This window comes from Parus major, chromosome 3, assembly GCF_001522545.3.
Source record: "Parus major isolate Abel chromosome 3, Parus_major1.1, whole genome shotgun sequence".
Lineage (NCBI taxonomy): Eukaryota > Metazoa > Chordata > Aves > Passeriformes > Paridae > Parus > Parus major.
The window spans coordinates 2,089,089-2,233,267 of record NC_031770.1 but is presented as its reverse complement, the minus strand read 5'-3'; the positions used below and the strand labels follow the sequence as shown (position 1 = coordinate 2,233,267).

Below are 144,179 nucleotides of genomic sequence, written 5' to 3'. Positions count from 1 at the left end.
TCTGGTACAATTTAGTGGAGCTCAGCTGGATTTCCAGTGCTAGAGCCTGGCCCCTCTTGTTGGCTTTTGCATGGCTCTGGAGCAATGACTCTATGCATAAGCTTCCTCCCAAAATGTCAGTTGTATGTATGGCACCTTGTGATCTTAATAACAAATCAGATATAATGAGTAAGCTCCTTACTTTCATTTTCCTTCTGATAGAGGTTTTTATTGAGTATCAACAACCATAGCACTGCGCGTTTGGATGATTTTTTAAATAATTTTGTATCACACTTCGGTGTGGTTGCTTCTCTCTTTCTGTTTATCTTCCAGGTTTGGTAAATCAAATGATTATTTACTTTTTGTACAGCATTGTCAATAGAGAATTTCTTGCCATTCATTCTGAGCTCTGAATACCTTCCTTTTTAGCATTTGGGTGTTTTTTCTGTGGGTTTTTTGCTCCATCCTTCCCAATCCATTACATTCCCTTTGTTTTGCTGTGGTCCTTGTTAATTTGAAGTGGAATTTACCTGTGATTTGTGTTTCAGTGCATCCTGCCATCAAGTTCAGCTCCATCCTCTTGCTCTTAATTCAGCAGTGTTATTATTGCTGGGGATTGTGCTGAAACCCCTGAGCAGCTTCTTTTCCAAAGAGCTGCTCACTGGTGTAAATTAATTAGAATGTTATCCAAAGCAAAACCAGTGCCTGAGCTTGACATAAAATGTTTTGACTTTTCTGAACCAAAGTTATGAAATTTCAGGCAACTTCTCAATTATTAATTAAAATGAAGTCTCAGCCCTGTAACTTACATCTTCCCTGTTTCTGAAATTTGTTCCTTTGTTCATTTGTTATAGCCCTTTGCCTATATCTATATGATTAGGTTTTGAGGCACCTAAAGCTGTTTGAAACAGGAATGGCTTGGTTTTCCTTTCATTTGTGATCCTGAAACAAGCTTCAGTTAAGTGAAGTTGGTGCTGCTGTGCTGGTTTATAAAACAGCACTGATAATCAGTCTTAGGAATCTCAGTTTATATCAAAATTCTACAATATTTAGTCATTTTGTTGAAAATATTTGTGGAAATAACGATAAAAAAAATGAACACTTCACTGTGCACAGTGCATTTTTTCAAACTATCAGACAAAGTCTGTCTGGTCACTGATTTTTTTTCCCTTTTTCTGGTGGAATCTTAGCAATTTGTGATATTGCTAGTATATAGTTGTACTTAGAAGCTAGGATACTAGTTATACTTAATTATATATAATTATATTCTGTTCCTCGGTCACATACAAAAGGTTTCCGATGAGTAAGAATATGTGAAGGGTCTCTCTTATTGTTCCTTCCCCTCTACTGTGTGGTTCATGCACAAACAGGGTCGTAAGGAATGGGAATGTGGTGTTTGCTCCTCACAGATTCTGCCTTACTTTTAGCTGAATTCATATTTTGTATCTCTTGATCTACCATTTTTTGTTCAAGAAAATTGTCATTCGACAGCAGTTGCATGGCTGTCGTTGAAAATTATTTATGTTACTGTTGCTCAGATTCTTGGCTTCCTTTTGTTTTGCAACTTCTGTGGTTGAACAGACAACATGTTCCCAGTTAGATGTGCTTCCAGCTAGCTAAACACAGTCCAGCTCCCTTTCAAACTGCAATGCTTGAAATTTAGCTGGAAAATCCATACTTGGATGGAGTGACCTGGACTGAAAAATGCTGAACTCTGAGATGCCCAAGAATTGCCAGATGATTGATACTTTCAAGAGAGACCACAGCTGAGAATGCATCTTTTAGAGCTGTACTTATGGCACCTTGATTTGAAAGCATCAATCTTTGTCTCTTTCTAGAAAAGCCCAGCCAGTGTTTGGCATTGAACATTTCTTTCTCCAAAAGCTCCAAACCAGAGCAAAACAGCCCAGGCATAGCCAGGAGAAAGTGTGACATCTGGGAAATGGGATATTTATTTTTCTTTGTTTAGCTATGGAAATTCATCCCTCCTTCATTCCTTCATTTTTTGCCTATGGAATTCAGATCCTGAAAGGAGAAACTGAAAGTTTTTTGTTTAGCCATAGAGCAAATTTCAGGGTATGTCATACTTAGCCTTTGTAGAATACCTAAGAATTTGAAAAGTTTGGATTATTGTGAACATAAAGGCAATCAGTGACAGAAAGAAACACTTTTTATTGTACACTCAGCCAGATTTGATGTTGGAGTGGTGACACAATGATTTACTTTCCCATGGTTAATCCATCCAGTTTCACCCACCTGATTTGTTTCAAACTTGGAGCATCCTTTATTTTATTCCCTGAGCAGAGGACACAGAAGTGCCATTTCTGTTGATAATGAAAGCCATGAACAAATCAGATTGATCTAATAAAGCAAAACTTCTCCAGTGCTGTTTTGGTTTCTTCCTATTGTTTGTTTGGCTACTTCTCCTTCAGGAAGATGTATTTTTCTTATGCACACCTGTATGTGCTTGTTAACAAATTATTTATATTCAACCAAAACATTTTCTACTGCGTGGTCATTATTTTTGTATTAATTCATTATGCCCTGCAGAGTAATTCCATCCAAGAGAGAAAACAGAGCCACGTGATTTTTATGAGTGGTCAAATACACTTGAAAACTGACTTGCAGAATTAGATTCATGTTGCACAAATAGTGGGAAAGGTTTGCTTTATTAAAAATGCAGAGAAAGCAAGGAAGTGTTAATCAATTGGATAATTTCTTTGTGATATTTAATTCTACCTGCTCTTCTGTTTCACAGTAAGGAATATTCAATATTATTCAATAATATGAATAATAGTGCAGATGCTGGATCAAGAGGAGTCTGATGTCAGCTGAAATCCTGAACTCATGGTCTGTGTGTTCCCCTCGCACCCTGAAAGATTTCTTTGGCACGATACACAAATGTGTCTTTACTCTGGCCCCTAAAAATCCAGCAAAGAGAAAGCAGCCAAGAACACACCGAGTTTGGGGTTAGATTTTGTGTGTGGATTTACCTTTCCACACTCTGGCTGATCTCAGTCTGCTCCAGTACACGAAATAGGAAAAACTGGAGTGAGTGGATTCGCAGCTGAGCCCTCGTGAAGGGACAGGGGCTTGTTTTCTGTGTTTCCTTCCCACAGCAAGTCAAAGCACACACCGAGCAAGCAGCGTTTTCCATCGCTATTTCCAGCATTAAGACGCTGCTTGTGAGCTTTTCTGTGCTTGTCAGATATTTATCAGCGAGAAGGAGCGGGATCTTTAACACCCACAAGGGTTCTGTGCTTGTGGAGTGCCTGTGTCTCCCACCAGGAAAGCCCTGATTCACGTATCAATGGGAGGGAATGAGGCTGTACATAACATTCCTTTCTCTGTTGCAGGATTTAAAATAAGCAGCTTTAATCCCTGCACTGTGCATGGCAAAGCGAGGATAGGTGTTGTTGTTTATGGTCTGTGAACAGGCACCGGAGTGAGATTGGTACCGGCAACACTTTTCCCCCCTGAATAATAAAGTTCTGCACATGAAGGGAAATTTGAGCATTAATATAGAACCCTTTTCTTTAAGCTCCAGGACTACATTATACATCCATATCTTGGGCCCAATAAAATGAATGGATCCTTTTAGTTTTCCTACTGTTATGGGTTTAAAACAGGCAAAGTCTTCTATTTTTCTACTGCAATTTAATCCAATTTTAATATTCCCCAGATAATAGTGAAATAACCAATTCTGTCTGATTCTGCCTTAGATAAAAGCATCAGCATGTTTGGAACATAAACCTTATTTTACCTTTTGTTGAGCTGCCCAATTTAGTAAGAGCAATTCAGTGCTGCATCTTAAGTGTAGTATGACTTAGAACACTGGAAGCTGCCTGGAATGTGAAAAAAGGGAATAATTTATATTTAATTGGTCTAAACCTACCTTTCCTAGGTCAATAAGAAGAGGAAAATCAGCAGCATTAATCAAGATAAAATTATCAGCTGATTAATCAGTGTTCTAATTACTGCATAGTTCTTTCCCTTTTCAGTTTTAATTACTAAACTTCATTGTCTTTTCCATATGGCCATCATGCATTCACAATACACTTTTTCTCCTGGTGAGATCATTAATATAAAAAATGTACATTCAAGACATTACTGAAGATATAAGAAATTGCTACTGCCTACTAAGAAATTACCAAGGAAGCTGCAAATCAGCCATAGGTTATACAGGAAAAGTCTAATAAATCTACTAACACTTAAGAAAATAGATACAGTAGAAATGCAGTTATGATTATCAAATCAACCTTTGTCCTAAAGTGAGTTTTGCCAGTCTTATTTCATAAAATCTGTCTCTTGGTTGGGTCAGAAACCAATCAAAATCTAATTTAAGTTGGCAAAATACAGGGGAGACCTCTTAAATTCACAGGGCTAACGTTGACCACTCAAATACTCTTTTAGCACATTCTCTTTAGCAAAATATTCCTTCTTGCTAAGGCCCAAGCCCTCAAAGATGTTTAGGCAACTTCGAACTATTTCAGTAGATATTAGATATCTAAATTATTTTCCAATTATTTAATCTCAAATAAATAAATCCTCCATGTATTGGCAGAAGTACCCTGACTTATTTAGGCTCTGTGCAAGGGGAACAAAGAGTCAGGCATTGACTTTTAATGTTGTTTTTTGTGTTAGGATGGGGTTTAGGAGAGTCCAGAGCAGAAGTGAGTTTCTGCTGAAATCTCAACATGTCGCTCTGCAGTCCCTCGCGGCTGCTTTTCCAGAGGAGTCACAAACTTAAGAGGAAGAACGTGATGTGTTCCTAGGATTTTATGGAAGGTGCACCAGTTAATGGGTCAGCAGGTACGGAATGAAGCGAGGAACTCGGCGTTCCTTGGGAAGAGCTGGAGCTTCGGCAGTGAGAGGCAGCACCCAGTTCCGTACGCTTGGGGAACGCACAGCAGCGTCTTGCAACATTTTAATTTCTTGATAACTGCCTTAAGGCATTTCCACTGCCTGGAACCTGGCAGGTTCTGTATCTGGTTTGCAAGGTCTCTTACATCCTTCAACATGCTCTTCATCCATCATGGAAATGGTGCATTTCCACCATCCCGCTTCCAACAGTCCTCTCATTTTAAAAAAATGTCAGTGTCCTTGTCTATTTACTTTTAAAATCAGGTTTTCCTGAGAAGTAGTCATACCAGTTATTTAGTTAACTGATTAGTAATTGAAAGCCTAGTTTGGAAATTGTACAAGTTTCCTATGAATATTCATAAAAAATAATTAACTTGGCTTCTGATTTAGAACCCAACAGTTCACTGTTTTGTTTTTTTTTTTGATAGATGAGTTAATTATATGCCGAGGTCTAGTTTGCTGGGGTTTCTTTCCTAAGTGGTGATTGACTAACTGCTGCTGGTGACAATAATCTCCGGGCTGGGGAGGTTTTTCTGTGTGTGTGCTTTGCTTTGGGCTGAGGTTTTTTTTTGTTTGTGTGTCTTTCCCAACGTTGCTCTGCAGCTGGAGGTGGCACATGGCCACCACCCTGCGGAGGACGTGGGTGCCCTGATGCAAAGTCCCTTCCCTGCCGGACCCGCTCCGGCTTGTTCTCCTTCCCAAAGCCTTGGAAAGGAGGATTGCGAGAGGCAGATCCCCGCAGGACTTCAATTAAACTTCTCCATACGGGCAAATCTCGGCAGAAAGGGACCGAGGAGGCCGCTGAGCCCTCCCGAGCCTGCGAGGGGACGCTGGATTCCCTTTGCCCGTGGAAAGCAGCGGGAAGCCATTGGGATGGAATCCCCATCCCTGGAGCTGTTCGAGGGAAGGCTGGACGTGGCACTCGGTGGCGATCGGTGCCACGTTGGACTCGCTGCTCTCCGAGGTCCTTTCCAGCCTAAGCGAGGCCAAAGGCAATGGCCCATTGGGGAGCCCAAGGACACGGGCAGCGGAGCCCCGAATGCGGGAGGGGACCGGGCACAAGGAACCTCGTTCCCGCAGCCCGGCCGCGGAGCAACGCTGCCATCTAGTGCCACCCGCTCCCTCCCCTCCTCGCCGCCTCCCGGCTCTCCTCTCTCTTGGTTTCTAATTCTTTTTTTTATTTTTTTATTTTTTTTTCTAAAAGGTTTTTATCCCGTCAAGGAAAAACCGGCTCTTGGAAAACAACCAACTCAGTTGGAACTCGGAGATAATAATCAGTTTCTCTGGGCTTGTGAAATTGGCTCATTAAGCGTGCTTTTTAACAGAAAATATTGGAAGCGATTAAGTCTGCTTTAGTGAGTGGGCATGAAATGGCCAACCTTCGGCCACCCACAGCTCCTAGGTGCCTGGCGTCGTTTTATGCATGCAGCGTAATGTCTTTACTTGAAGTGCTGTTTATTCATCACCTGCTTATTTATCTCTTTGCATTTGGCAGGCACATCGATCAATGTTAAACTGTCACACAAGGTTATTTTTCTTTTACATAATAGTAGAGGCCTAAGGTAGTGGCATATTAAAAGTAATAACTTTCTAACTTGTAGCTCGAGATGACAGCACCATTTGTACCTGAATACATTATAGCCAGAAATTCGGAGGGGAAAAGTATAAAAAAAGGGGGAAAATATTGAAGAAGTTAAAAAAACAGATGATGTCTGTTAAGAATTAATGTTCTTCCAAGGTCAAAGGCTGGGAGCCAGCATTCCCTGAATTGCTATAATTGTGTGCCTGTGTGTGTTGTGAATATGTCTGGTGAATGGGGCTCCACCACACAACAGATCTACCTCTGACCCATCAGGATTAACTTTAGGCCTTAACATCCCTGATAAACTCACAGGGAGACTCCTCTGCACATGCTGTTTGGCACCCAACCTGGTTTACCCTGTGAGAATCAGGTAGTTCTGCTTAGAAGTGCATTGATTCATCCCAATGTATGGATCCAGACGCTCGTGTCCACATCGTGGTTGTGCAGCAGTCACCTGGAAGTCAGGCCATGCCCAGGGAAACCTCGAGTTGAACAAATAGGGAGGGGTGTAGTTATCAACAACCCCGCGCAGCCATCTGAAAAACAGCAAAAAAGTCAATGTGGAAGTAAGTCTTTTCATTCTAGTTTCTCTCACCCTCACACCCCCCTTTTCTTTTTTTGGTTCTAGTATTCTGTTGCTTTCAAACACTGCCCAGCTTTGATAGACTTCCTGTCTTGGCACAGGGCCAGGCAAGCTTTCTCTGTACAAACAGGTTTTCTTTTTATTTTCAGTCCAGCCTAAAAATGCCTACAGATAGAAGAATGTCAGATCTTTTTAGTGTTGAATTTCAAAGCGGTCCTTAGAATTCTTTCCTCCCCTTGATCTCGTCTTTGGATTGCAGCTTGGACTCACTCTCTGTTTCTAAATATAAGCCGTGGACAGTGGCTTTCTAATAAAAAGCTTTGATAGGCTTGTGTACATGGGAATTAAGCATGGGGCTGTGGCAGGCTCTGTGTCAGCAGCCCGTTGGTGCTGACATGAAGCACCGCTGCTCTCCCAGCACTGCAGGCGTTGCTGCCAAAGCCCCCTGGCTCGGAAGTGTGAACGGAGAAACGGAAGCGCCGAAGGAAGCGAGGCCTTGAAATGCACTTCATGCAGATGGCATCTCGCTTTCTGGCTTGAACAAAATTTATCGTTGAGCCTGGTCTATCTTCGGATCTGTTAATTCATGTATTCATTCCTGCTCTTGGGCAGACACTTCTGTTTTATCTCATGAAGTGCAAACCTGGAAGGGAAGGAGGGGGAAGCTCGTCCATTAAAAAAAAGCAGCACCTCCACATGTCTGTGCTCCTGGATCAATATTTGCATCAAAGTGGTTTAAATGTATGTGGCTTTAGGGCTGTCCATTCTTTCAACCTGACCTGCAGCATTGATTAGGGCTAGTAGAAGGAAGGGAAAAAGCAAATCCGGTAAGATAAAATTAATAAAAAAAAAAAAAAAGCCAGGAATGTCACAGTGACTCCTGAGAAAGAAGCACTTAAAGCTCTCCCATCATTTGTATGACTCCAGCAATCCCCTTAGTTAGACACTGCCCCTCTTTGCCACACACATGTGGCACTTGTGGTTCATTTGATTGGATTTCTGAGAATAGCAGAGTATTTCAGACTATAGCTGAACAAAGGTGAAACTTCCTCGTTTGGGATGTATGAGTTACCTCGATTCTGGTTAAAATATTTACACTCATTCTTTTAATTGCTACTCTGCTTTCTGCTTGTACATCCCAGTTCATGAAATGCACAGAGAAAGTCTGTGATGTGGATAAAAATTAACTTCTGCATGTTTTCTTCTTCCATTAAGACTGCAAGTCCTTCCCTGTGCTCCTTGGACATTACACATGCAGGGAGTGCATGGCAATTTACACCCCAAAGAGATCCTTCCCTCAAGAGGAGCACAATTAAAAACAAAGCTGCAGGACCGACCCTCGAATTTTCCTGAAGGAAATATTTCTCTCCTTCAGCTGTTTTTCCTAAAATATCTTTACAATTCATTTTGAAGCAACAGAAATTGAAATCACTAAGAGAGAGATCTCTTGGTGAAATCTTTATTTAAATTGGCTTTACCAGGTCCAGGTTGCCTTTCTGTGCCTGCTGGGATGGTGTCTTGTGACAAGATCAGGACTTACCTTTCTTTTTTTGTTTTTGATGTATAGACTAGTTTGTTTACATTTGTGCTGCAATGGATAAATTTGAAAAGTTACAGTCTTGGATCTGCATTTCTTTGGTCTCAAATACTTTTGGTATTGAATTCTCTGGATGTAGGATCAGCCTTTAAACTTTGACCTGCATGTGTGATTGCTTAGGCAACAGCTAATTTTGAAGCAGAAAAGATTTAAGATCAGCTTTTTTGAGATGACTGTGATTTTTGATAAAGAGAAACAGAAAAACGAAATGACAGAATATAGAATAATACATAAAACTGGGAGGAGAAAAAAATGACAGCTGAGAAATTTATCATGTAAACAAGGAAGTCCAGCCTATTGAATTGGAATAAAATTGAATAAATAGAATGATCTCTCCTCCATGCTCTGCAACTCCTCGGCTGGCAAAGCACTTAACACCTACTCAGATTAAGCTGCATGAATACAACAGTATTAAGTTAGCCTCACAAAAGAGGACTTCCAGTATTAAGAGTGATCAAAGGATTTTAGCAAGGCAGACTTGCCCACAACCATAAAGGTCTCCTAATAAAGTAGAACTGAGCAATTAATTTCCTTGACAGAATGTCTGTGAGCAGTTTGCGATTTCCCTGTATTTACTCGTTCTGCAGAGTAACTTGGTGTTTTTGGGAACGTTTGCTCGCAGAATCGATCGTCAGCGGGACTCCACGAGGATTCCATACCTGATACGTTAAATTTGGCCTGGGTTGGTTGCAGCTAATTGGTCATTTCAGCCAGAGGGAGAAGCAGAAAATTAGCATGTCTAAGGCATTTGCCCAAATGTTAAACCACTGTTGGCCCCATAAACCTTGCCTGCGGCACTTGGCATTTATTGTCCATTCCACTTGTCTCACTTCACGTGTCTCCCAGACATAATTTAGGGCACTGGCTGCCAGTAGCCCTGTCCTAAAACTAATATACAGCTCCCCATAAAACAGTTCTTTCCTGACCTGGCATCGGTACCTCCTATGTTTGTTGTCTTACAGAATTTTATTATCCCCAAGGATAATGGCTGCTGCAAAATGGCTGGGGATTTCATGGCTGTCATGGCAAACACAGGCTTGGAACATGTGCTTTATATCTAAGGCAGATGGGCCAATGTGCTGTGCTTCGGGGGCTGTGAGGAGAATTATGGCTCTAGGCCTTTTCCTCCTCCAGACAGCGCCTTTGGGTGGTATCACTCTGCTTTTGGAGGCTGGAGATTCTCACGATTCCAGCTTGGCTTCAGGTGTGCCTAGAAGTTCAATATATTTCTTTTCTGGTTGCATTCTGTTACCAGCAGTCTGGAGAGATGCAGGGATTGGGAGCACTGGAGATCCCGAAGTGTTAATAGCCGACCAGTTCTGAGGTATTTTCATCTGAAACCCAACTTTGTCGCTGTGCAGCATTTTTAATTCATGTTATTTGGCCACGCACAGCAGGTGTGAGCACTTCTGTGGAAGAATGCACAGCAAGGAGGCTACAGGCATAATAACCTCCATAATTTTATCCAGTCTAGTTCACCAAAGTTCTCTTTTGAGGCAAAGCACCAGCTCTCCTTAAAGCTGTGGTTAGCTCTTAGGAACTTGGCTTTTAAAGGAAGTCTTGCTAATATTCCTCCATGTCCTCCCTATTTTCTCTCTTTTCTCCTCCCTGAATTATTTCCTCTCTGACAGCCACATGGCAAGTGGAACATTTAGTTTGGGTTTTGCTCCTTAGTGTGTCCCATGGAGTAAGTTTTAGGGTAAATGCTTCTGTGCTTGCATGGTGGTTATAGAGAGTAAAGAGAGCATTTAAGGGTAGAACTACTACAATGAATTCATTGATTTTTCAATTCTTGATTTTTCAAGAGGCCCTGTTTTCAGTCACCTACCTTATAACACCTCTTATAATTAGGTCACTTATGTAGAAATGAATCAGTTTCTAATGTTAGACAGGCAAGCTCTGTAATGTTGGCTCGGCTCCATTCCCATGCCATGATGAGGTTGCTCTGTGCATTACGTTCTCCGGCGCTGTGTTCTAACAGGTCCCTGCCTCTTGAGCAATGGGGCTGTCCCACTTAATGTGCTACTTCAGCTCCCTGCCTCTCGTGTGACACAGGATTCCAGAGCTGTCATTTACATTTCCTTAAAGTATGGCTAATTTCTAATTAAGCACTAAAAGGAGAAACGTTTTTATCTTCCTAAGAAATCTCACTCCTGCTTTTGGTGTAAGCATTTAACAAACTCAGTGCTCAGCAATAATGATGTTTGAGAAACACAATCAGAAAAAGGAAATTGCATTATAAAGATCCATTATAAAGAATATCCAGTAGCAGTGCCAGTTGAGAGGGTCTCTATTTCCAAGTCAATGTGTCATCTGCACCTATGGACTTTGGAAGATGAGATTAATATGTAGAAGCTCAGTACCTGTCTCATGCAACCATCTGAGATTCTGCTGGGAAAATACAGCATGATATATCAACTCCAGTTACAGTTGGCTACAACCTGCTCTTTGGAAATCTGCTCTGTTATGTGGGCCAGACTGATCTTCAGTTTAACACTGACAATAATACTGGGAGAGATTACCCAAAGGATGTGGAGCATTATTCACCCCTTTGAGTCCTTAAATGATACTGAGCACTTTCCTCAAAGCAATGCTCTAGGCAAACCCAAAACTCCACTGTTTGATACAAGATTTGTTGTGTAAAATCACTGACCAAAGCTGCAGGAGATGTTACCTTGGATAGTCAGAGGCTCCATCCATCTCTCGTGCCTGTGGCTCCACGGGTGTGCACAGAAGTTCCTGGGAGCACAAGCTGCAGGTGGGGGCCTGCATTTGCAGGAATGCAAAGACTTGCCAAATATTTGTACCCCAGAGGGTCTGAGACAACCTAAAGGTTGTCAGAGGGTTGACAGTCTGTTTGCTCAGCCCCGCCAAAGCAATGAGGAAGGTGAATCTTGCTGGTTGTGTGCCCTGCACATACAGACCCAGCCTGCTGCCCATACCAGAATCCTCCAAACAACACTGAGCCCCTGATCAACAAATTGTCCTTTAGTCAAGGAAGATGTCAGCAAGCTGGCTGGAATCCAGGAAAGCCAAATCCTCTCAGCAGAATATCCTGCAGCTGTCTGAAGTGCACACCTTTACCAGCGGGGATAAGGGCAAGGTTTTGTCTTGTCCATACAATCAGTAGTGGCCAAGTATGAATTCTCTGTACCAAATGAGTGGATGCACAAACAAATTCAAATTATATAACATCATTTTATGACATAAATGAGAAAGGGAAAAAACACCAACCTGTAAGACAGAACTCTCTTCAGACATGTGCCTGTCTTCTCTCCGTTCCAAGAAAGTCTTGATCCCTCTCTCTGATGCACAACTTACCTTTATGTAGTTTGGATACTTCTAAACAGAGAGATTTGAATATTTCCTTGATGCTGGCTCAGCCCTACAGACAGGTTTCAGCACCCTCAGTTAAATCTGAAGCTCCACTCTTTGTGGAGCCCTAGATGTGCTGGTTTTACTCACGGGACTCCTTCATCAGCCCTGGAGATGTGGCTAAAGCCCAGTCTAAGACCTTGAGCAGGGCACAGTGGCCCAATACTTCCCGATCAGGATTTTTAAAGCTTTTTCAGACCATAATTTGGCAGCAGGATGAGTAGCTCCGTGTTCCTCTTTGCTTTTGGGAAAACCTGCCTGTAGAAAAGGTGCAGCACTTCTGTTCTTGCACAGGAGCTAAAAGGGGAACTTAAATGTTGGCTTTTTGACTTTAGTGGGTACTTGTTAATGCAGAGCATGTGAGGCAAAAGCAGTCAAGCACATAAGTAGTTCAGGCTTTTTTACTCCAATTTAAACAATTCTGGAGTGAAGCTGGGAACAGACAAACATGAAGAGATGTGTCTGATGATTCTAAGCTGCTGAAAGTGCTCGTTTCACCTCTGAGTCCACTAAACCAAATCTCCCATTGGATATCTTTGTAGTGGAGCAGGAGAAGACAATTCCCTCTCTTCTCCAGTATTTAAATTCTTGTTGATTTTTTCAGTTATATACTTATATCAAAAGTGGGACATGAATCCTTAAAAAAATAAAAATAGTCAATATAATGATCTCAACAGGAGGAATATTATCAAATTGAAGAGAAAAAAGTGTAGGGAATTAAGATGTTAAGTACTGCCATGTTCAGAGTCACTCCATGTACTTTGGAAAAACAAGTATCCTAAATTATCTGTAAAAAGACCAAAATGTACCTCAGCAAGGCCTCACTCTGCTGTTCTAATCTCCTTACAGTTGTGCTCAGCCCTTTTATGCAACAGAAAAATTAACTTTAAATAAATGTAAGGAGGAACGTAGATAAATAATATTTAAAATGGAAATTTTTGAAAAACAATGTATAAGAATTTGGGAACCCTAATTCCTCTGGGAACAGATGCATATCATCATCTTCACATGCCTAAGCAACACGCCCTTAGGCTGTGAATGTCAAATACCCCTTTATCTTCCAGCACTCTGCTATACAGATAAAGATGTTTCTATAGCAATTCCAATTTCATGAAAAGGACAAATGCTGAGTGAATATGATCCAAGAGTTGCAGATATTAGGGTGATTCCCATTATCCAAGAAGGGGCTAGGATGTGATATTAGCTGTTTTCAATAAAAAACACGCAGAGCAAAATACACACCCATGTAACAAGTCTCCATTGACCTTAGCAATGCTTTTGATGCTCTCCGACTTCCAGCTCTTTGAAAATTATTGGCAATATTTCCCGACTCCTGGATGTCCAGAAAAGTTTGTGAAATTATCCGTCATCTGCACAATGGTGTGCTGGATAGAGGCTGGGGCTGGCACTCTGTTGGATCCATTTGTAATAGCAAAAGGAGTCAAGCAAAGGTATATTTTGGCACAGACTGTTCTTTGGACTGTTCTTTGTAGTAATGATTGATGATGCCACTAGAGACATGATGCCAGGAATATTTATTAAATTTTGAACATCTGGCAAGCTCTTTAACCTGAGCAGATTGAAGGCCTCCACAGCACTGAAGGAGAAGGTTATATGTGAACTCCTCTGCGCAGGTGGTTGTGCTTTCGTTGCACACACTATAGAAGACCTCTAGTTCACGACCAACAAATTTGCTGTGGCAGCTGAAGTCCACAGATTTATCGTCAGTCAGAAGAAAAGCAAGGTTGTGCACTAGTCCAGAGCTGGAAAAGCATCTGCAAGATATAGAATCGGCGTATTAGTGGATTTAATTTCTTTTTAAGAGACTATCAGATGTCTAAGAAATCATGTGCAGAATTAAAAATACATGTTTTGCATGTGAGATTGCATCATAAATTGACACATGCATGGTATCCCACAGAATACCAGACTTAGTGTTTATTTTGCTGTAGTAATTTCCACATTAGTCTGTGCCTGTGAAACATGGACAAGTCATTGCTGGCACATCAAAGAGCTGGAAAAATTCCATCACCAGCACCTTCGAGCTATTATGCATATCAAGTTGTAGGATAAGAATCACAAATAACAAGATTTTGCAAAGAGATTGCACAAACAGTATTGAAGCAATTATTATTATAATAGCATTATTTTGCTGGACTGGACATGTCCTCTGTATTTAGGACACAAAGCTCCCACAGTCTGTGTTGCACAGTAAACTTACGACAGGCAGCAGATCAGGAGTCAGGCAAAGGAGAGGCATTTGTCCAGGAAAAATCGCTCCCTGGTTGCCACACAGATGCCATCATTTGGGAAACTCAGCATCAGCTATTAATATGGAGTACTACCGTGTAAAGTGAGACATGTTGGTCAATGGAGCTGAAAAATAATTCACAACTCCAAACTTGTGAATAATTTTGCCCTTGTTGAACATCTGTGATTAAATCGCAGTCTCTTTAGATGTGGTTGTACTAAATTCAATTCTGAAATACACCGAATCATCGCTGAGGAACATTTCGGCATCGGTCTCCCTGTGTCCAAGGGATGATGAAGTTCCACTTGAGGAAGCCATCAGGGAGAGTGATGTTGGAGGCAGCACTGGGTACCAGCGGTGCTGCCCTCTGTCCAGCCTGTGGGATTCTAGGATTCAGGGCTCTGCTAATGGAGTGGAAATTGGGCTGAACGAGAAGGAACCCTCGTGTGATGCTAAAGAAGCTCCACAGCAGCCAAAAAGAGAAGGCACAAGCTCAGCTTCCATTCTGGAGACACTGCAAGTGATTAAGGCTGGCTCCAGGAGGAGCCTGGAGCCATTTTTCCTTGCACAGCTCTCTGAGAAGGCATGGGAAGTTCATGGGGAAGTTGATGGGGAATGGAGAGCTGCCGTCACTGACTCCTGGGAGCCGGGAGCGAAGCGCACAGGGGAGTGGGCTGGAGGCTTTGCCACGTGCAAGTTCCCTGTGGATTGGGATTTCTTCCCGTTCCCCCATTCCAGAAACCCCTGCAAGAGGCCCACTGTGCACAGGCCTCCTCCCCAGCAAACAAAGGGACAAACGTTCAGGGGGGTTGTTCCCTCCTGCTTCCTTAATATGCAAACTTATAATAAAAAGGAGATTGGAAGGAAGGAAATAATCAGATCAACTGCTGTCATTTCCATTTAATTGCCGTGTTTGCCATTTCAGCAGCGAGCACTGAGATGTGCTCAGGGCGGTGGGAAAAAGGCAGCCTTTGGTTCAGCAGTTGTTCTTTAAACAGGACTTATTCAAATCCCAACCAAGGTGGCAGGAGCTCCAGGGGAGCTGCCGCACTAAACAGGTCACAGGAAGAGCACAAAGAACATCTCAGAGTTGAGGACGTGGCGGTAATAAATGTAAACAAGGCAATTAGAATATATTGTTTGCTGAAATGAAACTTCAAAAGCCGGGCTGGTTGTACACGACCTATAGGAAATGAAGTGGAAGCAGTTCAGTGTGTGTAAAATTGATAGGCAGTTTTTATCTCGCTATCCTTTTTATCTGGAGCATCTGAAATCCAGTAAATATATTCGCTTGTCCTACTTTTGAGAGTAATTTTTCATCACATTTTCAGTAATTGGATATCACATATTTTACGGTCTTACTCTGTGTTGTTGGAATAGCCAAAAAAAAGGAATAAAATGATAAATTGAATTACTTTAGGTTGGGCAGTTTTTATGGGAAAGTGAGATAGACTGGATGCCTTAGGTGTAATCCTCTAGACCACGTTTGAAAACTTTTCGGCTAGTAAAAATCCCAATCATTGGCGTGCAGTATTTCACCTCTGAAACAAGATATTGTTTACTGAAAGAAAAAAAAAAAAAATCAACAGTGTTTTAGTGTAAAACCTGTCTAGATTTTTAATGAAATATTGGAAGGAGGAAATACTTTTGTCCTGGCAAGACCTCAAGGGTGCTTTTCTTAATTTCTCAGTTCATTTTGTTCTCTTATCTAAAGTATGTAAAAGGGATTTTGTATTTCAGTTATGAAAATGTGCATATTTTATGCCACAAAAGAGAACCCTTTTTTCCTTTCCTTTTTTTTTCACCCCCCTTTTGGTAAATATTCTTTCAGAAGAAACACAATCGATGTAGTCAGAGCTAACAAGCAGATGGATGTATTTGAATGCCATTATCTTATGTACAATGATATTATCTCTTTCATGAAAAATTCAGCAGTTTGGGCTGCTTTAGTCAAGGAGAAGGAGGAAGTAGGGAAGAAAAAATAGTGAGAAAAACATGATCAGACTTGGAATCCCTGAGGGGGTCACATTGCATCATTTAGCAGGAGAATAACCAATGCAGAAGGAGCAAAGTTGGTGGAGTTGCTGTCTGCTCTCCTTATGGCGTTCTTGGCTCCGAGCTCTCTTCAAGCCCTGCAGCTGTAGGTGGGCAGCTCTTGGGCCTGCTAAAGCATCACACCATGACATTTTTATCATCAGTCTAGGAGAAGAAAATAAATTTGCTAACAGAATATAGTTGGCAGGCTAATACTGCCTTGTCACATTCCAGACATCTCCAGGTCTGGCCTGAGCCAGGGGAAACAAGAACGAGGGCCAAGAAGTTCATGATGGACATGTTATATGAAGAACAGAAATGCATTAAAAGTGGGGGGAGGTTTCTCTGCAGTAGAAATCGAATAGATATAGTGATTTCAGAAATGGGAGTACTTGTGCCTGTGAAATACCACCTGGGAGGTGCAAGGCTCTGTTTCTGTAAAATGTAATCTTAATCCTCTCTGAGGCCTTTAACATTTTATTTCCTTGTATTGAAAAAAAAAAACCCTAGGATTAAAAGTAGCACTGTTGAGGTAAAGAGTTGTGCCCTGTTCTCAGGTATCTGCTGCATCCAGTAACCTCCAGCAGCTGATCTAAACCACTTGTATGCAAAGATTTAGGTTTTGCTCTCTCTGGGAATGGTGGGTGGGAATGATTCCCACTGGTGTTTGGTTCCTGTGGCATTTTCTGCTGCCCAAAGCGTTCCCTGTGTGCCGGCCCCCGTGGTGGCTGTGCTTGCAGGGAGAGCAGAGATGGTGTCCGTGTCACTGCAAGGTTTTCAGGGGGGAGCTGGCTGCAGAAATTTTAGGGATTTCATTGTCATGCAATGGAAGAGTTGCTGTTCTCTCCTAATCCTACAGGATGAGGCAATTTGGTAAATTAAATCAATTTTTACATGTCTGCCCAGTACAGTGATGGCCTTGAATCACAGGGTGTGTCCTCCAGAATTTCATGTCCCACAGGTCCAGCCCTCCTCAGGGCATCCATCCCATTTCACTCAGCCACATGTGTGGCAATGTGGAATTCAGCTTTGTTTGCACTAAAGGAAAGAAAAAATTCAGGGAAATGAATAATTGAGAAAATACATTATGCAAGCACTGCAACTTCTTTGGGGTTCTGGATGTGTCACAAAATGTCTTAATGATGAATGTTAATGAAAATTCTTTTCATGAGTGACCAGGTAGATCAACTGAGATTTCTGTAGCCTAGGTTGTGGGAAGAGATGTGTAAACCCAAACTGGACCTTCAAAAGTCTTTGCCCAATATATGATGTTTACACCCAGTCATGCTGCCTTTTTCATGGTGATTTGCCCAGGTTCAGGACACATAAAATGAAGATTTACTTTACTGTCAGGTCTTGAATGTCATTGAAATGTTCTGATTACTAAATGGTTTCTCTTTGTTTGAACTTTATTTAAAACGGTACTTCAGGCTTAAGTATAAAGGTTTTCTTAGGCAACCTTAAAATCGTTATGTCTAATCAGGATTTTTTTTTCTTGCCAAAATGCTGAGTTACTCAATTCCTGTGTCACGTCCCTTTAGAAAAATAAAAGTGTTAGTTAGGAAAATATTCAGGTCATTCCTATAAAAATAACCTCCATTTTTTCTTTTTGATGAAATGGGGTTTGTTGAAAGTGCTGGCATTTGGTGGTGCTGAAAGAAAAAGTAGGACTGAAAAAATATTTAATCTAAGTTGTAAAGGAGCTTGGAACCACACCACAAGCATCATAATTAACTTTAATAATTATAAATGTAAATGCAGACAAGCCACAAGGTTTTAATGGTGTGCCACATGCTTCTGCTAATTATTTTAGAGTTTGGACACATTCAGTGCCAGCTAATTATAAACCCTGCTATGGAAATCATCTGTTTATATTAGACTTATTGATCTCTAGTGCTTAAGCAATATGAAAAGGGAAATCTACAATGCCGTACCATCTGCTTTGTATTCCTAATTGCTTTTAAAGAATCAAATATATAAATAGTCAGCTTTTTATATGTTGGGCTTCAAACTCATTCAAGAAACATGTTCTGCAAATCGAAGCGAGCAAGGAGAAGATGCAGCATTAATAATTTCTCTCTTCCCCTCCAACTTTTGCCATCCTTGGGTCTCTGCAGTTCATTGACCTCGACACGGGAGAACGAAACCTGCATCTCCCACAAGTCCCACCTATTGGTCAAGCCAGCTGAGAAAGTTGTGCAGTTTATCATTTACATCTTTTAATTGCACATTTTCTTTTACTCCTTGCCATCAAACACACCTTATGGCCATGAACATTTCTTGTTATTCCATTTAATGGATACACAAGAAGAAGGGAAGGGAAATTAATGTTCAAACTAACGATCACCTCCTCTGGGAAGTATTTGGCTTTATGGCAGATTAAGCCTATTGGGCTGCATGATGGGCATTTGCTTGGGGGGAGGATGCAGGCTTTGATAGAGTTTTTTCTTTTTCTTCTTCTTTTTTTTTTTTCCAGAAGTAGCACTATTATGTACTTCACAGTCATTTCTTTGTAAAATTGCTGATTTTTATGCCGTATAAAATAACTGTTTTCAGTGCTTGAGCTGTTTGCAGTGTCACTTTTACTGGGATAGGTTCTTTTGTTAGATAGTTACTGTTCTGCAACCCTTTGTTGTGGTTTAACCCTGCAGGCAGCAAAACACCACAGCCACTCCCTCACTCCCTCCTTTCAGTGGGATGGGGGAGAGATTCAGAAAAAAAAAAGAGTAAAATTTGCAGGTTGAGGTAAAGATGGTTTAATAGAACAGAAAAGGAAGGGGGGAAAATAAACAGAGTAAGTGATGCCAAGACTGTTTTGGAGCAGGGGCCCCTGACCAGCTTTCCCTTCAGTTTTCTCCTAGTTTATCCTGTCCCTGTTATCCCAGGGGATGGAATATCCCTCTGGCCAGGTCAGCTGTCCTGGCCACGCTCCCTCACAGCTCCTTGTGCAGCTCCTCACTGCCAGGGCACGGGAACTCAGCAGTCCTTGACTGAAGGTGAGCCTTGCTCAGCAACAACTGCAACATCCCAGTGCTGTCAGTGTCATCCTCACCCAAAATCCAAACCACAGCCTGCACCAGCCACTGGGATGGAAATTAACTCTGTCCCAGACAAACCCTTTCTTTTTCTAAAGCTGGATTTTTTTCAAACTCTTTTCCTTCCCAAAGTTAGAAATTCTGGTGTAACCAGTTCATTTTGTCTCATTGTGGGGTTCAGCTCTCGCTACTGGGATGTTAATCCTGGAGGAATTCTGCAATGGGCAGAAGAAGGAGAGTGAAGATGCAGAAGGGTGGCTGGGGTGGATTGTCACAACTCTGCAGGTTGTGAAGCCCACAGTGACAATTTGAACAGGACAGGAGAGTGTCCTAAGAATGGCCAGCTCTGACAAATTGGGAAGCTGGGCCAGATCCCCAGCTCGTGTCAGTTGTAGTAGCTCTGCTGAAATCCATGGAGCTGTGCCAGGCTGCACCAGCTGGGAGTCTGGCAATCGCCGGGGAAAATTAAACAAGTTAATGCACTTGACTGCTGCAGTTAAGGGGTCCTGAACCTCTGCTGCTTTGCCTCTTGAGGAGCTGCTCAGACACCTCCCTGCCCTCACACCCCACTCAAACGGGGTGTTAATGTGTATGGGGGGCACGGTGGGACAGAGCCTGTCCTTAAAAACACTCCTCAGAGCCGAGTTTGTGGGTGAAGATCATCCTTCTTTGAAATTCCATTCTTCTGGTGCCTGTGTTTGTAAAATGGCTCTGCTTAGCCTGGCACTTGGAAAGAAAAGTCTGCCACTTATGGCTTTGTGCTTATCCTTTCCCAGTGCACATGCACACCCTCATTTGAATCTCTCTGAGTGCACATTAGTAATGTGGGATTCTATTATTATCAGAGTTTATTATAATTAGGGCTCCTAGTTTTCTGCAATTCAGCAGGGAAGGAAGCACAGCTTAAATTTTAGTTTTAAAATCCAGGCTTCTTCCCAAAAGCAAGGCACCAAGCAAAGAAACACTGGAATAGGCTTTAAAATGACGTTTCTGGTAAATCTTACATTTATGGTGAACAGCATAATTCAGGTGCTTTTAGAGAGCTCACCGTAATCCTGGTTTGATTTTCAGATTATGGTCACCTTTCCTTTTAATCCACCAGCACAAACAGTGATAGTGAGAACCACTGAGCATGAAACATCATCCATGTGTTCCTGATGCTGGGGGACACGGTGTGGAAGGGCGGGTTTCCCTTGGTGACACTCAGAACAGGGCACACTGTGACAATAAGGGACTTGCTTTGGCAGCTTGCAGTGGCCACAGGCTCTGATGCTGCGTGGAGGGGAAAGTATCGCTGTCATCTCAGAGGCTTTCATCTCGTGATGCTGTTCCGAGGGCATCCAGCATCACTGCACCTTCCCTGAGGAACAGCCAGGCCTCCAGGGGAGACACAGCAGGGAGGAACAAGCACAAGCGTCTTCCTTTCTGAGGATGGACATAGGAAGGTTTTTTTCTACTCACAGACACCAAATATAATTATTATGACCTACTCTTATTCAAGTTCCCTCTTGGAAATCATCACCTGAGCCAGTGATGATCTGTCTACATGTAGTGTTTAACTTCTCCAGAATGTAAATGTTATACCTCTTCTGCAGTACTTTCAGAGGGCTTTCCTAGTGCCATTAGCATTTTAACATTATTATTAACAGCTGGATTACTCGCTCTGTACCTCTGGATGGCTAGGAAAATGAAAGTGAAATGTCAGATGCAATTAGGAGAGATGCCACCTCCCGTATTCCCCGGATTCCTCTGTTTGTCACCTTCCCATATGACCCCCACTGGGAGTAAAACCTGCAGTAGTCCTCAATGAAGTTGTCATGGATGAATCTTATGCTGTAAGCACAGCTCTGGTGTGGTCTAGATGACTTTAAAGATCATGGAAAGCACCTAATATTTCATCTAAAATGTGAGCAGAAAAGAATTAACTCCATAGTTTCATTGGATAAGGAAAAAACAATTCTATGCTTTCAACAGCCTTCAGCTATAGCTGCAGGTACTGTGATGTTAAATAATTTAGTCTGAACTTGCCAGCAGTGGGGATTATTTCTGTTGCAGAGGCAGCATTTGATGGACAATGTTGGAGGTGGAAGTGGTTGCTTTTTGTAGCTGCTCTTGCCCGCACAAAAGGAATTTGCTCTCCGGATGGAGGTGGCAGCTTCGCTCTCGGATGAGACGAGTCCTCACCCCTCAGCCAAATCACAGGCATCCAATGTATAGCCTGGAATGTCGGGTTAGTGCCTGGAAGCTCTGCCAGAACCCTGCAAGTCAGGATAGCTTCAACCATGTTGTAACTACATGGCTTTGTAACCTCCCGGGGTGAGGATACGGAGTTTGCTGCGGAGATGGATCCGTCTCCTCGCACCTGAATGTCGTATTCTCCTCAGAGCAAATGGATAGGCTTTTGTGTGGAGACTGTCATCAACGCAGTAAAAACTCAGATTTTTGGCAAGCAGAAGCTGTTTAAGAACCAAAGGAAAGTGCTGTAAAACAACAATTTGAAGGAGCAAACCAGCGCTGACCTGCTTGGCGAGTCTCAGGCGACGCGCTGGGAAATGGCAAAGACGTTCAACTCCCCAAAGATAAGGGTTATAATGGGAACTCCAGTGACCCTCCAGTACGGTGGGACTTCAGTGCTACTATAATTAGGGTTATTGCAATGAAGTCAGGCATATAAATGTTAACATTCTGCTCATTAAAACAGTTCTTTTCAGAGAATTAAGGATTCTGCATTTTACATTCATAAAGTGAATAATATAAACTTAACTTGCGGTTGCTTTGATTATGTGCTGGAAAGAGTTAAAATTCTCTATGTAGATCACTGTAGTTTTATTATGTAAGATGACCTTAGGAACTGTCATCCCCCTTGAATTTATACAAAGAATTCAAAGTAAAGGTTTTCTAGGTTACACTTCTTTTTTCAACCCTTTGTCCTGTCAGCTCAGTCCTAGATATCTTCATCTGCCGACATGCCCAGATGTGCAATGAATGTTGATTTGAGCTGGCCCCTCAACCCCTCCCTGCTGGTGTCATTAAAACCAGGGAGGTAGCTGCTCCCCTGGCATCTTTGGCAAGGCTTGGCTTTACACTGCGGACTAAATTATTGATGAAGAGCACTTCTGTCGCAGTGTGTTTTACCCACCTTTAAATGAAACAGTGCGGATAGAGCTGTCATTGCCTCCTCACTCCCTGCAACTTCTACATGACATTTATGATGTGGTTCAGATTGCACTGAAGCAATTAATTTCCAGTAGAGCCTGCACTCAGAATGAAGTTCCCTGACAATTACCAAGGGCTGGGTTTTCAGGGAGCACACCACACAGTCATTGATACGGTATACAAAAGAAAACATCACAATACGCTGCTAAGGTTTGTTGGTCTTTTCTTTCCCCCTGAATCTGATGCTTAGTGCCTGAACACCCTTTTCACACCAATAACTTTTCTTAACAATGTGGATGAAACCTGGTGTTGAGCCCCATGTTTGGGCCTGATCCTGCTGAGTGCTGAGTGCCTCCAGATCCTGCAGCAATCGGTAGGACCCAAGTTTTGCCATCTGTTAAGAAAAGCCTTACCAAAATGCCTGTCACTTTTGGTGAGAGACAGCCAATATCTTCACATCAGACATCTGTCTGCACCTGGAAGCGAAGCCTGTTTCTAATTCTGCATTCAGCCATTCAAGTGGTGCTGGTGCTGTAGGAGCTTTCTTTTATATCTCTTCTAGTTGCTGTCTGAACACAAAGATGGCTTTTTCTGGGAAGATGATGGAGGATAAAAGACAGAAGAGGTTTTATTTATATAGGTTGTTTTCCTCATACCTAAAAGTCTTCCTAAGACCTTGCCAGTGAGTTTTCCCATGTGAACCATCTCCCAGCCTCCCCAGTGATGAGGATTATGCTCAGCTTTGGGATTTATAACCTGTTTTATTGTAGAAGGGAAGGGTGACCTGAGCATGGGACTAGACCTGCTGTGTCTTTTGTCATGGAGCCACCAACTTCCAGAGTAGCTCCCAGAGCTGGACAGGAGTAGCCATGGCTTTGTATTTCAGTTGAAGCCCAGCCAGCCCTGATGACAGCGCTGTCAAACTAACACGGGGTGAGAATTTGCACTGGCACCTCTGCATCAGGGTGATGGGCACTTTAGGAATGCACAGACAAAAATACAGACAGGATATTGATGGGTAAACTAATGTGTGGACTTGTACTTACAAGCTCAGGCTCAGAGGTGAATATTCTGACAACTGAAACGTTTTGACATGAGTTCTTATTAAGAAAACGTGTGAACCAGTTTGGATGGAATCGAAAGTGTCTTTACCCACAGACCAGGAAACAATCTGCTGGAGATTTGGAAAGAGCTGTAGCTGGCCTTTCCTACAGTCCTGCTTTTCCTACAGCCCCTCATGGGGCTGCAATAGCAGAAAGTGACTCTGTGAAATGTGGCCCAACGTGTTTTGGCCCAGGTGATACTGGGGTGTGAGCACCGAGTTCAGAAGTGCTCATGGATCTGGGAATCTCTCTTTAACACAGCCTTTAAAATTCTAACTGTACTGCAGTTGCCTGGGATTTTTTATTTTTTTTTTTCCTAATGCATGATATTTGAATTTCCTTTGAGGAAGAGAGACTGTAAATAAATCAAGTGAAGGGATTTTTTTTTTCCCATGACATAATTCAAAAAGCCATCTCAGAAAACACCCAATGTCTCTGCCACCCCAACCTGATTTAGGGTTCAGAGTGACAGAGCATCTGGAATATTTTGGGAGAAGGGCTACTTCCTTCTCCCAACAGGGAAGCTCTTGCCCAGTAGCTGGTCTCAGTTTTGTGGTAAATGTGTCGGTAAATAGCACTCAGAGCTGCCTACAAAAATCTCTTTAGTGTCTCCCAGGGGTCTGAGGAGCTAATGTTGAAATTGTTGGAGGCAGAATAAGATCCTATAAAAACTGAGCAAGGAATCTGGCATGTTCTTCGTACTTGAGTGAAACCTGACTTTTAATGATCTCACCATCGTTTTGTAGTTGAGGTTAAGCACAAAGTCTTGTGGGATGCACTGCAGGATTATGTCAGAGAATGAGGGACACTTATACAGGAATTTTAGGACAGCAAGCACCCTTAAAGGGGCATTTCAAAACTCCTCTAGATATTTATGATCTCTTTGAGAGAGCCCCAGTCTTGCGACTTGTCCTTTAAAACACTCTGGGGATGAAATGTTTCAAAGAAGCCTTGATTAGTTTAGTCCCCCTCCTTTTTTTCTCCACTGTGTTTTTTTTTAATTTTTTTTTTTTTTAAACCAACCAGAAATTTATCATCATGCCTACTTCTGCAGAGTAGTATTGTGTAAGCCTGATATACATTTTCCATGTAAAAACTCAACCTGTCAATCAACATTTTAAAAACTGCAGTGTCTCTACTTAGCAATGTAAATAAAACTGCTTTATTTACAGAGGCTTAGGAACTATGAAGGATAAGGTATAGAAGGAAGGAATCACCAAGTATGTGAAAAAATAGCAAAATGGCTCCAGATTTTTTAATGGAACAGGTTAAATTTCTTTTTGAGGGAAAGTTAATATATTTAAATACACGTGGGCAAATTCCCTTGTCTCCTGGAGAGTTAGGACACGACTCTGTGCTCTGTAGCAGCACTTTTCTGCTGCTGCTGCAAATGTGCTTTGTACCCATGTTAAAGGATGCTGCTCCAAAGCAGAGAATTAGACCTCGGCATGTAAAATAGGGAGGTGATGCAAAGCAATTTGAGTAGGAAATCCTGGGACATTAGTGATGCTCCAAGTGCAAATTTTAATATGGATTTAACTGCAGAGCTGCTACTGAGGCCTCAGTAATGTTATTTTAAGGTTAATTTGGAAGCCTCGTTCGAGGTTTTGGCTGCCTAACAGCCACTGTCATTAGTGAGAGTTGCATGGTTGAGTTCCTGCCCTGGAAATCTCCCTCTCTCCAGTTGTTTATGTACATAGAAATAAATGAGCAAATAGACCATTCTTTGAGGAGACAATTTGGTGTATAATAACACATTAATGTTTTAATCCAGTCATCTGTACTCCCACAAGGCAGGCAAAGGAGCCTCAGATCTGAGTTCTGAACCTTTTCTTAATGACAGATTTCTTTGGTCAGAAGCAAGTCAAGCTCTCCCTTTGTCATCCTGGCTTATTTTTCAGTCTTGCTGTCTTTCCACAAGACAGCAGTGAGAGATTGCTATGAAACTAATTAATGTCTGACAGCCAGATCGAACCAAATATCCAAAGGATTCAGACTACAGTTCATTCCCCTTTACAAAGCAGAACACCACGAGGCAGGAAACATATAGATGACATTATTATACTAACAAATAGCTGAGGGAATTTTCTTGCTCATTTTATCCAAATTAGACAATTTCAGACAATTATGGTTAAACTCCCCTCCCAGACTGCTGCTCAGTTACCTTGATGTGTTGGTGGCTGTAAAGAGATATATATGAAATATTACCTGAGAGGGAAGCTGTGTGCTTTAGTGGACCTCTATTGTCTCTCAGACTGCGACCACAAGGGAGAAATAAGGGTCATGTGTCATATATGCATAGCCAAAGTATAGAAGATTTATGACTTAGTGAATATGTAGATACGCTGGTGTTCTTGACCAAGCTGTGGAAGCTGTCCTTGAGTGTGCCTGAGGTTTTGCTGTTAAAAAAAAATACTTCAAAGCAAGAAAGAGACAAACAATTACACACACGGAGTCTTGGAACACTTGGGCAGTGTTCTCTGCAATCGCAAAAATAATGACTGCTCATCCTGGTCTCTTGGGGGGGAAATTTCCATATTTTTGCTTTCGAGGCACTTTCAAAGCCATTTACTGCCATAATTCATACACCGCTGGATTAAGAACCATATGCCTCTTAAAATCAGCAAGAGGCTATGTAGAGGATTTGCTGATTTAAGGAAAAGGCAAAAATAAAAATCAAATAGGCAGATTGAGACCTACTTTTACTTCAAAGGATATAATCACACCAGTTTGGCAGTCCACTCATTAAGAAATAGTTCCTGATTAATTGGCTAGAGTGACAAGAAGAAATATCAAACCTCAGAGTGTTGACCGCTGCATTTGATTTTATCCTGACCGTGGTGTCTGTTGGTCAGCAGTTCCCTGCAATTGTTGGCAGTTCATTCAACCCAAGCTGTATCCAGGGGATTAAACACTGCTGGTGGATCAGGAGGGGAACATTTCATCTGCAAAACAGAAACCAGGGAAGGTCCTGTGGCATCGGCTCTGAAGGATCACACTTGGCTACGTTAGATCACAGCACGATACAAACTCACTGCACTTCTCAGAAGAACATGCACAGATTTCCCTGCTCTGAAGCAAAATACTTCCAAATTCTACAATTCCTAATCTTTTCTGCAATGGGAGATGGAAAGAAAATCTATTTTTTCTTCATCAAATCGATGGCATTTTCTATTTACAACCAACATGCTCAATGATAACACCAGTCCCTGTATGACATTAAAATAAAATCTGCATCAATGCTGACAGCATGGGTGCAGATACAGTATTTGTGTCTTCTTGGGGAAATTGGAGTTAATAACTTTCACTAAACTTGCTGATTTTTCTGTACAGAGATTTTTCAGGTGATTTATTTGCTACACACTCTTAAAGACAGGTTTGATCCTGCTGAATTGGAAGGACCTCTTGCTTCAAAAATAGAATCTAATGGTTGACACATTTTTTCCTGGACAAGATCAACAGGGCTGCATACAGAGAAATGTAAAAACACGTTTCTCTTCCCCTTGTGGTAATATTCCTGTCTGTGTAGGAAAAAGGGAAATATGAGAACATGATGGGATTCATGCTAATGCTGCTTGTGTCACTTCAGTAAGGACCCTCTTCAGTCCACTGCTGGTTTCTGAGACAACACAGCCTCCAATATTTTGTAGAGAAAACCTTGTTTATGTCCCTCTTTAGTTTTAGTGCCTGGAGAGCAGCTCTTGGGGAACATCTGCGAGGAGCTGCATTGATTTCCCATTCCTCAGAAGGCCCCACCTGGAGCTTTTCATCCTGTTTGGGCCAATGCAATTTGGGAAAGATTTGAATGAGCAGGACACAGTTTAGAGGAGAGCAGGGAGAATAAATCAGAAGCCCAGAAAATATGGCCCACAAAGATTAAAGGAAATGGGTTACTGAGCCTGAGGCACTGATGTCTGGGAGCAAGACTGCTCTTTTCACATAGATAAATCTCCCTGTCTCTGCTGGACAAAGCAATGGACTGAAAGTAGCAAGAGCCAGGATGGATTTTAAAAAAGCCTTCCTGGTCAGGGAGGTTATAGCAGCACTGGAGGAGGTGGCTGGAGTCTCTTTCACTGTGTCCTGCCTGGAAGCAGGTAGAGGAACATCTGGTAGAAAGAATGTAATTTGCTTTCAAAGGAAAAATGACCTTTAAATCTCAGGGCCTTTTTCCACAATGTGATTCTGGATCTCTCCATGCAGGTCCTGAAACTGCTGCTGTTACAGTATATTATAGCAGTCCTGGAAGTTCCTTATAGCAGGAAGAATTTCCTGCTTCCCTTCCTTTTCCTGGAAAGATGCTATCCATAGGTGGAAAACCTCTCAAAAAAATCAGTTTGAGTAAAGGCTATTCGCTTTTTGAAATATTTATAGGGGCCAACAGGTACAAAAGCATCTAGAAAACAAATTTTTGCTCATTTTTTATCACTCATTTCTTTTTCAAGGTCTTAAAACTTTAAAAAGAAACCTGGCCTAAAACTCCATGCTTCCCATCCCCTTGGCAGAAGTACAGGACACCTGAGGATATTGACTGAACAAGCCCCCCAAACACCAGCCTTGGAATTCACTTTTTGCTCCTTTTTGAAAGAGCAAACAATCACGTCTGCAATAATGTAAATTTTGCTTTCATTATGACTGTACTCCCACAAGCTAATTACATTTCAGACACAAAGCCTGTCAACTTTCCTGCTCTGTGGTGATAAAGGAACCTGCTGGGTAAAATAGCCACCACTCATGTGTTATTTCGGGAAATATCTAGCCAGCTGTGGGAGAGAGGCCTTGTTTTTGTGTTGAAGTAAAGAAACAAAACAGGAAAACTCCAGTAGTTCTAGTAAATGCAAGTGGCCATAATGATCAATATGATTGGACAACATAGTTTAAAATTAATCACAGTCTTTGTTTAAGGAACCTGTCTGGTTTTGCTTTGCATGTTCTTTTCCATATTTATTGAGAGTACCAACTGAAATTGAGACCCTTTCCTCTGGGATTTAAGGCTGCATGTTTTCCTTTGCAGCCAGGGTGGGCTGGAGCTGTTCCAGAGCTGTGCAAGAGTGGCTTAATTTCTTCCCAGCTTATGTCCTAGAGGTTTTCACCCTAACCAGCTTAAACAGCTGTCCAGGGAGAAAAAGAACATTCCATCAGTCCTGCAATTCAGTGCTCATGCAGCACTTGCTTTTGAGATCTGTTTTAACTAAACCACCTGATAATTTTTTTCTCTCCTTTTTTTTTTTTTCCACCTGAGCAAATAAGAGCACTCCCAGATTTGGATTTGCCAGCTGAAATGTGAAGGTGACATGGAGCAGAGGGGTGATGAACAGCCCAACAAACCAGGGGTGAAGGCAGCATCTTTCCCTGCATGGCCCTTCCCATAACAGGCTTCTGGGAGGAACACAAAGGCACTTCCAGAGGTAGGTTTAGAGGCCCAGCTGCCAGGTGCTGGCTTGTTTAGCTGCTGTGCCTTGATTGCATTTGATTGTGTGCCCATAACCTGAGCAGATTCCAGAAAGGAGGCACATTCTGCTCATGGCAAGTTCCTCGTGCCATACATCAGGGGTTTGGGGTGGAGCTTGGCCTCGCTGCAGCACTTGGGGCGAGGAGGGAACTCCAGGGAGTGTGAAGGAGGTTTTAAGGGGAGCTGGCACTTTCCTGGGCTGTGTGACAGGATGGGACATTCTGTTCTTTCCGTTGCTGTTGGTGTTGAGCTGTGATTTGGAGGAGGTGCCCACCCCCAAGGCATTGCAGCTTCTGTCTGACTCCACACCTGGCCAGGGGCTGGGAGCTACAGGGATTGTCTGAAATGGAGGCACAGGCTGGGAGGTGCAGATGGGAGGAGAGGAGGATGAATTCTTGTTTAGCTGCCCCCAGTAGATGAACAGCAGATGCTTAGGAAGATGCTCTTTCCATCCAGAAGCTGATGTGTCACCCTTTCTGAACAGCTGGGACCTGACAAGGTACTAAACATCACACCATTCTCCTTCGGTTTTGCAGCACTGAGGGCGATACAAGATCAGGGATGTCCCAATAAATAAATAATCCTCTCTGATTATTTAACTTCAACCCCTGTTGGTAGTTTCAAACCTTCTCCAGATTTTATCACATTGTTCACCACCTCACGTCCCTCAACTTCAGCTCCATGAAATCCTCATGTGTGCACATCCAGTGTCCCCCATCTGAGTCCCATGGAAATATCAGTTTCCTGCCAGGCTTTTTCCATGGGGAATGGTCACCCTCAAAGGTCTCTATTGCATCGACAGGAGCATAGCTCTTGGTTTTAGGACATCTCTGCTTTGCTGATCAACATGCCAGTGCCTTCTTCAGTGGAACAACACTCCTTTATCCTGGAGAGAATCTGTCCCAAAAGACTGAGGAGGTAGGATTCTAAAATCAGGTTTTATTCTCTTCTAAATAGCACAAATGCTCCTGTTATTTATGAAATCAGTCTAAAAGCTTAGGTCAACATGCAAGTATCCTGTTAAGTAGAGCTTGGTTTTGAACACTTTTTTCATTAAATAGTTGTTCTGAACATACTTGGTATTTGAGAGACAATGGGGAGGACACAGTGGCCTAAAAATGCCCTAATAGTGCAAAGTAATTTTTTCCATACATTTTCATGAGTATTTTTGATTATGCATTGCACACGTTCTAAATACATAATTACACGCTGTCTTGACCGATTGAGTAAATAATACATTTTAAAAAAAAAAAAAAAAAGAAGTATGAATATTTAACAAATGGAGTGCAATGGCTTCAATGTGGGGAACATAACATAGGTTTAAAAAACCTGCCTAATTATGCACTTAACCAAGACATGAGGACAGTTCCTCTAGAGCCACTCTGGCCTGTCAAGTAAATAATATGCATTTTACAAAACCAACTAATTATGGATTTACCCTCAGGACTGTAAAAGATCTGAAGATGCAGGTAAGTAATATGCACTTTATAGCTAACCAGGCATGGGGAATTTAATTTAATTAAAAATCTGGTAGGTAAAAAAAAAAGAAGGTAAATAATGCCAATAATCTCTCCAAAGCCAGGACATTCAACTTAAGTTACCTCCTTGATTAAGTCAGTACACCAGTGCAAAATAGCCAAGAGTGGGATTCATGTGGGGGCAACTGTTTTTGTTGAAGGAGAGATCTTATTGCTTTCCTAAAGTTCTCCATGATTCACAGTGTCTCTTCTGGCATCAGGAATTCCAGCTCAGGGCTCCTCTTTGGGATTACGTTGTGGGATCAGGGGTACAGCAACATCTACCTTTGATCACACTTCTCCATTTTTCCCAGAGATTTTTATATGAGATTGACCACAGGCCTCACTAGGAAAAAAAAAATAAAATAATGGAAAAGTGGGTTCATATTTGTTTTTATTAATATGCATTTCTCAGGGTTCTGGAGGAATTTTTTTATCTGTTTAGGGGGATAGAAAGATGACTTGTTTTAAGCTGAACCACTAGAAAAGAAAGACTAAGGCTTGAAAGCTGCATCATGTGTCTCCTTTGGAAATAGGTTATAGAGAAAAGAGGGCAAAAGGTGCTGTCGAGACTTTTAAAGAGTTTTGAAGGAGAAAAACATTCTGAGCTTAATCCTGCCAAGTCCCAAGAACATTGTGTGCACCTGAGTGTGTCACTAATCCTCTGTACAGGACAAAAATGTGCAGTGCCCAAGGAAGACTGACGTTTGAGCAGGCTCCCTTACAAGTTATCAAACCAGGAGAAATTGCAGGGTGTTAATTAGGGTAAATGAGCAGTGCAAGTGTTTGTATGTGCACACAAACTTAGAGGTGCTAAGCCAGGGATTTCTCCACTGAAGGCTTTACCAGGCAAGGCTGAAAGGCTGCAGCCAGCACATTTCCTTAGGAAACAGTCCCTCAGCAAAAAAGCACTAAACAGTTAATGGTGACCCATCCTTAGTATTTCTCAAACAGTACACAGAGCAATTCTTGCTTGTTTGTTTAGTATTCCTCTTTTTTTCCTAACATCTGAAAAACAATGTTGGGACAGCAAAAATACCCCATCCCCTCTCAGATTACTGGTTGATACACAAATACATTGTCAGAGATTCCCCCCCAGTTTTATACACCAAAGTTGTGTTCTGAATATAAATTCCCGCCAGCTATTGAGATCACAAGTATGAAATCTGAAACTGCTGGTTCTATGATGATAAAGGGACATGCTCTTTAAAGGAACCCAGTTTTGCTGCAAGCAATGAACATGGGATGTGGAAAGAGACCTAGATTTGAAGTAGAGTTTGAAATGCTGCAGGGATTCCATTACATCCTTCTAACACTCTTCTCCCTTGGTCAGATAGAGGCTTTTCTTCGTTGTTTATGTGTTTACTTTGAGAATGATAGATTGGAAAACTTCTATTAACCCTTTTCTCCTTGGCTCCCTTTCTTTCCCCACCTTTCTCCAGCACTTATGGAATACAGTTAGGAAAATGCTGTTTGGGATCTGAAGAACTCTATTGTTTAGCCACAAACCTATCTTCTCCAGCTTTTTCTCTTTCCTATAAAATACACCATTCTTTTTAAAATGCAAAGTGGATTTGTGGTATTTGATTACCTACTGAAACCAGATCAGAAATTTATCATTAGGAAATCAAATTACATGCTAGGAGAGCGCAGTCAAATTAACAACCTGGTTTGTATTTTAACTCCTGGAATAGTCTCACCATTCTGCTTATGTTTCTTACAAAAAAATCCTCAAAAAATATAGCCCAAACCCACAATTGCTGTTTATTGCTTAGAAATAGCTGCTTTTGCTTCAGCTACTTGAGAAAGCAGAGGAATGAAATCATCTCGTGGCAAGCTGTGAGGGTTTCAGGACCAAACACTGCAAATAAAACTCACCTGGAGCTTTTGAGGAGTGAAAGATCAAGACTGCAGCGAACAATTTCTTGCCAGCAATTGCCTTGACCGTTGGGTCAGCATTGGAAAAATAATATGATAATCTTTACATTAACTTCAGCAGTTTCCTTTGTGCCAATTGCTCCTATTGTGGCTGTGCTCAGCGAAGCTGGCATGACGGGAGCTCTGCTACTGGACTGCTTCAGAGGAGACTTGCTTGAGTTCTCAAGCAAGGTGAATAGGACTTGGGGAATCTGACAAAAATGTTTTATCTGAGCTGTTCTCTTAATTAAATTAGTCCCATTTCAATAGCCAGCTGAATAGTGATGTCAAGGAGGAGACAGGCACCTTATGAAACCTCTCCTGTAAAACTTAGGGTATTTTTAGATTTCTTGGATTCTTTCGGTGCCATCTGTAGCTCACACATCACATTCTTCACCATGCCATTACTTTCCAGAAGTAGATGAAAAATAAGAAATTATTTTATCTAGGACAGAAAGGGAATATGCTGAGAAAACTCCTTTGTGGAGGGAGAAATCAACCCATGGCACAACATTAGGGAACACAGGACTCAATAATTTAGATATTCTTTTAATATTCACGGTTTAGTAGCAGCATGTCAGGATCACAGGATCACAACCAGTGCTGATGTTATTGCTGCCTTAAAAAAATTCTTGCTTCAGCTCCAGGCAGTTTAAGAAACATTTTTGGTTCTTTCCTTCTCTGATGACCAAATCCTGCTCCCTGTGCCTGTTGGGAAGCTCTTCAAGGATTGGATTAAGACCCACAGGATTGTCCCTGAGACTCTTAGGATGTGTGTGAGGAGGTTTCAGAGGTCCGAGCAAACAAATGGTGCAAGGCTTTTTTTTCCCCCTTAGCTTTCTTGCAATAATTCCGAGGGAGCTGGCATAAGATGAGTATGGAACTGTGCAGCAGGGTCCGAGCAAACAAATGGTGCAAGGCTTTTTTTTCCCCCTTAGCTTTCTTGCAATAATTCCGAGGGAGCTGGCATAAGATGAGTATGGAACTGTGCAGCAGAGGGGAGGGAGAGCTGTGCGTGCCGGGCTGGCCAGCGGTGCGGAGCGCCTGTTCCATAGAGTGTGAGTGCCCTCTGCTGCACAGCCTGCTGAGCGCCTGAGCTGGGCTCTCCACACACCTCCAGCTCCCAAAAAATCTGCTCCCCTTCTCCTGCACAGCCATGGATGCACCTGGAATTTGTAAGGAACTGGCCACACTCCAAACTCAGAGCCAGCGGTGCCATCAGTCACTGGAATTTATTGCATCCTACTGTAAATATCAGAATATTTAATGAACATTTACTGTGGTAGTTTCCAGAGCTGTTGTAACAAGCTGGGTGAATAAATCCAGTATCTATATGTGAATAAAGTGAAATGCTTTGAAGTACTTAGAAGTAAATTTTAATACATTCCCTTAGTGCTCAGGTCATTTATGGTCATAGTTCCTAAATCATTTATTCAGAACAGAATTTAAAGGAAAAAAAAAAAAATTCTGAAGTTCTTCAGGTGGAGCTATAAAATCTAGTAAATAAATTTTAAATAAAGTATTTTGGCTATTAAGTATTCATATTATTTTGTGCTTCTTCATATAACTTATACTGACAGCAGCTTTTATGGAATACTAATATTCTCTCACACACATTGCATATCTAAAGCTACTAATTACAAATCACATTTTACACAGGCTTTGAAAAGGAAGCTCCAATACTTTGTAGAATATTCTTTTAAATAGCCTAGTACAATATTAAATAATCATTAGACAAAGATTATTATAAAATCAGGCTGCCAAATTACTGACTTTGTGTTTTCTGCAGCTCTAATCTTTTATTTCTTCCTCAAGCAAACCTCCCACTGATTTGAAAAATGCAAGATTTAGGTCTATGGCAGAAAAATGGAACTAAGATGTAGCTGGGGATGCTATTTTAGTATTATCCAAAAACTGGGTGCAGATTGTATTTTGGGAACCTGCACCTGGGAGACTTTGCCAAGTGATCCAAGGTCATCAATAGGATGTAAAGTGCCTTCAGCTACACTTGGAATGTCAGCTGGAAACAGCTTTGAAGTGCATTCCAGCTTTACAATAAACAGCATTTTGGAGTCTGCTGTAAAAGACAGTTCCTCACCTCTGGGGCTGCTGCTTCCATGGGATCCGTGGAAAAGTGCAGCCTGTGTTCCACTGCACTGAGCAGAAGCTGCTCCTGCAATGTCTCATGGTGACATCTTTAGAGTCATTCAAAACGCCTCCACTTTTTTATTGTCCCAAGTTCAGCATTATTCTGGACAGAGCCTTAAGCAATTTGAAACATGGCTATGAAATTAATGCTGTGGGAAATCAATTTAATTGTAATGTAACCCCACAGAAGTCAGCTTGAGCGTGCTGCAGAGCCAGAAATGCAGGTGACACAATCCATCTGGGCTTCCTGACACCTCAGTCCCAGCACGTGTTGGTTTTGCTGGTTCAGATCTGTATTTTCTCATGCTGCCCACAGTGATGTAAATCTGAACTAATTTAGGAGTGGCCACACAAGAAATGTGTATCACAAAGCTCTGCAAATCAGCACTGCAGGGCCCTGACAAAGCTGCGGGTGGTAAATTCCCACACAGATATATCTTCCCTGCATCTTCTCCTGCTCCCTGCCATCGTTCTGTTGCTTCCACAAGGATTGAAACTCACCTCAAATCTTGCAGATAAATCAAATTCATAACCTTAAGTGGGTATGCAATTCCATGGAGAACAAGCCTGACAAAGGCAGAGAGGCTATTGTAAATACAATTGTGAGGCAGCCGCCAGCCCAGGGCTTTCCTTTAATGTTCCTGCTACTGCAATCTGACTTGGGCACAAATTCAGCCCTGGTACAGAGCTCCAGAGCCACAGGACATCCTGGGCTGATGAGACTCTCTTAGCACTGTTTGCTGGCTTCCTGGAGAATGTCAGCAATTCCTGCCCTCGGAGCCTGCAAACAAAGGTGGCCAAGCTGAAGGCTGGGGAAAAAACTTGTATGGGTGATGCTCAGTCCAGGTCTGTGCCAGGAACTGGCTGAAAACAGGAAATGCTGGGATCTTGGGTGTTGGCATTTCCATGAGTTGATAGGTAATAAAGGCATGGCAGAGGAGGTTTTGAACTTTCAGTTCCATCCCTGGTGATTTCATAATGCAAGTGAATCCTGTGTTTGGATAGCAGATCCTTAGAACAGACCTCTTAATCTCATGTCTTACACAGCGAGAATTTTAAGAGCAAAACTTAAAACCAAAAGAGTTTCTTGAGTGTTGGGGTTTAGCCCTTTGTCTGAAATAGATATCTGGATCCAGGCTCTATTTAATAACCCTGGCCTTTGTATAAACAGTTTGTCTTTTCTGTTTAAAAGCTTCTCATGGGTGATCAGGGCTCCCAAGAGCCACCATTATCCTGTGCCATGAGTCACAGTGACCTGGCTGTTGTTGAAGCCCTTTCCCCTGCACATCTGCCATCCCTCCTCACACCTCATTTTTGGCTCTCAAGAGAGCTCCTGGCAATATGAAATATCAGAGGTATTTTCTACCTGTGCATCTCACTGGGTATCCCTCAGTTCTAGAAACATTTCATGGAGGATTTCTCACGTGATGTGTCTGACATTGATTTACAAGCTGCTCTGGAACTGAGAGAGTAAAGCAAAAAAAACCAGCTTAAGCTGAACCTCAAAATGAGAAATAGTTACCAACTTTGCCTTTTTGATTCCTCACTCATAAAACTAAGGAGGTGGCAGACTACTGCTGGTGTTTTCCTTAAAGCCAGAGTTTTCTTTTTATTTCCCTTTAGAAAAAAGGGGTGTGAGCAGTCAGAATATATGGGCTTGTAACTCTGCAAAATTGTAGCTTTATTAACTTTGTGCAAGCTGTTACAAGAAGAATTGAAGTGACTCAGAATTGTGTGCAGATACTGGGATGAAATCTGCAGTTCTGCAGGAGCAGCTACACTGCTCTGAAGAAGTTCATGTGGCACAGGGTATAAATATTTGCTAGAATGCTTTCAAAAAGTACCATCAAGGCAGAAACGAGGTGCAAATTCTGGTTTGTGTTCTCTGTATCTTTCCTGTGTTCCACACAAGCTCCAGTGTGTCCATCTCCATTGCTCCTCTCTGTTTGCTTCCTGGCCCAGCCCCTGGCAAAGGGCAAATCCAGAAAATTCATTTCCCAGGCTCTTTAGCAGCTGTTTCACTCCATCAAATATTTCCAGGTTATATCCAAGTGGGATGGCTCTATCCCAACCCAGTCATTATGCCTGCTACCTTTTCCTGGACAGAAGATTTTCTGCTCTTTTTGACTCCTTCCCAGCACAGGGTGATTGTTTGATGTGTTTTTCTCCATCTTGGAAATTCCTTCTGAAAATCTCAGCCTGGGTTGCTCAGCAGCTCTTGCCCTTTTCTGTGGATGTTGTTCATAGCTCTGATGGAGAAGATACTTCTGCAGAATTAGAAGCAATCTTGGCCACCGTGGAACCCCACAAGTCAATAAGGTTTATTTGCTCCAGTAGTCACACAGAATATTTTTGGCTGTTTTAAACCCCCCACAATGCTAGGCTAACAATGTAAATTTGTGAGGATAACTGTATATTAATTTCATATGCAGGTTTCTTTATTGAGAGGAAATATCAGAAATTAAACCTTACAACTATCCAGAAGCAATTATAAAATGAGTAGATTATAGTGGTAATACTGTAAATGGAAATTCACTGAAATGTCAAAGTACTTGCCATAAAATGTAGCAATAATATGATACTAAACACAATACAGAGAGCTTTCAAATATTAATACCTTTATTATTTTCTCTATTAATACTGATAAAGTTCAAACAATCATCACCAAGCTGATCAGGGGAATAATAATATCATTACCATCATCTGCTGGAGGGAGCTATAATGGTGCTGTCATTCTGTCCCGCTGGAAGATCACTTAGGAACCGAGTTGGATCCTGACATAAATCCCTGGAGGTGAATGACAGGACATTACCAGGCTCAGAGGATAATTGGAAACTCACATGCTAATGGCTCAGACTTGTGAAGATACCATCGTAACAAAACTGGGAACAAATAGTAAATTAATTTTTCAGCTTGCTTGGCAGTGTCTGCAAAAAGTTCTTTGTATTCCAAGGCTTAGTGAGCTTCACTTGCTATTTATTTCATTATTTCTTTTATAGTGATCTGTACATAATTCAGCTCTCATGGCTGGTTTATTTAATGACCTAATCATCAGGCAACTCCTGGAGTTTTAGCAGGATGGATATCTCTTTTCCTGCAGAGATTCCTGCTTTGCAGAGGAGACTTCTGAGCTGCTCAGAACAAGAGAATTCTGGCAGAGGCAGATCGTGCAAACCTCGAATATCTCCTAAATTCTGTAGCTTCTACTCCATCCCAGCAGGGGAGAGATCAAAATCTGGGTATGCCCACACAGACTTTTGCCCTCACAGCCACATTTTTTACAAGTGATGGAGTACATATCATTGCATGGTGTTGCTGCTCATGGGCTTCACAGGTAGGTTTTTAAAGTTATTTTTGTGTTAGAAATAACAACAAGAAGAAAAAAAGAAATTGCAGAAGAGCAGCCTGAGCATTTAATTATAATGCTGAATATTAATTAATAAAAAACATCAAAAATAAGTTGCTGGCTGCTGTATAATTAGGTATCTACACCCATCAGATCAAAGTATGTAAATGAACTACATTCTAATAAGCCCCACTGTTTAGCTGAAGAATGATAATGAATCTTATTTGCCTGCCTTCACTTAGCCAAAGCCACTAACTATGTGATTTTCTTCTCTTTGTACATTTTTTTGAGTTGGTACAAAAAAAGAGGTAATCAATAATGGTGGATAGTCTCCTGAGTGATTCCCACTAATGCTAATGGGAGTTAATTGCTTATATTTAGAGGAGACTGTGCAGTTCTGGCACCCCAGTGAATATAAATTACACAGTGGTGGAGACTGCACAATGGGCTAAATCATTCCCACCCACAGGAGGAGGAAAGTTCCTTGGGGAAAATCGCTTTATTCCTTCCACAGAGTCTTGTCTTGCTGCTCCTGGGAGGGCTGTGCTGGCCAGGTGACAACAGCCTCAAAGGACGTGGCACGAGGCTCCTCATTGGGCCTGGGATGTGTCCTTGGTGTCCCTGGGCCACCACAGAAAAGGGAACAGCATCAGACACTCTCCCTGTCCCCGTGTTTCCCTTGCATTTTATCCTCCTCTTCCCTCCCTCGCGCCACCACAGGGCACAAATGAAAACTCTGCGGCAGACCTGGCAGCAGGAATCCCCAAATCCCCAGCACAGGGCACGGCAGCTGGGGGCTTTCAGTCACCCTGCCCTGGTGGCACAGCTCTGGAGGGCTTGGAAGGAACAGCAGGAAGGAAATCCCAGCTCCTGAGGCTTTGTGAGGCGGGGTCAGGCAGCCACAGGCCCTGGAGAAGGTTGCAGAGATCAGTGTGGAAGCTCAGAGCTGTCCCATGGTGAAATCAGCCTCAGCCTGGTGACATCCAAGGAACTCTGCTGCTTCCCTCCCTGCTGGCACTAATGAGGGGAAATGGGGTTTTTAGTGTGATTAGGAGTTGTCAGAGCCTGTTTGGAAGGGCTGTGCAGTGATGCTGGATTGATAATTCTCCTTATTAACATTATGTAGAACCAAAATTCTGCCATTTCACTTCTCAGTCACCGAAATCCCATTTAAATGAAATTGGCCCGACATGCCTTTATCCATTTTTAAACAAGAAACAAGGCAAAACAAACAAAAGCTATCACAGTTTAGCTGAGTCTGTGAAAAGTGCTGTGTTATCTGAGCTACAAAAAAAAAAAAAAAAAGAAAGCCAGAGACTTATTTGAAGATGAAATTTTGCATATTGTTAGTCTTTAATTTAGGCACTTCAGGATTTAAAAAATGATCTGGCTGAGTTATTTACAGCAGAAGAGAGGGAGTTGTGCGTGCAGATGAGATTCTTGTCATCATGTTTTTAAATCTGTAATGGGCATAATGGATTCAGCTCTACAACGGTAATTTGCAAAGCCCCATTGATTTCAATGAAAGTGCAATGAGGGTGGTTAAAGGTATTGGGAGGGCTGGTGCTTCCAAATGAAGGGAGATTAAAAAGGCCAATATTAGCAAAAGGAACAAAGAGGAATGAATGGGATTTGCAGAAGGCTTAGGGTCCAGAAGTCCAGGCACAGGTTAGCTGGTCACTGCAGCAAAATCTCCATGTTTAAACAGGAGACAAACGGTTTTGAGCTTCCATTTCAGGTATTTGAGTCATAAATAATGTTTTCATTTCTTACACACTTTTAACTGCTGTTCACATCTACTCACTGCTCTGGAGGTCATTCACTGCTCCTGTTTTTAGTGAGGAGGGAAGGTGAGTTGTGAGCCCCAGGGTGGCACTGACCCATCCTCAGTCGCTCACAGCTCTGTAAACCTCAACTGCCTGGGCACAAGTTGTCTGCTCCAGCTGTGTGCTGAGGCTCCTGCTTTGGAAAGCTTTGGTAGGAGTGATGCAGCTGATTCTGAAGTTGAGGCTAGGAAGAAAGGCAGGGTAACTCCTGGATCCCTCAGGAATGGAGAGGTGTAGAGGCAGTTTGTGTGTTGGGGATGCTGCCACGGAGTTCTGGATTTGTCTGCCTTGAGAACCAGCCCTGGCTAAAGGAAATCCTTCAAGCTTGGTGTGAGTCAAGAGAAGGTGAAGTTTAAAGTGTTTTTGAGGACTGTCTTGGTTACTGGGCCTAGGGGTTGGTGGCACAGCAGCACTTGAGGTGAATTTGTGTCCTGCTGTCTCCTCGCTCACTCAAGGCCTGGGTGCTTCCCAGCTCTGCTGTTCCCCCTCTGGCTCTCTGAAATGAATCTGCTTTTGAGCACCCAGTGGTTTGTTTAATATCAAATGTGGCTGACATGTCCCTCCTTCCCTGATCCCATCAGCTGTAAGAGCTTTTCCTGGGCTTTCTCTGCCTTCCTAACAGGTGAATTTAGGTTCTACTACGAGCATTCCTTTTGCTCAGCACGAGCTGGACCGAGAGAGCAACCAGCTCCTTTTTCTTTTCAGCTTTTCTCTCTAAACACCATCCCATGAAATTGCTTCACAAAGTCCTCTCAGTGTTGCTTTCTAAATTCTCCCCCAGAGGAACATCCTGTTCCTGGGAAGGGAGGAGGGATGTTTTCCTGTGCCATCTTCATGTCAGGATTTCAAGACTCTTCCAAGCAGACTTTTTGACAGAGGGCTGAGACCCTATGGAGTTGTTACAACCCTGTGAGGTTGGTTACATGTAAATGTGTGAGCTGGAAGGGATTGAAACAGTTACTGAGAGATACCCCAGGAAATCCCATGTTAAAACTTCCTTTCACCACTTCAGTGTTGAATTGGTGGGACATTTCATTCTTTAATGCTAATAATGATTAAACTTCTTATTTGTCTGTGCACATCAAGGTAAAGGCTTCATTTGCCAGGGCTGGGAAATGAATTTAGTGGGTATTACAGACATGTTATAGCATGCTAGTGAGAGGATAGAAAGGTATAAGAAAAGGACTTTTATTCATTTTTTCTCTTTTCTTCTGTCTTTAAACACATAAACACAGTGAAGCCTCTGGGGTGACACTTCTCTTTCATTGTGGTAAATCTCTTGACTTAAATGGGCACAACGTGTGTGAAGAACGGACATTCAGATCAGAGATAGAGTGTTAAGAAACTGATTTCTCTGTGCTTAAGCCTGGACATAAATGCAGTTTTTCAATCCAAAGTGTATTTTATTGTGAATCATGTTCTTATTCTTGAAAGTAATGGGAGCTCTTTATCTGCCATTGACAGTCCTAGGGTAGGATTTCAGTGGAGGAACATCTCAATTGCATCACTTAGATTGACACAGGTGCCAACTCCATGATCTATTCTCACACTCACACACCTCTTTCCTTTTTTGCTTTGCTTTATGCAGGAAAAATGTGCCAGATCTTTAGAGATGAGGTATAAGCTACAGCAGCAGCTCCAGAGTACAGGAACTGCTTCTTATTTTTGTATGTCCACTCATTGTCTGTTATTTCCAGCTATAGGAAATAACTATATATGGAAATAACTATATGGAAATAACTCCCCAGCTATAGGAGATGTAACATTTCCTGGCTGAAAGGAAAAGTTGCATGAGAAATTTAAAGTTAAGGTATTTCCCCAGAACTTCCTCTGATTATTATTGTAATAATGCCAAAGCCCCAGATATTTTTCTGGTCTCTGAAGTTACGCTGACCTTTGTCTCAGGTATAGTTTGGTTTAGGGTTATTTTGTTTTGAAGAGAAGTTGTTTCCTTTTATTTGATTTATTTATATTACAGACCTACAGTTTAATGTAGATCAGTATTACACTGTGTTATGTGCCACTCAGGTATCTCTGTGGTCCTTCAGCTTTCCCAAAATCACACCTATGGGGCCTGATCCAAAGGCTGACAGGTGATTTCAGGCTCTTCCCCAATATCAAACAGCTTTGGATAATGACTTGTGGCTCATTCAAAGCCTCAGCAGCATCAGAGAGCTACTCACTGAGACCAGCAGTGCAAATTATATTGTTGGGACCTGTCCATTTTTATTGATTGAAAAATTAAACAGTGCAGTTAAAAATCTTAAACCTCCCTTGCATCACCTCCACAGAAAGCTGCAGCTGGGCTCTGAGAGCCCCAAAGGGGAGTGCAGTGTGTTCACAGCCAGGCTGGGGCTGCCTGGGTGGTTTATTCCTGTCCAGTTTGTCACAAAATGTGACAAAATGGCCTGGGAAAGTGTTTCCTTAGTGATTCAAACCTTCAGGTGCATTAGGCAGCTTGCAGGATGAATGCAAGAAGTGCCATGGCACAGAAACGTGGGAAGCTGATGGAAACCTACAGGGAGCTGGTTAAATCTACTTCACTTGAGTGGCCAGCCTAAGAGTACAAAGAGGTCAATATATCCATAATTATTATTATAATTTTCTGCTTAAAATATGCCAAGTTCTTTGGGAAGAAAAAATTAAAAGAAAGAATTTCTTTTAAAAAAACCTGTTAAATTACAGCTTCAAAGCATTAACTTGTCTAGTAGCTTTCTGATTTCCCCAAGGATCTAAGAAATAGGCATCAGGATTCCTGGAGCAAGACAAAGACTTTTAAAATTCAAGATTTTTAATGTATAAGCATTTTATATATGTTACTGCAATGGAGCAGCTAATTTTGTGTGACTGTAGCTGGTTTCTGGAGCCTGTACAGGGGTAGCTGTAGTTACAGGCAGAGTGTGCTGTATTTTTATCTGCAGACAAGCCTTCAGCATTTGGGAGAAACAAACATATTTCCATTTTATGTGTCTCTTTGGCAAAATGTTTTGCTTGTAAAGAAGAATGACTTCTCTTTCTGAATTTGGAAAGTTGTAAATAATGCCCATCTTATGTGTTCAACAAGTTTATTTTATACTGCAAACAAATGAAATGTTCTCCGTGGTGATGACAATGAGGAAAACGTTACCAATCCATTATGCAGCACTCCAGAGAATTAGCTTTGGCACAGCAAGTAAATAACCCTCCCAACAGCCTTAGGAACTTTCTAGATAAATATTATCAGTTGTAAAAGAATGGGATTCTGAGTTCTAATTTTCTTCCTTATTTCAGCTGGGCAGGTTGGGTTATGTATGTGATAAGTGTTCATGATGTCACTCCAAGAAGTTCATTGTGACAAATGACACCTGATGTGCCAACTACACATTCAAATTAACAGGAAATTCAAATTAAAAGGAAATTTTAAATCAGGAGTGGTGCTGTACCTTACCATTAGGGAATATTCAGGAGCATGTGAGGATGGTGTGCCTGTAGGTAAAGTGTTTGTTGGAAGAACTGTTGAAGGGCTGAACTAAAAAGAAGATCTCTCATCTTGGAGCAGTCAGGGATGAGATGGTTAGGAAAGAAAATATAGGTATATTAGGTAATATAGGTATAATAGGTAATTAGGGAATGTACCTATATTTAAGTATATAAATATACCTAATATTATATTTAGGTATAATAATCTAAGTGTAGAGTAAAGGTGCTGCCATTGCCAGTATTTTTGTTCTGTGTTTAGAAAGAGAATGACCATGTGGTCAGATCAGGAATGATAAAGAAATATTTCCCATTCCAGCCATAATTCAGGAGAACATTAATCAGGAATTTCTCAGTGGGGAATAGCAGGATACAATGTGTATCCCTTTGTTTGTTGTGGGTGATCGGGCAGCTGTGAGCTCTGAGAAGCCACCATGGCCAAAAGGGCTAATGAAATTCTTGAATGAACGTAGAAAAAAAATTCAAGAGAATGAGAGAGGTTCTTTTACCTGGTTTTGGTGCTTGTGTGACTGCTGCTGGCAAACTCCCTGCGTGCAGCTCTCCTCTCCATAATTCAAGAGGATAATGACAACTGGAGAGTGTTGAGAGAATAATGAAAAGAGTGATTAAAGCACTGCAAAGGAGAGAGATGGGGATGGCGAGGAGAGAGGCACTCGAGGAGCTTGTCCTTGTACCTCCAGTCTTCCCAGCTCCTCAGAGCCCCTTCTCCTCATCCTGTGCTCGGCTCTGGAACTGTGGGAGCTGTTCCATGGCCTTGGCTCTGAGAGGGGGAGCTCTTCCTGCTCCTGTGCTCTGAAGGTCAGAGCCATCCCTGCCTTTGGAGCTCCGTGCTGTCCAGAGGAAGCGTAACACCTGCCCAGGAGGGCTGGAGTTAGTGGGGATTCAACCACTCCTGTATTTTCTCCTGAGGCAGTTCATCTGGGGAGTTGTCTCCACTGAAATAGGTACAAAACTCCTGTCCTGACACTCTGGGGCACAGGGGCAGCAGCTCAGCCTGGCTGAGGTGTGTTGGATTGTGTTAATTTGCTTTGGTTCCCAGTGGGAAGATGTTTATTGGACACTTCTTTTCAAAAGGTTTCCTTGACAGGACATTGTTTCCAAGGCCAGTGTATCACTTCTATCCAAATTAGAAAAAAAGAAGAAAATAATTATATCTTTGTTGTTACATGTAATTTGACTGTTGGCCTAAGTAGAGTTCATTGTAATAGAACTTTTCAAGGTAAAATGCGTCCTCTTGAAAAGGTTTTATGAATTTGAGGCTATATAAATTGCCCATTTGAAAGGTTAAAGGCTAATAATGCTGTGAAATCTCTACAGTTAGGTAGAAAATATTTACTTCATTTTTCAGGTGCAAATTAGAAGTTTGTATCTATGATTTCTCTTTGAAAAGATGGAAACATTTCAAGAATATTGATATAAGAGTTATTAATAGTCTGAAGTACTTTTTGATACAGTTTGTCTTTCCATGACAATGGATTTGAGGTCATTTTATTGCCTCCTATTTCCAGAAGTATCCTTGGAACCTACAGATTTCAAAATTTTGTGTAAAGAAATGTAACAGTAATTATGTTATGAAAAAGATACTGGTTCTTTTCAAGCATTTTAAAGGACATTTTATTAAATAAGTTACAAGCTACAAAATACTCCGAGAAAGAAAAGAAAAGATATTATTGTTGGTTCAGTGGCTGATGACAGCAATTGAGAATCTGGGGAAATAGATTTGCACAAAACTGTGATTTCTTAACTGCTGTTCCAATAATATGGAGTGCTGGATTCTGAGAAAACACGGGAAAATAATAAGAAATTATCACAAAAACTACACAAAATACTCTGCTGAAATCCTGTCTCCTGTCTGCCAGAGTAAACAGTCATTACTGTAAGAATGGAGCAGCAATCCCATTTGAAACAAGTGTTTCACTTGTCTCTTCTCCTTGGATTCTCCATCTTCAGCTTTAACTGGGCTGATGAACTCCTGCTACAGCAGGGGGCATCAACAATAAAAAAAAAAAAAAATCACTGAAGGTTGCAGAATATAGAGGAAAAAGTTTCAGAAAAAAACTGCAGAAAAATTTGCAAGGTCACTTGTTGCTCTAGAGAAAAGCATCCTATTTGGCTCTCTTAATAAAAACTAGAGCCATATGTCAATTTAGAAACAATCGTTTCCTTTAAAATATGTTACACAAGCGATTTGCCATTTAAAAATCATTCTGCTCATTTATGTAGAAAAAGAAAAAGGGGAGAGTTTTCTTTCCTGGATGAAAGGATAGCTCAATATTTAATTTCTGGTTTTATTTTGATGCATATTTTAATAGTCTGGCCATAGATCTGAGAAAAGAAATGTCATTATGTATGCACATAATACAATAAGCCTCGTGCACCCTCTGATATCCATGAGAGCTTGGTGAGCCCTTGAATATTCCATGGTCTCCAACATTCCATTGCAAGCTCCTGATCCGAAGCCTTGGAAGTTTCAGTGCAGAGATTCTGAGCTCACCCCTGACAGACGTGAGAGTGACGGTGTCTGTCACCTCCGTGATGCAAACCTGGTGCACAGCCTAGACCTTTCCCAGGAATGGCCCTTTCCCAGGAATGGCCCTTTCCCAGGAATGGCCCTTTCCCAGGAATGGCCCTTTCCCAGGAATGGCCCTTTCCCAGGAATGGTCTTTTCCCAGGAATGGTCTTTTCCCAGGACCAGCCCTTTCCCAGGATCAGCCCTTTCCCAGGAATGGCCCTTTCCCAGGATCGGCCCTTTCCCAGGACCAGCCTCTGTCCTGCAGCATCCGCGTTGGCCTTGTCCCAGTGCAGAGTTCAATCAGAAGAGCTTGGGTGCTGTCCATGGCAGGAAATCCACGGTGTGCCTCTCTGGTCCTCTGCAGAGGAAAGAAACATCCTTCCCTGTGCTGCCCAGAGGGAAAAGCCCAGAGGGAAATGTGGGATTTGCACCCTGAGCAGGATGTGTGGGACAGCAGCACACGGGGCTGTTACGGGAGTCCCGCTGTTCCCTCAGGTGCTGTGCAGGAGCTGCATTGTCCGGGGCCATATGAAGAACACAAATTGCCATCCCGTGAGCAGGAACCGAGGCTGGGGAAGGTCACGGGAGTTTATTGGGAACTCCGCTCCTGCTGAGGGAGCTGGGGCTGAGCCCTTCCTTCAGCCCCGGCTGCGAGGCTGGAGCGGCCGGAGGTGCCGAGCAGCCGGGGGCTGAGAGTGGGAGCAGCGGCTGGAAGAGGAATGAGAGAGTTTGGAGGCTCTAAAGGAATCTGTGGGAATCCCGGTTAGTGTGGTACTCCTGAGTAGTGTGGTACTCCCAGGTGGTGTGGTACTCCTGAGTAGTGTGGTACTCCTGGGTGGTGTGGTACTCCTGCCAAGTGCGGTACCCTTGGCTAGTGTGGTACCCTTGGCTAGTGCGGTACTCCTGGCTGGTGCGGTACTCCTGGGTGGTGCGGTACTCCAAGGTGTTGTGGTACTCCCAGCTGGTGCGGTACTCCTGGGTGGTGCGGTACTCCTGGGTGGTGCGGTACTCCTGGGTGGTGCAGTACTCCCAGGTGGTGCGGTACTCCCAGGTGGTGTGGTACTCCCGGCTGGTGCGGTACTCCTGGGTGGTGTGGTACTCCAAGGTGTTGTGGTACTCCCGGCTGGTGCGGTACTCCCGGACGAGCAGTGCTCTTGGCAAACATTCATTCCTTCCGCGGCTGTTGGCTGGCCGCTGACTGACAGCGGGTGTGCGCTGTGATCCCGCTCATTCCCTGCCCCCGCCCGCCCGGCGCTCCGGAGAGAGTTCCCTCTCCTGTGAACTGCGAGGGAGAAAGGCTAGAACTGTTCTTGCTGGAAATTCCACTTGAACCAGGGTTCAAGGATAAATATTACCTCCCCTCGGATATGTTAACTATTTTTTAATGATGTGATCTGATATTTTAACAGTGTGCGCAGTGCACCAGAGCTTTGGGTTTGTTGTTTAAATATCTTTGATGGTATGTCATAACAAATTAGTTTCTAAATGTTGCCAATTTGGCAGACAAAGCTGATTATTTCCTGCAATCACACTGCATATGTGCACAAGATTATAATTAATGACCAGGGATGCCAAGCACACTTTAATAATGATCCTTCAGCATTTAAGGGACTGTTAGAGTTATTGGCATTTGTGCCTCGAGTTGCAGAGGATGGGGGCAATGAATACTGATAGATCTATCAGTGTCATAGAATCCAATAGTTTCCTGATTTTTCCTATAAATTGGAGGATTCACTGGGAGTTATTGACAAAGCAGCTGCAGTGAATATTAACAGTGTTTGTGCTGCTTTCACTGAAGCACTACGAACTCTTAATTAGATTGGAATTGCTCTTTTGGCAACTTTGCAAGGCGGTTTTCCTCAGCATATTGTCCATTTTGTGGAACGATTGCAAGGAAATCAGCGACAGATCTTTGAAGAACACCTGAATGTCAAGACAGCAGAGGGCTGGATCAGAATAAAAACTAAAGTGGAAAGGCACAGTGGATGCTTAAAATAAGGAAAAGGTAAAGCTTGTAACACAGCCCAACAGAAACAGGACATGGAATCAACTTCAGGGCTTTTCTAAGGATGCTCCAGGAAATTTCTCCTGTTGAAATTGTTGACAGTAAAATGAAAACCTTCACGTTTTTTCAAATCGAAACTTTATGGATAATCTCTTGGCTATAGATATTTTTACCAATATTTATGGAGAAGTTTATTAAACAGTTTTTTAGTAAAATGATATCATTCAAACTGTGGGGGAAAAGAAGTTAGTTTATCATAAATTATTTTACTTCTTGTCAACTTTGGTTTTCAAATTTAGTTCAGCCAGACCTAATTCTTCACCCTTTCAATTTTCTATATGATTTGTGGATAGGATTCTGGGATTTTTGATTATATTTTCAAGGTGAGCTTACTTGAGTAAAGAAACTTTTGAAGAGGACAGACTTCAGCTCATTATTCTTTAGCAAGTTGTCTTATATGTCAGATTTTACGGAGACAGGCTGGAGGATTGACACGGATACCTTGAATTAAAACCCACTTACCTTAGACATCTGTGAGGGAGGCATTTCCCAAGAAAGGGAAAGCTGTGTTGCTGCTGATACATCTCATTAAGTCCAAACCATGAAGTTCCAACGAGCAGAAACTTAAATTTTACCCCGACTCGTGTAATTGAACAAAATCTGAGCGCGTGAGAGTTTTTACAGACCAGGAAAGAGCAGGGGAGGGGAGGGGAGCGAGTGTCCTGGCTCAGTGAGGATTACACAGCTCGGCTGTTGGCACTGCCAGGAGGGGCTGGCATCTCTTTGTGTCCCAGGTGTTTGGGGAACACTTGTGCTGAGCTGATGTTTACTTGGTGTTTCACTGTCTTGACTTACAGGTGATGATTTCTGCTCTTGGTTGAAAAAGTCTCTTTTTGCTGTGGAGGTCCCCAGGTGTTATTGCCAGAAAAGCGAGTCCCCAGAGCTCAGATTTCCCCTCCTCTACCTCAGGGGGTCACTTCACCTTCCTGCAGCTCAGCTCTCCAGGCTGTGGGAGAGGTTCCAGCTCCACAGGGACAGTGGGGACTGGCTGATATGGAAATGTGCTGAGCCTGGAAACACATGGTTATTATTCACTAATAAAAGGGAATTAAAATCTCCCTGGTGATAAAAGTTGTAGAATGCAGTTATATTATTATGAGCAAGTAAGAATATAATTGAGGTCTGGTATAAACAGAGGTGCTGCTATATGAGCTGCTCCTGATATTGATCAATAACCATCTCTCACTGTAATTGTTCTAGTTTGTTTATTGCTCTGCATGGGAGTTATTGATCTTCTCTTTCAAGCTTCTTTGTGTTCTTCCAGTTTCTAATTCATTCTTGCTTTTTTCTCTTAGAGAGTTTAAATAAAAGCTTGAAAAGGATTATCAAACTGAGCCTCGAGAAGAGATTGCTTAAAGCCAGCATTCACACACCCTCCCCTTCAAAAAGCAAATCAATAGTGCTGATGACCATTGCAGCTTATCAGTGCAGCGAGGAGAGCAAACTGCAACAATGCCTTGGCTCCTGCTGGGCTCTGCCACCTCCTCTCGTTGCTCTGTGGAGATGGGAAAGCCACATCCATCCATGTGCCCATTTTCACTTTAGGTTTTATCAAATAACACCCACACCTGAAATTCCACCCAAAAATTTGCCACAGTGGCTGCTGAAGCATCACAGTAAGTTTGTGTGCTGCTTGATGGGTGGGAGGACACTCTTCTCTCCAGCTTCAGTTTGCAAATGATCTGGAGGGGGGCTCTGGGGAGGCTCCAGTCCATCAGCCCAGTGTCACAGCTCTGGTGGCATGGCTAATGCAGCAGAGTCACACTGAAAAGCAGCAGACATGGCTGGATTGGTCAGCTGCAGTGCTGCCAGCAGAATACCCAGAGATAACTTGGAATCAGGTGATTTACTCAATTTATGAAATAGTCACAAACCCAAAGCTTTCCTGCAAGAGATCCATTATGCTCTGTGCTTTCACATCACGATGCAGTTTAATGTGTTTGCATGAGATGAGTTTCCTCCTGTCCCAGGAGCTCGGTCTCCACCCTCCTGTTCACTCTGACCTCATTTCAGAGGAGCACATTCCTCTCCCTGAGACCCCCACTCACAGCTTCTGCTCTGGCTTTATGCAATTTGACATTTTCTACTTGTTGCATTCTACAAACGATGATGAACTCTCTCACAGCTGAACTTATGAAATATCTGCTATAAAAACTCTTTTTGACACAGTCTCTGGGTGTTCCTTTTTTGAGGAAGGATGGGAAGCACAGTGTCCATGTGCTGGTGAGGCTGTGCAAGAGCAGATGTGAATTCTGAGATCCTGTGCATGGATCTGTTTGTGTCAGCTCAGGATGGAGCAGAGAAAGGAGATATCCCAAATTCATGGTTTCAGGGCAGCTGCTGAGCCCAGTTTGGAAACCCTTTCCTTGGCATATGTGAGTGACAACACCCTGTGAGCAGCAGAACAAACATTTAAATACCTACAGGGGAATTTAGGGGTTGGAAGTTGTTACCAAGCTTGGTGATGAAATGATGAATACTCCCACTGTGAGCTTTTATGCATTTATCTTCATAATTTTTTCAAGTCCTGATAGCAGTAACTTCAAGAGTGCCCCCTTCTCCTTTCCCAATTTTCATCCCTATCACCAGGTATTAAAATGGCTTGTTTCCAGATAAGAAAAATATATGTCATATAAAATATCTGTGCTTTTCTAAATGGCTTGCACATCTCATTAACTTAATATTTTTTCCATTGGTCACTTTGGATTTATTACTTTCCAGCCATAATTTTTTTTAAATTTAATTTTGACCTGGCATTAGCCTAAAATTAAATTCTTATCTACCCTCCACCTAAAATGGTTTGGGGAGGAAGCCATTTTGCATTACATTATCATCCTATCAAATTTAACTAATTTAAAGGTGACATGAATAAAATATTCATTAAAAGTACAGTGCCCATTTGTCTGTGATCTTTAGTGATGTCCCCATTAACTTTCAGTTGACTCTCAGTTGGAAATAGCAACCTCTCTTTCCCAGCTTTTCTGGAACAACTTTGATTTACATGAATAATGTAGCCTGCCTTCTTGCTCTCTTACTCATTATTTGTTCACATTTATTTTTATTGTCTGTCTCTGGGCTAAAATTCTTCCCCTCACGATAGTCTGAAGTACTGATGCACTGATTATTACAGCAAAAAAATATCATGACATGATTGAGCTTCCTTTAACAACGTAAGGAAAAATATTCCAGGGGGAATTCAGCAGCTGTGGGGGGGAAATAATATTTTCTATTTAGTTCAGCAACTTTTCCCTGGTTGCCTTGTATCATTTTTGTACAATTCCTGCCTCTTGACATCCACTGAGCCTCCTCAGGAGAATGGTTCTGAAATCCATGAATTCATCCATCAGAAAAGCTCTGTTTGGTCCTTAGAATGGGAGAGATGCAAAATAGGGGTTTGCATAAAAAAATACCAGAAATAATCTTTCAGTTAGAATCAAAGATATTTTCTTGTGCTCAAACAGGAGTCACTGCTGTTGTAAAATGATCTGCAGTCTTTGAAATTGTAGATTCCTTTATACTGCAAGGAGAGGAAAGTCAATATTCGGACCAAGTCTTCTATAAAAATGTAGCTCCATGTCCAGTTCTTATATTTGGCTCTGCACTAAGGAATTCAGTAAAGCTGGGATATTTTACCACAATAATCAGAAGTTGGTGCATTCTGGGCTGGATTCTGAAAAGCTGTAAATTGTGATAGCTCAGCCTTTGATGGATTTGTGCTGATTTGTCCTGGGCCAAAAGCCAGCACAAACTTTATCGTAGAGCACAGAAAAAGAATATTCTTCTTCAGGTTTTGTTTGGTTGGGTTGTGGTTTTTTTTTTTAATTGCAGCTGGCAATATCTCATCCATAAGTTTATATTCAATATAAAGAGAAATCAAAATTCTGTTGGGCATTTTAAACTTGGTTTGTGGCTGCTATGAAACACAGAACTGCCCTATTCCCAAGTTCCAGGTGCAGTGTTATAACGGAGGGATGGAATCGTAATTCTTTGCACGCTCCACTTTTGCTGTATTGATTGTGAAATGATGGGGTAATTCCAGGGCTTTTTTTTCCTTAGAGATTCTCAGATAAAGGATTTTGCCTCTTTCCAAAGTTAATAACCAACTCAGTTGATGCCACTGGGGTGGGAATGTGGTCCTTATTACAAACACTTGTCATTCTTCTTCCCCTTTAAAGTGGGAGTACTCTGGATTACTTTAACTGAAATTCAACATTTATTTCTTTTTCAGAACTTAGCACCTGCAGCTTTTATGATTTATAAACCCTTGAATTATTTTTAAAAGTAATTTTAAAAAATCTGTTTATCTATATATGTAATGCAGACAAAAATAGCCATAAGTTAATAAGAGCCAAAATTAATCTTCACAGTCCAATGTCCAAGCCTGAATTCTTCCAACTTCCTTGCTGAAATCAGTGAAATAGTTCCTTACCTCTGCTCCCTTAGGAGAAATTGGGATAGTCCCAAAGAAGTCATATTGTTCTCCCTCAGCAGGACTGAGTTTTAAATGAGGCCCAGCCACCTCCTTCCCAGGCCTGAAGAACAGGGATTGGGGAATATTGAATGGGAAAAGATCTGTATTATTGGGTGATGGATTTTAATTGCATTCTGCAGGAGTACAATGATTTCTCACATTACTAAGGAGCTGGGGCCCCATTCGATTTTTCTCATATATTCATAGATAAATTGCAGATTTGTTTGCCACTTCTCCAGTTTTTGCAATAATCTATATTAAAACAGCCACTCAAAAATGAAAGCTGAGTTACACAAGCTCATCCACAGTCAGAGATCTCACACATTAAAAAACAACAAAAAACACATCCTAAAGAACTCCCAACATCCTGACAGGAATTTAATACCTTTGCAGGTTTGGGTCAATTTTTAAGGAGTCCAATGAGTAGAGAAAAATCAAAATTAAAGTAAAATCAGATTCACTCAAGTCAATACAATTTTAATTAATTTAGGAGATTCATACCTTGGAAATTTCCTAAGGGTCAGCCAGGCAAACCCTGCCAATAAATGCCAAGGGCTTAACATAAGATAAAACAGCAATTAGAGCAGGGCTCTGAGTGGAGCAAAATGGTTTTGGATGAAATTTTGCCTTCTGTATCTTTTCTGAACAAAAATATAAACCCCAGGAAATGAATATTTTTCATGCTGCTGCAGCCAGAATTTATGAATCCAATAATTTCTCAGATGCTACTTGAAAAACGTTTCTTTATCCAAAGGTTAACTCCTTTAGGAGTACAAACCTCTAAATTTTCTCACTGGCTCTATTAGTTGGTACAACTGGATTCGCCAGCGTTATAAATCTATCGGTTTTCCAGTCTATAACAGAATAATCCCTGAAATCTCATAGATATAAATGGAATTGCTAATTTTCAATAAATCTGCAGTAACAGGTAATAGTGTCATGGTCCCCAGCTCCAATCATTTTTGCAATAATAAATGGGACTATAGAAGACTCACTCTCAGCCATAAAATTTACTGTGCAGGGCACAGATTTTAACCCCCAAAGTACTTAACCAATTCCCCTCTCTTTGTTGTTGTCAGTGCTGCAGCACAGCAGCTATTCCTGAGGTGGGATCAGGGCCACTTTGGGCTGCACAGGTTATTTATAGGCTGATTTGGGCAGGAAATGGAGAGTGTTTTTCCAACGTATATTTTCAGCCTGACAATATTCAGTCCAGAGGGGCAAATCCAGGCTATTTGTAAGAGCCCAGGGACAGATGCAATTCACCTGAAACTTCCTCCCTGCTCAACCCCAAGCCTGAAATCTGGCTTTGAGGCCAGACAAGAGCACCAGAAATGGCTTTTTTTTGGGGAGGGGGGTGCTACAGGTAGATTGTCTTGGAAAGCATCACATTTTATTATCCCAATCCAGCACAATCTGAGAGTGCACAGTTCAAAGCCGTGTCTTGCAAAGATTCAGGTGTTGGATTTAGCACTCCAAGTCACTGGACTGCTCCCAGTTGCTAAACAGCTTCCCAGTTTATAAAATCAAATATATGCACACATCTTTACAGGAACGAGGCCCAAAAGGGAACGGCTGGGAATGGATATAAGAGTCTGGAGAGCTGTACTTACTTGTCCAAGATGTTAAAAACAGCTCCAAGAGTGGAATACACATCCCTGGAGTCCCAGTTCAGGGATCTGGTGACATGGGTTGGGCTTTCAGTGCCAGCAAAATAACACTGAAAAATATTAAAGATGTTAGAAGCATGCTGAAAGGAAAAGTTATATTAACAAGAGATGTCTCTCTGAGCTGTATCGATTTTCAGCTCTGGGTAGCAGAAACTCTCCAGACAGACATTTAAACATATTATTGTCTCCTATTTACTCAGCAGATATACCTAACACGCTTTATGAGATGAGTTCAGGAGGGAAGAAGTCAATTAAAATCCAAATCTCACGCAGTTCTAGAAGATTAAAATAACCCCCTATTTGTTACGTGGAACTCTAATGCTCACCCCCAAACCACAGGAGCACCTGAAGCTCGCTGTAAATGCAGCACGTGTTTTTCCTGGATGTGTTCTGCAAGCTGCTCCAAGCTCATGATGAAATGCAGAATTCTTTTAGTTTGGAGTTGTTCAGCCAGGGATAAATGATCAATGAGGAGCAGCCAATGAGCCAGAACAGCTCCACTGTGCTGGACAGGCCAGGAGCTTGCAGTGTTTCTCTTAAGGATTTTTCTCTCTCTCAGGGTTGAGATAGGATGAGAGAATTCAAGATTAAGTTCTGCATCAAAGATAAACTGTTAGCATGAGAGATTTGTGGGACTTTTCTGAGCTGTGTGACTCTGTGAATTGCTTTGTGCCTCCATTTCCCTGTTTATCAAGTGTAACCATTGGGATTCTCTCTCACTGACTTCTCTCTGAAGTACTTTGGGGTCTTTAGGCAAATAGTCCATTAAAGGTGACAGAAATAATGGCAGCAGCCACCCTAAAGAGACCCACAGGAGCTCTTTTCACACTAGCACATATGGGAAATAGCACATGCAAGTGTGGGAACTGGAGGGAAACGTTCAAGAAATGCCTTTAGACCAAAATCTGCTCCCCTTGATGTCACTGAAGCCCCTCAGTGAAGGCCCTGGCTGGATGTGATCTCTAGAAAAAGGGAAATTAGATGTGAGGAGGTGGTGGTAACTCTTCCACTGAAATGCTTGGAGATGATATAGGGCTTTTACACAGGAATTAAAAGAGAAGCAGGAGTTCAAGGGAAAAGAAACAGTTTTCTTCTCACAAAATGCAGGAAATTATCCATGCCAAAACCTATCCAGAAAATTAAAAGCCAATTAAACGAAAGCCCGAATGATGCTGGCAGTAAGGGGGCTGTACACACAGGCAGGTTCAGGGGGAATTTGAAGATAAAATGGTCAGAGGTAAGTAAAAAGTACAATGGATATTCTGTTAAGGGTATTAGGAAGTAAATGAGAAAATGGGTGAGTTAAAAAGAGAAAGGATAAATGATCAATAGAAAATTACATTGAGGAAGGCAAATTTCTTCATTCCAGCCTCGTCCGCAGAGCCTGGTGCAAAACAAGTCAGGTAAAAGGGATGTGCTGTCCCTGGAGCTGTGGGAAAGGTGCTGAGGAAAGTGTGAGAGGAAGCAGCAGGACACTGCCAGGCACAGAGGAGACTGAGTCCAGAGTCTGGAAGGAATTTGGGAATGCAGTAGCTGAGTCAACGTTGAATTTTACAGACTCATTACAAGCAGTAAATATTTCAGAAAGCAGAGAAAACCATCTGTCTCCTATTGCAGCCACTTTCCAGTCCTTCCTTCTTTGTTTGAAATGGAAATTCAAGCTGGAATGTGGATAAATTGTGGGTAATGCTTTCCAGGAGGAAGGAGCCACCTCTGGAAACACAGGCTGCTGTCAGTACTTCCACTAAAGGTCTTTTAACAAACTGCATCTGAAGTGGCTCCCATCAAACTCTTTTTACAGAGAACTGATCTCCTCCCTCACACTCCATGGCATATCTGTGGTCTCTGCATATGAAATAGGATGAGATTTAGGTTATTATGTTCTTGAAGTAATAGACTGTGGCTTATAAAATTCTGGGAGTTGTGCACTTTGTTGTGTGTTTCTGGTTGTTTCTGAAAGAAGGGGCAAGTCTTTGTGGAAGTAGGTAGGATTCCTGTTATTTTTGTCATAAAAACATTGCTTTGATGAATAGGCTGAAAAATTTAATAAAAGGGTTTTCTGGGCTCCCAAATCCTTCAGAACATCTTCTAGAAGCTGCTCCTCAAGATAATTTCATCATTTTAAAAAAAGAAAAAAGAAAAAAAACCCAGATACAGCTATCTTTTCACCTTCTATCCACCTGTTAAATAAATTTGTCATTTCTACAGCCAATTCAGGAAAGGAGTTATCAGATCCTTTCCTTGGAGACCCAAGTGTAACCCTGCAGGTCTCTGGGGTCAAGCCCACACCTTCTCAGGAAGGCTCCGTGCACAATTTGACAGTCAGGGCAGTCATTATCAACCAGCCTGGCACAGGCCTCCAGGGCTTTCCCATGGCACAGGGGCTGAACTGTGCTGCCCATGCCTCCCCTCACCAATTATAAGTTCTGTACAGTTTTTTAAAAGACTGTAAAAACATATCAACATCATTCCCTTCTTTGTAATGAGGAAGCAATTTTACCTTATTATAACTGACTAAATATGCATGGGCTGACCCAGTAGGACCCTCATTCACCCTTATTCTTTCCCTCTGGAAATCATATTCCATCTTCATCGTTTCCATTTCAAATTTTTCTTCCTCCCCATCCTGTCTGTGCGCTCTCTCTTGATCCCATTCTTGTTCCATCTTTATCTTTCCGTGCTGAATTGTCACTCTTCACGCTCCTGCTCTCATTACAACTTCCTTTGTGTTTGATGCTCGCTTTGCAATCCCCTCCTTTTTACCTCGTGCCTTTCTAACATCTGTGCAGTGTATTTCCTGTGCATGGCTTCAATTAGTTGATGGGTGTCCCTGATGCTGTTTGCTGCCTCCTCCCTGCTGCTTCCAGAGGGCAAAGACCAAGGCAGGAAGTGAAGGGATCCAGGTGTACCCAGCTCAGCTCTCACTCAGCTCTCCCACCACACCCAGCCCCGTTCCTGGGGTGCCTGCTCTGGGTACCCCACCAAATGTAATTCCTCCTCATGATTTCCTCTGTGTGGACACAAATCCTTTCCAAGGGTTTGTGCAGAGCCCTGGCTGTGTGTGGAGACCACAGGCTGAACTGTGAGGGAATTTGCAGCCTTGTGAAAATCACCTTTGAGCCTTCACAGCAGCATCTGTTGGGATAAACAGAGCGTGTGAAACCTCCTTTCCTCAGTGACAAATGCTGCACATTCCTCGTGGCCATCGTGCCCCGGGCCTTGGCAGGAGACTGAGGCAGGTGATGCAGAGGCAGACAAGGAGACTGTTAAATGCCTCAGAAAATCCATGCCCTGGGCATGAAAATCCATCTCCCTGGGCCTCATGGCAAAGTGAGGAGAATGCCATGGGCACAACAAAGCTGGGAATCCCGGGGACCGCTGGAGATAACTCCCTGTGGCTGGGCTTGGATACATTTACAGAAATGAAAATAGCATTGAGAGCTTTACCTGGGATAAACCACATCATGTGAGTGCCTGACCCAGATGGCATCGAAGGGAAAGGCACAGACAGCACCCAAATGATTTACACCACCAAGCATTCCCAGTGGGGAATGATGGTGACAGGTTATGAATCCTTAAACTGAGACACTCCTTCTGTCCTAGGGCAGGCTGATTGCATTGGAACCATTCCTGCCAATCTGGATTGCTTTCTTATGGACAGGAGATGCTTTGTTTTGCTTGATCAAACTGTATTTGCTTGACCAAACTGTATTTTCACACCCTGCATGTGTTTCCAAGGGCACACAGGTATTGCTCCCTTCCTGACGTTTGAAATATATTACTCTCCTTTTGACTTTAAAAAACATGTCAAGCAGTCATATTTTTAAGGCAAATAAGATCTCTTATGATCTCTGACAAGGTGAGTAGCCAAGCAGACCTTGGCTGTAGGTGTGGGAGACAGAAAAACGAGAGTTAAATGTTCCAGATACCTTTGTGACATCAGCTAAGGGAGGAATGAGTGCTCCCAGCTGGTTCTGGAGATGCTCTGTGCAGGGAGAACAGCATCACCTTTTCTGTGGTTCCTCACACACAGCTCCTGTCCCCAGCCTTCCACAAGGGCTGTGTGTGCATCTTGTTTGGAGGAGTTCAGGCTGAGAAAGGATCAGCCTGGATATTTCCCTTTATTGATCTGTGCTCATGTTCACACGTGCAGGGAAATTCTTTCTGTGCAAGCAACCTGAACTAACAGAGCCAGCGGAGTGAGCGGCTCTTAACAGCTTCTTATTATCATCTGTCTCTTCTTCAGATGCATTCTGGTGTGCCACACATTTAGCTCTGTCTGCTGGAGAAATAAAAAAGGTCAAATGAAGGTGAGAACACTTCATTCATAATTTTTATGAGTTATTCAGTCCCACTGTATCATTACCCCTTGGAAACATATGTTTTCTGAAAGCAGTTTAGAAAATATTCGGCACATCTCGACAATCTCTCCTGAGCAATACAGCTCAGTTGTCACACTTTGTCATGTGCCATCAGGTTGTGTGGTGCAATGAATTTGCTGGGGTGTGATAAACTGCAGCCATGTGAGATCCCATCCTGATAATTCCTGCATCTCTAAATGGAATGCTGCAGGATGTGTCTTCTGAGGAGTCAGAAGTGTTTCAGTGCATCCCCATTTCAGGTACAATTGGTCATCCCCCTCCTACTCACAGAAGGATATGAGCATGTTAACATAACTTCTGGTTAAAGAGTTTCCTCAGAAGGTGTAGGACTTCACAGGACTTGGGCTGATCAAGGTGAATATTCTCAAAACCACTTTTTGTCCAGGGCAGCTGCACCCACCACATTCAGGTGTTTGAACTTGGGAATCCCAGGGGCTCTGCTGCCATAAAAGAGACATCTGTGTGCTCCTCTTCACTGCTTCTTGGGGGGCCAGGTGAGGAAAGATCTCACAAGAGCCTGTGCTTCCCATAGGATTTTACCAGCTTTTTTCCAGGAGAGTGGGAGTTTTCTCCTGTGTTTCCCACCCATCCTCAGAGCCTGGCCCTCAGCAGCCCTTTGTACTGATTTGGGAGCATTTCTATTTCACCTGGAGCCTTTCCCTCGGAGCAGACAGGGAAATGTGTTCCTTAGGGAACACAGCCTTGCCTGCCCCACTGAAGTGCTTAATGCCACTGCCATCCCTGTAAGAGTGAGGACAGGGGTGGGGGACAAAAAGGGACTTCAAATCCACAGCCAGTCCTAAAGCTGCTCACTTGAATTGTGCAATCATTTCAGATATCACTCAGGGTAATTATGTTAATTATAACCTTTTAAAGTAATCCTAAGGCTAGAATGCAGCAGAAAACCAGACTGGTTCAGGATGCCTCTACCTTGGGAGAGAGGTTGCCACCCATGTTTGTGGTGCTGCAATGAGAGCAATGAGGATGATGATTTCATTAAACAATCCTGTTTACTGTTCTTTTACCAGAAAACAATGCCCATAACTAGGTTTAAATTTATCCACTTCCCAGAGAAGTATTTTGCAGGAGCTGGACAGGGACCTTAACTAACATTCTTTGAATTCCAGCAGGTAATTAGTGGGGTGTCTGATTCAAGCAGAGCTCATTGGAATTGGATTAATTTGTGATAGTTGTCTGTTTGGATCAGTGTTGAGTTGGAAAGAGAAATCTCTTTAAAATTATGTGTAAGCCAAACTGCTGTGCAAGGTTATCAACATCTCAGCTGCCAGGAGAGTTAGACTGGGAAGTTTCTGGATGGAAAGTGAGACATTCACAGCCGCTGTCTCCAGTGTCACTCTGTCGGGAGCAAAACCAAGCCTTTGGAATTCCAGGTGCTGAATGTGAGGAGCTCATGTTGTAAAGCTGGCTTTGAAAACAAATCTGCAGGTTGAATACTGCCCAAACAGCTCGTGGGTGGTGTCTGAGAGGTCCCAGAGAGCCCTGGAATCCTCACTGGAGCCTGGGGGAGCTGAAGGAACCATTTGTTAGGGGCTTGCCCCCACTGGGTGAACACTGGAGAACTCAGACTTCAAAAAACATCCACCTTTATTCCAGCACTCACTGTGGTTTAAGAAAAAAAATGAAATGGTGAGGGTTTAAAGGCTCATTTGCAAACATCTGTTTGGCAAGAAGGGTTTTATGATGGTGTGTGAGCTGACAAAGGCTTAGAGGACAGGGCTGTGCAGCTTCCTCGTGCTGAGCTCCATGGGGAGCTCATCCATCACCTGCTTCCCTGGACTGAACACGCAGGAGAGTGACACGACTACATTTTTTTGGAATGGCCCAATGGCTTTTCTTACATTTCTTGCTGATTGCACCCTCTCAAATGCTAAAAAGCTAGAGGCTCTTCTCTCTGTTGGCCTGTAATGTTGGCCTTAAACATAATTCTTCTTGCATCTCTGTGCCGTGCTGTGCCAACTCTGTGGGGCCCCACACATGCAAAGGTGCTTTGCTTTATGATCAACAGATTTCTGAACCTCAGCAGCTTCTTGGTTTCTCAGTCTCCTGCTGAATGTTTTGAGATTTGCAGAGCACTGAGCCAACTTCTGAGGTGCCGTTATGGATCCTGAAGTGAGAAGAAAACCTTTCTAAGCCATTCACTGAAGTGCTTAACTGCATCTGCTTTTCTAGCACCACCTCATCAGTGGCAATTTGGAAACTGTAACCACAAAACAACTAGCAGGCCAAGTGTGTAACCAGCATACCCAAATGATCTCAAACCCCAGCTTTCTATAGCTTTAATAGCCTAATAAATGGATTTTTGGTACTGAGCTAAGTACAGTCATATATAATTGCTGTTATTCTCACATTAAGCTGCAGGGAAGTGGCAAACCCAATTAGATTAAATCCTACCACGTCTCCTTGGGATTTGTGGTAGACATTTAAGCAGAGAGACATGTCACTTCCACAGACCAATTTGCTTGTACCTGTCTGCTTAGATTTATTGTGATTTGTCCTTGGTTTTGTGTATGTTTATTTGCAGAAGCCAGCTCCAGATGCAAAACACATCAGTGGAGCTTTGGAACATTATTTTTAATTAGCTGGGTTCGGTTTCTAGTAACATGCTTGAATTGCTTCTGGGCTACTAATGGAGTGTGGAAAATAAATATTGTTGCTCTTGGATATTTTTTTTCCTGGTTATAGCAAACTTCCTGTGCTGTGGCAAAGAGGTTTTTTTTTGCCATGAGCCTCACAACACAGGGCAGCCAGTCCAGACAGAAAGTTCCAACTGAGTTTCCACAGCTTTGTTCTCCTGTTTAAAACCTTGATAGAGATTAGAATTACACTGGAAAATATCACAGAAACTGTAGGGAAAAGTTGCATTTTTTTGGTTCCTTCTGAACTTGAACTGAGTTGGACAAAGTTTACCTCAGCCAGCATCTGGCAGAAGCAGAGCACAAAGCAGATAATGAAATGTGAGTCTTAATCCTGAAGAAGTGGATTTGCTTCTCTCTGAATTCTCCTGTACATTTTATGAAGAGACAGCAAACCCTTCTATTCCCCCTTTTATTCTGTGCTGGTGTATGACTGCACAGGGAAGAGCTGGGCATGGCATATGCAGACAATTGCTTGTTTTCTTTGCAGAAAACACTCAAAAATTTATTACCAGGCTAAGACATTTCATACAGGACACATTTCTTCTTTCAAAGGAAGAAAACAACGCAGATTGACACCAAAGAGCAGAGTTCAAAGTTCCTACCAAGCCAGGGCTGACAAATCATACAGTTAAATTCCAAGTGAGTGAGCCCAAAGCCCTGCAGTACTGAAATCACTGAGCTTGGGATAATTCTTGTTGCAATCAGCCTTTTTTACAGGGCTGTGAAGCTCTTCCTCTGCCCACTCTTTGTGGCAGTGCCACAAATGCCTGTCCATCCTGTCCCCAAATTTCACTGTGGGCAGGGATTTTACCAAACTCTGGGAGTCAATGGAATTGCATTGGGAAAGGGTGAAAATCTCCCAGCCCACAGCAGAGCCACTGGCAGGCTGAGCTTCCCTGGCAGTTCCCTGCAGTGATGGGTTGCTCCAAAAACCCAGAGAGGTGGGAAAAGAGCAGAATTTGTGCAGGCTTTGGGGCTGGATGAGCAAGGTGAGCTCTGCACCAGGACACACAATGGCAGAGGGATGCCAGCTGCTGCTGGCAGCGTGAATGGCTGGGAAGGAGGCTCCAGGAACATTTCCTCCAGGGATTTTTGGCTTTGTGTGGCTGTTGTGTGTGTTATGGATATCCACAGACACACAAGTGTGGGGGGCATTTGGGACAGCCCAGCTCACACAGGAGGGTAAAGGCAGAAAGGAAATTATGGGGCCAGAGAGCAGCAGATGGAAATTCTGTGCCTTGTGCCATGTTTCCTCATCCCAAATGAACTGAAAATGTTCCAGGCCAAGGAATAGGATCATTTGGCTCCTTGTCACCTGCACATTTCTGAAGGGCTCAGAATTAAGTCCAGCCACAAGAAGGAAGTTCTGGTTCTGCTGCAGGTGAATGGGGATGGTTTTACCTTAGGGGAGGAATAACCAAAGCCACGAATCTGACTGAGACCTGTAAGAGATTTGCAATGCCCTGTCTATAATATGTGCTTTGGATTCCTAGCCTGTCATCTCTAGTAATAATTTGTAATTGAATGATGGAATTTTTCCATAGCTTCTGTCCCTCTCATTTTCCATGTGTTGGGTTCACGAAGCATTTGGACAACCCCCTTGGGCAGAGGGTGGGATTCTGGCAGCTGCTCTGAGCAGGGCCAGAACAGGACTTGGATGATCCTTGTGGGTCCCTCCCAGGTCAGGCTATTCTGTGAGTCCATATTTAAGATATTTTCACTCCTTGGCCCTGTGCAGCAGTGCAGTCTCTGTGGGACACATCCATCTGCTCCGTGTCCATGTATTTCTCCAAAGCTCAGACCAAAAGGCCGTGCTGGGAACACAAGTGACAAGGACAGGAGCCCTGGCAGCCCCAGCCCTGCACGAGGTTCCAGTGCCAATGACCTGTGAGATTTGACAGACTACCTGCCTCCTCTTTTTGTCTAGTCATGTCAGGGGTTATTTAGATACCAATAACAGTGAGACTGGAAACACAATTGCATCATTATTTATATCTGTCGGGCAAACTACTGGGACCAATATGATGGTTTGGAAAACAAGTCAGAAGGTATTTATTCAATGGTCTCTTCTATTGATTGTTATCAAACAGCAACTCATAATTTTGCACAGCGAGATTTTCATGACTGCAGTGATCTGAAGTATGTCTCTACTCACAAACCAAGCTGTTTATTTAATTAAGTACTTCTGGCTCTTTGGATTTAATAATTCTAATTAAATTGTTATGGTTATGACTTGCATTTGGATTATGCCCACAGTCTCAATTAAGTCTATGAGAAGACCTCATAAGAACGTGGAAGAAGGCCCTGTTTTCCTCAGAATGATTAGGATATGGCATGGGGAACACCCCACGGGGTCATCAGTGCCTTTTCAGGGACCAAGCTGATGGGGCAGCTTCCCCAGGGACTGAGAGAGATGTCAGCCCCTTCTGCCTGAGCTGTGGGAGACAGGGACTGGATGTGCAGAGACAACCAGGGCAGACAAAACCCTTTGAATTGCAGGGAAAACAAAGAGGCTTCTCTGCACTTGCAGTATTAGGCAGGTGATTACACAACCAGGAACTGAAGTTGTAACAACTTTGGCTGGAAAATGACCACGTTTGGAACATGCAAACAACAACTGGATTTCATGGAGCTCTGAGTGTATCTTTATAGCCATCAGGGAGTAAAACACACTTGACATTTCCAGTTGTGCCACTTCAGTGTCACCACTAGAAATCCATTCTTTTTCTTACTCTGAGAGGGCTGTATGCCATAAGATCCTATTGTCACTCCTGATTCCCCTCAGAAGATGGGAATGTGAGCTGATGCTTGGAAGGAGTGCTGTGACTTTTCAGTAGGAAAGCAGCAGAACTGAACATAAAACCTGGCCCTGTTGTTGGAAATGTGGGTAGAAATGTGACTGGCACCTGGATAATATTTACTGAGTGCCTGTAGCACAGAGGTCCTGCAGGGCTGTAGAGAATGTCCTGTTTTCACCTTCTTGCTCATTTTTCTTTGTGAAGCTGAGGTCCAGCACAGCTCTTGCTATTAATAAAAATTAGGGCTGTTACTGATGGAGGTTTCTTTCCATTGTGATCAGTGCTGGCTGAAATTACAGTGATTTTTTCCAGCCATGAGTAAGCTGCACTCATCACTGATCAGCTGCTCCAGGTGGCCCTGCTTGAGCAGGGGGTTGGACAAGGTAACCTGCAGAGATCCATGACAACCTCAATGATCCTGTGATTCTATGATCTCCATCGTTTCCACTGGACCCAGAGGCCATAAAGAGCATCTCTTGCTCCTTGAATGTAGCCCTGGCAGCCCAGTAAATAAAGAGTTTCTCCTCTGCCCCCTGCTCTGACACCATGAGCAGGAGCTCCCCTCTGCAACACTGCACCAAAAGCTGTCATTGCAGATAAGAATTCTCTCACTGAGTCTGAGGGAATAATCACAATTTACTGTGTCCCTGAGGGAGCTTGTGAGGGTGATGGTGGTGGCAGCACAACTGCATTCAGAATTTCCTACTTCCAAACACAAATTCCTGTCCCATTTAGAAGGAAAAGGAGTCTAAGTTTGGCACTGGGGTGGTCACACCCACTGCAAAAACAGCCCTTATGGGAATTAATTTGCATTCCTGCATTTGTTAGCTGATGGGTTGATCTTTTTCCTGATATTTTTTGTCCCAGGTTATTGCACATCTTTGCCTGACACTGAAATTCCCTCCCAGGTTGTTTCTCCACAGGCTCGTTGGGTCTCCAGCTCTGCATTGGTTCAGGCACAGCAACTTTTGGTGTTTTAGAAGCACGTGTCAAAATACAAAACAAAATCCTTTACCCTGTTTGAGGCAGCCTCAAACATTTTCAAAGGGAATCATTTCTCCTGCTGGATGAAAGATGGGATCTTTTCAAACTTTATTTTATGTCTGTGTGTAAGTTAAGCAACACTTTTGTGACAGGAGTGTGAACTACAAGTAGTAAAGCTGATGAAAGCCAGAGAGGAAAAACCAAGTGTAGGAGTAGAAGTCTGAAGATGCATCTGCAAATAGATCCAGGCAAGGTTTGACCCTGGAATTTTTACATGTGGAACTTAACCTTTTCATGCTTTAACTCTTCAGAGGTGGGGCTGGAGATGCTGGAATGGGGGATGTTGATGGTCCTGACAGATGACCCCACAGCTCTGACTGATGAGGTTCTTCTCTAAAGGGAGAACAGATTTTTCCAAGTGCTTCCCCAAGATGGGGCTTTAAAGACGGTGCTGGGGAGTGTCTGGTACGAGGACCACACAGATCTTCCTCAGAAACTGCTGTTGGCCAGGTTTTTAGGGCTGGTTATGTGCCTTTGCCAAGGGATTGCTTAAGGTCTGCAGATGTCAGGATATTCATTGTGTAATTTAGGAATGCTGTCTTGCCATTTGCTTGTTATTGATGCCACTACTTTAATATCTTCAGAGAAAGAGATGGTTCTTTTACAAAACTTCATTCTATTAATTTATTGCAGTCATGAACTATTACTCAGGATTCCTACAAAATGAGTGCATGAACATTCATTTTAATTATTTTTTTACAGAAAGGTCAATTCTTGGTTTGAATAAAAACAGCTAAAACCTGGCACCAACACGAACATGGCTGTTTCACCTGTCTACTGTGCCAAATTATTTACATGATTTTTATGTGAAGAGCTCTGATCTTGTGAACTCGGTGTGGGCAGCAAGCAGAGCTCCCTGCCAGCAGCCCTGTGCACTGGGTCAGGTTTATTTTCCCCCTCACTCTCTTGCCATGTTTTCATCAGCTCCTTTAATCGATACTTTGGCACAGCTTCCTCATCCTCCCCTTGTTTCCTTGGGAAGTTTACGTAAATTGCTTTTTTCCACTTGTTTCTATGTCTGTGATCTTTTCCAAAGTCTGACAGATTTCATGGATGTCCATGGGGGAAATTTTCTCTGATCATTATTAGCTTTGGATTAAGAATTCTTTCTTGTGAGGTCACATTTCAGGTCATACACTTTCCCCCCTAAACTGACTGCTTTTATTGTTAGGGCAAGAGGAGACCACTAGAGGACTCTGTTTGCCATCTTTTTAGCAGTGCTCTGGAATCAGGTTTTGCAGTTCTGTATTTTAAAGCATATATTTTTACAGAGTACATTTCGTTTGCACAAATATATCATTTACAGAATAACCAGAGAGTGTTGGCGACCCATTTATCAGAAGTTCATCCAAATGATGAGGAATTCCCTACAGAAAATGTTGTTTGTGCTCTGCAGCCTTTAAAACAAGAGCAATGTGCAGCTCTGTCCATCTTTCTGTGTGAATATTCGAGGCAATGTTAGGATTCTGTCTTCACTTGTGGCCAGCACAGCCCCTTCTTTGGTTCTGGGTTTTCAAGATACCAATTGATAGAAACAGAAAGTTTCAGAAGCTTTCAGGGTTTAATGATTTTTAAAACCTTTTCCCATTGGACTCTTTACAGAGAACATTTCCATCCTGAAAGGTGCACTGGAGTTGGATTCTTTCCACAGACTTTACAACAGAAGGGGTTCCCTGTGGCAATTTTGAAGGAAAGGAACAAAAATAAAGCAGATCACCTCTCTGTTGAGGGCAGACAATAGAAATGACTGTGATTCAGAGCCATTATTTGGGGTTTTTTTTCCAATATGTGTTTTCCAAGACTACCAGAGGTTCTGCTGTCAGTCCCCAAGGCTGTTTATCCAGCCACTGCCCACCCAGCACTGAAAATTGTTTAATTGCACTCAAGTGAAAACTGCCAGGGGGCATCTGGCCTCTCTTGGCTTAGCAGTGGAACGCTCTACTCTCATCAACCTGCTCTATTTAATTTATTTTTTGTTTTTTTAAAGCAGATACTTGGCATTTTGAGAACATTCCAGTATTTCTTACTTCATGCAAAGCTTCAGACAAAAAAAGAGGCCAGGGTGCCAATAGCCCCTGCTCTTGGGGTGAGGGGAGAAAGGGCTCTCGAGTGGCTGGGATTGCAGGAGATGCTCTGCTGGTTGCCTCCTCGTTTGCTTGGGCTCTCCTTAATCTTCAGCTATGATTTGAAAGGCAATCTCGAAATTATTTTGGTAGGAATGATTTGATAGTTATTGATGTGGTGTTTTAATGCTTTTCAGAAAAATTCATCTGTCCTGCAGCCTGTGAAAAATAAAAGGAAATATCGTGAACTTGTGAAACATTTGTCTTAGATTTTTATGATCTGTAATTTTTACAAGATTTTCCTGGGTTTTCTGGAAATCTTTGTTTAGCTGTGGGGTTTTACAGGAGAATGGCAGAGGAAACAAAAACAACCCCCTCCCTGAGAATCAATTTTGAGTATTGAAAGCACTGAATGTGATGCTTTCTTTAAAAACAGGTGTTACAGCCCAGGCTACATCATTTTCTATTGACATTTCTTCATGACAACTTCTGTTTATCCAATTTCTTCCATTTGAGAGTGCATTTGTACATTTTTCTAGACACAACACATCCACTGCCTTTGAAGTCTGTAGTGAAATAAAAAATAATCTTTTAATTTGTTCCATTTCTTATCCCTGCCCTATTTAGCACAATGCAAAGAATGCATAAAGGAACCCAGCAAAAATATTTCAGTACTGCTTGTATCTTGAGTTGGGATATATTTAGAAAGCTTAAATGATTTAGCTGCAAGTTGGCCTGAATGGTGGGAATTATACACCAAAACTGTCAATGTTCCTGTCACAGTTCATGGCAAGAATTTTAGCAGCTGCTGACAGTGAGCATCAAACCTCCCTTACCTCCAAATGTCTGTATCTGATTTCTCCCTCTTCATAGAGCAGTGCCATCTCCTGCTGTTCTGCTGTGGGTGCAACCCTTTCACTGGCATCCAGGGGATGGGAACTTCTTCCAAGAAAGAAATGACAGCACTTAGCATTCCCAGAAGCTTCCAAGGAAGGAAAATATGAATTGATGAATTTCAGGGATTTCATGCTGAACTTTAGAAATTAAAATACCTTGAGATGGGCAGTGCAACTTTATGTCAAAACAACCAGCATCATTTTATGAAAATCTGCTGAACCAAAACCCCAAATATCCTTCTCTACAAAGTGTAGAACTTAAATGGGAACAGTGTCTGTCCTAATTATTCCAGCTGAAAATTGCTTTTTTCTCCATTCTCCATTTGAAGCTCAGGAGTGGAATTTGGCATGAGGTGCCTGTGAAAGATTATCTGTGGCTCACACTTGGCACATGTCTCTGATGATGCTGGCAGGGCCAGGGCACACTGAGGCAGCTTTCAGGTAGGAATCAATCCTGAGGGATGTGCACACACACGAGAAGTTTACATTGCAATGTAAGGTGTGAAGCAAAGGCCCTGAAATCAGGAAAAAATTACCCATTTGCTCAGATTCAGAACATTTTAAAGCAGCTGGGAGCAGGAATCCTGAGCCCAATGCTTTGCAACCATCGTAGGCACCTCAGTCCTTGCAGGAAAAGAAGGGCAGTGAGTGCAGTTAAAGCTGGGGATTCCTGACCTGTCCTTTCTGCATAATCCTCTGGGAGGGGCAGAGATCCTGGGGCTGCCCTTCACACCTCCCCAGCCTCTCCCCATCTCCAGCTTCTCCAGAGGACTTCAGCTCTGTCATGCTGACTTCAAAAGAACATATTTAAGTGCATTCCTGAAGCAGAGTTGGTATTTGTGAGAAGATCAGTGTAATAAGGATTTATGGGAGAAGTGAAAACTACTCAGTGATCCGTGATCCGTGGCTGCCTGCCTTTGATATCGTAGTTGGCAGAAGAAATAACAATTCTGCTTTGCAGCAGCTTTCACGATTTCCAGATTTATTTGTGTTTCAGACTGAAATAAAACCAAGGCTATTCTTTTTTTAAATAGTGAAATGAAACAATCTGGGTTTCTTCAGATAAAAAGTACGAGTTTTGCTTCACCTAGGAGTGAGTTTGGCCTGCACATATTTTAATATTTAACAAGGCACTGTGTCAGCACATGGACACCCTGACAGCTCAGGGAATGGTGGCATTCCTGGATTGCAAAAGCCATTCCTTGCTGGAACCTGTCTGAGCCACAATACTTGCCCAGATGGAGTAGCTGGCCTTACTGGGATTGTATTTTTGCACAGGAGGAAAGTTGCCCAGCCCTTGCTGGTCCCTAATGATACAGTGTGGAACACAGGGAATAATTCCTGAGACACTTTCATAAAAAGATGGGGGAAATGCACCACAAAGCTGCTGTTGGATTGCACTGGGGGACTCTCAGGTGCTAAAATCAGCTCCCATCAGTTACAGACTGAGCCCTAAATGAAGCAATGCCTGGGAGCAGCTGCCTCGTGGAATCAGCTGCAGCACTGGCTGCAGAGAAAACTGCATCATGATGTAGTCCTCATTTTGTTTTGCAAACAGCCAGGAGAAATGACTTGAGGAGTGTGTTGTCAGAGTGAGCAGGAGCTTTGCCAAGAACCAGTGCAGATTTTAATAGCAGTCACCCAGTCAGTCCAAGCAGACCACAAATTTACACTGGCTGTCTAAACACTAAATGTTTTCTCAGGCATTACAGATAGGTTGGGTTTTGGTTTGGGGGTTTTTTAGCAGGGTTGTAAAGAGCTTTGCAGTGCTGGATGTTTTGTTCTCTGATGCTGGAGTCAGTTGGGTGTGTTGCTCAGCGTGTCACCGTGTGTCACTGGGCCTGTGGGTGACCACGTGTGCCCTTTGCTGCAGTCTCTGGTTTTGGAAGGGCAGAAAAGGACTCTCTGTGCCTCTTCATCAGCTGATAGCAGCATTATCAATTATCCCCCAGCACCTTGTGGAGGGATGGAGAGAACTCTTACCAACTTCCATTGCAGGCACCACACGGTGGGAGCCATTCATGCCTTGTGCACACTCCACTCCTGTCCCAGTTTCACTTTCCTGACCATTATTTCTCATATTTCACTGAGTTCCCAGTCCCAGTGCAGCTCTCAGCCTCCTGATCCCTTCCCCAGTGCTGCTGCTCTGAGATGCACACACTTGGTTGGCAGCATTTCCAGAATCAGGCTAGAGTTGTTTTTGTAAAAATTACAGTATCTCTGGCCTTGCCAGCAGTAATGACTGAAACAGAGCTACTCACACCCCACTGAATCAAACTGACACTAAGATAATTATATTTGTGTTATACTTTCAGTGCCTCTCTGTGTCACTGTTGTGGACTGAAATGAAATAAAAAATCATAGGGCAGTTCAAAGCAATTAAAGTGTGAGGGCCCTGGCTCAGCTTTCAAAACAGACCTAAATGTTTATCTTCCCTGTAGCATAAATCAGCTCTGGCTCACAGGGCTGGATAAGGAATGGCTCTTAACAGGGACTCTTGCAGTCCTGGTGTGTTTATTTAATGTGGCAAAAGAAATCCATAACTCCTTGTATTTCTGTGTATAAGAACCTCATAATTCAGATGCTTTCCCTGTCTCGGTTTAACAATTCATAAACATTAATAGGGATTTCTCTCCACTGCACTGCAGCACTATAAAGAATGCTCTGCCTGGAGAGGGCAAGTCAGCAGAATTAGAAACTTGCCCTGTTCTGCAGGATATCTGCATTTGTGTACAATTCAACAGGGTGCTGGCTTGCACCTTTTCCCCCAGGGATAATCATGAGAAGAATGAACTTCATTCATGAAGTTTACTTTCTCTTGCCTTTTCATATTCAACCTGTTCTATGAATGATTTAGTGTTACATGTCCTTTCCAGCAGCATAGGAGAGAAGGTGAGCTTTCCATTGTAAAGCAAAAGATGTGTAAAATCTTTTCAAACCCACCAGCAGGTCAGATTTCTCCCCAAGAAATAATCAGCCTCAGCACTGCAGGAACATCCACAATCCCGAGTTTCAGCCTACGCAGTTAAAGGCTGCTGCTTGCTTTCAATAAATAAAATATTTTTAGATTTTGAGTCTATTTTAAGCTTGTGTGAGGGAGCATTCAGTTTGGTGAGCTCACTTTTGGTTTTTTGGCTTTCAGGAGATGAGAGCCTTGAGAGTGTAGCTGAAAAAATACTGAAAAGAGGAGACTTAAAGCAGGAGTGGGTGCCCAGAGGTGTTTTGGTATGGAAAAGGTCACAGGAAAGGTTCAGGGAAATGAGAAAGTTTGGGTGCAGGATGTGGTAATGTGGGCAGAGGGAGGGAATTGCTGCTTTCTAGAGTGGCTGAGCAAGAGCAGATTGAATATGTTCTGGAATTCTGAGCATTGCAGAGAGGGAGGCTAAATCAGGATACCGCGGGCTGGCACCGTAACATTTGCAGTCAGTGTGGATGAACATCTCCATTTCCGTCTGGAAATGTTATCCAGACACTGAGTTCCCACTTTCCCTGGAGCATAGGGCAATTAACATCAACTTTTATATAATCTCTTTTAAAACTGTGGGAAAAGTTAAATTCATTTTGGACAAGAGGCCCAGATGACTGTCCAGTGAATGCTGGAAATTTCTGACAGCTTTTTAACAAATTCGGAAGCGGACGTGATTCTGTCTCATACACAAACAGTTGAATCAATAAATCCCAGTGGATTTATTTAATATTTCTTCTCTTTGGGGCTAGATATTTACCAAGCTCTGGAAGACTGATACAGACATGGAAATAATTACAGAAAAATAAATTATTATTTTTTTGTTTCATATTTTGGACAAGTTCAGTATGTCAGTGGCAGCTGGTATGTAACTCCCCAGTGCTTCACTCACATTTTTGGTAGGCTAGAGCTGGCTTGGATTACAGAAGGGGGCAGTGGTGTTTCATTTTTTGGAACCAGAATCCCCAGCTAATAAAAACTTCGGATCTATATAGCACAGGAATAGAAAAGCCCAAGGTTTTGCTCCTGCTGTTTTGCTTCCTCATGTTACAATCATTCTTCCTACTTGTTATTACTTGATTTTCTTCAAGGAAAAATGTTCCATCTTGGAGAGGGGGTGAAGGCAGTGGATGGCACAGAGCGTTCCTGCCACCTGCCTGAGACCTCTCTGGCTCAAAGGGCAAATTCTTGGTAATATTTCAAAGTGCATAACAATGTTGATGACCTGTTACCTGCTTGTTTCACCCCACGGTTTGTTTGGCCTCAGTTTTCTGACACTGCAGCTCATCAGTGCCGTTTCGTGACCCCATTCATAATGTTCTGCTTCCTTGCTGGGGAGAGGGAATAAAATGAGGGATCGTTATAAAAATGAGCATATGCACAGAGCAGACAGGCTGCTATTCTAGGCACATCCTGCATCCTGGAGCTGTCAGACACCAGGCTGGATGGGCTGGGTGTTTTTAGCTCACACATGCCGGTGAGTGACAGGCCAGCTCCATTATGGAATCACCTGGCTCCTGCTGCCCCAGCGCATGGACAATGCCACAGAGGGGTTCCCCACGGGAAATGTCTCCTCATTGTGTGCTCTGCCTGACCTGAACTGACAGCAAACAGGGCTTGGCTGAGGGGGGATAATCCCAAAAGCCATCCCAGATCTCCTGGTTCTCCTCTGGCCTTTCTCCCACCAAAGCGCTGCTTCCAGACCTGCTCCTGGCTCACCAGCCCAAGCACGTTCTCCTTTCTGCATCACCCCCAACTTCATCTCTTGCACCACAGGAGCTTTTCTCACTCACACTGCTTCAAGAGGTGCTTGAGCTCCTCCCTGCATTTCTTCCCACTGAGGACACCCCAAGAGAAACACATTCTGTGGGAGCTGGGCAGTTCTTTTGATCATTATTTCATAGCAGGGTTGTCTCCTGCTTTCCCATTGCAGGTGGTGCTCTTCATCCCACACCTCCAGGTTTTCTCAGTGCTTTTCCATATGTAAGGAACTTTTCAAAGCCCCCAGTCTGCAGTGAATACTTTAGACTTCTGTTTTCCTTTGACTCCCACTGAAAGATTGGTGACAGATAAACACCTTGAGGTACAAATATTCACTTTCCCCTGGTACTGATACATGTCCACCTCTATCTGTGTTTTTTGTTTTATATGTCAGTTGTTTGTACATAATCCAAGGGGTATGTGGTCCCTTGGAAATATTCAGAAATATTTCTATTATTGTTAAAATTCAGTGAAATAGCCTCTAGAAACTGAGCCCTCATGCTTGCTTGATACCTTGCTTAATAGCTCAACCTTTTTGGGCAGACTTTTATCCTGTCATATCAGTCCCTGCCCTTGGAGAAGTATAAATACTCATTAAAAGCCTCATGATTAATTAACCAAATCAATTTTCAGAGAGTGAAAGCAAAATAGTTTCTGTGGTAAGTTTATTTCTAAACAATTATTCCAGATTTGACTGGATTGTGTACATCCAGGCCTGAACAAAGTTCTGAGGTGAAAATGTGTATCAATAACAATTATTGTGCATTGAGTCCATTTCCAAAATAATTTTTCAGACAAAAGATAATTTTAGAGCATTTCTCAAGTAACTAAAGGACATATAATCTTCAATTTGCTACTAGAGCACACTGGCAAGAAAATCAATCTCATCCTTAAGTTTTTTTAGCTTCAATGCCCAAATCACTAATATTTTAATCAAACCACTCTCCCAGATGACCTGCCACAGGATCAGGGCTTCTACTGCAAGTACAACTGCTCACAAATCTTATTTCTCAATGTAGCCCTTTAGGGTTTGGGAGTGTCTTTTTGAGAATAATTTGAGTGTGCTCTGACTTGTGATGAATAGTCAGAGCAAAGTTTCCAGCTTTTCCCATTGAATTTTAGAATAAATGTTTTGCTTTGGAGCAAACAATCCTGTTGCTGACAGCCATCATTGCCACAGTTTTCTCTTTGCAAGTAGTGTGAGGATGTTCTGGTTTGCTGTGGTCTCATAGAGATCTCACAGGCTCCAGCTGAAGCCATTGAACTCTTTCCACTGGAACCTACTGAGCTTAACCTCTCCCACCTGCCAGCCCTGGGCCCAACAGTGACAATTCCTGGAGGTGAAAAAGCAGCCAAGAAGTGGTGAGAGGGGTGAGTGTGCAGTCTGTGGCAGCAGTGTTGGTATTTACTGTAAAAATACCAATAGCTACTCAAACATCCTTAAAATCAGAAATGCTTCTCTGAACTCCACAAGTTTTTAAGAGGTGGCATCAAAGCCCTTGAGATTAAAGTGGGTTTTATGTGTTTAAACTTAACAGTATGAAGTGTGTAAACCCAAGCTGGGAAATAATAATAATAAATACTAATCTTAAAAATCATAATAGTTAAGAAACAGCGCCGGAAGCTGTTACAGCATTTCAGGTGTTATTGTTGGAAGTTGATTTTAATGAAGTTGGTATCTGCTTTTGATAGATCAGTCACTCCACTTATTCACGGATCAGCAGGGTAGCATTAAGTATTTGTGGCTCGTCTGCTTTCCCAAGGTCATTTTAATTAACCAAAATAACAGCAGGCGATAGAATATTAGATCTAAAATACAGATAGCAGTGGGGATAAATGAGGAATAATTCTAAATGCATGTGCCAGAGGTGTTGGTAATGGATAAGCAGTATCAGGGTCCATTTTATACAGAGGTATGTGGGAAGCTGGCTGCCTTTAAAATAAATGAATCTATTTAGGCAATCAACCTCTGCTGCACAGTCAGTGGCCTGCAGGAGGCCAAATTGTAATGTGGCAATGGTAGCTCTTAAAATGTCTTTACAAATGTCTTGTTTTCTGTTTTCTGCTTGATTCCCTCAGTCAAATTGATGCTCTCTGGTTGGGGAGAACAGGCACTACAGTATCAGGGGAAAAATACTGCTGGCTGAGGGCCAGAAAAGGCTTTTGTGGGAATGGCAGCACATCCTTTCTGCCTCCAAAGCTGGGCTGCACTTTTAGATGTGCACTGATGCATTCCTATGCTGAAAAAATAAAATTGTTGATGGCTGTAACTTTATGAAACACACAGGACTCTCTAAGAACCCCAGGGGTTTTCATTAATAGCAAATACAACGTTGAAGTACCTTGATGTGAGAGCATTTGGGTTTTTGAATGTGTCAAAAAGGGTCACATTTGTGAATGTTTTTTACATGTTATTTTATGAAGAGAGTTACACTCTATATAACTCCAAATAAGGAATTATTTCAGAGTTATTTGTAGGCAGAGTAATAGGAATGGTATCTGAAAGTGCTGCAGTTGAACCAAAGCATGTCAAGCACAAACTGAATACATCCAAGATGTTCACAACTCCACTAAATGTCTGTTCTAGCACTAGGATTCTGTTCCCAGGTGTTCATTGGGCCAGATCCTGACTGGTCGAACAGAAGAAATGAGAATGACTGTTTCAGTCCATTTCCCAGAATAAATGCTTGCTTGCTTAAATCCTCCTGGTTGTGTATGCCCATCTCGAGTTTCCTGTACCAGAGTAGGCTTTTTGTTTGCTACTCATGGAGCTCGTGTTACAATCTCTCACTCCCACTGCCAGACTATTCCTGGCTTCCTGGAAATGCTGGGTTCAAAGCCCACCTCTCCTGGTTAGATCCACACACCCTCTTGCCTTATTTAGGACTGAATCTGGCACTAGGGGAACAATTCCTCTTGCCTCCTGCTTCCCATGTTTTTCTGAACTACCTCTGAGTGGAAGTGATACATTTATAAATAAAGGTCACATAACACTGGGTGAGGCAGGAGGCTTCTTTCAGTTATTTTGGTTTGGATGCATCATTAATTAATGAGTTGAGCCTGCTCAAAAAGTAACAGTAAAAGTTTTCATCAGCTGTCAGTGTGACATATCATTATATAACCTGACAACGTTAAAAAAAAGTTGGAAATTATCTAAAGCATTTGGGTCCATCATAGTTTTAGCATTTCTCTTTAAGATCTAAAGTGGTGAGTGACCTGAGGGGCTCCACAGGCACATCCCCACTGTTCCAGCAGTGCAGGGCTACAAGCCAGGGAGCTTTTGGCTCATGCAAAGGTCACTTGGATTTCATCCATTCCCCTTCTAAAGGTCCCTCTCTCTGGGCTGGAGAGGCTGGAGGAGAGGTGGTCACACACAATCCCTTGGGGGCTCACTTGGTGCAGGATGGCTGAGCTCTGCAGCATTGCCTGCTCCCCTCTGTCACCACCACAGTCCCTCTGTTGTAGCTGCAAACCTGGAACAGGCAAAGCAGGTCCTCATCTGCAGAGCAAAAGGGACAGTGCTCCCCTTGGTGACAGCAGCAAGAGTGTCTTACCTTTAGTCAGAAGCTTTGCTTACAGTCAGAAATCTGAATCAGTGATGCTGCTGTGGCCAAAAATAGCACCTGAAATGCAGTTTGCTGTTTAGCATGTGGGTTTTAGGTGTGCAGAGGTTACAGGTGAGACAGAAACAGCACTGGCTTTTAACATGTAGAGGTGTCTGAAGTTGATTTCTGTGGATGATTGATTGGATCTGTACAGGACTATGCTCCTATTTCTTCATCATTAACGCACAGAAGAAACTAATTTCTCACTGAACCCAAGTGCCAAACAATTCCTTGGAGCTTGACTCCAGAACTTACCATTGCAGTGGCTTTAAAGAGCAGGAGGATTTGGAAGCATTACCTTAAAAGCCCAAACTTATTCCTAAACAGTTCCCTGAGTTTCCCTGGAGGGTTGTCAGAGGAAAGGGTCCAGCTGCCGCTGCCAAGGATGAAGAACTTCAGTACAACTGGTGCCAAGCTCTTTGCCAGAGCAGCAGTGAGACACTGCTGCTTTGGGCTGCCATGTGCCTTGATGAGATTGTCAAGCCTTACCAAGAGCAGTAGTGCTGGCTAAAATGCCAATACTTGCTCCAACAAGTTCCCTTTCTCTCTTTCTCTTTAGTTTCCCCACAAAATGGCCATTTCTTGCACTGTGTTCTTTGTACATTGTGCTTTTGCCCTGTTTTTGCACGCTGTGCTTATAAATGATCAGATAATTTAGAGTTGTTTTTCATGTAGGAATATGATTTTTGCCCCTGGTATGTTTAGAGCAATTTCCAGCCTTGTCTTACGGGTGTCTGTGCTCATCCCTTATCGCTGCGCCATCAGTGCTTGGTAGGATGCTTTAAAAACCTGAGCTTCAGGAGTGAGTCAGACTCTTCATGCTATTCATCTATTTTCTGCTGCTTTAACCATAGCTCTTAAACACATTGTTCAAGTGCAGTGCTGGGCTGTGGAGGCACTTGATTCCTTTATTGTTTAGCACATTAGTGCTTCAGAGGCTCAGTTAGGTCCATCTGTCAGACACCATAAAAGCACAGGACATAAAGATGTTGGATTTCCACCTCGTGTCTCCCCAGAGCACACCCAAGAGTTTGATTTCTGGATGAAATGTTGCATTTGCTTTGAACCTGCTTGGTAGATCTTTGTTAGCAGCACTGTCACCAGCCATGGGTTTGCTGTACTGTGAACTGTGTGTGAAAGGCTACAGAAAGGCGCTGCTGTTGCATTAATGTTAAAGGAAAAAATAGATTTTGACATTAAGTTATTGTAGCTTTCAGATTTTTTTGATGCCTCCTCCAGACTTATAGGTTTACCAGTATTTCAGCAGTTGATTTAGTAATAAAGTTGGATGAGGAGATGGTCTTTTTCATTCTTGTTTATAGCTGTGGTTTATAAGAAAAAGTTGATTTTTCTGGCCAGGGAGGGTTTTAAATTTGTTTTAAGTAGAACTGAAATTTTGCCTGTGCTGTTCAACACGTTAATTCCAATACAATGAGCTTGTAAAGGGAGTGTTGCCCAGTTCATCCCTTTGCTCTCTTGCAGCAAAGGGAGAAATTAGAGTTTTGCAGCAATGTACAACAACTTAGGTAAGAGTTCAAGTAGGTGTTAACAGAAACATTAATCAGCTTCACACACAAGGCTATATTTTTTATGTTAGTGGTTTATACCTGTGTGAGTGTTTAAATTAAGTCCATGGATAAACTGATGATGACTGTAAAATTCAGCAAGAATTATAGAACATGGCTGCAGACAAGGCAACAAACTTGGTTTAAATCTGTTAGAGACAATAAGGTAAAAGTCCACCTGAGCAGGCTGAAGTCACTGCAGGATTTTAGTCTTTAAAGCTGCTGAAGGACTTCATTTCACCACTTCAGAAGGTAGGAAATGTCACCAAACAGAGCAACAGAACAACCCAGGAATTTCAGACTGGAAAACTAAAAAAAAGTGTTTTTCAAAGTGGTTTGAACAAATATTTTTTCAAAGCCACAATTTGGGTTTCATTACCTCCATCAAGCTATATACAAGTACATTCTTCACAGTTTGGTTCTTTGGTAGTTTTTCGTTGTTTTTGTTGAAATATTAAATTTCGGAAAACTGAAGTTTCTGGAAAATTAGGAGAGGAGCCACAGAAATAAGAAAAAATTCATACATCAGTTCTATGATTCTTTTCACTTGCTCTTGAAAAAAAGCTGTCAACTTTTCTGTGAGGGAAGGAGATTTATGTGAAACGGAGGTAATTGTGTCTTTGACCTATGGACTGGATTTCTTAATCTGGGCTCGTGAATTGCAAAAGTTGAATTCCTTTTGAAACCTAGTTAGCAAATATCTCTTGAGAATAAAAGAGTGTGAAATGGAGCCCTGGTTTTATTACAGAGGCTGCTGCAAGGGTGACTTTGTTTCATGTAATTGCTTGGGGACCTCCGTCTGATCTCTTCACTTGAAGCTGATACTGCAGGCTTTAATTGAGTAAGGCTGCTCTTGAAGTGGAAATAGTTTACACTGGGAGATTCATTTCTACAGCTGAATATCTTGGCCTTTGTCTCAGATAAAAATTAATTTTGCACCTTTGCATTCAGCACTGCTGACAGCGGCGCTTGCTGCTGCCCCTCCAGCCCGGAGTTTTCAGCGCCTCCAGGATAAACTCCCCTTTCCAGGTGGTTCAAATGCAGTGCTGACCTCTTTGTCCCTTTCTAAAATACTCCACATCAAGGGTGTGGACAGCCCAGATCTCAAATCCAAGGAAATAGCATTGGCAGCCTTTAAAAAAAAGCAGGATAAAACACCATTTTGCTTGTTTTCCTGCTTTCCAGTTTGGGTTGATTTACGAGTGGATTACTAATTCTTTTAAAACTCAGGGTTATCATGGAGTGCATGGGAACCCAGGTAAAAATTAATGACAATTCCTTGCTTAAAGTAATGTTTCAACTTGCAGATGACAATTCCAGGTTTGGCTCCAGATTTAGAAATAAGGGATAAATCTGAAGTGTTTGGGGTTGATTTTTAAAAATAAGAAATCCATTTGGAAGGGAGCAGGCAGAATAAAGGGCAGATAAGGCAGAATAATGCCTACAAATACCAACTTATCTTGTACAAGTCCTAAAGCCCAGCCTACTGTGTGAGATCAGGGCAGCATGGGAGAGTGCAGGCTGCTCTTATCAGTAAATGTTATCAGGACAGAAATCTCTGAGTGATCCTGTGCTGAAAGGGAGTCTTGGCATGAATGAAGTAATCTGTGTAGGTTTAGTAACTGAGAGCCTTTTTGCTCTCTAGTGTCAATCTTCTTTTAGAAGGGGCTGTACAATCCTGCTGCTGCCAGTTTCTATCTCTGCTGATGCTAAATGTAGCAGTCTCAGGGACTGGCTGCTGCTGGTGAAAATGCTTTTTGCTGAAAGAAAAACCTTTGTATGGATGAGCTAAAAAGGAGGTTCTTTTTAAATTCCTTGAACCCTTCTGTAGATGAGAAGACACAGAACAGTTTGGTTGCAGGTGGCAGTGATCCTCTGCATCCTTGGACTCTGGAGCAGGTTCACTCATGGTTCTGTTCCGTACTCAACAACAAGGAAAGACAAAATGAGTTCTTGCAGAAAGCAGAACACAGTGAGAAAACCTATTTATTATAGGTTTAATTTATTATTTGTTATTTATTATTTGTCTATCTTCTGTTGCAGGAGTGCTGGTGCTGGTCATAAACCTTTACTAGGAGATGTGAATTTTCTGAAGCAGTCTTGTAGTTGTGGAGAGTCACTGCTATCTTGGATCTTCCTTCCTTCTTTCCTGTTTGTGTTTTGCACCCTGGCTGTTAATGCAAACACACAGCCTGGTTTAAAATAGAGCTGATACAGAGCAAACTGAATATGAATTTCAAGTGTTTTGATGCTTCAGGTTTGGATTTCCTGTGGGGTTTTTGGAGGGTTTTCCCCCATTTGACTTGTCTTTGCACACTCATGTCTATCTTCCAGAAGGCTGTCAAATTAAGTTATTAAACCTGTCTTGGAAAGTCTGCACATTTATCACAGAGTGTTGTGCTGCCTTTCATCACATGGCTGCTACGAGCTTGGGTGATGTCATGAGCTTCTTCAGCCAGATTTCTTTAGTGACCTACCTTGGGTTTAATCTAAAAGGATTTTGTGAGGCATTTCCATTCCCTGGGGATTTGTCAGGATGATGACAAAGTATTAGTGCATTTCTTTTAATGATATCTGTAGTTTGAATTAGCTAGATAAATATAAATGCTCTCTCTGCAAATTGAGATGAAATCCTGTCTGAGAGTGTTGAGAGTTACACAGACAAAAAGGTATTTAAGTGGAAAGATCATGCAATGAGTGTTTTAGCTGATTCCTTTGATCACACTGACATTCAATATATCCAGTGTTTCTCATTTCCTTTTGGAACATGGGGTGCCATTTCCTACATCCCAGTAAGGAGCACTGGAAGAGAAGAGGCTGCTCTGAGTGCCTGGTACATGCTGGAGAATTTTTGTCAAAGCAGAACTGATTAAAAAACATTAATGATTAATGTATGATTTGCACATTCAGCATTCATTATTGGAGCTGAAATCTCTCCTATTTGACTTCAACCTGATGGAATGTTCTCATGAACGTTAGACAAAATTACTTCAGTCCTTTTTTCCCAGTGAAAGAATTTAATGAAGAAAGGTTTTCCAGCTGCTGAAAAATGGAGACCATCTATCTTTGATCAAGTTTCTTTAGACTAACAGTGTTTTAGAAGGGAAGGCTGGAGGTGTAAAAGGCGAAATTAGCAAACCTCAAGTTAAAGAAAACTAACTTTTAAAATAATAATTTCTCTCCCTAATTATCCTTTTTAATATACATAATAATTTGTAGCAAACAGATTAATCATTTGAAGCTTATTCAGAATATACAGCATTACTTTTTAAACCTGAAAAATGAGTCATGGTCAGGGGACAGAGCCCTTGATTGCATTCAGAAAGCTGAATGGAAATCTCCACGAGGTCTCTAAGGCACTTTCAGATTTCATGTAGACATCTTACAGCTTTGCTGAATGCTTTGATCTGATTCTCAAATTGCCCAAAATCACAGTCCAGAGCTGGATGGGAAAGAAGGTGCAGCCACAGTGGTACAAAACAGGAAAGAAGCAGCCTTGATTCTGTTCAGAAGCCAGGGAAAATCAAACCAGTCTTTTGGCATGGCTTGATCAGAACTGTTACAGATCATATCATGTCTTTTGGCCCTAACTTGGTCTCAAGTCTTGGTTTACATGGCATTAAAATAAAAAAAAGGAATCAGTATCAGTCAGTATAACATCTCTATCTTAGTACATTGTTTGTATGTTTTATGTCACCCATGCAACAGGGAAATGAAAAATGTGACAGATTGTGTAAAACTTCCTAAAATTTTAATTCAGTTTAGAAATTATATTTCAATAGGCGTTTGAAGTATTTAATTTCTCTTGTTGTGTTTCTTTCCCCCAATGCACATTTTTTTCTTTTCCCCCCTTAAACTTTTGATGAATACTATTCCAAAAATAATTCTCCAGCAATGATTTCTTACAGGAGCACTTCTGTTTTCAGCCTGTAGAAATAATTTTATCTTCTTGCTGTTATAGCAGTGACAGATGATATTTTCTTTTTCTCTACATTTAGACACCTTTTATTACTCAGCTCACTGAGGTAAAAAAGACCCTTCATATATTGAAGCTCCAAAACCCTTGATGTGCTCAGAAAAGACACTACATTATTTACTGCCATTTCCCCCTCATTTTTTTTTTGTCATTACAACTGTAATCACTTTTTTTTTTTTTTTTGCATAAGGTTATTTCTGAAATCCAAAAGGAAGGGAAAATGGCCTGTTTTGGTTGAAGCCAGGAGTGTTTTCTAATGAATTTTTGTATTGAAAGTGCTGTGCTTGGATTGCTCTTGCATTAGAGACAGCTGAGCCGTATGTATAATGTATCAGAAGGGATAAACAATGCACATTTTAAATGATATCCTGATATTGCTCAGGATGTGACTCCCCCAGCAGAAGGATTTGTGGAATTGGAGCTGGCGAGAACTCAATTTGGCAGTTAAAGGGACCTTTCTCTTAAGTTTTTCTTGGTGCATGCACACAGAGGTTATTTGTTTAAAATTCCTGGCATATCTGCCTTTGTTGTGTAGTGACTTTTGGATTTTTCACTTTTCTAGGCGCTGTCCACAGTTGTTGATGTGCAGTGGAAAGGACAGGCCTTGAGGTGAGGAGGCTCCAGTCCTCACTGCCATGAGGGTGACAAGGGCACACAAACTATCTCACTATCCCACCCACATCCACCAGTTACGTTCTGCTGCCCAAATCCCAGAGAAACATGTTTTCCCTATAAAACAATGTGTATAAGACACCTAAGTGTTCGGTTTTTTGACGGTTTCCCTCAGGGCAGGGCGCCATTTTACCCCCGTGTTGAGGCTGAGGGGCCGCCGGGACCGCGCCCAGCGCTGGGTCCCCTCACGGTGCCCATGGCCCCTCAGCCAGTTAGGTTTTGCTGCCAAATCCCAGGGAAAATCGCAGGTGTTTTCGCTATAAAATACCAGGATGTTTTCTCTATAAAATATTGTGTATAAGACACCTAAGTGTTTATTTTTTCGAAGGTTTCCCTCAGGGCAGGGTGCCATTTTATCCCCCGTGGTGAGGCTGAGGGACCGCCGGGACCACGCCCAGCACTGGGTCCCCTCACGGTGCCCACGGTCCCTGCTGCTTGCCGGGACACTTTTGGCTCTTTGTACTGCAAATATTTTGGGAATTGAGGTTGATCCTTGAACCACCAGAGACCCTGGTACCCGGACTGCATTTTTGCCCCTCATAATTGCAGGGAAAGCTGGGCGAGAATGTTCCTGTGAGGGAGAATCAATGTCTGCTGGGCGTGTCAGGTGAGTTGGAGCTGTTCATACCCTTCCTCTGTGCTGGTGTTTGAGAACATGGTACTTGCTTTTATCATACGACTTAAAATTTCAATCTTTATTTTAACCCCCTGAGCCCACTTAGTCTTCTGAGGAGGTTTGTGTAAAAATAACAATTAAACCCCAAAACAATATAGGTGTGACTTGGACAGTCAGAAGAGCATTGGTAGATATGGAGCAATTTTCGACAAAATCGTCTTTAGCAACTTTAGAAGTACTGAATAGAAAAGGCCATGTGTTTCTGTGTGTCCTGAAGTTATTGTTAATTATCCCCCGGATCACAGTATTTGTGGAGCCCTTTGGCACAGCTGTGTGGGTAGTGCTGGTGAGCACTTTCAGTATTAACATTTTGTAAGATTGTCCAGGGAAAAGCAGCACTTTGGTGAGGCATTCACCTCAGCAGTCCCAGCAGAGCTGTCTGTGGAGGTTTTGTGTCCCTTCCTTGCACACTCCAGTTTGCTCCTGGGATTTGTGCATTCCTCAGGTGTCTGGATGCCTTTCCTCTCCTGGGTGCTTCAAAAGTCTTTATTGGCAAAAGTGTGAGATCCTGTGACTCTCTTTAAGCTTGTTCTCCTTTGTGGCTAACAGTGCTGCTTCTAACCAGCTGTACAGCTTTTAACCTGAACACCCCTTCTTTTGTTGAAAAACAAAAACTAAAAGAAAATTAGAGGTGTGTTTTCCCTTTTGTGATTGAGAGAGAAAAATAATCACTGTGGCCCTGATCATGACAGATCTGAAGCTATTGCCAATGCTGCTTTCAACTCTGACCCTCTGAAATTCTTTCATGTTCTGGGTAAAGCCCTGTATTTTTCTACATGTTTGTGGCATAGTGATAGTGATAAAACCTTATTTTATTCCTTTACAGTGCTCTTGACTGAAGTTAACCTTGACATTCACTTCTGGGACTTGATTGATTTCTAAAGTTAAATGGCTTTGTTAATTAACCAACAATTTAGGCTTCTTTACCAAAATCAGGGAAATCTGCCTTTTTGCTGTTGGGAGATCTAAAATGAGAGTGACCCAATTGCTGTTTCCCTGAACTAATTTAGAAAGGGAACTTGAAATGCTGCGGGGCAAACTTGGGTTTATTGCAGTATTTTATGTATTCCATTAACTTCTTCAGTTGTCGTAGCAATGCAGAGGCAAAATGATAGCAAGCCTTGAATTAGTGTTCATCTTTCAAATAAGACAAATCACATCTTTTAAAAGATAAGTATGGTTGATACTTAGCACAAACCCAACTCTGTTATGCTTCAGGGATTCCTTTGAATTCCTGTTCCTGAAAATGAAAGAATCACTCTGTGTGGCAGATGCAGAGGGAATTTCCTGTGTGCAAAGAAAAGCAAAACAACCCACCTTAATTAATCTTCCTGCTGAAAAGAAATCTGCAGGGAGTCAGAGAAGCTTCTCTGCAGTTTCCAGCTGTGGAATTTGAATTTTGGGCGTTTATTCACAGAAATCATCAGGGTTTTGTGGCGTTTTTGTGTGGTGTCTCCCCCACTCCCCACCCATTTAATTAGCATCATATTTATGATCTTCAGTGGTTCTAAACTGGTGTGATTCCACCCTGAATGAAGCGTCACAGTGGCTTCCCACCTGTGTGGATGGATCAGAACATGAGCAGTTGGAGGTTTAGGGTCAGTCAGAAAAACAGTAAGTCAAGGATGGCTCGTTAACACTTTCTAAATATAGATATTTTTTTTTGTCCTAATTTATTTCATTTTAGGGAGTGGGCGTGGGAGGAGAAAATATCATAAAATCAGTTGAGTGTGAGATACTGTCAGTAACATGTTTGTCTTCTTTTGTAGGAACTATTGAAAGTTACTCACCTGCTCTGTAGTAGTTATTGGCACAGGCTGGCATTTAATGTCAAACTGGCAAATTAAACTGTATTTCCAGATCCAAGGATTCTGGTAAAACCAAAACAGATGAGAGGACTGGGTATGATTCAGCTGTGGACCTCTCAGTTCCCCTTTCCATTTCTCTGTCTCCACTTTGCCTCCAGCCATACAACTGCAGCTCCTTATTTTGTGTCTGCTGCACACATGAATTACCAGAGCTTGTCTGAATGTGCTACTTAACCTCCTTTCCTTCAAATCCCTTGGTGAATAAGGAACATATGGGCAACATTTTGGGTGCAGCTCACATTTAGATCACAAGTTTAGATCAGAGTGTGATACTGAGCTGCCTGATTTCCTCTCACAATTCCCATTCAGAAATCCATGTCTGTATAGTTCATATGAGGACATCACAAACATATTTTTTCACCCCTGGTAAAGTGCTGAGTGTTGTCCATCATTATCCATGAGCAGCATTAGGTGCACTTAGTTCCTGGTGTAGGGGCTGGTGCTGGGAGGTGTCCAGAGGTGTCACAAAACTGGTGACACTCAGTGAATTCCTCCTGTTCCCTTCTTGTTCCTTTGGTCCCTTTCTGGTTTTATTTCCCTGCTACAAATATTTTTTCCAGATTATGTAAATAAAGATAAATGGACATCTTTCCAATTTATAGTTACTGTTAACTAGTGGTAGCAAAAAAAGGCATAATTAGCTGGTGTGTGGCAGGTGGGGATTGTTTCAAATTTCCTGACCAGGTAGAAACACAAAATAGAATTCTGGCTACCCAAAGTCAACAGTAAATCATTTATTAATCTTAAGATAGCATTTGACCCAAATTTATTAGATAATTTATTCAAACCAGTGGAAGTAAATGAGATTTTGGCATCAGCCTGTACTGGTGATTATTTGATTTCATGGGAAATAAAAGACCTCATACTTACAAAATATTTGTTGTTTTTTTTCTTTCTAGTGAAACAATGAATGTTAACTCAAGAAATGTGAATTGTTTTTAATTTCCTGTGGAAAAGCTTCAGACATCTAACCTCAAGACAGAAGTAAATGCATCGTGTGTTAATCAGGCAGAATAAGGAATAGGAAAACAGGAGTCTGGGTGCAAACATTTCACAAATCTCAGTGATGTGGTAAGTGAATTTTGCATATATTTGTAGCTAATTAACTTGCTTCTGAATTGCTGTAAATTGTGTTATTGTAGGCACTGTGACACCAGGGTTTCAAGGTGCTCCCAGGGAACACACAAGAAGGTTTCCTGGAGGAGGCTGGGAATTGGACAAGAGCAAAAGCCGCAGGCTTTTTCCAGCCTGGCTGGAGAGCAGCAGTGGCAGAGAGGATGAGTCAGTGGACAGTGCTGGGCCCTCTCCAGCCTTTCCATCAGCTCCGTGGGGCTGGAGGCGTTGGCACTCAGCAGCACCGGCTGCAGGAGCTTCACAAGGTGTTTTCATGGACTCCTAAGGTGGGGTTGGAAGGGAAACTCTGTGTATCTATGACCACGAACCCTCCCCTCTCCCCAGGAAAATAAAAATACAATGAGAAGGGGGAGCTTTCCCAAAGGTCTTAGTGGATCAATGTAATGTTGAGCTAAGGGAAATTAGAGGTTAGTTGATGTTCCCAGAGGTACAAATGGCATAAACTGATTGTAAAGAAATAATTTATTCTGTGAGGAACACTTCAGGCACTGCCACACATTCACAGCTGCATTTGCAGGTAAGTTACAGATCAGGTCAAGTGTCTTGTTCTGTGGTTTTCCAAAGGTCTGGGAGACAAAGCTGACATCAGGAAAGGTTTATACTTTTCCCCTTTTGTGTTTTGGGTGCTGTTGCAGTTTTATCACTGAGGGGCAGTTTACAGAAGTGTTACTTGAAGTGTTGCACAGACATTGAGAGACCAGCACCAGTGACACAGGAGCATCAGGAGGGATGATAAAAGGAGGCTTTTCAGCTTATGCCCTTTCTAAATGTGGTCAGGTAAGGAGAAGGTAATACAGTTAAAATGTTTGTGCCATGCCTAAACTTGTGGCCTGCCTTATTACAAGTGCCTGATGTCAAAGATGGAGCAAAGACAGCAGGGACCCTGCAGGTCAGTCTGTACCTGGGAGGAAGCTCAGTTCATCCTGAAACATGGCAGGGAACAGTTATGGGGACACTCAGTGCATAAAGGGGAATGTTTGACTCAAAGTGACCCATGGCCTTCTGTAAAAAAAGAATAGGAAAAATAAGTCTAAACCATCCAAAACACACATGATGATGATTAAGAAAACACCTCTGGATGAAAAAGGTGTTACTGAAAAATGTAACCTAACAGCAGAAGTCTAAAGTTAAAATTACTTTAAATTGTGCAGCTGTAACAAAGTTCCAAGTGTCAAATTAGCATTTCTGTTTTATTTCTAATTCCAGTTCTTGCATTTTACATTATAACTGCATGAAGGTGCTATTCAGAAAAGCAGAGCCCAGATGTTGCTGTTGATTGTATTGTGTACTATTGTGCAGAAGGAAAATAATACCTGATTTATGATAGAAAGCACTGTGGAGTTAAATGCAAGCACCAGAACTGGATTTAAATGATGTTGCCACAAATGAGATGCATTTTCCCTTGCCCTAACCCCTCTATTCCCTAAACCCCGTGTAAGGCTTCTAGTGCAATATTCTGCAGTCCCTGTACAACCCAACTTCCCTTAAGTCTGAGACAGATTTATAGTTATGTTACTTCTTTCACTCAGAGCACCATAAAAACTGTCTCCCAGCAAAACAAAGATTACTGCATCTCAAAGAAAAGCACATACTCTGAGCACAGTTCCAGGTAGAAGCTCAGATGCTGTGGATTCCCAGAACTGCCTCTCTATTTGGGCCCATGTTGTCTCTTAGAATCACAGGATACTTTAACTTTCAAAGATTTCCAGAGGCCTCTAGTCCAAGTCTGTGCTTCAATCAGTGCCAGCTTTCAGTTCAGTCAGTTTGCTCAGGACCTTGTCCAGCAGGATTTAAGGAGATCCCATGGATTACCTGGGAGCCTGTCTGTGTTTCACCAGCCGTGTCTCTCTCTCATCAGAATTTCCTGTACTCCAACCTTGCCTTTAACTTGCTGATAAATACTATCTTACCTGTACAGGCAAGAGAAAAGATTATCCTTCCCTCTCTCTGGTGACTCACTGGTATAGTTCAGCACAAGATCCCGTACACTTATCTCTATTTATACATTAACTGACATGTATGATGCAAATGGGATAAATAAGGTAATTTCTGGCTCTTGAAGGAGACCAGATATGATGGCAATCAACCTGGAGTGTCTGCTTTCCATTTTGTTTGTCCTAGGCACAGAGTAACAGCCTCTTCTGAGTGCCTCACAATGCTTTTCATCATAATGCACTTTCAGATGGTTTAAAAAATGGCCCTGCTGTGAGAATCACTATTTGCTGTTAGGGTAAAGCTTCTCTAAAGGCAGCTTGCCATTACTGTGTGCTTGTCACAGGTAACCTCCTGTTTTGTTCCAGGGAGAACCTCTAGCACAACTCAGCTTTCCCATGTGTGTAAATACCTGCCTCTCACTGCTGCCCCCAGCAGGGCTAATTAGAGTCATTAATTCTGCTTGGCTAAAGGGGTGCACTGTAGGCTCCAAAGCTCGTGCTACACTCGTTTCTCTAACAGCCCCATAGGAAAAAAAATCCTTAAAAGGGCTCAAATCCTTTTTCCTCATTTTTGCATGTTAGAAGTGGTGTTCCAAGCACAGGTTAGTGTGTGGTGTGTGAAGGCTGTCACCATGAGGACACGTGTGGCCTGCTCTGTGCAGCCGTGAGAGCAGGGTCACTTGGGGTTGTGAGTCACTGGCTGTAATTAATGTCCACGTGCATATTCCAGACACCACAGAGGATGGCACTGCTGTGACTCCAGCAGCAATCCCATTAAATTGGTGCTGCTGACACCATTCTGTGAGTGACTTTGGCTGTTGCATTGCAGATCGCCCCAACAGAGCTACCAGGATGGTCTGACTCTGTTAAACACAGCCACGTGTTGCAATTAATTTTAATATTAAGTGACACATTCTGCTTAGTTCATAGGTTCATGTGTGGGTCAGTTCCTTCTTTTCTCCCATTATTCCAGCTACCTGAGGACAATCCAGGGTTTTACACAGCCCAGGCTTTTGCACAACGCGGGTGCACGAGCTGCAGTGTGAAATTCAGGACTGTGGAAGCACTTGGAGATTTATTGGAGCTTGCAGCTTGTCCCAACGGACTTGGCTTAAAAATATATTTAAAAGATAAAAAAGAGAAGGTTTTTCCCTTTCCAAAATCCACAAGAGACTTGGTTTCATTCCTTTTTTGCTTTAGGTAAAAAATTGCATTTACTTTGGATTTTTTCCTAGAAAAAAACTAAGGAAAAAGCCTGCACTAAGCAGTAGTGTTGTGGTGAGAGAGAGGAAAGATTTAACTTCAAGTCTCCAATGTAATAACTTAAATCTGGGTTTGAGGTGATTTTCACTTTAGTAATCAGTGGTCACTTGGCTACTTTGGGGTGTAAATATTTTTCTTTTCATCTTCAAATTTCATTTGATACCCAAGAACTTAATTTTAAAAAGTAGCAAAATGCTGCTAGGAAAAGCTCAGGATTTAACTCCTGATTTTATTTTTTTCTTTTGACAAAAACAGTACATGAATTGGTGGGGGGAAAAGCCCCTAATGCATATGATATCTCATTGGGGAAATCAGGGCTACATGTCCCCATGCTGACTTCCAGGAGAAGGTATATCCAAGAAAGGAAAAATAGCACTAAAATTGCTTTGAAAAGTCAATTTTCTCTATGGCTAAATTGTTAAGTGCATTTTGTTTTACAGAGTCTATGAATATTTCGATTTTTCATGTTGGTTTGCAATGCAAATAGATACCGAGTTATCAGAATTTGCCAGTGGGCAAAAAAAAAATCTGAATTTCAATCAATTTTGCTAAGTACCCAGCAATGAAAGGTTTCTTAGACACCTTACTCATTATTTTTCGTTGTACGTGTGCAAGGAAACGTGACCTTGAGGCTTGGAGATTATCAAGTAATTAGTTTGGGTTTTATCCCAGTGAAAACTTCAGAAGAAGCCCAAAATGTTAAAAAGCACAGATTTGGTTTTTAATGGGAAAAAATGAATAGAAATTTTAAAAGCAGAAAATTTACGAGGGTCCTGATTCTTCTTGATGAAAATTAACATTTGTTTGGGATTTTTTCCTTTCAAAAAGAGAAAATCTCACTGAGAATCAGCTTTGCAAATTCCAGTTTGGGTGGTGCTGCTCCTCCTGGGGTACAGCAAAGCAAATGTAAAAGCCCTGATGAGTTTCTTGGATAGCTTCCTTAGAATATTAGAAATAACAGCAGGGAGATTCCCACATCTTCACCAGCTGAGCAATGCTTGTGTATTTCAAGTAGAACCTTTTGCTCCCCCATGGGCTCTGCTTCTGCTCAGTGCCTGGGTTTTATAGGAGCAAATCTTGGCTTTCTGTGCTTAAAACTCAGTGCTCTGTTTCTGTGGGTTTTTTGTGAAGAACTGTGACATTTTGGAGAGAAAATGGAGATGAAATTTGCGTGTCTCCAGTTACCAAGCACTACAGTAGACCATGGCTTTTCTCCCTTGTTGAGCTGTCAGGATCCAGTTCTGGAGAAAAATCCGGAGAGGATGTGCCAGGTGTGCAGTGGAGTGGGACAGTGAACAGCTTCCACAAAGAAATGCAGCAAGTCCTAAAGAAATAAATACACTTTTTCACCCAACAAGAGGTGGCGTTGTAAATACTTCTCTCAGAGAAATGTTAATATGAAATCCTATTTTTTTCCCTGTTACTGGAACTTTCTCCATCCTGTTGGTAGAACAGTTGCAGCAGCTATGGAAGCACCTTCTTCTCACACTGTAATGTGAGAGCTCTGAATTGTTACTCTTGGGAGATGAGAGAAGAGCACTAGAGACAGCACCACTTACCCCTTTCTTCTAAGCTGAGGATTTTGCTGTGTAAATAAGTGTCTGGTTTCAAACTCTGGTTTTTATCAGCCTAGAAAAACGTCCTTCTCTCCTTCTTTCTCTGTTCTTCTATGAAAAGCATGTCTGTAGTTCGTGTAGGTTGTGCAAGTAGGACCCATTATTTTGTTGTAGTGGTAAAACATGAGTGAGAAAATAGATCTTCTGCATCTTCTCTTTCTTGGCCCTGCCATGTTCAGTCTCTGCTGGGTGATGTTTTTGTGCCTCCAGAATGCCTTCAAACCAACACCTTCTTGGCTGCTTTCATTTCTATTTCTCTGTCTCACAGCATCTGATTTTTTTTCCTTTATTTTTTCCTGTTCTTTCTTGAATTGTATTAGAGTCTTTAAACATTTATGTTGCCACTTTCTTTAATATGCAGCTTTTAGCTGCATTAGAAGTAGTTGTGAAATCATTGCTTTTCACACTCAGTCCTTTACACAATTACTGTCTCACACTTCAGTGCTGTTATGTGAGTGCATTAGAAATACCCAAAATAAGCAAAGGGAAAAAGAGACATGACACAATTGCTACTTTGATAAAGTAGATTCACTATTTAAAATGTCTTAGCACCTCAGCCAGATTTATAGTGTGGTTTCCTACAACTCCCTCCTGGTGTTCTTCCAAGAGATTATCTTGAATCCTGACACCTCAAATCCTGTTGTTGCTCCTCTTATCATTAGAACAGAACATCTTACATGTGGTTGCTGAAATGGCTGTTTTAGAAGACTGGTGCTAGCATAAGGGATATTTGTCTTAAATAAAAAGTATTTAGAAACATGCATGAGCTGCTTCCCATATGGAGTGAAAGATAAAGCAACATTTGTGGCTCTCCGTCTCCCATGATGGGCAGGTGCAAAGCAAGAATGATGTAAATTCAGATGAATTTGTTTACACACACATTCTGTTTTATTCAGAAGGTAAAAGGTTGTGTGTGCTTTTCTAAATCCTTTTCCATGTGCATGTCTTTACATGTCCAAGTTAATAGGTGCTTGGCTCAGATAAATCAGAAGATGCTAGAAATGAGGGAAAGAAGCTGTTTTATCTTGTTTGGGATGTTCCAAATCAGTTTGGTCAGGAGCTAATCCCAGTGATGGGCTGCCTCCTCCCCCACAGGAGAATTTGTCAGCAGAGTCATCCTTCTGGGGACACTTGCCAAGCCCTTTCCTTGCCCTTTTCTGACTTACCAGGAATGTGCCAAGTGCCTGTCAGCTTTGTCCATTACAGTTTACTTCAGAAATCACTTGTGGGGGTTACCAAGGACACCAGTGAAAACTCAGCACTCTGATTTTGCAGTGACAGAATATTCTCATCATTACAGGGAGCTACAGATTTTGGGGTAGCACCAGTTGGAATAAGCATTGAGCTCATTGAGGGGCTTGCAGGTAGGAGCACTTTCACAGAAGAGATGATGTGCATGGGAGTAAAACTGAGCTGTTAAATCCCATTGGTCCATACAGAATGGAAAAGAAAAATAAATTAGGGATTAATTGCAGCTTTTTGACATTCAGATGAAAATCCAGATAATGATGCAGACACAGTAAGACTTAGAGTTTTCTCAGTTTAATTTGAACATTCAATATAACTTGGTAGAAATTCCCCATTGTTGGGTTTTTAAAAATTTAATTAGAATAGTCACAAATTGTAAATGAGCACTTTCTTCAATACACACAGTGTTTTCCCAGTCAGTGAAGGAATAAAAATGAAAGTTGTTACTGAGAGGTGAAATTAGAGTACTTGTGTCATTGTTATCCTTTCATGTTTTGCCTTTTCTCATCCTTTATTATTCTTCTATCTTTAATCCTCCTCTCCTTAATTCACTCTTCAAGGCAGTGGGAATAGCTTAGAAAAGGATGATGAAAGCATGAATGGAATAATTGTGTCTTTTGGTTTCCAAGTCTCACCTCAGTGTTGCAGAAGGGCTGTGAACCATTTTGTTTAAGACCTGAGTGCCTCAGTGATTTGTTGGTTTTGCAGTGGTGTGTGAGATTGTGCAGGTCAGCCCTGCTCTCCTGTGACCCCTTTTGTGCTCTGTTCTGCTTCCCTGACATCCACTCACAGACCTGAAATTGTGTTTAAATAGCTAGAATTTACTGAAGAATATCAGTTCCCCCTCATATCTTCCCTTGTAACTCCTCATGAGCTGAACTTGCCCTCTTTTTTATACCACCATACTTAGCTCAGTGATGAAAACAATGTAAGAAAATTTCAAATACATGACAAAAAATTGTTTTCTCAAAAAAATCATCCCATAAATCTGCCATTGTCTGTATCCAGTAGTGCCAGGACAAAGAAATGCCAAAGTTATTTGCTGTGACTATGGGTCAAGGGAGGACTAAGCAGAAGCTGTGTTTATATGTGCCAAGGGAACAGGGTAAAGTAAATGTTAAATTCTGTGTGTTGGCTGCAGGAGTCTGGGACTTGCCTATTTCCAGAATTTGTGACCAGCATCTGAAGCTTGAGAGTGTCATTGGCAATGGGTATCTGACTGTGAGTGGCTGAAAGTAGCCAGGAGAAGATGAGGATTCCAGAGATTTTCTTTCACAGCATCAATCAAAGGCTTTTAAGGGATAAGGATCATAAAGAGATGTGAACTGAGATATGAAAGAGTACTAGTTGTAAAAACCCACCAAGTGGTACTTATCAGCTATATTTGGATTAGCCTGAGACCATCAAGAGTTACTTTTCTAAGGCAGAATCTCGGGAAAAAATCCTTTGGTTTGGACACAATTTCTGCCATCATCTCAGAGACTGGTAGGAACAGTCCACTTGATTGTGCTAATGACAAGCTGTTGATGGATGTGCCTCCTGTAATTTGTGGTGCAGTGTTGGCATGAAGGAGGGCTTAAGGCCAGTTGAGTAATTTATGAGTGTAAAATCCATGCCACTGCAGTGCTGCTACTGTCAGGAGCTGCTCACAGCAGTGCTGCTGTTTGGGTGTGATACAAACTGAATAAACCTGTCAAATGTGCTCCTGCTCATCCCCTAGGTAATGTATCCCACGTTTCCTGTGAGCACTGAGGAAGGGGAGCCCCAGACATTCCCAGGTGCCTGTGGGTTGTGTAGCTTTAGCACAAGCACACAGAAGATGAACTTTTCCTTTCAGGACAGTATTTTCCAAGGGCGTAGCTTGTCCTGTTGACCTTTGTTGAGAGTCAAAGTCAGGTCTCAGCACTTTGTGCTGCTGTTGGAAGTTGAGCTGCTCTGTTCTATTCATGCCCAAAGTCAAAGCTTTATGGAGCAGTTTAGTGTTCAAGTACCTGTGACTAGTTTATAGTCTCACTTCCTATCATCCTGCATCCAAGACAAGAATAAGTGCTTGACTCACAGCAGGATCTTGCCTCCTCCTTGGAACCCTAGAGGATCTATTTTGTTGCTGCATTATCAAATATCATCAGTAATTTCTGTCTCTCAGCTGTTACTCCAGTGATCACTTCTCTCTTTGGTGAATGAAACCTCTATCCCATTAGAGGGATATATTTCTATTGCAGTCTCTGGAATTCTCACTCCTCGGATCATGTCACTAGTGCCATACCCCCAAAGTCCAAATTAATGTCTCTTTCCTTTGAGCAGCAGCTACAGTTCTGAGCATCAGATCTGGGAGCATAATAAATTCCTTCTACTTCTGGAAAAAACAGCTTTTGCATGCTTGCATATAAACTTGTTGCTGTTCTCAGACTTCAGTCTGAATTTATAAGTGGATATGACAACTGCCATGCTTCTCATCAACAAGTCTCTGACCACTTGAAAAAAGATGATTATCATACTATTTCCACTTTGCAGTAGCAGAAACAGATGCAAAGCAAAATGATATGGCTTTGATTTATCTTACAAATGTGCCCCATGGAATCATGCTTCAGTGAGCTTGGGAAAACATGGAACAGGGGCCCGGAGCAGCTGTGAAATCTCCATCCTTGGATGTAGTCACAGCTCAGCTGGACTAGCCCCAGCAACCTGCCCTGCCTTTGGTTAGACCAGACTAACTGTAACCAGTACAGTGCTATGCTTGCAATTCCAGAGACAGGAATGACTCGGGTTTCCAGAATTCCAGAGATTTGTTTCACCTCTACTATGTCATGCAAGGTAAATTCTGTATTTTCCATGAGAGGGAGAAAAATTAAACTCTTTTTTGGCATCTTTTATTTTGTTTGGAATGATATGGCAGAGCCACAATTTCTGCCAGCTCAGTGCCAGTCCATCTCTTGGGAGCCAGGGCAGAGCTGGTGTGGTCGGAGTGGAACAGTGTCACCACTGAGCAGAGCAAAAGAGTTCATTGAGGCGTCTCCACGCAGGCAGAGCAAACACCAACCACCTCCTGCATCTGTGAAATCCAATTGCATCACGTTTTATAGACACACAGCTGACATAATTGAGTAATTCTGTTTATACAGAAATCATTCCTGCAGCAGTTTGCTCTGCCGGGGATCTAATGTCACTGGTAACCATGGCACCGGTGCCTTTATCAGCCTCTTTGCACTTCATTTTGTGCTGGCCTATAAAAATAAAAACAGAATCAGATCCGTATCTTGGTCTCTCTGAAGGCTGAGGGGTACATGTAGCAATTGGTTTTGCATCAAGAAGTGTTTGTGATGGAGGCAGAGGCTCTTCGGTGATCAGCTGAGTGCTGCCCAGCACTGAAGCCCCTGATGTGCTTGCGTGCTCTTCCCTGATGTCCTCGGGGCACGGAGCTCTGCTGGGAGCTGGGGGAGCTCCCACAGGCCCAGTGTGTGTGCTGTACCATCTGGCAGGAAACACTGACTTTTCAGTGCCTTCTCCAGGGACTCGTTTATTTTATCCAGCCGTGGCTTTCTATAAAAGACACATAGATCTTCCTCCTAGGAGAATGTCATGATCACTGTGTTAGCAAGTTTTACACACGTATTCTCTGCTCTTCATAGATTCTGAGGATGGTGTGTTTGTTTTTCACAGGATGGAATGGAATTCTCAGCTCTCAGTCTCCCCTTTCCCCTTTTCTCGTGCAGATGTCATTCAGGTATTTTCCTTAGAGGTGAAAAAATGGAGCTGAAACCTCTTAGATAGGTTAGGGAGTTGCAAAATCTTTCATGTCTTCATGTCAGCCTCATGGCAGATTTATCACAGAGCTGTCACGTAACAGGGGAGGTGCTGGTGGCTGTGCTTGAAAGAAATGCTTAGTTCCAAAAGAAGGTGTGAGGGAGGCTCTGACAGATGCAACCGTGACAGTGTGCGAGGGGAGACAGCTCTGCCCAGCCCCAAGGGATGTGCAAACTGCTGAATGGCAACAGAGGTTCCTGCCCTTCCTTGAGTTTCCCTGTGTGGGTGAGTTCCCAGGGCCCCTGCTCTGCTGCACCTCGAGTGACACCCTGTGCATCCCAGGGATCCTCTCAGAGCCATCCTAGCACTGGGCAAAGTTCTCCTTGAGCTTTTTTTGGGGGTACCTCAGTGAGAGCTGTGGGCTTTACTGTGCTGCCCACCCACCAGAAAATAGGACATGGCATAAAAATGAGGGCAGCTTTATCATTAATGAAACAAAAACAGGTTTTTTTGGGAAAAAATAAGTGGCAGGGACCAATTACAGGTTCAGATGCAAGTTTTCCATTGTGTTTCTCAGTGAAGAGCTTTAATGAAGATCAGTTGTCAGTGTTGCTCTTCCTGTAGAGACATTCTCTTTAAGCTGGTGAAGTGAGACCAAAATGCTGTTTGTCAGAAATAGGAATTTTTCATAGGTGACTGGTGAAGGCCTTGATTGAGGCTGAAGCTCAATAGGTTTTTAGCTGAAAACTTGAGCAGCTTTCAAGTGAGCAGAGGCCAGGGGGTTTAGCAAAAAGAAAGCAAATAGCACATGGAAGGAGCCCTTTGAGGTCTTACATTGAGACAAGAAGTTGTTCATTTCTCTTTCTGTTTTTTTTTTTCTGTTTTGACCCAAGTTTATTTGTACCTCAGTACGTCTCCACTCACATTTTTTAATGGAACTGGATTGCTAGAGCAAAATGAAGTATAAAGTCACACTCTAATGCTTGCAAAATGCCTTGATTTTTGTTAAAGAGCAGCTGTTTTCTCTGAGCCTGTGTGCCTGCCACTGGCTGACAGAAATCAGATCTTCCCTGAAAATTTCCTTAATTAAGTTGAACATTTGACTTAACAAGAGAGAAATAACTATATTGGTGGGTGGGTGGTGTTATGCTGAAAAACAGAGCTTTTAGTCATTTAATAATAAAAATATTTCCTCAAGCTTTGCCTTAAACTAGATAAGTACAGATGAGTCAGAAAGCTCTGGGAGACAGACATTGGTATGTAATGGGACAGATTTTTGGAAGCCTTTAGCTACACTATCCTGAGTCCTGGAGTGCAGTGCATTTCTGATGGAATTACACACACTGCTCCTCTATGAATACCAAAAGTATTTCTGGTGATTATGGCCTTTCAGTGAATAAGAAGTGAATTAATACCGATTAAATTGCATTACAGAAATAGAATATTTTCACAGCACTGGAAGCTGCTTTGCCAACAACGCTGTGGTGGGTACTGGGAACTGTTTCAAGCTACTTAGCATTAATGAATGGGAATTACTAAGTATAAACATTTAAATTTTTTTTTTATTTAAGAGGATGGTTCTACCAGTCTTGCTGATGTTGAGCTATAACAAGATGTGTATGAGCAATTTTAACGTTAATTATATAACATGACATTTCTCACTTGTTCTCTGTTCCTCCCCATATATTTTTTTTTAAAAAAGCGTTTTACTCACCTTTAAGCTAATGAGTTGTGGAATTCCACCGTGATTGATGCTCGTTTAGGCTCATAATTCAGCATGACTACCATGTGAGATCACTTGGTACGAGGCAAAGGAGAATTGTGCTTGTTCTTAGGTGGTACGAAGAATGCAGAAAGGTTCATGTAACGTTGGCCAGTGACAGTAATAAATAATTTTCGTATCTCTGTTTATATAAAACATTTTCTTGGCTTGCACTGTAAAACATGGCTATCAAAAGTATTTATGTTATGACTCTACCTGAAGTCATATAACTGAGGCAATTTTTTTAGCATAGCTAAGTCCTACAATAAGGAGATACCACTAAAATATTTATTAGTGCTGTATTAAAAAAGTAATCTACATTTTACCCACTGCACATTGTCGTGAGAGACTAGAAACAAGAGGTTTTTCACAGAAGCCCTGAAATAGAATATACACATCAAACTGTGTTTCTTCTCTTTTAAATGTCCTGTGTTTTAAGGACTAAGAACATTAGGAAGAACAATATACTTTCAGGATTAGCACGTAATACTAACAATTATCCCCACTGGAAACAGTCCCAGAGAAGCTGGAAATAATCAGAAGGGAAGGGTGACCATGTAGATGGAGTGAGTGAGTGAGATGTGCTGGCATGGGGACATTTTTGTGCTGAGAGGGTTTAAGTCAGAGATGGAAATGTGCCCATATTGGAAAGTCAGCTCGAATCAGGCAGTGCAGTTGGGCAGTTCCCTCTTGTGTCAGCCCTGGCAGATCCTTTGGGAGAAAAGAGTGGGGCTGGAGCCATTAGTTCCCAATGTTCTCCCAGCCTGAGGAGCCTGAGGGAAGCTCCCCTTGGTCTCAGCTGAGTCACAGATCAGTGACCTCAGTTCCGCTTCATGACACCAGCAGCTGCTTCCTGAGCAGAGGTGGGAGACTGGAATCAGGTGAAAACACCAATATCATTAATATTTGATCTTCCACTGGCAGCTGTTCTTGTATCCAGAACAGCAGGTAACTTCTGACCTTTGTTTTCCCCAGACTGTCAGAAGTGAAAGGAATCACATTTACTGCAGGAGTTTGTAACCTGCTGGAGGCTGACACCCAAACACATCATTCAAACTTGTTTCCTCCCGCTCTTGTTCCCACATCACCGAGCTTTCATCGCACAATGGCAGTGTCCATCAATTTCTGTGCCTGCTCTGCCCATCTTTGTATTTTCCATCAGTTTGTTTGGAGCAAGAAAAATGAAACTTCCCACAAAACCTGACAGTTCATTCAGGTGACCTGAAGTCATCCAGGGGTCTGAAAAACAGCTTTAGGTTAAAACAAATGTGTTTTCTGTAGACTGTGGATTGGCAGCAAAAGCATTATACTGCAGGGAAAGAACTTGGCAGGGTGGAAAATTTTCCAAACTCTCGTGGTTCCCAGGATGTTTTCAGAGCAGGTTCACAAAACAAAAATTTCCAGGTTATGTGGTTTGATATGTTTGCTTGAGGGTGTGTGGGTGCCCTGAAGGAGACCTCTGGCATCACCTGCCAGGGTGCCCTTGGGGATGGCCTTGTTCTCCCAGGAACTCCAGTGCTTTCCTTTCCTCCCCTGGCACCACAGCAACACTGACGAGCACATTTGCATCTTGACTTGTGTGCAGGATTTCTGGTTTTTATTGCCCCAAAGAAATCACATCAAATTTTCCTTTAACTCTCTCCCCGGAAGGAAAAAGCAGAACAGGGCAAAGAACAGAGATGGATTTCTCCTTCCTTTTCCTCTGCCTCAGTCTCTTGTCAGTAATTACTGTGTATCACCTCTTGCTATTTTGTAGCAACATATAGCAAGAAATCTTTTCCTTTTGATTAAGTGCCAACAAATCCACAGGATGGCAGAGCACAAAAGAGCAGCTGACAGTCCTTTTATATTCCTGCACAGACACACAAACAGGGCCAGGAATGTTCCAGAGAACGGCTGCAAGTTTTTCACAAGATAAATCATTTGAGAACAAGACCAAACCCGTGCTACTGAGGCTTAATTAATTATATTAAAAATAATAATCTAATTATTAACAAAAATTAATGAATGGAACAACCTAGTGCCACCTGCCACGTGAAATTAGTTTTGGGAGGGCTCAGGCATTCTATGAAATGCTGTGCAGGAGATTGAGAGTGGTATTTTCTGTGTGTCTTGAGCCCCCAGTGTTGCACTGCTGACCTGTAGCTGAATTGGAGGAGACGGCAGAAAGCTGCAGGGTCTGCAGTTTGGTACTGAGCACTATGAATTAATTACTTGTTCTGCACTGGTGAAAATTAAAGTGCAGATTTCTGGTAAAAGTAGCATCAGATTGCAAAATGAAATTATTCCACTTTCACTTCTGATGTTTTTGAATGACGTCACCAACTCCTAAACCCACCACTGTCTTTAGGGAAAGTTGTAGCTGCTATTTCTGGATGGATGTTATGGAGTAAAAATCCCACAGGAGGTTATAGAGCAAGTAGGAAAGAAAATAAATTAAAAGGTGCAAGAAGAAAGCAAAAACGTTGCATGAAGAGCAAATGCCTGTGTTTGGGGTGGCACCGAATGTACAGGGATCAGCCCTCCTGGATCTTTTCCTCATGGATTGCCTGTGCCCAATGGGAAAAATCCAGTTCTGCCACCACTAGAGGACACCCTCGCATTTAACATGTGGATCTTGCCTTACATCATCCCAGCCAGAGTGAAACAGGTGCTCTTTGGGGAGGGCTGAGAGAGGCGTGTCCAAAACGGACTCAAAACACTCGAGGAGTATTTTAAAAAGTGGATTCATTCTTAAAGCTAAAGCCATTAATTAAGGACAACTTTACAACATATTGGGGCCTCACATAAATGAAATTTTCCCTGTCCTAATCCAAGTAGTTGATTGAGGTTTTCTGTTGATTTTTTTTAGAGGGTTGGGATTTTTTTCCCCACTCAAAATATTAATCATTATGTGAAATACTTCCTGTTTTCTCATGGTTTTACACAATGAAGTTGTTTGGAAATCAATCTGTACCCGGTTATACTTGTCTCCTGTAATTTGTGATGCCATGTTGGCATGAAGGAGGGCTTAAGGCCAATTGAGCAATTTATGAGTGTAAAATCCATGCTGCTACGATGCTGATACTTGTAAGGATAGTGAAGAAAATCCAGGGAGATTTTCCCAAATGTTAAGCGTTGTCCTACTGCTGCAGCAGCTGGTCAATTCCTGAGGAGGAGCAGAGCTGGGCATCAGTAATTGCAAAAATCATCCTCTCTCTCCCTCCTCCCCTGGTGCTGAAGTCAGTGCTAGCATTCCTGCAAAGTAAAAATAGACTGAACGGTAACACATGGTTACAGGAAATGTGTTACTGTAGCCCAGCTTTTGTAGGAAGGAAAATGCGAAGGTTTGCGGAGGGCACAAGGCACCAGTAAACACGACTGAATCAAATCTAAAGTGAGGGGCAGAATAATAGTTAGAGAGCAAGAAAAATTCTTGGGTTAGGCAGGGTGGGGATACAGCAGAAGCCAGGTGAGGAAGACAAGTGCCCAGCTGGGCAGGAAAGCCCTGGTGCCACAGGGAATGGACACAGGTGGTGGGAATTGTCAGTGGGTCTGCAGCTCTTAAAGGCCAGAGCTATTAGCAGATCGTAGAGAGCTCAGCACAAAGGTTCACTGAAATACAGTAGGAATCGCCAAAGTGAGAAATTAAGTGCTCTGTGAAAGAGTTCAGAGGATAATTGGATGCTGTCAGTGAACAAAGGGACTGGCAAATTATGTCTGTGTAAATATACAGCTTGATAAAATAGCAGTTTATAAAGACAAACTCCAAATGTTTATTGCTGAGGAATAAAAATATGCAGGATAAATTTGTTTAAGAGGTACCATATCAAAGATGATAGTGTTTATGGTCCACTTTTAAGGTAAGAAAAATATCATTACCTGGAGGGACCGTACAGCAGATTTCCATTTGACTTCACTGGGATAGGGATCCTGCAGTACTTTTTTAAAGAAAAGAGCAGTATAATGTATCTTTATGGGTAATGAGATGATATGTCTGAAACAAGCAACAGGCCATGGGTCAGAGGTTCTCTTGGAAAAGAAATACAGTTTTCTTCTTGATAGTTCATCACCCTCCAGAGCCAAAAATGTGTTGGATATCGGCTGTTCGGGGTACTGGGATGGACTATCGACATCTAAAAACTCTGGCTCTTGGAACAATCCTGCTGGCATTCCCCTTACAGAAATACAGGACAAAGATGTCCAGGTATAGACTAAAAAATAAAGAAATTCCTAGAATCTAAGCATCCTTAGCTCTTTTTCCAGGCTAGTGTTACATTGTCAATGTCCAAAGTGCAGCACAGCATTGTATTTCTTGTATGGATTGTCACGTTCCCAGATCCCTGAGAGACTGAGCTTTCTTCGGGTGAAAAATTCTGAAATGCACATTTTTGCAGACCAACTCTCTGTCACTGAGAAAAGCCATGAATAATTCTGAGTGAGAAACAGACCTGAGGACTTTGCAGTCTGCTCACAAGCAGGAGAAGTTTCTCTGAATAAATAATTGGCTGGGAATCAGCCACTCCATTCCTCTTGTTACCAAATCCTTCTCAAACGAGGAGCTGGCCTACAGGGAAACTATTTACAGGTATGCACCTTGGATAGAATATTTGAATTTAAGTCCATGAAGAAAAATATTAGTATTTATTGAGCTGTGAACAAGAAAAATATCCAAATACAGCCCATTGGTGAGAGACCATTAAGATGCACAGTTGTGCTATCTAAGCAGGGTGTTAACAGGGGAAGCTGAATGCAGATATAACTCTGGTGGCACTGTTATTTCTCTGCACTGTTCCAGAGGTAGAAAGGCACTGCTGCTGGCAGAAATGCCTGGCATTGCTCTATTGGCTGCTGTCCCACCACTGTGTCCAGGATATGGCATGGGCAGGAAGGAGGAGAGGGGGCTTGAAGTACCTTTGCACTGCAGAAATTCGTGGCTGGTGCCTCAGCTTTCTTCCACCTTTTAAAGAGAGTGGAGACATTCCCTGGGGCTGCTCTACACAGGTAGAACAGAGAAGGAGAATAGTGGCAGGATGTCATTTTTGCCTTGTATCCTGAATTTCACCAGCTCTTTCAGTGTCAGGCAAAGAAGAATCTCACAAGCTACAGAAGGTCTCAAATGTATTTTGTCCCTAATATAGAGGGATTGGTCCTTTGCTGCTATTTAGAGCCATTGAAAACAGATGGGAATTCCTACCCTGGCTTCCACCAGGAATGTGTTCAAAGGGAAAATCATATGGACACAGGGAAATGGGGCCATGCTGTGGTCCTGCACCACAAGACAGCTCAGGAGCAAAACTGAACCAGGATTCTTTAAAATACAGTAAAGTGAAGGAGGCAAAGTTGAGTGCATTAAACGCTTCAGTGAGTCCTGAACATGAGGAAAACAGAGTGAATTCCCCAGGAATGGCCATGAGGAGCTTCTTGTGGGACAGGGCTCAAACAGAGCACATAACCAGAAATCACAGAGAATCACAGAGTGTGAAAGGGTTGGAATGGCCCTTAAAGATCATCCAGTCCCAACTGCCCCTCCCACTAAACCAGGTTGCTCAAGGCTTTATCCAGCTGGTTTCACAGAGCCTGAATTCCTCCTTGCGAAAGCCCTGCTCCCTCTGCAGGTGGCCAGGCACACTGTCCTGGCAGAGGATGTCCAGTGGCACCAGTCTCTGATTTCTGTGGCTCTCCAGCAGAGTTTAAGAAGTTGTGGTTTTGTTGCTGTCAGAGATACAAGAGCCAGAATATCCCAGCTTTGCTCTTGGGTGTCAGAGTGAGTTTGCAGAGCTGAAGGTGGGAGAAGTCACCTTTTCTTTTTTAGGCCAGACACAAAAAATACTTTTGTTAGTTGTTTTACTTTTCAGAGAAAAAGAAAAAAGATACTACAAAAGCCCCTCTGTCCATGGTGGAAACTGGGCTAAGTTCTGTGCCTGCTGTGAAATGTCACAAGGTGACACCAGTTTGGGTGTGGCAGTGTCACTCTCAAGCACCTCTGTCTGGTGAGATCACCCCATTTACAGGTTTGGGCACTTCCTCTCTCCATGGCATATGGAAGAACTGAGGACAAGTAGATAAAGCAACATCAGGTCCAAATACAAATTTCTTATGCTCATGGCTACCTTATTTCAAATATTGAAGGAGTTTGGGTAGATGTTTAACAAATACGAATGTGTTGGACTTCAGCACCTACTCTGAGGTGCAGTGCTTTCGTGGAGATATGGTGCCGCAAATATTTGAGTTTTAACTCCATCTCTGATTCTATTTCTTTTTTTCCAGGAGAAAACAGAAACCTGCTGAGTTCACCCTGTAGTAAGTTTGTGGATGAGGATGAGCCCTGCCCACCTTTGCTCCTCACAGCAGTGGTTCAGCCAAGCAGTTGGAGCCCTGACAATCCAGTGCTCCCAGCCAGGTGTGTTTAAGTCATTTTTTCTAGTTTAATTCTGCATTCTGAGCAAATGACCACAGGCTGATGGTTCTGGCTTTGCCTACCAAATTACACTCCATTAATCTTCATTTCTAAAAGAAAGGTGCTGCTGCAGCACAGGAAGATGGGGCATCCCAGAACAAATGCTAATTGGTGCTCTGTGCAGATTTCTCTAACTGAAGATTCTCTATGGATCTAAACAAAAAAAAAAGAGGTTTTGTTTTACTAAGAAAGCAGGGAGAAAAATGATTTATGCTTCCTGTTAGGTGCTCAGTGATAGGATCAGTTAAGTAGGTTGCAGTATCTTAATTATTAGAGAACCCATTCATTTGGATCACAAAGACATCCAAGAGATAAGAAAACAACGTCCAATAGTCTTGAGGTCCTTTCACCTGCTGTTGGACACAGCTCCTCCAGAGCTGCAGCCAGAGTCTGAGACAACAACCCAACCCAATTTTCTGTCCCAGCTGGTGCCACCACCTGCCAGCACCCAGGTGGCCAAGGGGAGAATTCCTGGAGCTGTTCTGTTTGATTTCCCACATGAGGAGAGCTTGTCAGGCTGGAGCAACAGGCAGTAACTGCATCTCCTGTGCTGGACTGATGAATGCAGGCTGCCAAAGATTTCCAAAGCATAAATAATTCAGCTCAGTCCTTTCGAGGTGAGGGGGATGAATTGCTGAAGGCCCAGCTTCCTGAAGGAGGTTTGGGGTGTTAACCCAGCTCCACTTGGTCTCCTCTGTGAAATGATGGCAAAAGTTGCTCCTCAGATGGCTTTATATTTGCATTTCTATTAAATATTTATTGTTCCATTTCTTGCAAGGAACTATTATGTGGCAGACATCCTATATATTTTTATATTCCCATTTTCTTCTGGCTTACATGTACTATTGCCTGAAATAAACATGCTCAATTATGAAAGAAAATCTAATTTCCAAGCTTATTTGAGAATTTTCTTTCCAAAGGTTTCATACAATTAGCATTTGTTTTTTCCAAAATATGGTAATTTCATTGAAAATGAAGGAAAAATAAAGAGAAGTAGGACAGATATTTACAAGCCAGTGCAGAAACATGCTAATAGTAATACTGTGCCCCTAGGATGCCTTTCCTCTGAGTACCTTAAAATGCAGGACATAAATTAATTATAAATGCACCTTCCATGGTTTCTCTGAAGTAGGTACTGCTAATTGAACTTCATAGGCAAAGTAACCACATGGCAAAGGTACACATTTCAGAATCCATCTCCCCTAATAAGGCCCTTAATGCATTTATTAGCTGTGTCAGCAAGCACAGTTTAAAACAAGAATTTTCAAGTGCAGTCTTGAGAGAGAGGGCCCATGGCTGCCTCACTTGAGAGAGGCTTGTCTGACACTGCTCCCATCTTTCTGTGCTGCTCCATCCATTCTCTTTCCTGGAGGGATTGAGGCTGTGTGCACTTTCAGAATATTTTTTGTCACTGCCCTTGTTTGCTTAGCTCTCTCCAAAGGAGAGAGGAGGTTTGGCTGCACCCCTGCACACAGGGCAGCTGCAGGATCAAAAAGTGGGGATTGAGGACATCTCCAAGGAGAATAAAAGCCAGGAGTTGATCCAGAGCTGTGGTTACTGCAGATGGGTTAAAAAGGAGGATTGCTATAAAAAACAAAAAGAAAAGGGAGGTGGAGAGGGAGACAGAGCCAGGGTAGGTTTTGCATGGTTGGGTTGCTGATTAAAGCTCATCCTCAGCGGGGCAGCTCCTGGAAATGACTCTGGTGAGCGAGAGCATTCCGGCTGTGCCAAGTGCAGGAGCTCCAGGGGCTGATTTTCACTAAGTGTCCACAATGGCTACAAGCTGATGAAGTGCTCCTGGGTTTTCTGCATTTCCATTTGCTAATTCACATCAAAAAAAAAGGGGGGTTGAGCTTCAGTTGGGTTGCAACTTCTATTGCAAATGTAATTACAAATGTAAAGTAAGCAAATCTATCTCCCAGGTAATGAACTCCAAACCTGGCACTGTGTTGTCTTGATGGAATATTTCTTGCCCAGATTTATCCCATGTACTCATTAAACTGATCTAAGTGTTCTTTTAGAACCCATAGATTTTTTTACTGCCCTATTAAATCTAAATTAAATGCTTTTTGAGTCATTTATAGTGCTATCATTTGCTCCAGCAGGGAATATGCAAAAGAAACGCTTTAAAAGAAATCAGGATACATTCTCAGAAACTCTAAAATAACAGCAGGGACAAGCCAGTTCCATGCTGGGCATCACTGCAGGTGTCCCTGAGCTTTGCTATTTGATTTTGGGGTTGCTGGTTAAAGAGCCACGCTGAATTTGGATGGCAGCTCCATCTGTACATGGTACTGACAAATGGGCTTCAGATGTGGCTCTTTGGGGCACGGATGATCTCTTAAAGCCGCTCGTGTCGGGTCACCGGTGCCACTGGAGAAGCTGCAAAGTGTGTCTGTGCCTCTGTCCCTCACCAGCTCCTGCTTCCCTTCCCTGTGGGAACACCCAGACACTGATGCTGCTCTTGCTGCCAAACAGGAGCTTTCCACAGGAGGTACCTGAGTTTAGGGCTGTTGTGGGAAATTGTGTGGATAATGGAATTCCTCACATATCTGGGGCCTCTCTTCTGCATCTCCTCTGTAGGGCACGATGGTGTGGAAGGTGGGTAGAGGAGGAGTTACCCAATAATGCTGCTGTCACTCTGTAATTTAGTGCTGGTGAGACCTCAGTGATGAGGTTAGAAAACACAGTTCACTGAAATGCCAAATGCATAGATACTGCTTTCCAAAGGGATCCCATGGAGGAAGAGGAGTGTTGCTGTGGTCTTCACCCACGCTGTTATTACCAGGTGATTTTGCAAGTTTAGTTTGGCAGGATTTAGGATCATAGCTGTGGCATGGCTGCATCTCCTACATCCAGGGTACACTCAGGATGGAGGTACAGGAAGTTTGCACTGCCCTGTGTCCTGCCAACTTGATCCTGCTCAGAAGCTCTCCCCAGAGGTAAACTGGACAAATTCTGTCCCTACAAAATCACCCAGAGACAGACCATGGACATCAGCAGGGGTAGGATATCACAGGTGACATTCTTGGCCATTTGGCCTCTTTGTCATAACTGCCTGAGTTGCTAAAAACCAGAAAAAAAATAAAAAGGCTTCCAGCAGCAGCAGCAGCAGCATGGAATGTCACAAGCTGCTCATTTTATTGACACTGATGCTGAATTGGTCCTTGGACATATTTGTTTTTACAACACACCACAAATACCTTTCCCCCACCCTTGCCATTTCAATGCTGATGTTTCATTTTAAACTCACTTTTTTGTTTTCTGAGTGGATGTACTGTTCTCCCTAATAATGGCATCAGGGTTACTATGGCTACAGCTTTTCATTGTTGAGGTCTAGCATGTGGAAAAGAGAAAAATGACTCCCAAAGTCACTGATAAATTTAGGAATTATTATTAATACTAGGGAAAGGAGGCAGCAATGGATTAGCTCCCTCACATATCTCAGACCACTGTCTGAAATGAATGTGTATTCCCTCAGTCACATGCCTTCCATTCCTCCATCAATATCTAGCTTGCTTCTCACAGTCAGGAGTCAGAAATACGAGGTGTCTGTGAGATTTCTCTTGACTCAGAGCAGAACTCAGGCTGCTGCTGCCATTGTGATTAATGTCTTGAGCTCTTTTACACCTTTTTGCCCTTTCTCTGTCTTTCTTCTGGACTAAAAGGAAGATTAAAGTACAGGGAATTCAGTTTCTTTGAGCTGTTATTTTCTAAGAAGTTAAAAAGAAACTCTGAATTCCTGAAACCAGAGTATGAGGATTATTAGGGTTTGCGGGATGTTTTTAAGTATTTAATATTTTTTTTGTAAATTAAGGTATTTTGGTGGGGACAGGGGTAGAAAGCACAAAAGCTCTGAGTGAACACCTATTTCTCACTAATTTCCAGTGAAAAAATGGTTCTTGTGCCTTCAAGATATCTGAAATACTATCCATAAGTCCTTTTGAAAGTTTAGAGCATGGGGTGACATTCCCAGACTTTAGCTGGTGTTACATATTCTTATTTTGCTGGGTCAGTGTGGAGGCAAGTTCTTGTGCAAATTTTGGTGATTTGGGTTTTGAGAAGAACAAGCCAGCCAATAAACCAGGGATGCTGGGAAGTGAAGGTAACCACAGCAAAGGTGCCTAAAGTTCAACCAGTGTGTTGTTCACAACTGATTTTGTGCAGGGTTGGCCAGGGTCTCATAGTACTCATGAATTATTCACTCCATAATAAATTGCATCATCTGAACAAGGAAAATAGGATAATTTGGAAAAGAGGGTATTACTTCTACCACCCTAATTCACAATGTCTGTAATTTTATACTTTGGAAGGAATTTTCAATATTTAATAGAGGAGTCTTTCAAGTTATTCCAGAGCTTAAATTGCTTGTGAAGTCCTGGCCTTTAACACTCAGATATTAACAGGTTGATTCTTTTAAAAAAGAAAAATTTATTTATAGGGATTTTAGAAACAATTTAAATTATATTAAAAATTATTTAATATTCAGGAAATGTTTCAGCATTTAAAGATGTTCCTTGTGATTTTTAATGTGATGCCCTGAGGAGAAATACGATGTGGTGAGATCATTGTGATAGCAGCACACTGAACCCAGGACATTCCTTCCAATTCTGCATTGCAGTGTTTGAGCACAGAGGAAATTGTTAATTCTCTCAAAAAAGAAAAATCAGCAGTAAGCAATCTATGGAATGCCTGTCAGGTTGTTCTCCACACTGGGTGCGATGTGCAAGCCTTCATAGGTGATCCAGAGACACATTTGCCCCCTAAAACATAGAGGCTGAAACCTCCTCACCCAGCTGGATGGACAGCAGGTTAATTGGAGGCCTGAAAACAAATAGGATTATTCTTGGACATCATTTGAGAATAGCCCTGGATGGCTTCTAACTGTACCTCCAGTCAACTTTCAGGAGGAATAATAGTGTTCTGTAAAATACTTTGTAGGGCACATGAGGAAAACAAGGACTGTCATCTGGATAGTTTTATCCAGTGTACTGCTTCTTCCTCATGGCTTCACTGGCTGTGCTTGCTGAATTTAATGGTGTTCAGGTTTTGTGGCTTTTCTTGGAAGGTATTTTTTCCTGGAGGTCAAAGTTAAGTCATCACTCTGGAGGATGCTCTGATTCTTTGAGCAAAACCTGTTCAGGTCTTACGTGCACAATTGCTTGAGTTTTAAGGCAGGGATTGAATGAGACAGTGGAAATTGGGGGATGAAACTGTGTGTGTTGTGGAGGTAATTACTGCTCTTACTTCTCTGCCTACCTGTAGGGGCTGGACAATGAATCTGTGCTGATACCATGCTACTGGTGACCAGGCACAGGAGACTGGTTCCAAAAGTCTTTGTTTTCATACATTGCAATCACCTTTGCTTGTACAGGTTATCATAAATGGGATTTCAGTGATCATTGTTTAGATGTGGCAGCTTTGCAAAAGCTTGTTCTCCAACCCCGTCCATTTAGAATAAGCAATAAAAGGCAAATATAATTTTGTTTTTGTCTTAGAATTCAGATCAGTTTTGTAGGGAAGTTTTAGGATATACCTGATGTGGAAGTGACAGGAATTTCCAATGAAGAGTGAATGTGTAGAGTTGTGCAATTCTGCAGTATATATTGAGAGCTGTATTTGGTGCTGGAGCACTTGTACTTGGATTCCTGAGATGCCTTTAAAACCTACCCTTTTATAAATACAATACATAAAATACACCTCATTTGTGAAAGAAGCCGGAGTATTTCTCCATTAGGAAAACTCCTGGCTTGCAGCCTGGGTAATGCCTTTGAATATTTGAGGGTGTTCAGTCAGTTGAGAAGAGGATGCTGGTGACTACTTTGTGTCCCTGTGTTGAGTGGAGTTTGAAATCTGTGCTGTATCATGTTGGGGATGTTTACCTGAGTGATAAAAGTATATCTGTGATGTGAGAAATTCTAGGGTGCACAGCTCTGTGGATGTAAAAATGTCTTGATTAAATATGTCCATCAAAGCAAGATCACTCATAGGCAAGAAACTTTATATAAATACAGGTATGTATCTGTATTACTTCAAAGAGTAATGCATAACCTTCTTGGGGAAATAGCACAGGCAAATGCCTAATGAATTGTCAAATATAAGAAAAAATGCAAAACATGAAAGATAGTGTTAGGTGATCAGCACCTGCAAACATGGAATTTTAATGACTGAGAAAGGCAACCTCCTCAGCTTTGATTAATAAAGCATTGCATGGAACGATATCATCTATCTGGCAGATATAATAATATCAGAAAGGAAAAGCACAATTGCTTTGCTTCCAGTAGGTTTATCATGTTTGTGCATTAGTTGAGTCATGCCAGAGTGTGTTTGCTTGCTGTAGAAAAGGGAGGACATCTGTTCAGATAGAAACACTTTGACGTGTGCACAGGAGACATTTTTCTACTTTGCTTTCATTCCTTGAGTTTCTGGTGAAGGAATGTGTTATAAATGGAGGAATAAAGCTCATACTCTGTTTTGCATGTTGGCCAAGCTTCCTCAAGAGTGTTGGGGCAGGTCTCAATACAAAGTCTAACTCTTCATAGGATCAAAGAGCATCAAAGTGCACAGTTTTTCTAAGCCTTGCTCTGACACTTTCATTTCAAAAGGAAATGCTGGGGTTTGTGGGGGTCCTGACCTGTGTGAGGAGCCTGTCTCTCACACTAGGCTGGCTGGAGGCCAAGCTGAAGGAAGGCCCAGTTTCTGAATCCTGGCATGCTCTTCCTGAAAGCAGCTGTAACTGTCAAGGAACTTGTGGAACAGCTCAAAGCCAGAGGGGGAAGTGCTTGACCACAGGCTGCTCCATGTCAGCAACAGGCGCTGGTACCTGACTCTGGTTCAGCCCTGAGGTCACACATCTCAGGCAGCTGTTGGACACTTCCCTGGCTGTGCTTGACTGGCTGCACAGGACAGAATTGCATTGCATGTATGTTGTTGTAATAAATGCTGGGACCTTTTCAATATTATGATGGATGATTTGCATATCCAGACTGATACAGCTATCAACAAAGAGAACTAGTTACTAAATTCACTGTTGCTCAAGTGTCAGGTGTTACATGAGAAATGTATCAAGCAGGCTGACAGAGGAAGAAACAAGAGCATTTAATCTCTTAGGTTTACTTACAGAAATAAACATTACTTTAGTTGTTTTGCTGAAGCTGTTCGTTGTAGTTGTTGCAGTTCCCAGGTTTTAGCTGCTTTTTGTTCCAGCTTTCTGCTCCTCCCCAGATCCAGTTCTGCAGCAGAACAGTCGGTGAGATGTGGGGAGAGCATGTGCAAACTGACAGGGTCAGGTGCCCCTCTGAAAGGAGCAGTCTCCAGCTTGGTTTTAACATGTTATTTGTTTCATTGCCAAAAACCAGCCACAACTCATTTCTTCAAAGTCTTTTCTCTTGAGAGTGCTTTGCTGACTTGGGCACTTGTCTTCTTTCTTCTGTTCGTCTCTCCTGACACTTCCAGTTGCCAACTTCTGCTTTGAAATCTGTGCTTCTCTGTCAGTCAGGAGCTCTGGGCAAACCCAGGACAAAGGGGGACAGAAATTCAGCTTTACTGCATGTGGCAGTTCTAAGCTTGGTGTGTCTTAAGGAAGAAGGTTCTTCACACCTGATTTTTCTGTGTCTTGGTGCTTTTCCTCCTCAGCTTTTCTGTGGACATCGTGGGCTGATGGACATTCTGAACTGGATGTTGCAGTTGGGTTAAATAATTAGGATAAACCCCTAATACTGGGGTTTACCTTTTCCTCAGAACTGACTCATCTCAGCCTAAATTTGGAGATTTATGAATCTTAACCATGGGAGTTCCCAGTGTCTCTATTTTTTTTCCTTGTGGCTCTCTCATCTCTGTCCTGGACTCTCTCATCTCTTCATCTCCTATTCATTTAACTGTACTCCACGCTCCTAACTGCTCAATTAACCACTCCAACATTGCAGTGCAGCTGTAATGGGATTAGAGAGCAGCTCAGGGATGAATGGAGACCATGGGGATTTTCTCTGGGCATTTCTAATCTCTGGAAGCAGCAGAGGCTGTTAATGTGGGCTGTTAAACTGCAGAACTGTGTGGGTCAGGGATTCATTTGTAATGTTTTGGGGACAGATCCTTGGGTAGTACAGATGTCACAGCTCCATCCACGTTCATTCAACTCCTTTGTGACAGGGAAGCTACAAAGAGGAATGGGATCTGCTCTCTGTAATTGCCTGGAAAATGCTTCCTTTGTGCTTAGATTCTGTGCCTAATAAATCTAATTAAGTAGGATAAATTCACATGATTTTATAGGTTTGGTTTTTTTAGAAGGAGTTGAATGCTTTGAGGGGTTGTTTCGCCTAAAGTCTCTCAGCCATTGATAGAAAATTCTTGTGCACACAATTTTTAAGGCATTTTACAAAGGAACTCCCAAACAGTTTTGCTGTGATAGGATTATAACAGTGGATTGTACTTTCTTTTGGATACTTTTTGGGAGTTTATGCATGTAGCTAATGGGCATCACTTAGTAAAGAAAATTATTACTAACTGCAAAGCTAAAGAAAAGGCAAAAGGAAGCCACTGAACAATTCTATTGTATCTTGGAAATAACTCTTGGGATTTAAAAATGTCAAAATAATTTCACAACTCCAATAGAGCACAAAGAATTCAGAGTATTCTTTATGATGATAAAACAACCATTGTAATTCCTGTAATTTAACCCTGGGATATATTAATACTAAAATGCTGAAATGTATGAATTTGTTAGCAAAAGTCAAATAACGACAAATGTGTCTGGAATATCAGTTTATCATTTATACTGGAGAGACACCAGGCAATCTGGCAGCTGGAAACAAAATCAAGCAGAGGACAAAGTAGGAGAAACAACTGATAAAAGGGCCATGAATAATTTATATTAACTCAAAAGTCAGCTCAACACAGCATCAGATAGGGAGGTAAAACCCCCTTGGCAGAGCCTTCCTGGGCACTTGGTGCAAGAGGCCTCAGCAATCAGCTCCCTGCAGGGCCATTTCTCCACCCCAGGGAGGCCGTGGCCACTTAAACAATTTGCATTCCATCACTGCAGTTGAATTTGGTGCTTTTCTTAACAACACGTGACAAGTGTGCTTCATACCTTGCTTCCAGAAGGGAAGAGTGTCAAACATTTGACACTTGCACATGTATTTCCCTAAGCTGCTTCAAACCTCACCTGTAGTCTCCAGGGTATGCTGAGGGAGAACACAAACTCCGTAGGGTTATTTTCTCTGCATCTCCATCTCTACCTCAGCCTATTTTTCATTCTTTTAAACAAAACAGGGCATTATCTGCAGCACAGGTACAGCTCTTCTGACCCCAGTGAGAGTGGAAATAGGACTCGGGTAGATAAGGTGTGATGGAGTGGTATTGGACTCACCTGTAGGCAGATGAAAGATAGGGTTTGGATTAGTGGATGATATCAAGGATAATGAATGATGGCATCTTCTGAGGTCTAAAATTTCAGATTCCCAGCAGTAAACTCAGTACAGGGCCTAACGATAAGCAAATTGCTAAAAGGAGAAGCAGGGCTGTGCACAGAAGAGAGATGGTATAGTTTAGCCCCAGGGAATAAGAGCTGAATAAATAAATGGACAATGGAAACTCTGTTTACCTTGCCTTAGTTACCAAAACTTCTTACTCAGCTCACACAGTTGGGCTTGCACCATGCAGATATATTTTTACATTTGGAAATAGAAAATGCACATTTAAAGTTTTGAGTTTTTCAAACTTCTGCCAAAGGAGAGGAAAATCACATCTTTTTTTTTCTATTATTTATGTTTTTCTCTCAGGCTGTAGTCAGAATTTTCACTTTAACCTGCGTATTCTTGTGATGTTCAGTTTGCAAAGGTGTGAATACCTTCAGTGAGGTCTTTGGGTCAGTACTTGCCTGAGCACTGCTCTGGGCTTCTCGCTGAACCCAGCACAGGAGAACCAGGGGGTCACCTTTCCTGACTTCTCAGAACTTGAGAGGGGCACTGGGCTTCAGGGCTCTGCTGGTTTTAAAAACATCTCCTTGAGTGCCAGAGGTGAATCTCTTTCATGTAATTCCTGTGATTCTTCTGCCCAGGCAGCAGCAGAACAAAGAGCATATGGCTGCAAAGCACCAGAGATCTGGGAGCTCCTGCAGCATCATGCTCATCGCTCTTTTCTGAGTTTTCTGGCTTAAAGTCTCGGTATTACTGAGAGCACACAGCCCAATAGGCATTAATCCCAGAATCCCATTTAGGCAGGGGAAATATTTCAATGTGTTTAAGCTTGGCTGGAGATGTCTTCCCTAACTGAAGCTGTTAGAAAATCACCAAACACCTCCTACTCCATTCCCAGTGCTTAACTTTCAGGATTACTTCCCTGGGGAAATAAATTGTGGAAATGTTCTTGCTTTATCCCAGAGAGGACATGCTAAGCAGCAGACCTGGGCTAAATTACATTTAATGGAAAGGTTTGTGCCCCAGCTCTTCTCCTGGTGGATTTATCCAAGTCTGTATTTGCCTCACCCATGCTGTGAGACCCGAGAGAAGCTGGACTATGTGTTTCATCATTTTTTTAATGTGATACAATCAGGTCGTTAGCAGAATTAACAAAAACCTAACAAAAGCCAACACTAACTGCTTTTTCAGATTTTTTGGGACCTTTATAGTAACATTTCAGCCATTAAAAGGTGAAACAAGAGAGAAATATTTATCTTACACAAGGCAATTATTTGATTGAACCTAGAGACATTTGAAATGAAGCTCTATCAGCACAGATAGATTAAGCAGAACATAACCCTTTTAAGGTGCTGGTGGATTTGTTTGTGTTGGTTTTAATTTGGCAGCCAGACTGACTATTCCCACTCACCCCTGGTTCTGCACCAGCTGCTGCTCTGCCCTGATTCATTATTCAGAAGATCATTAGTGCTGTTTGGGGGAATTGACCTCGAAAGGGCTCACCCCTCTCAAATCCAGCTTGTTTTGGGTATGCCTTTGGAATGGCATCTCAATTATCCTTTGGCCTGAAACATCCAGGTGGAGGCTTCCCTGGGAGTGTGGAGTGGTGGTGTTGGCCCAGTTAACAGATGGCTGTAAAATTGCCTGGGTAAAGGTATTTGTCACCAGGGAAGAGAGCAGCAGCCAGGACACGGCCTGACACACGGATTAGCTCTGCGCTGGCAGGTGCTGCCTTGATGGCAAGGGCTGAGGAGCCAAGTCCAGGACTCCTGCTTTGTGTGATCCTTCCCATTCCACTTCTTTTCCTGCCCCTTCAGTCACTGAAAGCCCTGGAAGCAAGTCAGAATGTCTTTCCTTAGTAACAACAGAAAATGGGCAGTTTTCAGTGAGGGACATTAAAAGAGCAAAGGTGTTGAAAATGTATCTCCTTAATGGCTTAGAAGTTAATTCTGATTCCTTTAAAAGTTTTAGTTCATTTGACCACACTTGAAGAAGCAACTCTTTGATGTCTCCTTATCTTGGTGGTGTAGAAACATCTCTAAGACCCCTTTTGATGCTTTTCTCTGAAGAGGGGCAGTGCCACTCAGAATTTTTGTCTGATGGTTGCCTTCCTTTTCTCACCTCTTTGGCAAAGGAATTACTTTACCTTTCACAGCAGCAGTTGCAGATGTTGGTAGATTGAAATTGTTCTTATTCTTTGGGTCTGACTGGCCTGAACCTTGCTCAGACCACCAGATCTTCTGCTGAGCCCTTTTAGTTCTCTGGAGACAGTCAGCTTCATGATATCATTCAAATTTGTAGTCAACAGGATAACAGAGGACTTGGGTCCTTGTAGAGGTTTTGGAAAATGGGGCAGTGAATTCTGTGGGTTTTCTTGTGTTTTTTTATCTTGTTTCCTCATCTCTAATACTGCCTGTTGACCAAATCCCAAATAGAACATTACTGTGAAAGAAACAGCAACTACCTTAATTCTTCCTTTTCCCAAGAATATGTGATATATCCAGTTTCTTAGCAGGCTGTTTCTCAAGGCATTATAAATTCAGTGTAAAACCCAGCTAGGCAAAATCCACTCCTGTGATGGTCTTTGGTGTAAAATTCACCCCAGAAGTCTCAGACCTCTTCTTTTCCTTTCTCCATCTGTTGTTTTGTCGAGTGCCTTGCAGAAACTCAGTGGCCCAGCGTGAAGAACTCGCACATCATAAGAAATGGGAAGCAGGAACTCCCCTGTGCTTCCCCTGGGTGCAGTAAAGCCAGTGTTTTTAAAAGAAAATTCTTCCTGTGGAGCTCTTCCAAGGCCAATTCTCTGTGCTTGCATATTTTCCCCATTTTACATGTAATTGTATAGATGATATTTTGTATGCTACATTAAATCACTTCAGGTTTTGGAGGGGCAATTCTGGCAACACGCTCCACGTAGCATGAGATGAGAAATGGTTGGATCAAGGGAGGGAGAGGCAGCATTCCATCGTGGTGGATTCCCCCAGTGAGAGGAGCTGTCCCAGGCACTGCTGTTAACAAGCAGTCAGGCAAAAAACAGGAGTGGGAATCAAAGATCAAAAATCTGAGCCAAAGTGCAACATCAGAAGCCTGCAAGTACAGCTGAGCTGTGCACAGCCATTATCCTGTGTCTGTTCCCATCTAACCAGGGGACAAAAAGTGAATTTCAAAATATTTATTCCATCAGTGACTATCAAACTGAAGAGTTTGACAGCAGGGTGTTTCTAAAGGCAAAATAATGGGCGAAAGTATCTTTCAAATAGAATGCTAGAATTCCCATTAAATATCAATTAGATCTATTTTTATTAAGAAGAAATTACCTGCAAGGTAAGTGATTGTGATAAGCAGGATCCACAGATGATTCTGTGCTGCTAAAAGGTATTTTTAAAATAATTATTCCAGGTAAATTATTTTTTTATTTTTGTCAATGAATATTAATGCCTCTCGCTGCTCCTGTGTCAAAAGGCAGGCAGAGAGCTGTGTTTGAGTTTGGGCTTCAGATATTTAAAGGTGTTTGGGGAGGTCTGACTGCTGTGTGGGACCAGCCTCAGTGCAGCCAGGGAAAAGGCCATCCTGGAATGATAAATGAAGCAGCAAAGCAAAAGCTGGTGTTGTGCATTAGTCTGGGGATTGATGTGGGCTGTGAGAACCTCTCCACAATCCCTTGGAGAGGAGAGAGTGACCATTAGGCGCTGGTTCTGTGGGCAGGCCATTGTCCTCTGCAGGGCTGTTGTAGTCTAGTCAAGTAGAAGAACTGGTTTTCTGTGCTGTTACATTTCCAAGGCATGATGAGTGAAGGATAGTGCAGTCTGGGGAGAAAACTCCATCCTCTGTTGCTGGCAGGTGTACGTAACTTACAGCAGGAGGGACCAGAGGACATTTCTTGGCTGTATTTGTTGCTACCGCTGCCAAAGCTCCCTGAACAGTAAGGAGCAGAGTCACAGAATCCCAGAGCAGTTTGGGGGGAAGGGACCTTGAAGATAATCTAGTTCCAGCCTGGCCTTGGACGCTTCCAGGGATTCAGAGGCAGACACAGCTTTTCTGGGCAACCTGTGCCAGGGCCTCACCATCCTCACAGGAAATAATTTTTCCTAAAATCTGGTCTAAACCTACTCTCTTTCAATTTGAGCCCATTCTCCCCTGTCTTGTCACTCGATATCTTGCCCCATCTTTCCTGTAAGTTCCTTTCAGGTACTTGAAGGGGCTGTTAGATCACCCCAAACCTTCTCTTTTCCAGGCTGAACAATCCAAATTTTCTCAGCCTTTTCTCATAGCAGAGATGTTCCATCCCTCTGATCAATTTGGTGATCTCTTCTGGGTTCGCTCCAACAGCTCAATGTCCCTGTAGTAACCAGGGCTCCGAGGTCAGTTTTGGGAACATCTCTATTCTCCTGATTTCCAGAAGATGTGCTTGGCTGTTTGGGATAATTGTGGCAGGAACCACCCCAGAGCACAGGGTGACCATTTAGCATTCAGGCCAGCTCTCCTCGTTAGTGCCACAAGGATTGTACCTGCAGTACAGCGTATTAGAGCCCATTTGCACGGAAACTGAAACCACTGAATTTTTATCAGCGCCTCATTAATCCAAATGTTCTGTGAAACTCACTTTTATTGATTGAGTTTAAGGCTTTATGGTTGGGAATTTCACTGAGGCAGGTGAGGCTTTCACTCAGCAATGGAGGGATGATTATCAGCAAAGGAAGAAAAAATTAGGGAAACAAAGAAATGAAGTTACAGTGGAAATGGAAAATATATTTAAATCTGTTAAAGGAATGTACAAAGATGTGTCTAAGATTAAAATCATATGTTTTTTCTGTGATTTTTGACTGGTCATAACAGGCAGCCACTAAATGACTACAGAGTCTTCACTGATTCTGCTTGTGCTTTATAGATAAGATTTGAGCCTGTCTTGGTTTTCATAGATAGTATTGTGAGGGTTCAGTTGACAAATCTACAATTTTCATGTAAATTTACTTTGCATATTTAAAAAAAATGGTTGGTTGGTGATGATCTGGACAGTGCCAAACTACACAACAGCTTTGAACCTTCTCTGTCCATGAAACCTGGCAGTGTTCAGGTCTGTCCTGTTTCAGATTGCTCAGAAATACAGATTTTGTCCCATTTTCCTGCCTCCCACAGCCATGTAAGCATGTGCAGCCACATTTGTTTTACAGCTGGGATTGCACCAACCCTCCTGTGAGCTTCCAAGGAAATTGTTTGGAAATCCACAGGGAACCAGAACAATTTTTATGGCAAGGAAGTGTAACCTGGCTGAGTTAGAGGATTAATGGAAATGTTACCTGTCCTTTAACATGTTCAATTTGGATTCTGGCCTTAGAACAAGGGAAAAACTGAATGGGTCTCTGCCTCACAGACCCCATGAAAGGATAATCCATGGACTTAAGGGTGGCATGAAAGCAAGAAATGGAATTACATTCAGCATCTTAATGGCTTTCCCTAACTGTTTTGCATAGATACTGAAAAATTTCACGTTATCCCAGCCCCCAGATTTGTGGTTAAGGGGCTTTTTGCAAGTCATATTGGAACTCTTTTTTTTTTTTTTTGTCTTGGTTGAAAGTTACACTTAGACCATAACAATACAAAGTTGTTTCAGTTCTAAGCACAGTTCAGTAGAAAGAGAAATTAAAATATGTAGTTAATTGGTGTAGTGTTATCTCATCAAATAATTAGGGTAAATGTGCAATCCAATTTCTGCTGTACCACAGCTTACTCCTCATGTGCAGCACTGTATTTACGTGTAATGATGTTATTAAGTTGTTGTGCACACCGAGTGGAAATTGAAGAGTGTTCACATCTTAAATGCATCTACATTTAAAAGTTTAATAGACTGACTGCTTTTAGTTGAAATGCCTAAACATGAGTCATTAAAATATTATAAATTAGTAATTGGCACTGGAGGTGACAACAGTTCCCACACCACATTCACAGTGATCCATCGTCACTTGGATACAATTCCCTTGACTACAATTAATCAGAAATCAATTCCCACCATTCTGGTTAAGTTAACCAAGATATTTTAGTTGATGTTTTCAGGGCCGCTTTTCTTCATGCAGCAAATATTGCCACTTTTCCCATCTGCCCACTTGGGCAGCCAGGGAAGATGAGGGTGAAACAACTGCCAGGGGCTCTCACTGATATCAGATTATCTGGAAATAAAAATAAAATATAAATGGGGTGTGACACACAAAATATTTAAAAGATCTGTTTAACAGCCAAAAACGTTAGAAGTACAGCTTTTTTTCTGAAATAATATCTATTTACCTATTTGGATAAAGTATGTATTTCCATGTTAGTGGAGCCCTTTAAATTGTGCAGGGTTTTTTCATCATTGACTTTTCTCTTTCAGTGTGATAAACATTTACTTCATGAGGCCAATTTTCTCTGAAGTTAGTGGTAAATACTTCTGCACAGGAACATATGAAGAAACCATTAGTCTGAAGACCTAAAGAGCCATTAGTTAAAGTACATAGAACTGCACTAATAAATAGATACCAGATCAATCTTCAGTGTAAACCACAAGAACATTCATAGTGTAGGCTCCGTTTCAAAATTAATGGCTTTTTCATTGCTTTGTGAAAAAACAATTAATGACCTGACTTTGATGAGTTTTCTATAGACATAAAATGAACTAGCAGTGAATGGAGAGTCGTAAAATCAGAACTTTTGTTGGTGAACTCCAGATTCTCTGAGGATGAAAAATGAGCCAAATATCAAATCATGGTCACTCTGAATTTAATGGCAAAATTCACTTTGCATTCAGGGGAGCAGAGTTTAACAGCATGGCAGTGTTGGTAAACATGTCATTCCATAAAGCCCTGTTAGAAAGATTACATGACAACTATCTTCAATTAAATCCAACACAGAAAAACTAGATTTGTGTGTATGCAGGGAGAAATTATTGGTTTGCAATATCCATCCTATTCAGGTCTACTTGGACAGAGCCATTCAAATCTTAGCCCTTATTTCTGTGCAGTGTAACGTGCTGGTGATTTCACTAAACTGATCTAAACCTCTGGTGCCTACAAATCCAGACTAGGAATTATCAGCAGCCAGTCCATAGGATTCCTGTAATTTGTGCTTCCATACATCATGCAGACAGCTGGGCTGGTGGATTTCTGACGTGGAAACTGCAAAGTCCTGAGCACAGCACCTCTCCTTGGCTTGGTTTTATTTTGGGAGGCTTTGTTTTTCCAAAGGACATGCCATGAGTGCTGTAATTAATCCTTAATCTCCCCAATTCTCCATAAAACCAGGAGTTGCACACAGGCAATAAAAGATATTTATTTGAGCACCACAAGCAGGCAGTTATTTCTTGAGAAAAGGTACTTGTAGACAGATTTAGTGATTCCTTCAATAAACACTCAGAGGGAGGAAGCCAGAGGAGCCCTTGATTGACAGTGCTCGCCTTTCTCTCATCCTGATGAGGGTGGGCCAGTGGGGAGTCTGACCAGCAGGTCAAATATGTATTAGGGGCAAAAATTGACAAAGAATATGCTAGAAAAATGTGATTTTCAGCTGTGTGCAGCCATTTTCAGAACCCTGCGTGGATTGTTATTGGTGTGTAATGGAATAGCTGGAGACAGCAGGGCTGGGAGAGCAGGGTCAGGTTCACTGTGGTGGTAAAACACTGGTGACACTGTACTGAAGAGAGGGAGCTGCCTTCCTAGGTTATTTTAGTGCTTTGTTTTGCTTTACTTTGTTTTATTTTTGGCCAGACAAATACCTGGAGCATTTCTGAGTCTGACTGAGCTCTCTGTTTTCCTTCCCCCATTAATAATTTGTGAAATCCCCCTGGAGACTCTATCTGCAGCCTGAACACAGCATCTCCTTACCTGCAAAGGCAGTGAACCCATGGCTTAAAATCAGTTTCTAGAAACAGAGTTTCTTTTCATTCACTGCTGTTTGCTGCTCCTTTCTGAGTGATTTTGGGGCAGGAGAAAGATGTGATAAATGAGTAACTTCAGTGCACTTCAGGATTTATTTCTTGGGCCATTGCAACCCTTCTCCTGAGGCACAGCTGAGGGATTCTGACTTTATGTCCATAAAGTATCCAACATATGCCTCTGTAGCTGAACATATGGCCCCACTGTGCTGTCCCCTGGGAATCCTGATGCTGCTGGAACATAAAGCAGTCAGCTGCAGCAGTGGTTTGCTAAGGATAAATTTGCCTTTTCCTGTGCAACTTCACAGAGGGGGCCTACCCTGACACCTTTTTTTCCTGACAATTTTCAGACTTCTGGTTTTCTTTTGTCCTCATTTTGGTTCTTTAACGTTCCTAACTCCCTGCATTTTAGGCGTGAAGTGGGACCTTTTGTATAGCTATTATGTAAAAGAAGTCTCTCTAGTGGTGTAATTTAATATTATTTGAGGTTAGTTATAAATAAAGAATAACACTAGTATTACTGACAACAGTTAATAGCCTGAAACAGTCAAAGGAGCTCTCATTGTTTGAGGTGTGGGGTATTTTCTTTACTTCCTGCAGGAGAGTAGTTGGAATCTATTAGGAGATGGGAACACATGGATTATACTCAGGTAAGATGCACCCTGGGTAACTGTTACCCTGTTTAAAATAGAAATAGGTTTTCAAATAGCCTGTGAAGAGTAAGGGATAGAGGCAGGGATAATCGGGGTAAAAGAAAGATTTTGAGGGAAATACAGTAAAAAAGCCATGTGTGAGAAGGGAGGCAGTATGAGGGGCAGTGGGTGTGTGGGTGAGAAAACAACATCTGCACATCACCGACTTTGACTTTCTTGCTTGGCTGCAGGGAGCTGGTCTGAGCTGGTTTCTCAGGTAATTCACTTGCTGCACAAGTGGGAAATACATTTCTGTGCTCAGCACCTGTGAGCAAATGTCTGCCTTACCCAGAGCAGAACTATTCCATCTAGCTCGCTGCTAAATACCCAAAAGTCAAATATTTCTGCTTCTCATGGTCCACAGTGCACAGAGTTAGCAGGGAAGTGCCAGTGCTTAAAATTCATGGGAAGAGAAAGATCAGGTTGTTTCCCTATAGCTCCCTCAGGCTCCCCAGCATTGCTTGTCCTGGACTGGAATGTACTTAATGCCAAGGCTTAACTTTGAGATCTGGGCATCTCAGCAGGCCTCCAGAAATGAGGCTCTCAGTGCTCTGCCTGATGACAGCCCCTGGAATTGTCACTTCACCTGCTGAAGTGCTCTTTGGTGTGACCCAGACACACACTTGGACAGCCTGGGAATGATCCCAGGGGAGCTGCTCTTCAATTAAATCACTCTACAGAAGAGAATGGATGAGATTTAGGTACCAAATAATTGCAGTCATGCAATTCAACTTGCATATTCAGTAATATTTTTTCCTGTGAAAAAGTAAAGGGTGTCATTCTGTACCCATTTTCCCTACCTCTTCTCATTTCCTGTTGAACAAACACCAGGAAAAAAAAAAGGCAAAGTTTGCATTCCTTTATTTAACTGATAAAAAAAATGGGATCTGGCCACAGCTACCAAGCTTTAAATGTTGTCTTACATATGTTACTATAAATTCCAGAGAAAGTTAGAAGCCATATAGGACATATTGTCGTGGCTCTGAAAGAAATGGAATACTTCTGAAATAGGACCGTGTGTTTTTTCACATGTTGGCACACACACACATGGAAAAAACATAACCAAAAAAACTCCAACATTGACCTATAAACATTTTTAAGTATAGTTAGTATAAGTATTAATTATTGTTATTAAGTATACTTCAATATAGCCCTCTGGAACATGACTGGTGATTTTCCATGTGACTCATAATAACGCAAGTGATCTTTGTCACGAGCTTAGAACCCCAGTTTTAGATAAATGTGGCCAGTTCAGCAGGAGATAGATTGCAGGCAGTTCAGATTGAAAGCTGGAGGTGTGTCACATCCCTCTTTCACTCTCAGCTTTCCTCTGACTTTTAGAGAAGTTAAAGTAACTGAAAAAACTGAAAAAATCCATTTTTAGAGTTGGGCTTCTATTACATGTTTTTATTTCCCTTCAGACTTGTTGTTTTGACACAGTTATGGCTTTTTCTGTAGCCCTGGCCTACCTTTTAGGTCTTTTCCTTCTAGGTAATACTTTTAATTTTGCCTGTGTGTCACTCACTCCTTATAAGTGATAGAAAGTTCTGCCAGAGATGATGTTGGCTCCATTCTGAGCCTCAGCCAGTTACTGACCTGCTCTGCATTGCTTTTTGCTAATAGCAGTGCCAAAGAGGAAATCTTGCAAATATATTTTGAAAGCTTTAAAGGTATTCTTGGTAACAGCAGAGTCATTGTTAAATTAAAACATTTCTATTTATTGTGTGAAAGTGCAGTCATGTTGTTTGTGGCCTTCGTACCCAATGAGCAAGAAATCCATTGTACTTGTACTTTTAATTTTGCATCTCCGTGAGCAATGTTCTCCCTGGGGGCTTGCAGAGGAAACCTGAAGCATAATCTTGATTTCAGCTGCAATGCAGAAATGCAGCTGCTCCTGGTGAGCCTGCGCGACCTTCACATCCACGTTGGCTTTTATTTGACTTCTGAAGACTCTTTTTGGAGCTTTTTTTGGCTGCTGGCTACGAAACACAACCTAGAAGGCTTAGGAATATGCAAGAACAATCACTTTCATTAGAGGAGGGGATATTCCATCCCCTTCTCAGGAGGTGAGAAAAATGTCTCACTCAGAGATGGCTGATACTTGTGTGCCAACCCTCATTGTCACAGCAAGCCAGCAGTGGTGGTGCAGGGTACGCTGCAGACACACCTTCTCATCCTTGTTTTCTGAATGGCACAGGCACTTCAGGAGACAGGAAAATCCTAAATGTGAGAACTGATAATGCACAAGTGTCACCACAGACCTCTGACATAGGTCAGCCTGCACCAGCTTCAGGCAGGTGTTGGTGAGCAACAGGGCAGAGAGGTGTTTCTGGACTCCAGCACTAGGGCTGTGCTCCTGGCTTCTCTGGGAGTCAGGGGCTTGAGAATTAGCTCATTTTACAAATCTGGCTCTCTGGTACCTGCTGAGTCAGCTTACCTGGCAGGGCACTTGGAATGGTGATTTTGTGTGAGCCGTGTCTGCAGCTGGAGTGGGAAGCAAGCAGAAAATCCAAAAGGAAAAGAACCACCAAGTTTCATCTTGCCACAGTTCGTCCCTGAGGTTTTTGGAGCTGTTGCTCACACCATCTCCAGCATGAGAGGAGGTGCTGAGGGACTTCCTTCCATCACTGGAATGTTCCTCACCAAGGGGCCTCTGGGGCTGTTTGTGCTGATCCCGTGGCTGTGCTGTCAGCTGGATGTGCTCTCCTGCCCTGTGCTCCACTGCTGAACTGCCATCACCTTCCCCCACTCACCCACGGTAATCCCAGTCCCTTGGAAACAGGGCAGTGCTCCTGAGCTTGAGGGGAGGTGATTTAATAATTGTTAGGGCAGAGGCTGAAAGAGAGCTCTTTCTTTCGTGCTTATACATTTCCAATCTTTATTTTTTCTTTACTTTTTACCAATCTTTCTTTTTTTTTTCTTTTTAATTAGACAACATATTCAGTGATGTCATCACTATTAATTTGTATCTATCAAACCCTGCCAATATTCAACACCTAATTCTTCTTGCTATTGAACTCTTTAAAACCCCAGAGGATGAGATCAGGCAATTCTTTAGGGGACAGCCAGAATCTGTAGTGAATGAAAAATTGATGTATTTCATCAGTCAATGAAATTAATCAGACGTTGATCCAAAGACTTCAGTGGGAGCGGGACAAACTGGGATGTGAGGACAAAGGCATCGAGGTGGGGTTGGTGTAGGATGGCTTTGCATGGGTTAAAGATGGATTTGATATTTGGTGCTCCCTTAAGTTGTGATTGTGCTGCTGCTGTACACTTAAACCTAACAGAGGCATGTGACCAGTCCCATGGATTTCAGTGGATCGATTTCTGTGACTAAAGTCAAGTACATACATTTTGGAAGGATCCAGAGCTTTATTTAGGATTCTCTTGGAAAAACAAGCAGGCAAGCAAAGTGTTAGTAGTCATCTGCTGCAATATTTCCAGCAAAATTTATTTGGGTGCAGAGAGAGTAAATATTTTGCTCACAATACCGTCCAGGCTCAGATGTGCAAACACAGCCATCCTGTTGAGTTATGCTTTCAGGGCTGTACACATAAATAATAACAATTCAGCCAAGGTTTCAAAGCTCTTCACAAAGGCAGGGAAGTATTATCTTCATTTAGAGATGGAAAGGACTTTAGATGAGGTGCCCGAGGTCACAAAATAACTGGATTAGATTTGAAACCTGAGCTTACTGTCAACCAGAATGGAAATGTAATTGTCTCTGTTCAATTGTAACTTGATTTTCATCTGTAGATTAATGTTCAGATTTAATGGGTGAGAAGGTCAAATCTTCCTAATGGAAACATTTTTAGTCAAATTCACTGTCTTTATCTAAACCTCATTTTTAATCACTTATAATTTATAGCTCCATTAATTGTGACTAATTACTTCACTGTGCTGTTTAGGTAACTTAATTTCTTTACAGATTTTTGATGTTCATGGTTTCCAGCTTTATTGCTGACAACCGAAACCCTCTTTGGACAAAAGCAACAGTGTGGTGGGTATCTCAAATATTCCCCATCACCAGGAAGCCTCTGGCATCTCAGGAATTGTGTCCTAGGACAGAGTGACCCTGTACTTTATAATGCCATGACATATTTAAAATGCTGCTTCAAGTATCATTTTTGAATTGTCACCTTTTGATCTCTCAGCATCTCTTGCTCCTCTGGAGCCCCATGGAGCCACTTGGAGCAGTAGCAAACACAACACTGACTCCAAAGGACACGTGGGGCTGCAAGGGGGATAATTTCATCTGATTGCATTAATATTTTATTGGAAGCAGAGTGACAAAGTGGAGACTGATTGCAAACAGCAGACAATCACTGACTGCAGAGAATCCTGGCACTCCACTGGCACTTCAGATGCTTTAAGGAGCTGTTCCAAATCTGCAGGAAAATGGTTGAAACATTTTAATTCTGTAATTTAAATTACATCACTCGCTTAACCAGCTATTTTGATTGTGATTATGAAAACACTGTGATATGCTTAGGAAAACCTTAGAAGACCTATAGCAGTGTGTATTACTAATAGACTTGTATGTTTTCCTTATCATTTTCTCTACCAGTAATTTATTTTAAACCAGTGAAAATATAACTACTTTGTTTCAACTGCAGAGCATTTTTAGCTAGACTCAATCAGATTCTTTTCCCAGAGCCACAAGAGGTAAGAGATTATTAATGACTTTTTCCTTATTATCTGTTCCTCTGAAACAGTTACTTTAATTACAGCATCTTGATTTAATATATGTAAAAGCATTTTGTAACAGAAACCTTCACTATTTATAGAATGACTTTCAGTGTTTCCTGAGATGCTGCAGTCAGGTCTTATTAGCAAAGTACAGCCTAATCCTCCGAGCATCTATCCACAGCTGTTCCCAGATTTAGCAGCTCAGAAATGCTGAATAATAAGGATGCTGCAAATGCTCACAGAATTTTGAAGGGATTGCTTTGGGTCAGTGTGATGCCTGTGAAAGTCTCAGGTGAATTGCTACTTCTACTGACTCAGAATGATGCAGAGTTGTGAAGCGTGGCTTGGAGCAGAGGGACAAACCTCTGCCACTGTGCTTCAATGTGTGAGTAAAACCAACAGCTGAACCCAAAAGCCCTGGTCTGAGGGGACATTTGGAGAGTCAGCAATCCCAGGTGGAGTTTGTAAGGCAGAGGTTTGTGTTCCAGCTCTCCCAGACCCCATGGGGGTGACGGGGGCTCTGCCAGGAGTGAATGTGTGGGTGACATCCCCAGGCTCCAGCACTGCTTCAGCCCCCAGCTCATGCAGATCCCTGGCCTCTTCTCTCTTTCCCTGGAGATCAAAGAGTGCCTCAAGGGTCAGCCAGAAGCCTGAGCAGACATTTCCAGTCCTCTAAATGAATGACTTTGAGTTTCATAAGTAAATCCTTCAGAAAACTTGCTGCTCTTGCCGAATCTGCCATAGTTATAAAATTCTTATTCTGGTGAAATTGCACTTTCTATGGTTTACAGGCTCTGCAAGAGGGAGATGCCTCCTGTCCACCAGAGTGGGAGGCACAACTCACAGCACAGATAGAATAGTTATTTTCACTTGTTTATTCTGGCAAAGGAAATCCTAACTTTGTGCTTCCCTCAGTCGGGCTGCTGATAACTTTTACCATACCGTGTTAGTGAAATTCTCCATCAGTGTCTTTATTCCCTGTTGCCTGTACTAGCAAGCTTTTACTTTGTTCTTCATACCCCCTTAAAGAATTTTCAGGTTTGTTGGAGTGTTTCCTATGTTCTCTGTATCAGATCCTGAAAGAATTTCCTAGCAGGTCAGACCCGTAATTGATTGCATTCTTGGACATTTTAAAAGAAATCCTGGCTGCACTTACATGAAGAATAAATATGGCTGAAAATAGGTAATAACTTTACTCAAAAGATGAAAAACATGCTAAAATGCAAAAGTTAGAGATTTTCCTTGCAATACAGGGATAGATGATCAAAACTCTAGCAGAAGTGGAAAACTTCTGTTAGAAGATAAGGATAGAAGAAAGGGATAAGGAAGGATAGAAGAAAGGGATAAGGAAGAGTAAAAATGCTTTGCATCAGATTTGAAATTTGATTCATTCACTGGTGTGTCAAAACCTAATCAGCTGCAGTATAAATGGTTTATTGTCACAGTGATATGAATATGTCCCCCCCACAAAATCTGAAATTTGTTACTTACTATGTGTTCTGATATGTGTAGAAGCTAGTTCTGTCTGTAGCAAAGTTGAGCAGAACTGAACCTAAATCGAAGTATTCCCCCCAGGAAATATCCAGTCATCTTAATCATGTGCTTGAATTATGCATATGAGACTGTGGAGTCTGGAGATTATTGCTCAGGGACTGGCATCAATGTAAGTGTATTATTAGGATGGATAAATTACAGGCAGCAGGACAATTATGGCATCCCAGTTTGCCAGGTTGTGTCTCCAGAGGCTGGGTTCAGGGTTTAGGCAGGCTGCAGCTACAAAATCCCCCCTCATTCTTCAAGTCTGTGTTACAGCAGGTCTGAACAATGTGTCAGTGTAAAGCCTGAGATTGTTCCTTGTTCTGTCACAAGCTGCCCTCATCTCTTTTGTACATAAGTGTTTGTTGTATACAGCAGGAGATGAAAGCATTACAGTCCCACACAGAGACAGCCATGGAATATTCCCATCCATAATGTATTTCACAAGTATTCCCTGCAATTGCAAAAGCTCTATGGGACAAAACACGAAGAATTATTAAGACCAGCTTTTAAGTGATGATATTTTATATTTTATTTTAATTGATTATACCTACTAATAGTTTATCACCTACACAGGATCAGCTTGTTAACTGTTCCAGTCCTTTTTGGGTTGTACTTAATCTTTGGTGTTTGGTGTTGTGGTTTTTTAGTGGTTTAAGTTTTCCTGCTTTTGTCTCACAGATCAAAAACTTTCTGGCAGTTTTGTGTCGAAGTTATGTTTTTCAGTGTTAAACAAAGTTTAAACAAAGAGCTTTTAAAGTTAAAAGAGCTTTTAAGAGTTAAAACAAATAGTTTTTCAGTGTTAAACAAATAAACAAAGAGCAAACAAAAATCATTTGGGGTGAAATTGGATTGGACTCCTTGCTCTCCTCCCTGGGTGAGCTCTTAGCTCTGGGTTGGTCTCGATGGCAGTGTCTAATCAAGCTCTGAGCCAATGAACTGGCACAGGAGACCACAGAGAATTGTTTTCATGGAGACTCAGTTTAATATCCTGTCAGTTTTGTTTATTATTTTAAAAGAGCAGGATTTATTCTGTAGTCACAAACTTCACATTATACTTGCAATTGTAATATTATTTGAAAGTGGTGCTCCAAAAACTCATCATTTGGGAAGTTAATGGCAATCGTTCCAGCCAGTTGTACTGATAGAAAAGTGTGTTTGCACCAAGAATCTGGGAATACATGAGCACAACTGCACTGAGATGAGAATTCTCACTGAGCCCCATGGTCAGGGGTTTGGTCACAACAGATGTGACACTTCTTGTGCACTTCAGCTTTGTTTTCAGCGAGTCTCTGATCAGGAAATAGAGTTCATAATATAAAATTTATGTGATTGCTTACACTGAGGCAGCAGTAGCAGTGCATCATTTGCAAGTGGTCTATAGATAGAAACATCTTTGCATGAATTAGTGGTCAAATAAGTAGTATTTGTTCAAATCAGCTCATGAAGAATTAACAAAGAAAAACCAAGAGGCCAAATGAATCCATTTAACAGAGGCCAAATGAATTCTACTGCAAGCAGTTCCCCAGTCTCTCTATTTATGATGTCATTGCTGTGTTGTTGGTATCCTATTGCATGAAAAGCCATAATACTTTTTTGTGGAATCCATGGTTTAATTTTTAGGAAAATAATGTGCACTACAAGGCTCACAGATGTCTGGAGCTATTTGACTCCATTTCTCTTGGCAGAAGTCATCCCTGGATTTTTGTGCAGGAGGAGGGAGGAACAGGCAATGCTGGAAATGCAGCTTACTTTCAGCACTGCCTCCTTTCCTGTAGCATTGACAAAAATTGTTAATTACAGCATGATTGCGTTATAACATCCTGTACTGCTCTAACTTATTTATTAAGTCACACCTCATTAGATAACATGGAAACATTTCATCCTGGTGGAGGTGTTCCCACTGTGCCTAATGCTGTGCAAGGTGCCAGAACCCTTGTTCTGCCATGGACAGGGGTGTTGGGGCATGGAGGTGACTGCTGGGAGCCCTCAGCAGCCATCCCTGTCCCCCTTCCCTCCTGGCAGGAGGCTCTGTGGCTCCAGGAGGTGTCTGGGTGTCCTTCCCAGTGCCCAGGCGGTGCTGGGTGAGCTCACCTGCAGCCCCACGCGAGCTGGGGAAGGTGCACGAGCTCCATGGAAAGCAGAGACAAGAGAAGGGATTCTCTGGACTGTCACCCCAAGTGGCTTGTGGAAAGGCACGAGTTTGTGCAGAACTCACTGGCAGCAAAGCCCTGGGGAAGGATGTGGGGGAGGCAGTGGTGGTGGTGAGGCTTTGATGGGCTGCTGAGCTAATCAGCCCGTTGGCTGCTGCAAAGGTCGTGTCACGGAGCTGACACAAACCTCCTCCTCCAAAGTTCTCTTTTAAGAATGCTGTCAAACCCCAATTCAACCCTGTGTTTTTTTACCACGTGTACGAGCAGCAGATATTCCACAGCACATCCCACAGAACTTTCCCCTCACTCCTGTACAGAATGCAGGGCTTTCTTGTTTGTTAGCACTGACACCGTTCGTAAGGACAAGACCATGTGCTGTAGGAGGATTCCCACAGGTCAGGCACCCAAAAAGCCTCAGTTCTGCTGGCTCTCCCAGCCTCTGGAGCTGGACAGACCCACTGCAACCAGCTGTGGGCTCTGGACTCTCCTCAGAGCACCCAGTGCCCAGTGCTGGCACCCTCTGCAGTGCTGTGGGTGGCCCTCAGCCAGCACCAACCCTTCTCTCCCCCCTGGCCCCCAGCAGGGCGATGCTCACCCCGCTCCAGCCTGTCTAGCCAGGAGCTGGCTCTCGGGATCAATCCTTCTCATGCCCACCTGAAGAGTGCCCTGAGGACCTGAGCAGGTGTTTTTCCTTCTCCTCTGCTCTCTCTGTGAGTACAGGCAACACAACTGTGCTTAACCTCTCCCAGCCACAGGCTGCATGTCTCTGGGATTTTCCAGGGATGATACCGCTCCAGAAATCATATTAGATGAGATAATAATCTCTGAGATAAGAGATGTTAATAACATATTCTGTGAAACTGGTGTTCCATTTCTACTCTGTTTTCAGCAGAAATCGGATACATCCCATTCAGCCCAATGAGAACTGCAGCCAGCTGCCTTGACAGGGCACGTTAGAAATTCAGCTTATTTTTCCCCTCCTCAAATGCACAGAAGGTTTATTGATAATATTTTCTGTTAGCCTAAAGCATCTTTGTTAGAAACAAGTGTCTCTCTTGTGGCTCTTTATCAGTGTCCCTTCAAGCTGAAATGTGTGCAGAGCAGACCAGGAGTGCTTTCTAACCCACTTGGTGTAGATTTAAATGTATATATTATGCAGGGCAATAGGGGATCAGACTCAGTGGAGTATCTTCAGGAATAATTGAAAGCAGGACTTGTTCCTGGTACTTTGTAAATAGTAGCAATAACTCTTCACATTTCACACGCTATTTGAGCTTTTAAAATTCTGCTGGGCCATTCTGTGGCCAGGAGTGAAGAGTGAAATCCTTTCAGATCTCTTGTGATTTAGCAGACAGCTTTAAGGGGTAAATCTGAGATAAAGAGGAATAATTAACTTTTTCAGAAGTCACTTTCAGCTAGGAGAATTTAAACCTTACTTTTAATCTTTCAAATTGACCATGAACCCTGCATTCATTCTATGTTGTATAAAATAACGTGTTACAATATTTAAGTAGGTAGAACTGCACTGTGGACAAAATGAAGTGTGGAAAGTGTTTTGGAGGAGATAGAAGCAAGTAAATGTGAAGTATATGAAAAATCTAATCAATAAAATAACAATTTCAAAATAAAAACATTAGCTGCTAGAGAGTCCAGTAAATCACATCAGTTGTGTGGAGCAGCACCATTGGATTAAATTATAGAGGGTGAGAAGCAGAACACATCAAGCACAAATAATCTCTCCCTCTCGTTTACTTTGCTTTGTAGTTGAAGGTGTAGGAATTGTTTTCCCCAGCAAGGTGGGGAAGAGGAGGAAAGGAGCACGTGTAGCAATCACAGCACAGCACAGCTTGAGCCATGTCACAGGTTTACAAAATGTCACACTCTGCCATGGCAAATGAGCCACTGTCACACCCTTAAGCAGCTCTTTTGATCTATCCTAATGCACAAATTACAGCTGTTGTCGTGTCTTATTACTATTATCTTGTGGAAGATTGAAATGTTTTACTCTCTGATAGCAAATTCCTAATAATTTACCTGCCTGAGACACAAATTAGGTAGAATTCCAAATCTTTCTGGAGTTGTTTAATATTCCCTCAGTGGTATTTAGTACAACTTGCTGCAGGGATGTATTTTGAAAATTTAATGTATATAATTTCAGGACAAACTATATGGCTTTGGTTTGATCTAAAGCTCCCATGGCACCAGAGGAGCCTGATGGAGGGGACAGACAATGCAGTTTTTTGCCATTTAGCCAACATAGATCAACAGGATGGCTGGGATGCTTTCAATGAGGTGAGGAAGGGCTGTGCTGAGAGGAATATTGGATATTGAATATTGTCCTGCTCAGCCAGTGGTAAAGATGTCATGGCAAAAATGGTGACAGCAGCACAGTGTCCCTCCCTGGAGGATGGGTCATGTGCCATGCCAGCAAAATTAGTTTTTGCAGCATTTTAAAACAAACCAAACGCTAATCCCTTGCTTGTATCAATCCTTCAGTCTGACAAACAAACAGGAAAGATGAAAAATAGAGATCTCCAAGGTGGAGTTCAGTCAGCAGGGTGGCAGTTTTTCCATGGCTTGAGGGCAGGATGTGGATGCCCACACACCTGGGAGCAGTCTGTCTAGGATTATCCAAGCAAAAAGAGGAAGCTGCTTGGTCACGTTTTCCATACATTTGGAGGAAAATGCTCCATCACTGGCATGTTTGCTTGGACCCCTCCAGCAGGCAGGACACAGCTGAGTAAGGATATGCAGAGGACTTCTCATCTCCAGGGGAAAAGTCCAGCCAGGGCAGGGAGTGGAAGGAGAACTACTGGAGTGCAAGGAACAGTGCACAAAATCAGTCAGTGAGGAGTTTTGTCTGTGCAGCTTTCTAAAGAGCATCAGAATATAAATCACACTGTCCAAAATTAATAGACTGCTCAACCACTTGAGTTTATTAATGTTCCTGGCAATTCTGCAGAAGCTGAAGTAAGTTTGGTGAATTCCATCATGCTTCTTAACTGGAGAGAACACATCCTCTAAGTGGTTTTATTGTCCTTTTAATGTCTGAACCTGAGACTATTAGGGCTGCAAAATGATTAATAATGATGTGCTAAACTGGAGTAATTTCAGTCATTTTATTAAGCCCTTTGTGGACGAAATGGAGACTTGCTGGGGCTGTGTATTCTTTGAACACACTCCCTGTGCCTGTGCAGCGCCTCAAGAAGTGAGGATGCACACCATATGCTAGAGCCTGGGGTGCCAAAGTGCAGTTCTAACCTCTTAGTGATAATTTAGATGTGTTATAGCAATGTCTCCCTAAACACTGAGAAACTCCTCTATGGTTTTTAATGTATGTTATTTCTCATAGTGAAATGATCTGTCAGTAGCTGTAGTGATTAAGTTACTGTTCCTAAAGAACGGCGGTCTCACTTTATTCCCTATCCATATTTTCCTTCCTGTGGCTCCCAAAGATCATTTCCTTTGAGGTGATGTTTGGTTAAGCTCATGTGATTTTATTTCTGGATGTTTTTCTCTGTAATTACCTGTAAGACAGTTACCTTTGACAAGATTTGTACATAAAGAAATGTTAAAGTCTAAATGTAGTTTCTTTTTGAAATTCAGTTAAGGCTTTTCAGTTGTATTTTTTACAGTGTGCCAAGAAGACACACATTCAGGAATATGCAGTTCTTTGGTTCTGCAGGATCTTTATTTGTATAATTAATTAACTGAATTGCAGGTTCTTTGGGGAAAGACATATTTGAGTCTTGTGTCACCATCTATGAGGTGCTGGGGTACAAAGAGTCGAGCACTGAACTGAGACCAGGACATGGAGAAATGCTTAGATCAAACATTTGTTGATGCCCTTTAACATAAAAACTTGGTAATGCTCAACACTGAGGACATCTCTGGCAAACAGCTACTCTGAATTTAGCACAGAATCTTCCATAATACTGAATTCTCAAATGCAGTGTTGGTACTGCTTCCTCTGCTTTTCTCTCCTTATAGTCATTTGAGTACTGCTTTTGGTTTTCTCCTCAGTTTTGAAATCTGATTCTCTTTCCAGGCCAGTGTAATACAGGGTTTCTGTCACCAGGATAATTAATAAAGCATGAGGGAAAATGTGCAGATTTTTTAAAGCTACCTTTGCAACTCTGAAAAGCCAATTCTCTTCCACTGCTTTTCCCAGTATCATAAATGCTCCTCAATGTTCAATCAGTTATAATTGTCCATCAAATCAAAGGATCCTCAGGTTCAGCACCTTACAAACCAAAGAAATCTAAAAATCACTCAACCTGGGATGGAAGACCCTAAAAAGAAGTAAGAGACAATACTACATATTCATAAGGTTTTACAGAAATGAATATCAGAGTGATGAAAAGTGTATTTGAGTGTAAAATACCCATGTTCATTAATGTCTTTTCAAAAATTCACAGGGCAGCACAGCAGCTTATCAGCTTTTCAGGAGCACAGTTCAAGGGAGATGTTCTGTCTCTGAGCCTGTCCATGGTTGCTTTTCAGTGGCTGTGAACAGATGCTGCACTGGGAGGACTCATCAGACAAAACACATTTAGAGCTCTGTCAAGTCTGTGATAACTAAGAAAAATTGATAAGGTTTGGGTTTTTTCCTTCTCTTTCTCTCTGAGGGATGTATGTTCTATTTTATTTCTTGTTTAAAAACTATCATCACTATGAAGAGTTTGACTTCACCATAGAGTTTTGGACAATATAGGAGGTGGTTCCAGGAATGGAGGATCGTCTTGGTTTAGGGAAAATAAAAAAGCAATTCCCAGCAATCTGTTGAAATTTATTAGAGTTTTTGTTATAACAAGGCCATCAGCTGCTGCTCTGGGTGCCATGGAAACAGGCATTGCTGCAAACAGGGGAGCCTGCTTTCAATCCATTCCTATTTCAGAAAAATAAAAAGAAGAAAATGGGGGTTTGTGGGCTGAGCAGTTTAAAGGACTCTGCTCATGTCTTTAGTGGTGCACGTGGCCACTGTCCTGGCAGTGGGAGAAAGGGACTGACAGCCACCTCTGACTGCTTCCAGTCTCATGGAAGAAAACTGGAACAGCACTCCACTGATCTCTTATCATAAATAAATGGGCAAATGGGGATATGGATGGTGAGCAACCCAGCCAGAGTGGAAGAGGAGGGGTTTTCTTCTCTAATTCTAATTCGGACCATGATGCAGCTTGAACTCCAGGTTGGGCTTCCTGGAGCTAAGCTGGGCCCAAACCAGTCAATTCCTAATGACCTTCCATAGGAGAGAAGGAAGGAAGGGGCAGGAGAGCACTGACATCACCATGAACTCCTACATTTGTTTCTGTACTCAGATGTCTCGAATTTTAGTTCATTTTACGTGTTTCAGTGCAACCCCTTCTCCATATTCTTAGTAAAATATCGTAACAAGTAATTTCTCACTCCAAAAATAATCTGTGGGAATCAGCATAATGGTTTTCCCATTAGAAGCACAGTAAGTGCCTTGTGCAGCAGCAGGATTCAGAGAGCATCTGTTGGGATTGTTGTCATAGAGATCTCAGGATTGCTACACTAAATGTATAAGAGTCCATGCAACAGTTTATGTGCTGAGTTTTATAGCTGTAATATATCAGCTGAAGTTTCCTCAGCTTTCCTTGCTGGGTGGGAGGTGGGGTTTCCCTCAAAACTCACAGAGTGAAACCAGAGAGATGAATGTGGGATTTTTGTAAGACCTTACATGTTAACAGTCATTTTAAAATATTGTGTAGTTGATAATGGTCCCATCTTTCTATAAGATGCACGAAAAATCCAGATTTCTCTTTGAACTGCACATGTATTGTTTGTTCTTGTTATTCAGTAACATGTAAGTAATTGATTATGCTTAAACCGATGTTTTTCCAATTTCCTTACATTTGACTCATTGTTTCTGTGCTTATGTGAAGATGAAGCCAAGGAGACAGTCCAGAGCAATGCATCCTTGCACTCCATGCTTTATCCATTTATTTCTATTTTCTGTGATTTTCAAGGTATACTGGAAAATAATTTAAATAAATCAGCGAATAGAGCTGTATTACAAACCTTGAAGGGAAACTAAATAACTTTGGCAGGTCACAGAAAAAATATTTTTAAATCTATTAACTGTCTGTCAAGTTGCCCACCACAGAGCCTTCAGCTGATTAGCTGCTTTCTGGTTCAGTGGAAATCAGTTCCACAGAAAGCCTTGAGAGAAATCGTTGGATGTAACCTGGAAAACTTCATCTTTTTTAGGATATGGAGAAAGTTTCTGGTGAACAATAGCATCTACTGCTAGCTGCCAAGGTTGGCTGTTTAATTACGTGTTGGCCCTGGTAAGCCTCAGTATTTGTCAGGATAAAGATGTGGGTGAGCCATGCTCTGAGTGGGAGCCTGGCTCTGCTTGGGGTTTCTATCAAACACACACTTGTAAGAGAGGGTCTGACGTTTCCTCATCTGCCTCACAACCATCACAAGAGCAGAGACCGAGACCCTGCAGACCCCAGGGCACTTTGTGCAGGGGTTCTGGCCTGGCTGAGGTGGATGCTGCCCAGGTGATTGTTTGTAGGTGTTTGCTGTGCTGTCACAGTGCCCTGCCCTCGTTCCTGCTGCTGAGCAGGGGCTGGTGAGGAGCAGCCTGTTCTGTACCTCACACCTGCTGCCCAGAGCAACGGGTGTCACCACAACAGCCTGTGCATCTCCCCACCTCTTGGCCAGCTGCCCCTCGCTCTGAAACAGACTATGAAAGTGACTTTCTAAGTTACTTTCTGAGAGAGCTCTCCCTACAGAAGAAGACCCCAGCGACCCCGTCTCGTCTGTTGGTAGCTATAACCCTCCCCTTTTTTCTCTTTTCTCTTTACCTCTTTATCCCTCTCTCCCTCTCTCCCTTTCTTTCCCTCTCATCTATCGCACAACCCTTGTTGCTGGCACTAAAATAAAGGTGCCTTATTGCTGTTGTGATTTAAACTGAAATCCCTTGGTGTCCTTTTTGCACTCTGAGATCAAACAAACCTCTCACGACTCCCGCTTGTGTTAGTGGATCATGACAGCACTGCCTCATCCAAACAATATGGAAACAACCTGCCAGGCTTGGCATAAAGATGTGCTTGGTGAAATACCCCTGGGGTGAAGGAAAAGCTGTGATCACTTTTGTCTGTCTGCAAAAGCTAAAGAAGGATAAAAGAGCCCCCTGGGGCAAGGAGCAGCTGACTGTCATCTCCAGCTGGGCAGGAATTGGGCATTCATTCTGACTTCCATCAACTGTCACATAGCACAGAGGGACAGACAGACAGAGACAGGCTCTCATCAGCCTCAGCTGGGAGGTAACAGAGTCCATCACAAGATTGTTTTGTCCTAGGACAGGAACCCTAAAACTGCTGTCACACCAAAGCCTGTCCCAGCCCCTTGGTGGGTGCAGAGCTGCAGTGGGAGCTGAGGCTGGGGCCCAGTATCCCTGGGCTATCCCTGGGCTTTCCCCACCCAGTGGATCACTGGACAAAACCAATAAATCACAAGCTCTTGCAGCTGGCACAGCTCTCTGCTGCCTGACACAACCTGCTTGTTGTATTCATTTTAAATGCAGGATTGCACGTGGCAGTTCAGGCAGTAGATGAAGGGAGGCTCAGAAAGCCAAGGACTCCTTGAAACACCATTACCCAACCCAGTGGGCTTGATGCTGCTTATTTGGGGTGGGAAAGAACAAGGACAGGGCACCCGTGGAATCAAACTGGGGATCAGTTTGTTCTAATGTCTTGGGCAGCATCTGGATACCATTACTACACATCCCTTCCTGCTAGAAAGGGGCAACCTCTTCACTGAATTTCATCTACCAGATTGTGTGAATTAGACATTTAAAAACTTTGGGTTGAGGAGATGTATTTTCCTGCAAGGAGTTCAAAGGAAATATTTCATTTGCTCTTTTTTGTCTCTCTCTTTTCACTGCCAGGGACTGGGGTCGTGGTGATGGGATGGCCAGGATGGAGGAGCACAGGGTCCATCTTTTGATCCTACTTGGGTTCTGTTCCCCATAGCTACAGCTCTACTGGGCTAATACAAAATGCATAACTAAGCTCTGTCAATTATTTGAAAAGTAAAATAGCAATTAGAGCGAAATAAAAAGAAGGATGAGAAGCCTTTGGCATGTTATCACTCTTCCTGTCAGGAGACGATTAAGCAAAGCGAGCAGCAGCTGTGGGGAGCCACCAGCCATCCTTCAGCATGGGATCATTGTCACTCACTGCAGATGCCATCCCCTTCCTCTGCTGGGATGTTCCATTTATTTCAATTACTGGAGCTGAGGAAATATTTGCTTGTTCCTTTGGTTTTACATCTCTCCTGTACCTGAAGTTTCTGGTACTTGTCTCATCATTAATATTTCTTAGTGCAGTGTGTCTTCTCCATCAGCGAAGGTCATTCCCTATCAGCTCACACACCCAGAGAGGCCTCATCCATCTTTCCAGGACAGTGTGAGGTACTCAGCCATACCTGTCTGTCTGACTCCTGTTTGTCTTGCCATCTGTCTTGTTCCCATGTGTAACATCTAATTAACACCCATGGTAATTAATTATGCTGTGGTGTCTTTTCTATTACCTATTATTGGTGTCAGTGGGAATAAATCAGCACATTGAACACAAAGGGAATTGTGGTATTCGGTGATGGAGAACATAAAAAATGGACTTACAGATTTTAAATATTCATAAAATAGAAGGCAAGGACCATACATTTTAATAGAGATTTTGTATAGTGAATAAAGCTACATTTTCCTACTTCTTTGTAGAGTACTAACAGGGCATTGTGTAGCTGAGGTCCCTGCATACACAGAAAACAGTTCAGTGACCAGTTCATGGCAACTGCCTTGGAGAAATAGTTGATCTGTATTGTTTTTAAGTTTAATTATTTGTAGGTTTTGACAGTGGTTGGCCTTTGGAAATTGTCAGTTGAAATGTATTGGTCTGTAAAAAATCACACACTAAAGGTTTAATGCAATTATTCTCCATGGATAATCTCAGAGCAAAACATTTGGCCATCAATGCCAAGGAACATGACTTCTGCCACCAACTCCTTGGATGATCACAAATGGGAGTACTTCTGTTTTAAAAGTAAGATTGATTCCTGCATTTTTGCAAAATAATTCATTCTACTGATTAAACAGACCTTTGCTTTTCGGTCCCCCAAACAGATAGGGAGCAGTGCCCCAGTGGCACCAAAACACATGTATGTAACATCCAGGGAAGTGGAGCATTGATAGCAGAGATCTGCCCCAGAACCAGAGGAGAAGGGCTGGAGGAGGAATTCCCATCCCCAGCTGTTTCCCACACACACATTGCTGTGTTATTCCACACACATTTGAGGCAGAACCAATAAGCACTTCACCCTCTCAGAGCTAACACAGGAATAGTTGCTTAAACCCTGTTATTTTGCCTAGGATGCTTTAACAGAACTTCAGGAAAACCTTGCTTTTCACTAGTGCTGCTAAGCTTTCCAGGAGAATACCAGAGAATTATTCCCAATTTTCAGTCTTCCAGAAGCTGAAGATATTTTACTGATTTAATTCCTATACTGCTACATTTTCATGCAGGATCAGGTTTCCCATTGTTGAGGGATTTTTCTTTTCAGGTTAGGTCATTTTTATACAGAAAAAAAAATTCCCTTCTCATGCTGGGAGCTGTTTTATAAAAGAAAAATTACCTTTTTCACCATCAAGTTTTCCAACTCCTTTGCAAAGATGAATTAAATCTGAATCTGTCTCAATTACTTGGGGATTGTATTTCATTGTGACTAATCACATTCCATTTTTTTTGTAGATTAAGCATAGGGACTGGCAGTGTGACTTCAGAACTCACTGACAGTTCTACCTGCAGCTCTGGGTTTCTGAACTTGAGAGAAAAAGTGAAATTATTTTTTTTATTTGCTGCCCTGAGTTGCTTTGAATGCAAAATCTTGTCAGGGTAAGAGGCAATGGATATAAGCTGATTTTCAGGGAATTCCAGTTGTTGGTTGCTAAGGGGTTTTTTTTGGTTGTTGGGCCTTTTTGTTGTTTTTTTTTGTCCAACTGGACACAGTCCTAAGGAACCTGTTCTGACTGTGCTTTGAGAGGTGCTTGGACTGCAGCATCACCAAAAATGCCTTCCTACCTCAGTTTTTCCATGTGTCTGAATTGCTATCAGGAAGAAGGTACAGAACTGCAAGTGTCTGAACTCTGTATTTATCACAGGTATCCTCTGCACACACCTGATTAGCCAAAAATTATGAAAAGCAAGGCAAGTAGTGGGGGAAATATTCCTAAAATTGTCATTTGCTTTCTGCCCTGATGGAGTTCAGTGTTATTTTAATGTCACAAAATAATTATGGGTGGAATATGATAAATGAGATGCCTATTTCAATGAGCTTACACACCCAGAAACAGATGCTGTCCATGCATTTCTTAAATGGGATTTCAAAGAATTGTATTGCTCTTCCTCAGAATTGACAATTAAGTAAATGCAGGAAAAGTAGATAAATCAAAAAGACAGTGATTGGGACATAGCATGACATTTACTTTTTACATTTCATGCCTGACCATTATGTTCTTATTCCATCCTCTTTTGTCATATTTGAATGTTTAAAGTAATTTTAATTCTGGCTGCAGCTTCCTGATGATTCCCCTCTAGTTCTTTTCTATCCCCACCTTTTCCTAAACCTGTTGAAACACCTTACTGCAGCCTTTGCCTCGTGTCTTTCCAAACTTTCTTGGCTGCTGAATTGCCACCCAGAGAAAGGGGAAGTTCAATTGTTATATGTACTGGTGGGTTACTTGTCCCAGAATTACTTCAATAACTAGCAGTGATTTATTTTTCTTTTAAAGAAGAAAAATTATCTCCTGTTTTGTTTCAGTCATATGAAAGCAAAAGGAAAGATAAAATAGAAAGAGAAGGCAGAACTTCTTTTTGCTGATGATGTATTTGATGGATGTCTCTCTGAGGACCTGATTGAACTCAGTGTTATACCCCCCAAATGAAGATAAATCATTGGTGAAGGGTTTGTGGAGTACATTCCCAAAATCAATTATGCTCACACGGAGATCTATTAATCTATTTCTTCCTGTTCAGTCTACCCAGCCTCTTTTAAATGGCTATCATTACAAACACAGGTTACCTTTTTTAAGTGGTGGTACAGTTCTGGTGGTTTGCATTAAAATCAGAGTTGGGCCTTGCATGTGAAGAACCATTTCACCCCTTCCCTTTGCTCAGCCCAATGACCTTAATTCCGTTTTAAACCATTTCTCCCAGCAAGATCTCTGAGTCACAGGGACCCTGACCCTTTCTGCAGAGCCTTGGTGGGGTTTGTTACCTTTCCTTGATGGGAACACAACAGTTTGCAAAGATTCCTGTGTGAAAAAACAAAGTCATGCAAGTATAAGGAGGTACAATTGAAAACACTGTAATGAAAAAGAGATAATAAAAAAGGAAATTGTCTCTACTGAATGGTATTTCAGGGAAATCCAGTGGGGCTCAGAGCCAGAATGTATCAGATACTCTCTCCATTCCCAGGGAAAGACAATCTGATCGCAGTCCATGCCTCTCACTGAGCAAGACAAGGTGACAGAGCAAGCATTGAAAGGAATCTGTGCAACACTTGGGAATTCAAAATTTCATCATTTTGTCAGGTTTTAAATTGTGACATCACCTTATGTTTCTCAACCGGAAACACGGTAAGCAGCTAACTACAGCTCACTGCTTTCCATCTAATACTTCATCATGTTAACAGTGTAAAAGGCTGTTGATCAGGCAGGTCAGCAAAGCATTCTGAATGAATCCCATATCCTAGCCCAGATAGTTTTCATTCTGTCTGTGAATGCCTGGCATTAGAATGAACCACTAGTTCTGAAATATTGGCAGCTAACATAAAGAAATTCCAGCACGGGATGGAAGCACTGGTTGGATTTGATGATCCTAAAGATCTTTCACAACCTAAGTTATGCTAAATGAAGCCATGAAATGAGTGGTGTCCATGAACTGTTTTTATGAGGCCAAAAGCATTGCCATGATTTGGTGTAGGGAACAGTAGCACTCTGATGACACAAAAAGCAATGTCTTGGGTGATTTTTGTGGCTGTACTTGTAAGTTCAAGGAGCTGTGCACTAAAGCCTCTAAATCCCACATGAACATATTGCCTGGGAGAATCCCCTGAAAGACAGGAGGCACTCAGGCATCTTTGCACTTAAGATTCCATGTTTTGCTCCAGGGCTGGATTTCCAACTTGTAGCTGGAAGAAGAAACTCTTCAGGGACAGAATTCTCTGTCTTTAGAAGCAGTGTCTATGTTAAGCAGCCCCAAGACTGGAGAAAATCACCTTAATTTTAAAAGCTAGTGTTTTACAACTCTGCAGGTGGGCTTTCACTCAGACATGCTCACAGATATCTGTCTGAGATTTCTGGGGGTGTCCAATAAAATGTTTGAAATGCTATCTTTTCTTTCAGCAGCTCTCTAGAGAATATCAAAAAGATCTGAGAAGCAGCAGCATGGAGAGTGCATCCAGCCCTGTGGCACTCCAGAGCTGTGGCCCTTAGGAATTCTGCTGACATGTACCTTGTAGTTGTACTTGTAAAACGAGGAACCCTCCCAGATGCCTCTCCTCTGCAGAAGTGAATTAACATCCTGTCATAGACCCTTTTCAGTTATCTCAGCCCTGGGCTTGAGTGCAGAGTTCTTGTCAATAAAGCCTGATAAACAAATGCAATACTTGGAGTGTTTAAAAACACGGCATCGGTTTTGTGGCTGTGAATTTCATTAACTCTCTAAGCAGAATTGGACTTTTGCTGGTAATTCATTCAAAGCAAGTAGCCAGTGTGTAAATCCTTAGTTCTGTGGTAAAGCCTGTGCATGCAAAATTAAACTGGATGAAATCTAGAAGCCTGTGTGGGTATTTTGGGTAAATTTACAGCTTTTGTACTCAGCCTTTCTTCTGATGGAATTAATAAATGTTTGGGATTGTTGCAGCTGCAGTCAACTCCTGTAATATATTGATTAGCATCATATTGACAAAAAATTGGTCTCTGTTAACCAGGAACAGCACAGTGTTACACAGGTTACAAAAGTTATATAAAGTGTGCCGACATGTTTGGAGAAGTGACACATCACACACAGTCAATAATGATGGAAATTGGAGCAGAATTCTCCAGCTCAGCCTTGATTATCTCGCAGAAAGTGATCCTAGGCTTTTAGGTAAGGAGTAATATATTTTCCATCTGTAGTTGCTGTTTCTGTTATTATTATTACTACTATGATTATTATTATCTGTTAAGGGTATTTTATAGCCCATAACCATCAGGGCTACAGAAGTGATTTTTTCAGATTGTACCATCAAGACTTCCTGATTCCAGGTAAATCCAGTTTGGCAGAGCAAGCACTGAAACAGCTGCCAGCTCTCTAATCTGGTTCAAGTCAAAATCATGTCTGACATCACTTCAGGATGACATGAGAAAGAAATCTGTTTTAAATATAGGGAGATGACTTCAGAATACATTCCATGAACTTTATTTAGTGCAGGGATTTTTTGTTTTCCAAGTGAGTTGACACAGGAAAGGGATATTAGAGAGACAGGCTGTTTTCACGCCTCTTTCAATCTGCACATAAAACCACAAAGGTGGTTGTTGTTGTTGTTGATAGATTTCTAGTTTGTTTTCTCAATTTGTGCTAGCTATTCTGATAAAAAACCCTCTTTACAAATGTAAGAATTGAGTCCAACTATCAAACTTGTCCAGCTCCACTCCTTTTTTAAAATTTTTTACTTAGTGTCGGAAGAAAGGGGAA

At 42.2% G+C, this 144,179-nt stretch overlaps 1 long non-coding RNA gene across 4 annotated transcripts; it reads left to right on the top strand.

Annotated features, from left to right (window-relative positions):
• The first annotated feature begins 22,963 nt into the window (after positions 1–22,963).
• LOC117244119 lies at positions 22,964–143,584 on the top strand. Of its 4 annotated transcripts, none has more exons than XR_004496607.1 (6): positions 22,964–28,963; positions 85,784–85,955; positions 86,654–86,795; positions 103,835–103,967; positions 141,918–142,078; positions 142,847–143,584. It is a non-coding gene; the product is annotated as an uncharacterized LOC117244119 (long non-coding RNA). The 4 variants fall into 4 exon arrangements; XR_004496604.1 differs by lacking the exon at positions 22,964–28,963 and adding an exon at positions 82,522–82,947; XR_004496606.1 differs by lacking the exon at positions 22,964–28,963 and adding an exon at positions 84,766–84,918.
• Positions 143,585–144,179: the final 595 nt, after the last annotated feature.